At 46.4% G+C, this 143,052-nt stretch overlaps 1 protein-coding gene across 1 annotated transcript; it reads left to right on the top strand.

Moving 5' to 3' along the window:
- Positions 1-33,168: 33,168 nt before the first annotated feature.
- MAP3K4 (mitogen-activated protein kinase kinase kinase 4) lies at positions 33,169-138,216 on the top strand. Its single transcript, XM_021086224.2, has 27 exons — positions 33,169-33,476; positions 67,090-67,280; positions 77,510-78,873; positions 93,933-94,175; positions 97,307-97,453; positions 103,089-103,246; positions 106,767-106,883; positions 108,612-108,711; positions 108,810-108,893; positions 110,787-111,053; positions 112,345-112,494; positions 114,534-114,695; positions 115,179-115,312; positions 115,516-115,594; positions 116,572-116,650; positions 119,873-119,969; positions 120,776-120,922; positions 123,905-124,005; positions 124,672-124,752; positions 127,237-127,428; positions 128,708-128,778; positions 130,272-130,388; positions 131,267-131,426; positions 133,336-133,458; positions 134,352-134,458; positions 136,185-136,364; positions 137,704-138,216. Exons 1-27 carry the CDS (start codon positions 33,334-33,336, stop codon positions 137,722-137,724), a joined length of 4,815 nt encoding a protein of 1,604 aa, XP_020941883.2. The 5' UTR covers positions 33,169-33,333; the 3' UTR covers positions 137,725-138,216.
- Positions 138,217-143,052: the final 4,836 nt, after the last annotated feature.

Genomic DNA, 143,052 nt, shown 5'->3' with positions numbered 1-143,052 from the left:
GCCATTAAACTTTCCACTGTTGTCCAACTTTTTTTGATGTGTATGGACTTGCTAAATAAAAGAGTGATGTTTGTTGTATGTTTCCATGCGACATTGCCATTGTCCTCAGGTCTTATGGTTCCGAGGGTTGGTCAGGATAAGAAATAGGTTAATGAGGAGTTCCTGTTGTGGCACAGAGGAAACGAATCCAACTAGTATCCACAAAGATGAGGTCTTGATCTCTGGCCTCGCTCAGTGGGTTAAGGATCCAGTGTGGCTGTGAGCTGTGGTGCAGGTCGCAGACGAGGCTGAGATCCAATGCTGTCGTGGCTGTGGTGTAGGCCGGCAGCTGTAGCTCTGATTCGACCCCTAGCCTGGGAACCTCCATGTGCCATGGGTGAGGTTCTAAAAAGCAGAAGAAAGAAGGAAGGAGGAAAGAAAGGAAGAAGAGAAGGAGGGAGGAAGAGAGAAAGAAGGAAGGAAAGAAAAACGAAGCAGGTTAAGGAGAAGTCCCCAGGCGTGGGGGCTCAGCGTGTGCCCGACTTACCCCAGAGCAGCTCCTTGTGCTGCAAACTCTCTTTCGCCGCCCATGTCTCTCTGTCCCCAAGAAGCCCCACATTCATTCTGCCTCTGAATGGTTTCCCCTTCTGGCAAAGCATCATTATACCCCGTAGAAAAGAATGCGAGCTCAGAGGCGGCTTTGTCGGAAAGAACTTTGAAGGCAAATTCCTGGAACTTCTGAGACATTCGGCAGACAGTGGCTCCTTTCCTGGCGGAGGCAGGACCTTTGGCATAGTCCTCACGGGTCCACTGATTGTGACTTCCTAGGGACATTGCACTGCTGGAAGTTCAACTAGAAAAGAAAGACCGCGGTACTCTTGCTGGGTTTTAAGTGAGGATGAGAAACTCATTTGTTTGACACTGATTGGTGATAACCTACTTTAAAACAATTATTATATTGAAATATAGTTGATTTACAGTATTGTTAATTTCATCGGTATAGCAGAGTGACTCAGTTATACATATACATATATTTTCTTTTTTCATATTCTTTCCCACTATGGTTTGTCACAGGATAGTGAATATAGTTCCCTGTGCTCTACTGTAGACTTTGCTGTTTATCCATTTCATCAGTAATGTTTGCATCTGCTGACCCCAGACTCCCAGTTAATCCTTCCCCACCCTCCGGCCTCCAGCAATAATCTTAAGACAACTGGGTCTCCCTTGCTCCCATGGAAATGTGTGATGTGCACAGATTAAGGTTCTGTGAATTGAAACCTACTGGGCGAGATGGCTGGTTAAAGGAATTTACCATGCTGATTACACCAGAATCACAGCTTCTCCCCACCCCAACCCTGATCCAAGCCAGACTCTTTCTCCATCTTGACTATTGTTATAATCTCCTAACTGGCCCCGTCCTAGTTTCCAACCCAGCAACCTGGGTGTTTTCTGTAATCTTTTATTTTTTTGTTTATTTATTTTAAATTTTTAAATTTGTTTTTTTTATTTAAAAAAATTTTTTTGCAGGGTGATCCTTTTAAAATGTAAATATATTTTAAATCTTAACTCCTAGAGTTCCCTGGTGGCCGAGTGGTTAAGGATCTGGCATTATCATTGCTGTGGCTCAGGTCACTGCTGTGGTGAGGGTTTAATTCCTGGCCCGGGAACTTTCACTTGCTTTGGGGATGGCAAAAAATAATAATAAAATTAAGTAATAAAAGTAAAAAATAAGGAGTTCCCGAAGTGGCCCAGCGGGTAAAGGACCCAGCATTGTCTCTGCAGTGGCGTGGCTTGGATCCCCGGCCCCCTGCAGCGGGTTAAGGATCCGGCATTGCTGCAGCTGGAGTGCAGATTTCATACCTGGCTCGGGGACGTCCATGTGCTGTGGATGAGGCTGGAAAAGCAAAACATAAATATAAAAAAAAGAAAATGAAAACGTCAAACTTAACTCCTGCTTTCAAACCGTCCAGCCACTCCGGTTTCTCTTGGAAGAGAGAAGCCCCTTCTGTCAGCTCACTTTTCCAGCTTCTCCAGGGGCCCTTCCCGCCTCAGGACGCCGGCTGGCTGGTCCCCACCTGAACCTCTGTGGCTCCTGCCCTCTCTGCTTCAGGATCCCCTCCGCTGGGACCTCACACAGGGGGCCAGTCCAGCCTCTCATCTGAAGACCGTGGCCTTGAGCCCCGCCTGCATTCCTTAACCCTTTCCGGGCTCTGGTTCCCGTCCCCCCACCTTCTGACATACCCACATTTGCTTGTTTATTATGCTGTCATCTTCATCAGTAGAAGGTAGCTGAGCGAAGGCAGAATTGATTCCTGCTTTGTCAGCTGGTATATCCTCAGTGCCTGGCGTGGGGCCCGCACACAGTAGGGGCCCTGAACACCTGTTGAATGAATGAGTGATCAAATAATGGGGTATTTTTTCATGTGCAATCTAAACAACATCAAATTTGTAGTTTTTATATAGTTCCAACCTATACAGTAGGGGTAAAGAGTCCATCAATGTCTGTATTTTGAAACTTGTTTGTAATTAGCTAACAGGGACATTCTTTCTTTTTTTTTTTTTTTTTTTTTTTATGGCCACGCACACGGCATATGGATGTTCCCAGGGCAGGAATTGATTCCAAGCCGGATCTTTTAACCCCCTGCTCCTAGCAAGGGATCAAACCCACACCTTCTTTTTCCACCTGAGCCGCTGCAGTTGGATTCTTAACTCATTGTGCCACAGAGGGAACTCCCGAACAGGGACATTCTTTGGGACGTTGACTGAAAAAAAAAAATGCACACCCTAAAAGTTGAGTATCATGTTTTGTTTGGCGGACTTTCTAAGGACTCCAGGCCCAGGGTGGCAATGGCGGGGGGGGGGCGCGGGCGGGGACAGCCTCTCAGAACGCTCTGAAGGACAGCTCCAAAGAGGTACCAGGATATATAGGCTTTTTGCAACAAACACTGGGTAGTCAGAATATCAAAAGGTTACCGTTCATGAAAGAGAACCAGGTGTCTCAAGTTAGGGAGCTTAGTGCGAAGAGGCAAGGATGTGGGCTCGCTGAATCATGCCTTCGCTGTGCCCCTCAGCTCTCAGGGGCCAACATCTGTCCTTTCCCATCCTGAGTCCCCCCCAGGGTGTGTCACTGGGGGTGGCTGCAGGGGCTGAGCGCTTGGCCAGGCACCCTTTGGTCTCCATCCCAAGTCCCCTCCAAGGCTTACTGTCCAGGGTGGCTGCCGTGGCTTGATGGCTGCAACATCCTCTGTTTACTGATCGTGCAGGCAACGTTTTCTCATTGGCAGTAACAGAAAGAATCAAGGTGACAAGGACTAAAGTCAGGGAGGCACAGGAGCTGGTGGGAAGGCAGCAGGACTTAGGGCTCCGCCCCAGCGCTGGCTCTCGGATTTGGCCTCAGGGGCATGCGCAGAACCATGGCTGCTCTTGGAAGGATTCCAGGTAATGTGTGTAAAGCGCCTGGGCTGCACTGATGATTACTGCACACATGGAACAATCGTGAGCTTTGTGTCGTTCTTTGGAGCCATCCCAGAGATTGCCTCCGCTGTCGCAGTGACTTAAGGCTTCTAAGAAAGCCACCAAGCAGCCGGTGGCTCAGCATACTGGCCCCTCTGGAGACTGGAGGAGCTCTTAAGAACAGAAATGAGTGAAGGAACCCATTTGCCCTTCTCCCGGAATAAAGCACACACATGCTTCCTTCCATTGACTTTATACATCCAGGCTCGTGCGTTTGAGGTGTTAGCGTCTTGCACATTCACTGAGGCTTCACAGTGGCCCCTGCGGAATAGGTAGGGATGCTGCCATCATGCTCAGTACCAAGTTCTGAATGACTTCCTGTAGCTTCCAGGTTTCCTGAACCGCAGGTAAGGGTTCTTTTTTACCATTTGCAGCCTTTTGAAATTGTGTGCAGCAAATGTTTCTCTGCTCCTTATATGCTGGGCATGGTTCCAGGCAGTGGGAAGACAGCAATGTGTCTAATCCCAAGGAGCAGACATTGCAGTGGAGGGAAAAAGACAGTAAACAAATGGCAAGTGAATAAGCAGTGTGCCAGGTCGAGGTGTTCGGCTGTACAGAAACGTGCAGCAGAATGCCAGCCCTCGAGGGTTGGGAGGCTGCTATTTGAAACCAGGAAAACAGATAAGACCTCACCGAGAAGGGGACTTTTGGGTAGAGACGGGAGCAAGGCTTGCAGATATCTGGAGAGTGTTGCAATGAGGGAGCAGCAAGTGCAAAGGCCCTGAGGCAGGGCCGTGTTTGGCTGTTGAAGGCATGACAAGGACGCCAGAGTAGCTGAGCTCAGTGAGCAGGTGGGAGCGTGTGGGAGAGATGGTCAGAGGCGGAGGGCAGGGGTCAGGCCCTGAATGGCTTCCCAGGCCACCGGAGGACTTTGATTTTTATTCCAAGTGAGATGGGAAGCAGTGAGGGTTTTGAGGAGAGGAGTGAGCATTCTGCTGCTGTGTTGAGCAGAACGAAAGGACCCAGGGGAAGCTTGAGAGGGCAGATCTCACAACAGACCCAGCTGGGAGGTGTTGGCAGCCAAGACCAGAGGTGTTCCCAGTAGACACACTGGGAAGTGGTTCGATGACGGAGCTATCTTGCAGGTAGAACCAGAAGATTTTGCTGAAAGACTGGAAGTGAGGTTTGTAGGAAATAGAGGCATTAATAATGAACTCCAAGCTTTTGGCTCAAGCCACTGGAAGACTGGGGTTGCTGATGCCCAAAAGGGAGAGACTGCATGTAGAGCAAGCTTTTGTTTGTTGTGTCTGATCTTTTTTTTTGAAAGATGTAGGTGAAATCAGGGGTTCTGTTTGGGGCATGTGAAGTTTATCATATATCCACGTGGAGATGTCCCGTGGGTTCTTTGACAGGCGTGAGCCTCATAGGAGCCCGGGATCTGTCTGAGTTGGAGACAAGGATTCAGATACATCAGTGCAAAGACCCTATTTGAACCCATGAAAGTAGATGGAATCATCTGGAAAGTGGGTGTAAACAGGGAAGCGTCTAAGGTCAGGGACCTGTAGCATTCCAACCCTTGCCAGGTAGGCGACTCCAAGGAACCAGGAAGGGAGGCTGGGAAGATGTGACACTTTGGGGGAGGGGTGGGAATTGGAGAGAGATGAGTTCCAGGAAGCCCAGGGACTAAAGTGAAGGGTGAGATCCCTCTGCCAGGTGGTGCTGCTAGATCAAGTGTGTGTGTGTGCATGTGTGTGCAGTATATATAATGTATGTACATGTGTGTGCAGAATTTGCCTTCTTAACTTGACATTACTTCACGAAGCATTTTCCATGTCATTAAATATAATTTCCATGCATGGCTTTTAATGACCTCACCGTATTTCAGGTCATGGATGTGCTATAATTTATTGACTATTCTCTGTCTGTTGAATGTTTAAATCGGTTTTCACTATCATAAATAATGCTTTTAGATACATCATGGCATCCCTCTTTTGATTCTTCAGTATAAACTCCTTGAACTGGAGTGACAAGGTCAAAAATGAATATGCATTATAAATGTCCGTACAGAAAGACTGTACCAGTGTTTGCTTCCACCAGCTTCGTAAAAGAGGAATGCTTACTTTGCTGCGGCCTCACCAACATTGTGTATCTGTTGTTTATCAATTTTTTTGACAATAGAGTAAAAATAGTTTGTCAATAATGTTTACATTTTTTTCATGAGATTATTGTTATGGCTTTCTATATCTTTTGGCAGTGTATCTGTTGGAATGATGTATTTTTCTTAGGTACTTGGTAAAGACACTCACGCAATAAGGATATTGATATTTTGTCATAATTGGGGCAAATATTTTTCCCAGCTCTTGGCATTTTGGTTTTATAATGGCATTTACATAATTTATAAATTTTAACATTTTATGAAATTAAGAAAATTCTTTGCTACTGAAAGTAATATACATATATATAGTTTATAACTCAAGATTTCTAAGTTTTAAATGTTTTATAGTTATTTATTTTTCCATATAGTTAAAGGGAAGGCCCTCATCTGCCTTTTTTTTTTTTTTTTTCTTCCAGAAACAATCAAATCTACTCAGCTAGGTCAAGAATTTCTACTGTATGTTCCAAATTCAGCCTCTCATTGAGCACTTGTAGAACAAGGCAACGTAATTAGCAAACAACCTGTTAAATGTTTTGGATAGTTTGGCTTTATTTGGTCTCAACATCTGCTTCCGTGTAATTTCTCTACCAGTGAGGACATGGTCAGCTGTGCTGCTGTAATGAACAGCCCATGTCTCTTTCCCACCTTGTCTGGAGGGGGTACCTGCCCCCGCCCCCCGCCAACCCCATTGGCCAGAGCTGGTCACATGGTCCCAGATAACTGCTGGGATTGGAGAAGCTGGGGAGCAAATAGAATGTTTCGGGATTACCCCGCCCTCTGTGGTAGAGTCCTACCACACGTTCTAGCGTTGGCCTCAGGAACACAGAGTAAGGCTCTCCCACATATGCTTGGAGATATTTGAAAACAGCAGTGGCATTCCACTCCGCCACCTATGTCTGTTCCCACACGCACATGCTCTGTGCCCTGTGTAGTCTTCTGGTTTCAGAAGCCTTACTCTTCGGATTGTTTTTCCTATCGCGTAGCTTCTCATCCCCTTGCCGTCCTGGTAACCCTTTTCTGGATGCCTTACCACGTGCTAATGTTACTATCAATACCCCCAAATGTCTTGCGCTTTAAACAGAGCTGCATTTTCCATGTCATTAACTTGAAGGCAGGGTCTTCATCCTTCTGGGCTTGACGGTCCCTGCCGACGACACCTTCCTCTCCTGCCAGCACAAGGCTTGGCTCGTAGCCACCCAGTTTGCCCCAAGGATTGTACACCTGCTGTTTCCATTGAGGATCGTGATGCTAACGAATTCAAGAAGCCGTATCCTAAAGCCGTGACCAGTCAGTTCATTAAGACATACGACTGCTTTATGAAAAGATCTGCTCAAGCCATAAGTCACGGCCAAGTTCCGTGCTTTTCAGTACCTCCTGCTGCTATGTTTTCCCACTGGATGTGGATGAACCACTGGGGTTCAGACAGTAGACAGCCTAGGAGAACAATGTCACGGAACCGATAACAAGCACGAAAGTCTCTGCAGGCTTTGCATGGCGAAGGGGGAGGGACTTTTGACAGCCTTATTCTCTAACGCCTCGTGTTATTTTTACATCAGAAAACCTGCCTTGGTCAGCGTTGGACTTCTTGAACCAACATGCTTTTTTTTCTTTGCCACCTGCCCCTTCCTGCTGAGGCTGCTTCATTGTCCCATGGAGGCAGATGGTGACCATGGGCCTGAAGGGTGTGTGAGGCAAGACCTCTTACAACGCTTCTGCCGAGAAAACTAGCTGTGGTGACATTTGAGAAGGTCTACTGAGCAGTTGATTTCAGCTGGTTTACTGAAAGTTGATTTCTGTGTTGCATGTTATCTATGTATGCCTTGCTTGTGTTCAAAACCGGTTGCAAATGCTAAGTAGAAATAGCTGGGTATGCATGTGGTGGCCAGACATGCATGTGATAGCTCAGGCTTGAATGTAGCTTTTAACCTACCTAGTAGTTTCCAAATTCCCATTCAGCTTCCTTCACTATCATGACTGGATATGCGGAGTCTGATTTTCTGGGGTGAGAATACCACAGAGCCTCTCTTGAAACCCGTAGAGTCGGACTCAGGTCAAGCTGCCACTCACTAAATGCACATAAACACATCTTCATAGCCTGACAATTCCGAGTGCTACCCTAAAGGTATTTTCAAATATCCTTTTCCCAAAACACGTTCTTGATCCAAGTAATGTGAGGAGACCTCACGATTAACCAGTTTCCAGCCAAGTCTGAAATATCAAAGGTTAGTGCCCAGAGAGGATCGTGCAAGAAAGAACGGGAGCGCTTGTTTCCAATTCAGCTGTGTGTGTTGACTTTACAATTTCAGGGCTGGAAAATGGCCAGGAGACTGTATCAGCCTTCTTTGCAGTCTTTCCTAAGAATTCTCTCATGTCTAGTATGCCAGCTGGACTCGGAGAAGTCATGCTTATTCTCTCGTTTCTCAGAGATGCCTCTGTGATGGGCGGAGGTAAATGCAATGGCTGGGAGTCAGGGATTGGCCGAGTAAAAGTCAGGTTTTAACCCAAATGGAGGGCATTTACTTCACCTGGATCACAGCCACGTGTGGGGCCCCCGAGAGTTCACATGAGGCCCAGAAAAGACAGATGCTCCCACGCGTATCCACTCTCCGGGGCTTGGCCCCTGGTTGCTTGATCCTAACTGGAGGTTGGTTCGTAGTCCATTGCCTTGACTGAAGTTTTAGTTCCTATTTCCTTGGCTCTCAGATTTATAGATTTGAATCCTTTTTTTTTTTTTTTTTTTTTTTTTTTTTGTCTTTTGTCTTTTTAGGGCCACTCCTGCAGCATATGGAGGTTCCCAGGTTAGGGCTCCAGTCGGAGCTGTAGCTGCCAGCCTACACCACAGCCATAGCAACACAGGATCCGAGCCGCATCTGCAACCTACACCACAGCTCACAGCAATGCCAGATCCTTAACCTGCTGAGTGAGGCCAGGGATCGAACCTGCATCCTCTTGGATGCTAGTCAGGTTCGTTAACCACTGCACCACAACGGGAACTCCTAGGTTTGAATCTTAATACCTATAGCTCTGCGTTCCCATTTCCCACCCCGACCCTTCTATCCTCAGGTTCCAAACCCCTGTCACTCTGTGAGGCAGTTTCAGAGCTGTGCTCTCTGGATTTGAAATGCTTGCTCTCATCACTCAGGAGCATCGAGAGAAAATCCAGATGCAAGATATGTATGATGTGAGGGAACGTGATTTGCATATACTTCAAGAAAAGAAGCATGGTTTCAAGTAAAATAACCGAAACCTATTTGGAAGTAAATAAGTTAGTAAACGTATACATGCAAATTCACAAAATGTAAAAATAAAACAGAATTTTTCTTGTTTCTATTTTGGCTGCCCCATGGCATGTAGAGTTCCCAGGCCAGGAATCAGAGCCGAGCCACAGTTGTGACTTACCCTGAAGCGGTGGCAATGCTGGATCCTTTAACCCACTACGCAGGGCTGGGGATTGAACCTGCATCCTGCTGCTGCGGAGACACCACTGATCCTGTTGTGCCACAGTAGGAACTCCAATAACAGAATTTTTTAATGACAGTGGTCCCTGCATAGAATTTTTTGTTTTGTTTTTTTGTAGCACAGAAAAAGGCCCAGATTTGGAGTTCCTGTTGTGGCTCGATGGGTTAAGGACCTGATGTTGTCTGCATGAGGATGTGGTTCAATCCCTGGCCTCATTCAGTGGGTTAAGGATCCGGTGTGGCTGTGTCTCTGTGGTAGGCTGGCAACTGCAGCTCCAATTGGAGCCCTGGCCTGGGGGACTTGCATAGGCTGCACGTGCCACTAAAAAGAGGGTAAAACAAAAGACCCAGATATAAAATAGGCTAGAGTCTAGGAAGATACATATACTACAAACATACATTTTTTTTTTTTTTTTGTCTTTTTGCCTTTTCTAGGGCCGTTTCCCACGACATATGGAGGTTCCCAGGCTAGGGGTCTAATTGGAGCTCTAGCCGCTGGCCTACACCACAGCCACAGCAACATGGGATCCAAGCCGTGCCTGCGACCTACACCACAGCTCACGGCAATGCCAAATCCTTAACCCACTGAGCGAGGCCAGGGATCGAACCCGAAACCTCATGGTTCCTAGTCAGATTCGTTAACCACTGCGCCACAATGGGAACTCCAAACATACAAATTATTTTAAAGTAACCTAATCCTCCCCAACTCCCCTAAAAGTAGTCCCTTCAATTCATTTCTCCCTGGCAGTGTTCAGTCTGATAAAGATTGTGTTCATCTCACCATAATTAAAAGTCTTTAAAGTTTTCATAAAAGTCAACCATCAAAATGTGTAAAACATCTAAAGTGCTGAGTGATTAAAACCTCTCTCCAGTGTTTGCTAAATCCGTGTTTTCCCTCCCCGGACATCTAAGGAACAGTTGCAGAGCGGTATCTGGGTTTAGCAGTTTAAGACCTGGATTCAAAATACCACGGGAAAACAGTCACCTCTCATTTCCCCTGGATTCACAGGCTTCATTTATTTTTTAAATAAATGTCAACTACATAACTAATTTTTTCAAAAATCAAAGCTTTGTAACTGATGGACTGGTTATTTGGGGTATAAAACTTTCTACCTGTTAGAAGATGAGAAAAAAATGGTGATCAGGGAGTTCCCATCACGGCTCAGGGGCAATGAACCTGATTGGTAACCATGAGAATTCGGGTTCAATCCCTGTCCTTGCTCAGTGGGTTAAGGATCGGCTTTGTGGTGAGCTGTGTGTGGTGTAGGTCGAAGATAAGGCTTGGATCCTGAGTGACCGTGACCGTGGTGTAGGCCGGTGGCTATAGCTCCGTTTAGACCCCTAGCCTGGGAACCTCCCTCCATATGCCACCAGCGCAGTCCTAAAAAAGCGTGATCAGGTGTTCCTGCTGTGGCGCAACGGGATCAGCGGGGTCTCTGCCGCACCAGGATGCAGGATCGATCCCCACAGCCCCGCACAGGGGGTTAAAGGACCCTGCATTGCTGCACCTGCTGCGTGGGTCCCAAATGCTCAGCTCTGACCCCTGGCCTGGGACTCCATGTGCCTCAGGGCAGCCAAAAAAGAAAAAAAGAGAGAGAGATCAATTTTCCTTGTTCAAGGATTCCAAATAACTTAGCGAGAGACGACCCCTCCCCCGCTCAGGAAGGGAGCATAGCTCCCCACGCCTCAGACGGAAGCTCTTTCCTTCCAAAGAGCAGAGGATGGGGGGGGGGGGGAGAAACTCCCCAGTGGAGAAACCTGTCAGCTCGTGATCAAGGTCAGCGTCGATCAGTGACAAGGACTCTGGCTGTGATGTGATGAGAAGGACCCTCCACCTCGGTGGCCATCCTTCCCCAAACCCACAACCCTCGTCCAACCACGAGAAAAACATCAGCCAAACCCAGCTGGTGGACTTTCTTGCAGGCTCCCTGACCGCTACTCAAAACTGCCGTCGAAAACAAGCAAAGTCTTATAACCTTTCAAAACTGCAACGTCCCATGCTGTACACGCCTGAATCGTATAGTTTTGTACGTCAGCTCTACTTCAGTAACATTTTAAAAACGGGAGTTCCCGTTGTGGCACAGCAGAAATGAATCCAACTAGGAACCATGAGGTTGCGGGTTCGGTCCCTGGCCTCTCTCAGTGGGTTAAGGACCCAGCGTGGCTGTGAGCTGTGGTGTAGGTTCCAGATGCGGCTCAGATCCTGTGTTGCTGTGGCTGTGGTGTAGGCCGGCAGCTGCAGCTCTGATTCGACCCTTAGCCTGGGAACTTCCATATACCGTGGGTGTGGCCCCAAAAAGATGAAAAAATAATAATGGTTCTTCACAGGCCATCCGCCTGGGCCAGCCTGGTTGTCTCTGCCGCATGATTCCAGGTCGCTCCTGCTTCCATGTTCTGAGCCCCTCTACCTGGTGACCTATCTCTGGACCTTCTCTGGGACCCAAACATGCTCCTAAAGCATCTTTCTAGTTGTTGCACGTATCCGGGACCAGGGCCAAAGTTTCCCGGAGTCATCCGAATCAGCGTCTGTCCCAGAACGGGGTCCCCCGCAGATGTGGTGGGAACATTTGCCTTCTCGTGACCTGCGCAGTGTCTGACTTTTTCCTGGCTCCTAGGTCTCTGTGTGCTTTCTCACGGTAGGAGGTGAAAACTCCCAACACAGGCCCTGAGACTGTGTCCTTTGCTGCCCGTGTCAGAGGCACCACACCAGCTTTAGGATTGGGAGGCAAGGTGGCAGGGGAGCTTGGCAGGGGACAGCGCCGTGTTGGTGGGCGCTGGGGCTGGTGGACTGGGCCTGCAGGCCTCAGGGTCTACTGCGGGCGGTGGAGTGGTGTCTGCCGTGTCCTGGGCCAACCAGTTCTGCAGCATACTTCGTCCCCAGCCGTGAGGCCCCAGCCGAGTTCTCCAGCCCTCTTAGCAGGACTGAAGCTACACCGTGTCCTTTATGTAAGTGCGTTTGTGGAGAAAAAACGTACATGTGTAACACTGCACGGATCATAAGACTATAGTCTGATGAATTTTCAGAGTGAACTGATCCTTAGTAGGACTCATATCAAGAAAGAAAACCCTGGAGTTCCCGTTGTGGTGCAGCAGAAATGAACCCGACTTGTATCCATCAGGATGCGGGTTCCATCCCTGGCCTGGCTCAGTGGGTCAGGGATCTGGTGTTGTGTGAGCTGTGGTGTCGGTTGCAGACGTGGCTCGGATCTGGTGTTGCTGTGGCTGTGGCATAAACTGGCAGCTGCAGCTCCAATTCGACCCCCTAACTTCCATATGCCGTGAGTAGGGCCATAAAAGCGAAAGGAAGGAAGGAAGGAAGGAAGAGAGAAAGAAATTAAGAAGAAAGAAACAAAACCCTTGGCATTCCCTGGTTAGGATTCAGTGCTTTCACCACTGTTGTCCTGGGTTCAATCCTTGGCCTGGGAACTGAGATCCCACATGAAGCCACTGCACTCCATGGCAAAAAAAAAAAAAAAAAAAAAAAAAAGAAAAAAGAAAAAAAGAAAGAAAGAGAGAAAAGAAAAGAAAGAAAACTTTAGAAATCCCTCCTACACCTTCACATCCCAGCACAAAGGAAGCTGGCTGCGGGGGAGGACAAGCCACGGGAGAGCAGGAGGAGGCAAAGCCCAGGAGGAGCCGTGCGCCAGCCCGCAGGCCTGCCCTCTTTGTCTGGTCCGTTTCCAGGACTCTTGTGTCCTTACAATAAGGCCTGTTTTCCTGAGTTGATTAGAGCAGGCTTCCACTCCTTGCAGCCCAAATGGCCCGAATAATTAGCTGTCTCGACTTAGGCTAACAGGAAACACGCAACTGTCCAGTGAAAACCGTGACTCACTCACGCCCCGTCCCATGGGAGGGATTACCTTCAAAATCACTGGTTTGGGAGGAACCTCGAGGACAGTATCGCAAGAAGAATGAGATGTTTAAAGATTCAGCTTAAAACTGTCGTATTTATAGAACTACATACAATCTCTGAATGGAGAATAGAGGGGGAAAAAAAAAGGAGGAGTACCCATTGTGGCTCAGTGGGTTAAGAACCCAACCGACATAGTTTCTGTGACGATCCATGTTCGATCCCTGTCCTAGCGCAGGGGGTTTAAGGATCCGGTGTTGCTGTGGCTGTGGTGTAGACCGGCAGCTGCAGCTCCAGTTCAACCCTTAGCCTGGGAACCTTCATACGCTGCAAGCGTGGTCCTAAAAAGATGAGAAAAAGAATGGAGGGTCGGGCCAGCGACACCCCACTGATTCCTGATCAATGAGCTTTCGTGGATCCTTTCTCTGCTTGTGCGGCTACAGGAAAAGAGCATGAAGAATCTGGGCTAAAAGATGCTGCCTGGGGGAAGGTACACTGATGTCACTGGCAGCAAGGCGCGTTCATGAATTTTCTGTTAACGTCTGTGTCAAGCCGGGATGCGGGGGAAAAGGGGAAAATGAGAGCTCCAGATAAAACGGGGGTCCCTTTGGCCGGTGTGTTTGCTGACAGCCCGGATGAGTCAAACGTGATAACAAGCATTATAAGCCCCTGCCAAACCTTAAAGAAAGCAGCTGTGAGGTCTCACCCCAGGAACCCCACAAGCCACCAAAGCGATTCAGCACCAAGTATCAGTTTATGCTGAGACAGAGTGTGGCTGTCTGCTCTCACGGGTGACTTTGCATTCGGGCCACTCGTGGGAACCCGTGTAGAGAGCAGGGAGCGTGGCCAGGGCGTTTTGGGAGAACTGAGTGGATGGAGTCAGCACTGACACATTCGGGGTTCTAAGTACTTTGAACTCTTTTTTTTTTTCTAATTTATTTTACTTACTTAGTCTTGTCTTGAGGTGTTTATCTGCAAATACTCGCTTAGCACGTGCTCTGCAAAATCCAGTCGAGAATTTGCAACGGCCTTCTTCTTCACTTTGCATTTCTTCCCTTACACGTTCCATCAGGCGAGGGAGTCTGTCTTTTTCATTTGTGACTCCCCAGTGTTGGAGTCAGGGAGGGAGACGGGGACTAGCTCCTGAAAGGGGCTCAACATTTAGCTGTTGAGTGAATGACTGTGTGATGTGTTGATCTCCAGAAAGGATTTGATCCCTGGAACGTGATCGTTTCACGGAAGTGAAGCAGAAAGCGTGTAGACAGTAAATGGCCTTAGAACCTGAATTCATGTGCTGGCTCAGTGAGGGCAGCTGACCTCTGAGCCCCTAACCTCACCTGTTTGATGGGAACAACATAACTGCCCCACACGTTTCTTCGGAGGATTAGAAGACAGAGGGTGTGCGTGGTTCATGGCACAGAGTGCCACGGTCATTGCTATAAGCATCATAATAAGAGTTAAATGGTTGGGAATGAAATCAGCCTTTGGCTGTGGCTCAGTTCTACCATCGTCTGGCTGTGTGATTCGGGTAAGCCACATGGCATCCTGCCTCACACACAGTGAGTGATTGATAAATTATTATTATTAATCACAATAAAAGGCAATTATTCTTATGGTTGTTATCAATGTTAAATTACTCCTCTGAAAGGACCTGCAAAACAAAGATATCCAGATCCAGTTAGATGGAAGAGAAATAAATTTTAGAAGAACTCTAGGTGAGAAAAGTCTCTGTAATTGAGCACCACATTTAGCTTTGGGTTTCTTGGCAACCAGGGCAATAAAAGGAAATAGGAAGGTTTATATAATAATTGTTATTATTATCAGTAATAAGTAGTCAACTAGAGCAGCTCTGTCCAATATGCTAACCAGTTACTCCCACATGGGCCTGTTAATGAGTCTCTGAAGTGTGGCTCACGTGAACTCGGATGGGCTGTAAGAGTAAAATACACTGGATTTTAAAGACAAAGTAAAATGTCTCATTTAGAAAATTTTGTATTGATTGCAAGTTGAATTTATGGAGTTTCGGTTATTTGGATTAAACAAGCTATATGAATAAAATTCATTCCACCTACTTCTTTTTACTTGTTCAGTGTGGCTACTAAAAAATTTAAAAGTCCATACCTGGCTCACATTTGTGACTTCCATTATAACCCTATTGGAAAATACAGCTTGTAAAAACTCTCATTAATCTAAGTGGAACTTATTTATATTTTATGTATATAAAATATCAATATAATTATGTAACACGTCATTATATAGTTATGATATAGTATAACATCCATGTATTATAAACATACAATATAATAAAATATATAAAATTAACATCTATAATTACATACAATATAATTATTAACGAGTAATAGAAATATAAAATAATGTTATATATTAATTTATTATATACTTTAAACTATTTATACAAGAGACTTTTGATAACTAAACAGATAGTATCTTTTTTTTTTTGTCTTTTTGTCCTTTTCTTGGGCCACACTCCACAGCACATGGAGGTTGCCAGACTAGGGGTCTAATTGGAGCTATAGCCACTGGCCTACACCGCAGCCACAGCAACTCAGATCTGAGCTGCACCTGTGACCTACACCACAGCTCATGGCAACGCCAGATCCTTAACCCACTGAGCCAGGCCAGAAATCGAACCCACGTCCTCATGGATGCTTGTCGGCTTTGCTAACTGCTGAGCCACGACGGGAACTCCAGTATCTTTATCTCTAATTTTTTTTTGGCCACCCTCACAGCATGCAGAAGTTCCCAGGCCAGGGATCAAACCCATGCCACAGCAGTGACACAAGCAGCTACAGTGACGACACTGGATCCTTAACCCACTGCGCCATGAGGGAACTCCCTCACCTACAGTTTTAAAGCAGATTTGCTACATATCGTGATGAAGGAGAGGTGTCATGAGAATTGTAGTAGCTGCTGTATGCAGCATGCTTGCTTATGTGCTAGGCACGGTCCTAATTTCTTTTCCGATTGCAATCGTTTAAAAATTCATGAGTGGTATGATTATTCTTGCATTACACCAGGCACCCTTGGTAATTGGTCTGAGACATAAAGACATCCGTCTTCTCTTTTTCCCTTCCTCGTTGGTATCCTTCCCAGCTGCAGGCAGGCGCTGGGCCACACATAGTGGTCAGTGAATCAGTATATAAATAAAAATCTCACTGGTGCTCTGACTCTCCCTATGTCATTCAGCATCTCTGTGAGCTAGAGTTTTTTCCAAAGCTCGGTGACAGCAGGACGCTTAAAAGTCTACAAAATGTGGGCATAAATTGTCACCTGAAACTGTGTTGTGGCTTGAAGTCTGCAGGAAGAACACGGCATCAGAAGTGAGGCGAGGAGTTCCCGTCGTGGCGCAGTGGTTAACGAATCCGACTAGGAACCATGAGGTTGCGGGTTCAGTTCCTGCCCTTGCTCAGTGGGTTAAGGATCCAGCGTTGCTGTGAGCTGTGGTGAAGGTTGCAGACGCAGCTCTGATCCTGCGTTGCTGTGGCTCTGGCATAGGCCGGTGACTCCAGCTCCGATTCAACCCCTAGCCTGGGAACTTCCATGTGCCGCGGGAGCGGCCCAAGAAATGGCAAAAAGACAAGACAAAAAAAAAAAAAGAGAGAAGTGAGGCAAGTGCTCGGACAGACCTCCCATCCCCCCAGGCTCAGCAGTGCTCTGGCCAGACCTGAGAGTTACAATAACTAAAGAATTAGCTATTTCCTATGGGTAGAAAGCATCTCTAAATTTTCCAAAATGCTCATATATTTTAAAGAAACTTATTCAGCCTGTTTGGACTCTGAATCCATTATTAAAAAAAAAAAAAAAATTCACGTTCCTATTGTGACTCAGCTGGTTAAGAACCTGACTCAGATCCAGGTTCAATCCCTAGCCTCAATCAGTAGGTTAAGGATCCGGTGTTGCTGCAAGCTGCAGCAGAGGTTGCAGATGTGGCTTGGATCCCACGTTGCTGTGACTGTGGCGTAGGCTGGTAGCTGCAGCTTGGATTCGACCCCTAGCGTGGAAACTTCCATATGCTGCAGGTGTGTCTCTAAAATTAAAATAAATAAATAAATAAACTCAAAGAATAAATGGTTTTTATGCAAGAGGCAAAAGTGTAAAAAAGAGTAAATGAGGAATTCTCCTGTGGCTGAGCAGGTTAAGGAACCGGCGTTGTCCCTCCTGCCGTATAGGTTGCTGCTGGTGGCGTGGGTTTGATCCCTGGCCCAGGAACATCCATATGCCATGAGTGTGGGGGAAAAAAAGGAGTAAATGGATCTGATCTCTTATCTCCAACCCTCTACAGCCCACTGGGACCAGGAGGAAGAAACTGGACTTGAGGGTTTTAAAATGTGATTGCAAGTCAAAAAGAGAAAGATGTGCCCAGCTCTGCATGCGAATTGCAAGAAGGGCCAAGAACATACCCTCTTGAGAGTTTCACAGACGGCAGAGAAGGAAAACTTAGAAATCATTTAAAAGAGACGGTCAAAGGTGATGACAGGTTTGGAAGACAGGTCTGATGAGCAAAGAATATGGTAGCCGGTGTTATTTTTCCCAAGGGAAAGAGAGGCGGTTGGTAACGATCGAGAACCCAGGAACAGTGTTAGTACAGAGCAGGATCCCATCTGCCCTGGTGGGACTTCGTGTGGATTTCAGCTTAAAGCTACGAGAGAATTTCCTCAGTCGGTGCTGTAAGCCAGTGGTCTAGCCGGCAAAGGAAGGGGAAGGATCTTTCTGGAAGTCCTTCAGCAGGCTGATGCCTGGGCTACCTGTGAAAGTCTGGGGTGTTCTTGGTTCATTGACTGTGGAGCAGAAGCGTCAACATAGTTGCCATCCCTAGAAAAAGTGATCGAATTAGGTGTTTAGACAACAGCTTTCTCAAATCAGACCCTTTAGTCACAGCTTTGTCATTCTCCGGAAAAAAAAAAACCAACATTTATTGAGAAAATAAGATAATAGAGTAAATAGACAACCTACAAGAACTTACTGCCTAGCCCAGGGAACCATACTCAATATCTCATCATGATCGATAATGGAAAGAGCCTAGGAGTTCCCTGGTGGCCTAGTGCTAAAGGATCTGGCATCGTCACTGCTGTGGCTCAGGTCACTGAGATGGCACAGGTTCCATCCCTGGCCTGGGAACTTTTGCATGTTGCAGGTGTGCTCCCCCCCCACCAAAGACTCTAAAAAAGAACATATATATGTATATGTATAACTGAATCACTTTGCTGTATACTTGGAACTAACACAACATTGTAAATCAACTATATTTCAATAAAAAGTGTTTAAAAGGAGAGGGAAAATGAAATACAGAGGTTCAGAGACTGGTTCTTGATTTTGCAAATAAGTGGATATCCAGGGTCATGAAGAAAACCCCTCACATTAAACCCAAGGCTTTTCCTCGAGACTGTGAGACTCTTTGAGGGAATACTTTTTTTTTTGTCTTTTCTGGGGGTGCACCCACGGCATATGGAGGTTCCCAGGCTAGGGGTCTAATCGGAGCTGTAGCTGCCGGTCTATACCACAGCCACAGCAACTCAGGATCTGAGCTGTGTCTGCCACCTACACCACAGCTCAGAGCAACGCCGGATCCTTAACCGTGGCCAGGGATCGAACCCACAACCTCAGGGTTCCTAGTCAGATTTGTTAACCACTGAGCCACGATGGGAACTCCAGGAATACATTTCGAATATCAAGCTTTCTGAATTGCAGCGTATGTCCTCATTCCAAACTCCTTGCGCTTAACTCGCATAAGAGCACTTGCAGTGATGAGGTGCGTGTCCCAAATGTCCTCGTGGCCACTGTTCAACTGCCCTGCGTTGGGTCCTGAGGTCTGCAGCCCGGAGGACCCACCTTAATGCAAATGGTCCTGGCACCAGATTTTGCAGCTTAAAAGCCACCATGGTTGATTCCTTTCAACGAACTACATCATCTTATCTCCCAGTACAAATAGTCCAGCAAAGCCACTATCGCTCAGGATTTTAACACTATGAAGAATCGAAGCATCTACCATGCTTGGATACTTGAATAGGTTTTAATAGCTACAAATGTGGAAGACTGAGAGTTTAGAAATCCATTTCCAGCAGACAGCATGAACCGCTCCTAACACCTCCTATCCATGGCTCACTTTGATCCATGCACTGGAAGTGGCTCTTAGGTACTTTAGGCTGGGATAAAGTGGATCGTTAAAACATCCATGGTGAGTTAAGGAAAGAACATTGTCAGCCTCAGAGCACAGAACAAATCACGATTTAAGACGAGCATTAGAGACCTGGCCTGGTCATGGTTACAGTCATGGACATGTTGCGTGGAGGATAACAAAGATTTCAGAGACGCCTGACGTCCCTTCCTGCATTGTTCCGCTGGGTAGTCGGGGCACCCTGGGATGAGTTAAATTGAGGTGCTTTTTATTTGTTGGAAATTAGAACACGCACAAGGCCGATTGTGATTGGTTTTGATGGGCACGTAGATAAAACCCTCAGGCCTTCACCTTTGGAGCCTCCAGCTCATGACTGATCACAGCTGCTGACGTCGGTGACTTCCCGGTCCCTCTCTGAGATGCAAGGCGCTAACAGCTGCCCGGATGTGGTGCCCCATGAGGTCCGAGCCCAGTGCTTTGCCACGGGACTGTCTATGGCGTGAAGGCTGTGCTCCCAGAAGTGGCCGCGCTGGCTGAGAACGCTGGGCCCGGGCAGGGAGGGGCCTGGCGAGGCTGAGGACTCTGTCACGGAAGAGGTGATGGGCTAGATCCAGAAGGGCGGGCAGAGAGCAGGGCAGACACTTATCGCCTGCCACTGTCACTTAGATGCTATCATATCTCCCGAGCAGATGGCACACTCTGAGGCGAGCTTGACTTTCTCCCTGTGACCAGCACAGAGCCTGCAAACAGTAGGTGAATAATCATCTCCCCGGAATGAGGACAAGCACATGAAAAAATGCTCAACATCCCTGATTATTAGACAAATGCAAATCAAAACGACCACGAGATACCACCTCACACCAGTCAGCATGGCCATCATTCATAAGTCCACAAATAGCAAGTGCTGGAGGGGGTGTGGAGAAAAGGGAACCCTCCTCCACTGTTGGTGGGAATATAAGCTGGTACAGCCACTATGGAGAAGAGGATGGAGGTGCCTTAGAAATCTATACATAGAACTACCATATGATCCAGCAATCCCACTCTTGGGCATAGATCCGAACAAAACTTTCCTTAAAAAAGACACATGCCCCCGCATGTTCACTGCAGCACTGTTCACAATAGCCAAGGCATGGAAACAACCCAAATGTCCATCGAAAGACGATTGGATTAGGAAGATGTGGTATATATAACACAATGGAATACTACTCAGCCATAAAAAAGCATGACATAATGCCATTTGCAGCAACATGGATCGAAGTAGAGACTCTCATACTGAGTGAACTAAGTCAGAAAGAGAAAGACAAATACCATATGATATCACATATCTGGAATCTAATATACAGCACAAATGAACATTTCTACAGAAAAGAAAATCATAGATGGAGAATAGACTTGTGGCTGCCCCGGGGGAGAGGGAGGGAGTGGGAGGGATCAGGAGCTTGGGGTTATCGGATGCAAACTATGGCTCTTGGAATGGATTTACAATGAGATCCTGCTGTGTAGCAATGAGAACTATGTCTAGATACTTACATCGCAACAGAACAATGGGAGGAAGAAGAATGTATACATGTATGGGTAACTTGGTCCCCATGCTGTGCAGTGGAAAATAAATAAATAAATAAAAATAAGGGGGTGTATTAATGTGCAATTATTGGAATTGCTAGTGTTGGTAATGAGGCATCTTTTAAGATCCTATTAGTCCCTCTAAACTTTTCAGTGCCTGTAGTCGAGATAAAGCCAGAGGTCTCTAATGCTTATCTTAGGTTATTTGTTTTATGCTCTGATGTTGACAATGTTTTCTTTCTTTCTTTCTCTTTCTTTTTTCCTTTCTAGGGCTGCACACATGGCATATGAAAATTCCCAGGCTAGGGGTCGAATTGGAGCTGCAGCTGCTGGCCTACACCACAGCCACAGCAAAGCCAGATCCAAGCCGAGTCTGCAACCTACACCACAGCTCATGGCAACGCCGGATCCTTCACCCACTGAGCAAGGCCAGGATTGAACCCGTGTCCTCATGGCTACTTGCTGGGTTTGTCACTGCTGAGCCACAATGGGAACGCCTGACAATGTTCTTTCCTAAACTCAACATGAGTAGTTTTTTCTTTTTCTTTTTTTTCTTTTTAGGGCCTTACTCTCAGCATATGGAGATTCCCAGACTAGGGGTCTAATCAGAGCTAACATCTGCCAGCCTACACCATAGCCACAGCAACACTGGATCGTTAACCCACTGAGCGAGGCCAGGAATCAAATCTGCAACCTCATGGTTCCTGGTCAGATTTGTTTCTGCTGTGCCACGATGAGTAGTTTTTTTCTTTTAATTTTGTTGAGGTGTAGTTGATATACAATGTGTTAATTTCTGCTGTAGAGCAGTGTGACTCAGTTAGACATGCATGTTCTTTTTCATATTTGTTTCCATTATGGTTTTTCAAGGGATATTGAATATATTTCCCTGTGCTGTACAGTAGGACCTAGTTGTTTCTATATTCCATGTATAATAGTTTGCTAACATGAGTAGTTTTTGCTTTGTTTTGTTTTATCTTTTTAGGGCCATACCTGCAGCATATGGAGATTCTCAGGCTAGGGGTCAAATTGGAGCCGCAGCTGCCACCCTATGCCACAGCCATAGCAATGCCAGATCTGCGTCTACCACCTACACCAAAGCTTGTGGTAATACCAGATTTTTAAACCACTGAGTGAGGTCAGGGATTGAACCCGCATCCTCATGGATACTGGAGTTCCCATCGTGGCTCAGCGGTTAACAAACCTGACTTCTATCTCAATCCAAAATCCCTAAGAGCTGCTTCCAGGAAAGGGGGGCTGATTTGCAAGGCACACCCTAGAGGACCCGGCTGAGGGGATTTTTTTTTTTTTTAATGTTAATAATTAGGAGTTCCCATGGTGGTGCAGCAGAAATGATTCCAACTAGGAACCATGAGGTTGCGGGTTCGATCAGTGGGTTAAGGATCCAGCGTTGCCATGAGCTATGGTGTAGGTCGCAGACGCAGCTTGGATCTGGTGTTGCTGTGGCTGTGGTGTAGGCTGGCGGCTACAGCTCCGGTTCAAACCCTAGCCTGGGAACTTCCATATGCCATGGGTGTGGCCCTAAAAAGAAAAAAGAAAAAAAAAAATCCTGCTAAAACCTAATGTAAACAGCTGCTTTTTCACGTAGGCACCTCGTAAGTCACTCCTCTACTGCAGTGCAGGTGCATTGGTCCTCCAGTTCCCCCAGGCAGGCAGATTTTTTGTCTCCTGGCTGTTGCCATGTTGGTTCCATCCCACTGCAGGCACTTTTCCTCAGGACCACACAGCTTCCCGATGCTCCTGCAGTGATCTCCTGGCGTGGTTGTAGGTCCTCGAAGATGCCATGAAATCCAGATGTATTTGTTTCCCAGGGCTGCACAACAAAGTTCCCCAAACTGAAGGGTCCCAAAGAAGAGACACGGACGCTCTCACAGTTCTGGAGGCCGGAAGTCCACAATGGAGGTAGACACGCTTTCTCTGAAGGCTCTAAGCAAGAGTCCTTCCTGCCTCTTGGCAGCGTCTGGTATTTGCCTGCCATTGTTGGCTCGTGGATGCCTCACCGCTCCAGCCTCTGTTTTCACGTGGCCGTCCCTCTGTGCCTGCCTGGCTTTGTGGCTGTTCTACTCTTCGTATAAGGATGCCATTAAGAATGCATTAAGGCCAATCCCACTCCGGTTGGGCCTCATCTTAATTGACATCCTGAATGTACCTGCAAAGATCCCATCTCCAAAGAAGGTCACGTTCACAGGTGCAGGGGTTAGAACATGATCTTTTTGGCGGACACGACAACGCACCACACCAGGGGCTGAATTATCTGCTTGAAATGGACACCTCCTTCTTTTCCCTTGGTTGTTTTCTTTTTCTTTTTTTTTTTAAATTTTTTTTTTTTTTTGGTCTTTTTTGCTATTTCTTTGGGCCGCTCCCGCGGCATATGGAGGTTCCCAGGCTAGGGGTCGAATCGGAGCTGCAGCCCCCGGCCTACGCCAGAGCCACAGCAACGCGGGATCCGAGCTGTGTCTGCAACCTACACCACAGCTCACGGCAACGCCGGATCCTTAACCCACTGAGCAAGGGCAGGGACCGAACCCACAACCTCATGGTTCCTAGTCGGATTCGTTAACCACTGCGCCACGATGGGAACTCCTCTTGGTCGTTTTCTTGACGCACACGTCTGTTGGCTCTCTGAGCAGTTTTATATCCTCACAGTTCAACATGTGGTCCCCTCGGGCGGGCAGCATCCACAGCACTTAGAAGATGGTTAGAAATGCAGATTCTCAGGGCCTACCCCGAGCCCACTGATTTGGGAATCTGCATTTAACAAGATCTCCAGGTGATGGACAAACACTTCAAATTTTGAAAAGTAGTGCCTGAAAAAAAAGGTTCCCTGGCCTTCCATACGAGTAAATGATTCTGCTGTGAACATGGAATGTCCTTATTTAAATAGGAAAATTAACCAACTCCACATTCTTTTCTTAAACATCTTCTAATTTCATTTTGACATGTATTTGAAGTAAAAAGGTTCTAAGATTACGATTTCCAGTTCTCTGATGAGTTTAATCAAAATTATCAAGTAAGCCATTGTAAGAAAAATCTTCCAATGGAATTACCTGCAGCCTCTTTCACTCTAGTCTGGAGGGAGTGAGAAGATGATTAATTTGGGGAAAAAAAATTAAGATTTTTTTTGTTGTTGTTGCCATTTGGGGAGAAAACCACAAAACAGCTGTTCTTAACTGTCAAACATTTATTTTATGTGATCTTAGCTGGAACATTGGATAAATGTGTTAGGGAGGCAGCTTTAGAATTATTGCAAACATTGGTTTCCTAAGAAGAAGAGTTGTCAAAATACAGAATAGAGCGCTTTATGAAACTGGGATGTTCAAGCCTTGGACCCTTTTGTGATGGATGAAGAGAAACACATTGTTCTGAAAAGACAGGTTAGAATGTTTCCAACTCAAGATGTCAAATGCTGTTGCAAAACTCCTCTGAGACCACCAACCGCAGAAGCCTGGCTCCCTGACGTTTTGGAACTTATTTCTGCCCTTTGGTTATGAGTCCGTTGGCGCAAAATATTTCTGATGTGCATGAGAGTCATAAAATCTCAGTAAACTCCATTTCAGTATTTAGCCACTACTACTGTTCTCTTACTTCAGCCAGAATAATCTAAGAGCCTTTTTCATCTGTAGATGTGTACGTGGACAGACTCAAAGAACCCAAAGAGCCATTAAGATTCTCCACTGTCAGTATAAGAATCCAGGTTATTTCTGTTCTTTCTAATACTTTTTGTCACTTAAAGCCTCATATGATCTGAGTTGACATTGCATTTTACCCCTGATGCTGAATGTCTAGTTTATATAGTTTTTCTTCCATATCCGTGTCTTTCTTTAGAACATCTGTTACCCTTTAAAAAATATCTTGGAGTTCCCCTTGTGGCCCAGCGGTGAGGAACCCAACTCGAATCCATGAGGATGTGGGTTCGATCCCTGGCCCCTCTCAGTGAGTTAAAGGATCCAGTGTTGGCATGAGAAGTGGTGTAGGTCGAAGATGCAGCTCAGATCCTATACTGTGGCTCCAATTTGACTTCTAGCCTGGGAATTTCCATATGCCACAGGTGTGCCCCCCCAAAAAAAATTTTGCCTTTCGGAGTTTCTTGAAGGCTCCGGTGTTGTCACTGCAATGGCACGGGTGTGATACTGGAGCAGGAACTTCCACATTACTGTGGGCATGGCCAAATATATATTTTTTAAATCAGCATTTTGATGCTTCTTAGAATGTATTTATACCACAATAATTGTCGTTCCAAATTAGATCCATCCATCCATCCATCCATCGCGTTCATTTTTTAACAGACATTTTACTGAACGTATACTATGTGCAGAATTTTATTCTAGTGCTGAAGATACAGTCGTAGCGAAAATATTGCCTGCTCTTGAGAAGGTCACAGGATGAGAAATACACATGTCATCAACCAAATATAGAGATGCAGATTATGCTAAACTGCAGGTTTGCCCAAGATGTATGGGGGCCTTCGGGAGCGCACCTCACCTCAGGTTAGGGGAGGCTGGCTGGAGCTCAGAGAAGACTTCCCGGAGCGGGTGGGAGACCACTGAACAGCACTGAAAGGTGAGGCGACACTGCTGCGTGGAAGTGGAGGCAGACGCCTGCGGGCCGGTTCTCTGTGCTTGGTTCCGAGTTGCGTGCAAATCTATGTGTCGTGATTTGGAGGGATGTGAAAATAAGCCAGGAACTGCAAGCATCACAGTTCTCTAAAACTCACACCTGACATCTGAAAGAGAAGCGAAACGATGAGAATCAGGCCAGTTTTGGGGATGTTTTGGTGGGGAAACGACGGAAGGTTTTGGCTAGCAAGAAGAGTGGACTTGTTCAGAGAGGCCGTTGTTTAAAGCCGCCGTTCCTCCCACAGCAGGATGGGGGGCGGATGGAGAAGTCAGAGCAGAGATGCTGTGCTGGCGGGGTCTTCACTGCCTGAGCTTCCAGAAGGAAGCCGCGCGGAGGGCTCTTCACCCCCCGGGATGTCTGCTAATGCCTCTCCCAGCCTCCAGAATCCAGCTTTTTCTAAGTCGGAGGCCACTTCCTTCCCCTTTATTAGTTTCATTCACACTATTGGAACCACTGAAAAAAGACAGACAGTAACGTTTTGTCCTTTGGTGACTGATTCAGAGCCCTGGTGGGAGTGGGGGTGGGGGCTCCCTTTAGATCCTTTGTTTGCACGAAGAAGCTCTTCTGAAATAGAGGATGATTTGTGTCCTGGTGGAGAAATAAGAAAACCAGTCAAATCACCTCTCAGGAAAAACCAAGCATTACCTGTATCTACCTTCCTACTATTAACAGAGACAGACCCACTTAAATGTTACAAGAACCATTTAAAACATGTGGCAACTAATTATCTTTTGTACGTGTCCATTTTTTTTGTTGCTTTTTGTCTTCTCCCCTCCCTCCCTCCCTTCCTTTTTGGCTGCACCCACAGCAAACAGAAGTTCCCAGCTGAGGGATCGAACCTGAGCCACAGCAGTGACCACACCAAGTCCTTAATTGCTAGGCCACCACCAGAGAACTCCATTTTTTTGTGTGTTTATTTATTTATTTTTGCTTTTTAGGGCCACACCTGCAGCATATGGAGGTTCCCAGGCTAGGGGTCGAATAGGAGCTGTAGCTGCCGGCCTGCACCACAGCCACAGCAACTCAGGATCCAAGCCGCATCTTCGACCTACACCAGAGCTCACGGCAACACCGGATCTTTAACCCAGTGAGGGAGGCCAGGGATTGAACCTGTGTCCTCATGGGTGCTAGTCAGGTTCATTACCCACTGAGCCATGGCAGGAACTCCTAAAAAATTGTTTTTAAAGTGAAAATTAAATTAATTGTTTTAAATTGAAATATAGTTGATTTACAATGTTGTGCTAGTTTCAGGTGTACAGCGAAGTGCTTCAGTTTTATATATAATATGTGTATATATATTTTTATGATTTTTGTTTTTTCCATTATAGTCAATTTACAGTGTTCTGTCAGTTTCTACCATACAGCAAAGTGACCCAGTCATACATACATATATGTATATTCTTTTTCTCACATTATCCTCCGTCATGCTCCATCACAAGTGACAAGATAGAGTTCCCTGTGCCGCACAGCAGGATCTCATTGCTTATCCACTCCACATGCCATAGTTTGCATCTATTAACCCCAGACTCCCAGTCCATCCCACTTCCTCCCTCTCCCCCTTGGCAACTACAAGTCTGTTCTCCAAGTCCATGAGTTTCTTTTCTGTGGCAAGTTCATTCGTGCCGTATATTAGATGCCAGATATAAGTGATATCACATGGTATTTGTCTTTCTCTTTCTGACTTCACTTAGTATGGGAGTCTAGTTCCATCCATATATATATCATTTTCAGATTCTTTCCGCTTATAAGTTATTACGGAATGTTGAGTGTAGCTCCCTGTGCTGTACAGTAGGTCCTTGTTGGTTAGCTATTTTATATATAGTAGTATGTATACATTCATCCCAAACTTCTAGTTTATCCTTCCCTTCCGTTCCCCTTTGATAACTGTGTTTGCTTTCCGTGTCTGTGGGTCTGTTTCTGTTTTGTATATAAGTTCATTATATCATTTTTTTAGACTCCGCAAATAAGCAGCACCGTATGATATTTGTCTTTCTCTGACTGACTTCGTGGGAGATCATCTCTAGTCCTGTCCATGTTGCTACAAGTGGCATTATTTTCTTCCCTTTGATGGCTGAGTAATATTTGGTACAATCACTACAGAGAACAGGATGGACGGGCCTTAAAAAACTAAAAATAGAACTACCATATGATCCTGTAAGCCACTCCTGGGCATATATCTGGAGAAAACCGAAATTTGAAAAGATAGGGAGTTCCTGCATGGCTCAGTGTAACAAATCTGACTAGGATTCATGAGGATGCCGGTTTGATCCCTGGCCTCGCTCAGTGGGTAAAGGATCTGGCATTGCCATGAGCTGTGGTGTAGGTCACAGACGTGGTTCAGAGCCTGCGTTGCTGTGGCTGTGGTGTAGGCCGGCAGCTGTAGTTCCAGTTTGACCCCTAGCCTGGGAACTTCCATATGCCGCAAGTGTGGCCCTAAAAAACCAAATAATAACAACAATAATAATAATAATTAATAAAAGGTACATGCACACCAATGCTCATAGCAGCACTATTTCCAATAGCCAAGACATGAAAGCAGCCTAAATGTCCATTGATAGATGAATAAAGAAGATGTGGTATATTTATACAATGGAATATTTTTGTGTTTTACTAAATAGGTAGAAATAGATATCATAGCATCCTTTTGGGGGAAAAAACTGATGCATGAAACACCCAGCATAGGTTTTCCTTGCTAAGGGAGAGGTTTTTCTTGCTCTGTAGGATTGGGCCTTTCTCTGTGCATGCTGGAATGAAAACGAATCACCCCCTCTGGTCAGGAGTAAATTGGGATTTTGCACTCCGTCTTTCTGCCTCTGCAGAGCTGTCAAGGAGCCACCAGAGGAGAGGGCAGGCTGGTGAAGTCCTGTCTGAGCGCTGGCAAAGGAATCCGGGGGAAAGCTCACGAATACCACGGGGAAGGGAGAAACTTATTCCAAGGAAAATGTGGCACCATCTCCTAAGAACTTAAAAACCATAGCCTTGGAGTGTTTTGTATTTCTTTCTTTTTAAACAAAGACATAACCCTATTTGCAGCATAGCTTGCCACAATCATTCTTTTGAATCGTTTTGCAGCAAAACCCATAAAATTGACTTTCTGCTAATACACTAGCCTTGATAAGATGCTAAATCACTATAATGATGCCTTAACACAGAAACACAGATGCATAGATAAGATATCAGTATCTATATTGGCTTAAGATTTCATTATAGGAGTTCCGGTCGTGGCCCAGCGGAAACGAATCCAACTAGGAAGCATGAGGTTGCGGGTTTGATCCCTGGCCTTGCTCAGTGGGTTAAGGATCTGGCATTGCCGTGAGCTGTGGCGTAGGGCATAGATGTGGCTTGGATCCCAAGTTGCTGTGGTTGTGGTGTAGGCCTGCAGCTGTAGCTCCAAATGGACCCCCAGCCGGGGAACCTCCATATGCTGTGGGTTCAGCCCTAAAAAGCAAATAAATAAATAAAAGTTTAAATAAATAAACAATAAAAGTTTAAATTAAAAAAAAATTTCATTATAGCCATAGTGTGTGTCAACATTGGTCCTGAAACTAGGGGCAAGCAAAGTTAAGAATGTTCGGTAGCTTAATCTAAAGCGCATGTTTAGTGGAATTTTCATCTGGCATTTGTAACTCATTTTAGAGAAACGCAATGTTGTACAGCAGGAATGATCACAACCTCGTAAATCAACTAAACTTCAATAAAACTTCAAAAAAGAAATTTAACAAGGGCTATGTGCATTCAGTATTGAGGACAGAGTGAGAGGCAGTCCTCTGGAGATTTTGTTGTCATTGGTTTTTTTTTTTTTTTTTTATCGTTTTGTTTTGGTTTTTGGCCGCACCCGCAGCATAAGGAAGTTCCTGGGCCGGGGATCAGACCCTAGCCACATCGGTGATCTGAGCCATAACAGTGATAATGCCAGATCCTTAACCTCTAGACCACCAGGGAACTCCTATTGTCATTGTTTTTAAGACCATGATTAGACGCAATGAGATCAGCCATGTGCTAATTGGCGTGAAATTTAAGGACAAAAATCTAATTATAATAATAGTTCATTAATGCTAAAAAAAAGTCCTGCTTCCTGAAAGCAACAGTTTTTATTGAGTTCCTCCAGGAATATTCCCATGGTGGTCAGGAGTCGGTGGTGACTGGCCCCAAGCCTCGGACACTCCTGTAGAGCAGGACTCTCTGGAGGGGAAGGGAGCTGTGAGGGTCTGAGTGGGGGCAAAAGTCATGCACTTTAACTGACCAATTAGTACCAGGTAAATTAGGTTCCTACACGTGATGCTCAACATCCTTTTGTTTGGTTCCTGCTGAAACAGACAGTACCCTCAGGTAGAAATGAAAACAGCAACAAGAAGTCCCTTGGATGCTGTCTGGGTTTGGTGAGCGTTTCTGTGGGGGTGCTTGTGTGTCCCTGTCCCCTGCCTCCAAGCTGGGCCTCACAGCTGGTTGCAACACTGGCATCAAAGGATACATGGTATAGTGCCTTTTTTTTTTTTTTTTTTGTCTTTTTGACTAGGGGTCTAATCAGAGCTGTAGCTGCCAGCCTTCGCACAGCCACAGCCACGCGGGATCAGAGACACGTCTGTGACCCACACCACAGCTCACGGCAACGCCGAATTCTTAACCCACTGAGCGGGGCCAGGGATTGAACCCACAACCTCATGGTTCCTAGTCGGATTTGTTAACCACTGAGCCACAACGAGAACTCCATGGTATAGTGCTATTGAGAGAAGAGGGATGCGTTTGATTACATAACATTGTGAAACTTCTAAGACGTCTTCCAAGAAGGATTCCAGCTCGGAAGACTGGAAAGGAAAATTAAGAAAACTGGACTCACAGGAAGCTGGGAGAGGCTTTGCTGAGTTTTCTTCACACAATAGCATTGAATTAATGTGTATGTAATAGGTTTATTAAGATAAAATCAGTCTATCCCTTTTGAACAAATATTTAAAAATCACCATTTGAAAGGATGCCAATTCTTAGGCTGTGGGAGTGCCCACATCTCGTTACTGCCCTTGGGAGTGCATGCCACCAGTTAAGAGGTGGCCTCCTAAGAAGCAGGCACAGGAGTTCCCGTTGTGGCACAGCGGAAACCAACCTGACTGGTATCCCTGAGGATGTGGGTTCCATCCCTGGCCTGGTTCAGAAGGTTAAGGATCCGGTGTTGCCGTAGGCTGTGAGCTGCGGTGTAGGTCACAGACGTGGTTTGGATCCTGCGTGGCTGTGGCTGTGGTGTGGGCCGGCAGCTGCAGCTCCGATTTGACCCCTAGCCTGGGAACTTCCTTGTGCCGCAAGTGCAGCTCTAAAAAAAAAAAAAAAAAAAAAAAAAAAGGAAGCAGGTACAGCTTAGACTGGAAAGGGGCCTCCGAGTAGCAGAACTATGTCTGTCGGGAACATTTGAAGAACTCAAAACCTCCAGTACGAAGTTTATTCTGACGGCACTGAGATGTCACTGAAATGAATGAGAGAAGAGTGACGTGTTTAGATGGTGATGCAGAAAGGTTATGGTGGCTGCGCTGTGAGAACAGACTGGGCTGGGGAGTGGGCACCCTGACAGGCCCGAGACGGTCGAGATTATCTGGGTGAGATGCAACACGGTGGCAGTCAGGGAGGCTGGGCAGAAGTGAACGGATTCCCAGGGGGAGGGAGCGTGTGACAGGCTGTGGATCCATCAGTGAGGGGCCAGTGCATGGGGGTGAAGGGTGCTTTCAGGTCAGCAAGTCAGGGAACACAGGCCTGCGGCAGGTGTGAGGTTGCCGCGGGTAAGAGGGAAATACATGCAGTGCAATGGAATACTGCATTGCTGACACGGAGTGGCTAGAAGAGAACACAAATACAGGAGATGAAACTAACTTGAACGAAGAAAAAATTCATAGCACTTAAAATGAATGTTTAGCACTGGTTAACTAAGGTGTCTACTTGCCATCCGTGATGACAAGTATAAATTTGCTTGATTTCTGCTAAAACAGGCAGCACCCTTGAGTGGAAATTAAACAACAAAGCACACATCTCTCAAATGCTGGTCTCTTTATCAACTATCATAGATTCATAAGCTGGAGACCTGAGGGCAGGCCCCAGGATGACTTTATTCTGATCAATCTAGGTAACAGCACTGATCCATCCAGCCTCCTCCTACAGGCTTACTTTTCTCCATAGCAGTTACCACCCGCTGATGAGCTAAGCATTTGTCTGTATATTTGTTTTTCTTCGGTTCTCTCTCTCTCTCTCTCCCCCTTACTCAACTAGGATGTTGGCTCTACCAAGAAAAGACTTGGCCTGTCATGCTTACCTCTATATCCACAGTGGCTGGCTCCGTTTCTGGTACATGTATGCATTTAATAAGTTTGCTGAATGAATGCTGTGGAATAAATAAAATGAGTGTAAATTTGGAAATTCAGAACTATCTGGTCATACAGATGCTCTTGAGAGTTCCCGCTGTGGTGCAGTAGGTTAAGAATCGGACTGCAGTGGTTCCAGGTGCTGTGGAGGTGCAAGTTTGATCTCCCGCCCTGTGTAGTGGGTTAAAGGATCAAGTGTTACTGCGGCGGTGGCATTGGCTGCAGCTTGGATTCAGTCCCTGGCCATGGAACTTCCCTATGCCTTGGTATGTCCATTCAAAAAAAAAAAAAAAATGCAGATTATCTTAATAAAGAAAATAGGCTGAAAAAGTTCTGAAACTACAGGGAAATTTTTGTGACCTACTTAGAGTACAACATAGCTAATTTCACGTACGTATGTGAAAAAGACAAATATGCATATGCAGTACAGTGTATTTTTGAGTGCAATATAGCTAACTGGCCTTTAAGTATAATCATATTTAAATTTTTTCATCTTGGTCAGTTTTCTTACCAACAGTTAATTTAAACGTGTATTTTCCATACTCAAGCTCCAGGGAATAAGCTCCTGAAAACCAGCACATTTGAATGAATAGAAATGTGCATAATTCTAAATGATGCTGTTTGTTTGTTCTTTTGGCCCTGCCTGGGCATGCAGAAGTTCCTGGGCCAGTGATCAAACCCATGCCACAGCAGCGACCCCAGCCTCTGCGGTGACAATGCAGGTCCTTAACCCGCTTGGCCAGGAGGGAACTCATTTCTTAAATGATGCTGTTTTCGAATTAACTCTGGACTTCACCCTGAGGGAAATTTTGTAAATGTTCGGAACTTAAAACTGTGAAGCCTCAATTGCTCTCTGGGTAAAGGGTGCGGTGGAATTTCAACAGTATTTCTGTAGCTCTGAAATCATCCTTAGAACTCCTTTTCCCTCCAGTGTAGGAGCACTGCGGCCCGAGCTTCGGGAAGAGCAATACCCTCTGAGGTTAGATGGTTAGATCGGTGTTCTTTCCTGCCGTGCTGATTGGAAGGTGACTTTAATGTTCCGCGTGGCCAGAGTCTTTGTTTAAATAGTCTCAAAACCCCCGGGTTTTACGTGTGTTGAAGATGGCACCTTCATCAGGGTGCACCCCCAGCCCCCCGGGGTTCACAGGTCTCCCAAAGCCTCCACGCCCGCATGCGAGCTGGGAGCGGCGGCGCTACATCCATCGCTGTTTCTCGGGCTGGCATCTACGTCTGGCGATGATCCTCCTGCTGAAGTCACCCAAGCACTTACAAGGCCTGACCCGCCGCCCAAGCACGGCGGCGCTGCCCTTCCCGGGGTCCTCGGTGCACGCCCACCGCTGACCACCTGGGAGCACCGGCGCGCACGGCCCCCCGCGCACGGCCCGCGAGCGAACCCTGACGGCTGCGGCTGCGGCTGCCGCTGCGGCTGCGAGGGCCCGGCTCCGCCCGCCAAGCGCCGCGATCCCGACCCGCGCGCCCTCCGCCGCCCGGGTCGCCCACGCCTCCAGCCCTCCCCGCTCGGGCCTTCGCGCCGGCCCGCCCCGCCGCCCCGCCGCCGCCGCCGCCCTCGGAGGCTTGTCCCTCGCCGCCCGCCGTAGCCCGGCGCCGGCCGCTCGCCGTTTCCAAGATGGCCGCGGCGCGAGCGGCTCCTGCGGCGGGCTAGAGGCGGAGGCGGAGCCGAGTCCCTCCCGCACGCCGGGGCTCCGGTCGCTCGCGCCAGGCTGCAGCTGACGGCTCGCCGTGGCCATGCGGGGCTCCGCGCACGGATGAGAGAAGCCGCCGCCGCCGCCGCGCTGGTCCCCCCGCCCGCCTTCGCCGTCACCCGCGCCGCCGCCATGGAGGAGCCGCCGCCGCCGCCGCCGCCGCCGCCGGAACCCGAGCCCGAGCCGGAGCGCTGCCGGGCGGCGAGGTGAGTGGGGCCGCCGCGGCGGGCCGGGCGCCGGAGGCGGGGCGCGTCCTGGCCCGAGCTCGGCCGGAGGCCTGACGGGGGCGTGGGGGCCTCCGCTTCCCGCCAGGTGGTGCGGGAGCATCCAGGCTCCCGGGCCGGAGGGGCGGGTGCAGCCCTGGACGGAGGGCACGGCGGCCGGGTCCGCCCGGGGTCCCCTGCCCGGGCGCCACGGGTTCCCCGCAGCGCCCAGCCCGCGGACCCTCCCTGCGGCGGCTCTGCGGGCCCCGAACGCGGCGGGGCGGGAGCGTAGCGGGGCGTCCCCGGTCCTGCGGGAGCTGGGACCCCCTCCCCCGCCGCGGCTTCCGAACAGGCGCCGCGCTGTAATTGCGCTCCTGGTTATCGAGCGAGAACGCTACCTCCCCTGTGCCCCTGTGTTAGTGCAGAAGTGGACGCTCTTGAAGCAGATAAGCACTGGCTGTTTCCCCTTGGTTCTCCAGCCGCTCCCCCCCCTCCCCGAGTGTCTGCTGTCTCTCCTTTGAGAAACTGCACTTCGGCTCTGCAATCAGGCAGGTTGGTTTCTCTTTCTGAGCGCCCTTTACCGGCCTTCAGTAGTAGCATTGTGCAGTTGGTTGCTCACACGTGCACCGCAAGTAAAGGATTGATTTGTCTAAAACTTTGCTCCCGCAGGAAGCTCGAAGATGGAACTTTGGTACCCAAAGCATTTGTTGCGTTTTGTTCCCTAGAGACTTTATTCATTTTTATGTCTTTTTTTTTTTGATTGGGAGATGAAACTCACCATCAGTAAGAATTTCCCTCTTTTTTATGCGTATGTTTGTGTGTTCAAATGCCCTCTTACCCCCTATCCTTTGCATCCTAGTGTAAACTTGCAAACTGCTGCCCCCTGTCCCCTATAATGAAAATACTTCCACATCTCTTGCATCTACTGTCTTGTAGTTCCAGGAATACGACAGTTAAGTGTCTTCTTTCTTTTTCCTGCTTGAAGAAAGTTTAAACAAAGTCTGTAGTTGTAGTTAGAACGGAATGCAGCAATCACATTCGTGTTTGGTATGACCTAGTCTCACCTCAAAGAGATTTGTTTGGTGTTTATGAGCTCTGAAGAATGTCATTCTTCAGGTCCCTTAATTCGGAGGTACTCTTGGAAACTTTTAAGGAACAGCCTCTCTAAATACTGGTACATGGTGTAATGAGAATTCATTTTGTTCTTTTTGAATACATCGAACATTTTTAGAACTTTTGTCAGAAAGCTTCTATGAATTTGTTAGTAGATTCATTCTTTGAGCATTTTGACTCCTTAAGTTTTTCTTTAAGAATAATAATAGCAAGCACTTAGTAAATACTTACAATGTACCCTATCCTTTGCTTTTATTAACTCATTTAATCTTTTTGAAAGTTTTTTTATTATAGTTGACTTAGAGTGTTCTGCTAATTACTGCTGTAAGTTAATTTAATCTTGACCAATAAACTTATGAGGTAGATTCTGTTTCTACCTCTTTTTCAGAGGAGGAAACCGAGGCACAACATTAAGTGTTTTGTTCAAGGTTTCACAGCTAGTGGTGAACCCAGGTGTAGCTGCACTTTCTGTGCCCTTCACTGCCATGAAGAAGAGGTGTGATTTCATTATACAGGCGGGCAGATCAGAAGTTATAATTCTGTACACCTATACTCTGGGGAAAAAAAAAATGGATGTGAACATTCCTAGGTAAAAGTCAAAAGAACAGGGAGAAGTGAAAACATGCTATAAAAATGACTGTTTCTCCAATGATCAAAAGAAACCCGGAGTTTTCAGCCAGGCTTCTGTCTTTGGTTGAATAGAAATAGGTCAGGAGAATGGGCTTCATCCAACTTGGAGTGAACAGCAGTGTACCGGAACAAGAAGATCTTAGAAATATTTTTCTTAGCAACATTGCCGTTAATTTTACAAGAGCTAATCTGTAAAACCTTACTTGACAAAGCTGTTATTTCTCTTTCATATGTCCTCATTGTCACCACCACCTCTTCAATACACAGAGCTGACCTCTGACCAACTTACTGTAGATCATTAGTAAGAGATGCTTCGGGGGTTCTGCGCTTGCTTATTTGAATTTCTTTTGTTTTCAACCATTTTATTTTATTCTTTAACTATTTTGAAGAAGCTCAACATGCAAGTTCAAAATATGCTAGATGCTCCATTGTGACACATGGAGATCAATGTGACTTGTGCTACTAGGTTAACTGGTTTGGGGACAGACCAAACTAAAGCCCTGTGTGCTGTCTTTGTGGGTATCCTTCATGCCAGTGTGTCATTGATTAGGAAAGCTGGTCTCCTGCTTAGGTCTCCTGTAGAAAGCAGGCCTGCACACGCCAGCCAGTGTACCACGGTGGCAGGTGCCAGCCAGCACATCTGCTCAGCGCCTGCTGACGTGAGAGTTATGCAATAACTGGGGACACAAAACAGGCTGAGAAGTGATAGCACGCTTACAGTTTTACTGCCTGTCGTCAGTCGAGGATACTTCTTGTCCTTATTTTTGATAAATAATTCATGATAAGGATAGCAGTTGTTATTGTTAGAGATTAAACTTAGAAAGAGACATTGCTTATAATACATTTTTCAAGCTTCTGGGTCAGTTGTAGGAGGATCCTGAGATCATAAGGAGAGCTACTAAAACTAATTTGGAACAATTCATTTTTGCGATTTCTTGAATTGGCACTTTGAAAACCACAGATCTTGGGTAATAAGGCTGACAAGAGACTGCTCCTATCTCTTGTAACCTTTCCTTTAAAATGTGTATGTTAAAAATAGTTTCCTTTGTTCTCATTTATTGACTTTGTACATGTTATAGGAGCTTAGGAATAACTTTTTTTAAGCAATAACTTTATTTTGTATAGTGTGGTGGTTATAAGTTCATTTGAAAAACATGAATCTCACTGTTACCACCAAAATTCTTGACTGTCCTCTCACTCCGAGGTGGCTCCATCTCTCTCTACTTGACTGTCTCCTTGGAGCCCTCTTGTTTCAGTCTTGACTTGGGATGGCACCTGTTTATTCTCACTAGTGAAATCCACCTGTGGGGCATCTGCAGGCTCTGCTGGCAGCACAGGTGATGGCGTGGCGTGAGACCCTTACAGGGTAGTTGCCACTGGCCCGGGTGGCTCTAGGCAGAGAAGCAGTGGCCATAGAGCAGCCACAAAGGGCTCCAGTGATGGCAGAAGCTCCTTCATGTTCTAAAGAAGAACTTTGTGGTTCCTTTAATTGTCATATTGTTGGAAGTTGCTTCTGCTTCCTTCGTGTGTGTTCTCTCGGTGGTGTCTTGTAAATCTCGTTCTGAGTGCTACTGAAATAGGGGATATAAAGTCTTGATTGCTTACTGGATACATTTGCTTTAATAACTTCCTGTTACTTAATAATTCCTCATTCCTCAGTGATTATTTTTTTACTCACTGCAGTCTGTTGTTTTAGCCTTCTCATCTGACCTGCCAGCTTGTATTCTTTTTAAAGAGACTTTGATGCTGCCAGTCAGTAGGCCATTGGAAATAATTTCCTTAAAAAAAGGAGATGGGAGTTCCCGCCGTGGCACTGGGGTTAACGAATCTGACTAGGAACTATGAGGTTGCGGGTTTGATCCCTGGCCTCGCTCAGTGGGCTAAGGATGCGGCGTTGCCGTGAGCTGTGGTGTAGGTTGCAGATGTGGCTCGGATCCCGTGTTGCTGTGGCTGTGGTGTAGGCTGGTGGCTACAGCTCCAATTGGACCCCTAGCCTGGGAGTCTCCATGTGCCGCAAGAGCAGCCCTAGAAAAGGCAAAAAGACAAAAAAAAAAAAAAAAAAAAAAAAAGACAAGAAAAGAAAGGAGGAGATGGTAGAAAAGGAGTTTGGCCAGTGCCTGCTGCGGGTCTCTATAAGCTGGCATTCCCCGGGCAGGATAAGGTAGGCACGGTCCAGGTACTGTGCCTCCGCTCCTGCTGGGCTTTGTCGCTACCCAGTGGGTCAGTGTAGGAAGCCAAGGTATAATTAAGAGATTGGGAGATCCTGTGGTGGCTCAGTGGTTAATGAACCTGATCAGCATCCCATGAGGATGCAGGTTTGATCCCTGGCCTCATTTAATGGGTTAAGGATCAGCTGTGGTGTAGGTCGAAGATTCGGCTCGGATCCTGTGTTGCAGTGGCTGTGGTGTAGGCCAGCAGCTGCAGCTCCTGTTCAGCCCCTAGCCTGGGAACTTCCATATGCCCGAGGGTACAGCCTTTGGAAGACAAAGGACCAAAAAAAAAAAGAGTGGGAGAGAGAGATCCCTTGGTAGGCGTGAGGTCAGTAAGGGAGATGCGCGGAATGAGCTTAGTGGCGGATGTTAACGGGGCGGCTGGGCCCGCTCCCCCATCAGGAGGACCCCCTGCTTCCAGGAGGAGAGGAGGGTGACAGGGCCTCACTCACAGGTTTTCATCTCCCTGGCTTCACACAGGCTGCCTTTTTTTTGTTTGTTTTTCTTGTAACTAACTTCCCTCAGTTGGTTGGGTTATAGTGTGGTTTTAATCTTCGTTCTTACTTTAATTAGCTTATGACAAACCTTGCTTTTCCTGCTTTATCCTTGTCCTTAGGGACTTTGGTTAAAAAACCCTCAGTGGCAGACTTTTCTAAAGGTAATCAGTCTCAGAGGATCACCTGTCTCCACCCTCCTCATAATCCACTCCCCTGACACCGCCCCCCCACAAAGAATCCTTTGACGCAGTTTCTGAAAAAGGTGTGGCCAAGATGTTAGTGGTTGGTGCTTTTATAAGATCCTTTTTGACTCTTGTGAGTATTGTGTTCAAAAAAGATCATGATGGCATGTGGTTTTTCTGGATTTAAGTCATAAAATTAAAAAGAATTCAGACCCACACGAGAATTCTGTGCCACTATTAAAAACCATGTTTTTGGGTTTTTTGTTTGTTTGTTTGTTCTTTTTTGCTTTTTAGGGCTGCACCCGAGCCATGGAAGTTCTCAGGCTCGGGATTGAATTCGAGCTATAGCTGCCGGCCTATACCACAACCACAGCAACAGGGAGTCCGAGGCATGTCTGCGACCTACACCACAGCTCAGGGCAATGCCGGATCCTTCATCTACTCAGTGAGGCCAGGGATTGAACCTGCAACCTCATGGTTACTATTTGGATTTGTTTCTACTGCGCCGAAACGGGAACTCCAAAAAAACCATGTTTTTAAGGAATATTCAGTGACATGGGAAAATGCTCATAAGCCCTTCTAAATAAGTCCTCATATAATTGGGACCTGACTATTTTTGAAGAGATTCTCAAGTACTTCTGATGTACACATACCTTCCACTGTGTTCAGTGAAAAAAAGCAGATGATAAAACAGCCAAAATTTGGACCGGCTGCTCAGCTTGCATGTGTTTGTTTCTCCACCTGCTCTGACTGTGCTGCCTCCGTCTTCCCTCCCCCCGTGGCTGCATGGCACGGATTGGGGCTGCCCTGTTCTTGCACCCTCCTGGCTGTAGCCATGGACATGAGGCGGGCCAGGCCCTGGAGCTCTTGCGAGGAGTGTTCACCTTGGAGCTGGGGTGCAGAAGAGCCCTGTGCAGTAACTGAAGTGTGTCCTGTGGCGTCCTGAGCCTGGAACTGGCCCCCTGAAGCTGTCTGTGGTCGCCGTCTCATTGAGAAATTGTTTGGTTTCAGACAGGGACGTGGACCCCCAGAGAAGAGCAGATGCCCGAAGAGGTCTTTGTCCCTTTTCCTTTTATGCTACATTCCTCCCACTTTTCTCTTGGTTCAGTAGGTGAATTCGTAAGTACTTTATTTTTCCCTAAACTATTAAGGATTCAAGTTGGGCTTCGCAAAGTCCTTATACTTTATGTTTTCACTACGGTTTCGTTAAAACAAGAAGTTGTGTATGTGTCTAGAAAAAAGATTGAAAGGCTACGTGCTGGTTTTTTCCTACAGTGGTTTTTAACGAACGTTACATGATTTTATTTTACAGTCAGTGCTAGAGAGCCCAAAATCCTGTACATGTGTAATTTTAAGTCTCTTTACTTTGAATTGTCACTACATTGATGAGTTTGTATGTTATATTGAGAGGACATTGCCAAATCTTAAGTTAACTTTTTAAAAGTTTATTTTTAGTGTATTTGAACGATCTGAGCTGAGCCTGTCGAGTTGGTTTTCTTTACCTACTTGGTTCATCCTGGGTAACGGCGCTTGTAGTCGAGGTACAACATCCGCAGTGAGAAAGGGCTTGCCCCGTGGCCGTCTTCATAGTCTTAGAATTACCGCTTAGGTCTGTAACCGTATTCACGAACGTTGGGTTCAGCTGCTTTCCTCTTTTTAGGAGGCGTGGTTGAAACTGCTGTATTTTAAAAGAAACATAGTTTCTCTGGGAAGTAGGTGTGGTAGGTTCATTCTTCTGTTTCCCGCAGACCTCGCACTCATGTAACGGATACAGGTTGCCTTTGGGTCTTTATTCTTAGGCAAAATGAAAACTTGTTTTTGACCTGTAAGAACATTCATTTGTCATGTTTTGCAGACATCAGTAGAAGTATTAGTCTCATGGATCATACGGCTGCCAAATGTTTATAGAGTAGCAGGGAACGCTGTTATGAATATATGAGGTATGCTGTCAAAAGCATTTCCTAAGTGGATTTCGTTTCAGCATAATTTCAGAAGAAATAAACCTTCTATGGAAAAAAGTGGATACTAAGCTTTAGAGTGGATCAGATGTGATGTTTTCAGTGGGGCTTTTTTTTTTTTTTTTGGCATGCAAGCAGGCTATTTGAGGATACTGCCAAACTGTAGAATGTTCTGAACAGGGCTTATTACTTATTAGAGAACAGTTAGTTTAGAGATGTAAAATTAATAGAAATTGTCAATCTTTTTAGTCTTTCAGTAGCAATATTTTGGGAGAAAATTTAATGCACATATTATTTTTATCGTACCATTATTATTATTATTATTTTTTTTGGTGGTCTTTTTTAAGGCCTCACCCGAGGCCTATAGAAGCTCCCAGGATAGGGGTCAAATCGGAGCTGCAGCTGCCGGCCTTCACCACAGCCACAGTAATGCCAGATCTGAGCTGCATCTGTGACCTACAGCTCACAGCGACGCCGGATCCTTAACCCACTGAGCGAGACCGGGATCGAACCCGTGGATACTAGTCAGATTCGTTTCCACTGAGCCATGACGGGAACTCCCATTAAAGTTTTTAAAGTCTTTTTATGTAAGAACATAAAAATGTAGGTATAACTTGGTTTTCTCACAAGATTTTTAGAGTGTTTTGAATGTTTAAATATTTAGTTCTCATTGGAATAAGGACTTAAGCACTTACTCGGGGGAGTCTTGCAGGTGGTGAATTGTTAGCATTCATCCAGCCCGGCTTTCTAACCGTTTGCCTCTGTAGACTTACAGGCGCTTAGCACTAGCAGGGGGCTTGGGGGTCCTCTGGGCCACGGCCTTAGAGAGTTAGAGGTGGGAAAACCGGGCCTTCCCAGGCTGCAGCTTCCCCGAGGTCACAGCCTGGGCCCCAGCTGCCAGGCTCTGGCTTCGCTTTGCTTCTGTGTCACGGTGCTCCGCCTCGTCGGGGCTACAGCTGAAGGTGCTCTCCAGCCCCCTCCCTGGCTGCCCACCGCAGCCTCGGCCCGCACAGCAGCTATGTGTGTTCTGGATTAATTCCACTTTATAGGATAGAGCAGTGGTGAAAGGTTTGTTTACAGGAGAAAAAAAAGAAAAATGCAAAACCCCCAACCCCTGAAATCTCCCCCAAACTCGTTGTACTTTTTTCCCATGCAGCTTTATTTCAAGTTCACCAAATAGAGGCAGGCCAGTGTTCGAACCCTTTTAGATCTCTCTCTCTCTCTTTTTTTTTTTTCCCCTGTGCTCAGTCTTTAGATCAGGCAGGTAGTGGGACTCTGGTGGTGGAGTTGACACTCTAGCTGCAATTATGACCTGCACTAGGAAATAGGCTTTGCACCAGTGCGTGGATATTGAATAACTGAAATAAAAAATTCATGAACGGCGTTCGACCGTGCAACGCATGATTTACTCTGACAACTCTTGTTCTGTTCTCTATTAAAAAATTGTTCATTGGAACCCATTAAATTGGTTTTATTCCCCATAAATGGATTGTGACCCTCACTTGGAAAAACATGGCGTTACCAAAATTCAAAGACGATGCTCTTGTGTCTTGTCCCTTGAGATTGAGTCAGGAGAACAATAGCAGTATCCTCTAAATGACCAGAAGGCATTCTGAATAAGTTGGCAGGGTTGGGATCCACATATTTCTTCCTTGAAAACAGCCTTATTTCCCAAAGGTAAGAATCAGAATGCATCTTACCCTTGTTTCAGGGTCGTTCTGGTTACTTATCCTTAACCACAGGAGTTGTAGATGTGAGTTCAAACCTTGGTATTAATTTCAGAGTAAAGTCAGGGTTGGAATACATGAGTTCTTTAGCTAATTTGTTCATTTTTCTCTAAAATGCCAATGTATTATTTATTTTTTCAATAGAGCAGTCCTCAAGAAAAGAAGAGGAAAAAAAAGGAACCCATCCCCTCGCCCCTGCCGTTTGTGTTGTGTGTGTGTGTGTGTGTGTGTGCACGCGTGCAGGTACAGGAGTTTTCACTGCAGTGAAGTGTATATATATATGTGTATATATATATATTTCTTATGTTTTTGTTTTATAATGATTTTTATTTTTTCCATTGTAGCTGGTTTACAGTGTTCTGTCAATTGGCTACTGTACAGCAAGGTGATGAAGTATCTTTTTTTTAAGAAAAGGATGACTTGGGTGTTATATTTTGCCCTCCTTTTTTTTTTTTTTTTTTTTTTTTGGTCTTTGTGTCTTTTTAGGGCTGCACATGTGGCGTGTGGAAGTTTCCAGGCTAGAGGTGGAAGCAGAGCTGCAGCCACCAGCCTATGCCACAGCCACAGCAATGCAGGATCTGAGCCACATCTGTGACCTACACCACAGCTCACAGCAATGCTGGATCCTTAACCCACTGAGCGAGGCCAGGGGTCGAACCCACATCCTCACAGATACCAGTCAGGCTTGTTACCGCTGAGCCACGACGGGAACTTCTTGCCCTCCTTCTACCCTGTTGATTCTTCCTCCTGCTTCAGGTTGTCTCTTAAGCATTGCCTACTTCAGGCTCAGCCTTCCCTTGACCTTGTACCTCTTCACTATGGGTTAGGTTAAGTCCTTCGGTTACAAGTCTTCTAGTCCCTGTGGGTTTCTACCCAGTTGCAGCAGGTCATCGTTTGTGGTCATGGTTGCGTGAATGTTTGGTGCTGTCTCTGACCTTGCACCTTAGACTACAGGAGGCAGGGACACGGTCGTTTGGCTCCCTTGAGGTCCCAGTTCCCAGCACAGTCTAAGGATGGGTAGGCTCCCAACAAATACTTGTTGGATGAAGGAGCCAGGAAAAAGGAAAGCACATAGGTTTTGGTACTGGACAGACAGTCTTTAAATCTCACCGTTTGATTACTAGCCTGTGATTTGGGGGAAGTTATTTAACCTCTCTCAGACTCAGTTTCCTCATTTGAAAAAACAGAAATGGGGTTTTCTTTGTGGCTTAGTAGGTTAAGGACCTGATGTTGTCTCTGTGAGGAAGTGGGTTCAATCCCTGACTTCGCTTAGTGGGTTAGGGATCTGGTGTTGCCGTGACTGTGATGTAGGCAGGCAGCTGCAGCTCTGATTCGACCCCTAGCCTTGGGACTTCTGTGTGCCATGGGTGTGGCCCTAAAAAGAAAAAGGAGAAAAAAAGAAAAACAAATAATAACAGCACCTACTTCCTAGCTTGTTACAGAGATTAAATGAGATAATCGTTGCTTATGGAAAGTGCTTAGTAATCATTAACTATCATTTTACATTTCTCATTTCTTTCTTTTACTTTTTTTGGTTTAAAGTGAAAGGGGGAATTCCATTGTAAATAATTTTCGTAAAAAACTATCAAGTATGCTTTGAGGCTAGATACATTTATAAATAGCTGCAATAATTTTTATTCACAAAAATTTTTTTAAAATGTCTATTGAAGTTATAGAAGGGAGAAAGCGGATTTGGGGACCTGGCTTTTTCACATTCCCTCTTTTGCTTCGATTGTGATCTGTTCCGCATCTTATTCCCAAAGGTGTTTGGAATTCTGGCCCAAGGGCTCAAATCACACGTCTAACACTGAAGAGCCCTGACTCCTCAGGCCCCCAGGCGGAGCTCAGTCTTTTGTCTCTGGCCCTTCTGTTTGCTGAACTTGACCTGTCTTCACAACTTAGATTAGTACCGTCTTCATTTTGTAAAATGTTGTACATTCTGTTTAAGGGTGATGGTTTCCAAATTGGTCTAGCTGCTGCTGTAGAACAGTGAATGAAATTTGGTCAGCACGACCAAATTAGGAAATTAGAAAATTTCTAAGTTAGAAACCTCTCTGATTATGAAAACAACACATGTCAGTTGTGGCACAAGTTGCAAAGTATAAAGAAGATAGCCAGTCATAATCCTTCCATTTAAAAGCTAGTTAACCAGTAACGTTTCGGTGTACCTCTTTCCGGGGCTTTACGTGTGTGTGTGTGTGTGTGTGTGTGTGTGTGTGTATGAGTGTGTGTGAGAGAGAGAGCGAGAGAGAGAGAAGTGTGTACGTGTAGCCCTCCACCTTTATCCTGAGAAGCTGCCGTATCGTGAGCACTTTCCTATGTTGTAAACACATTTAATGACAAGCAATATTCCTCTTCATGGGCATGTTGTAATTTAATTGTTCTTGAATTACTTTGTAACATACATACTTCTAATTATTATAATTAACGACTTGATAAAAATCTTTATGTAGATTTTCTGTATTTTAGACTGTTGCAGTTATAGGTCATGAAATTTTTAGTTTTAAGTCTCTTGAGACATATTGCCGCATTTCTTTCTAGAAAGATAATAAGTTGTTTTATTCACACCAGTGTGAAAGACAAAATGTTCTTGACAATTTCAGTTTAGCCTATTAAGTGATTATGAGTTATAAATAGCTTCAGAGAGAAGAGTTTTATTTTATCCAGAAAATGCAACATTAGTACGGCAACAGTATTCCAAACAAAACCCACATTGTCTTTTATCAGTTCATTCAGCTCTATAAAAGTCTCACCTCCACTTGATGTTCAGTCAGCAGTCTCATGAATCCGTTTCTTGACTAGAGTTCTGTAAATCCTGCTCTGTCCACTGGTGTGATCTGAGTTGTTTAAACACTCCATCAGAAGCCTGAACCAGGAAGTACCTGCGAGAGGCCTTTTCCACGGGCCCTGAGATGGCTCTTCTTTGTTGAAGACAGGACCCATGGCCTGGAGCTGATGCCAAGTGCTTGCAAGGAAGCAGTCAAGTAAAAACCTATTTCTGGTGATGGAAAATGTACAGTGTCTGTGATTAATTTATTGCTGGTAATTTTCAAAAGTGAAAGGTCCAGTAAAGACTAGTTCTGAGTTATTAGTTATTAAGGTGGAGTTTCCACTGTGGCACAGCGGGTTAAGAATCCTACTGCAGCGACTTGGGTTGCTGCTGAGGCGTACGTTCGGTCCCTGACCTGGCACAGTGCGGAATCTGCATCACTACAGCTGCTGCATAGGTTGCCGCTGTGGCTCTTGGCTCAGACTTAGTCCCTGGCCTGGGAACTTCCCTTGCCATAGGTGCAGCCATCAAAAAAAGAAAAAAGAAAGAAAAAGAAAAAGGTGAAGGCAATTGATAAGAAAATTTGGTTATTTCTGTGACATGAAAAATGGGATAGCAGTCAATCCTAAAAATTTTTAGACAAAATATTTATAATGGTTAACCCCATTATCAAGAAAGAGTGGATATTATATCTAATTTGTGAAAATGGAAAACATACAATCTTTATAGAGGAAAAAAGAGCTTCAGGGATAATACATGATATTTTTGCTATGTACCAAGAATATACCAACCATATAATTAGAATATACTGAGAATATGTCAAGAATATCAAATAAAGAGGTGGTATGTAGACTGGGTCCTATTTTACGTGATGAGTAATGGTGAAATGCCGTAGATAAGTAATGTGAGGCTTCACCTGACGTCCTGGCCTAAAGCTCCTGGATGAAAGAAGTCGCAGCCAAATGAGCCTATAAAGTACATGCCTGAATTATGCTTTCTCCTGTCTGGCAAAGTAGCCCCAGCACGTTAATAAACACGTGTGTCATGGACAGTGAAGGTATTGTCAGTTCTCTCGAACTTCTCATACAGCACACGGTTTTTGGAATATTTATAACATCTTACCTACACGAATTTAACCTAGAGAAGGCTAAGCATTGCTTCTGATCTAATAGCTCATCAATAGTAACACATCAAATAAACCTAATTGTTTCCAGCACCTCTTCTTTTACAAGGTGAAAGAACACATCCTTTGTGATTTTCTGGGGGCCTCCCTGGGAAATCTCAAAGACAGTCGTAGCTGTGGAACATAATGATTTAGGATTTGATGGGGGGAAGGCAAAATAGCAAAAGTTGGCAGGAGATTCGAACACCTAAGATGGGATCCTGGATTACTAAGAAAGATGCTTGGCTGTGTATGTAACCCAAGTGACAAGGAGGATTTTTAGAAGTCAACACAGGGGGTAACGTGATGGCGAAGAACCGTCTGTAAATGGGGCCCGTTTGTGCTTCAAGGATGTAGCGGTCAAGGCCCTTGCAGCGTGGAAGATGTTCCTGGGTGGAGAAGGTCTCTGGGAGGAGGGAGAAGCGGGGAGCCACGGGGAAGGACACCTCGCACTGTGCCACCCTGGGCGGCTCGTAGGGCAGCCACGTCCTGAACATGAAGGGCAGGGGGACTGCTTAGTCCTTGCTCTCTTCCAGGGCCCCAGGGCTTGGGTGCAACTCTGCAGTTGTCCCGAGTGATGTGTGTGTGTGTAAGTGCCGAGCGCACTGCAGCCTTTACAAACGTTGAGTGTCTTCATTTACATCAAATGGTTTGAAGAAATTTATGTAATTGTAAGTATCTGGACATAATCTCATAGGCTCTGAAAATCTGTAAAGAAATTTTTCTTTTTTAAAAATTGCTTTAGTTCAAACACAGAACTACCATTTGATCCAGCAGTCCCACTCCTGGGCATCTACCCAGAGAAAGCCACGACTCGCAAAGACATATGCACTCCAATGTTCATTGCAGCACTGTTTACAATAGCCAAAACGTGGAAACACCCTAAATGTCCATCGACAGAGGAGTGGATCAAGAAGATGTGGTACATATACACAATGGAGTATTACTCAGCCATTAAAAAGAAGGAAATTCCAGCATTTTTGCAACATGGATGAACTTAGAAACTAACATGGTAAGTGAAGTCAGCCATACGATGAGACACCAACATCCAATGCTTTCACTGACATGTGGAATCTGAAAAAAGACGGAACTTCTTTGCAGAACAGATGCTGACTCACAGACATTGAAAAACTTATGGTTTCCAGAGGAGACAGTTTGGGGGGTGGGGGGATGTGCTTGGGTTGTGGGATGGAAATCCTGTGAAATCAGATTGTTATGATCATTATACAACTACAGATGTGATAAATTCATTTGAGTAATAAAAAAATTTAAAAAATTTTAAAAATTGCTTTAGTTCATGTTTATTTTGATGCTTTGCTCTCAAGTAGACTTCACTTCTAGCTGTCTTATGCTCATTTAACTTCTTGAAATTGAGCTTTTAAAGAGTACTGTTTCATCAGATACGTGCCATTGACTGTAAGATGTGCTATAATTTTAGGTATCACTGAGGAAAAGATACTGCAATTAAACAATGACACGGTGCTTTTTATGTCAGTTGGAGGAGGCAGTGCACATCAGAGATGTTAAAATGTGGGAAAAGGGTTTTAAAATCAGTGAGCTGTGGGAAGGCCTTGACTGTTGCTGGTTTTAAGTTTAATGTGATGTGTGTGGTGGTGAGTGGTCCTCCACGTAATCCTGGTACCTTCCTGAGGGGTACAAAGGAGGCGGGAGAGGCGAGACAGAAAGTGGGGTGTGGTGACTCTCATCACATAGTCTTGGCCTGGCAGGGGGCACCTCTGTCTGTAGCAGCTGCGTCCCGACTCCCATTGAGTGTTTGCTGATGTTTCTATTCCAGGAAGCTATTTGTAATCCTAATTAATTCACCCAGTCCTTTGTTGGACTTTTAGGGTGTTTCCCTTTCTTTTGCTATTACAAACAACATTGTGAGCATTCTTCTTAGGTCAGTCTTTACGTGTATCCACGATGTTTTATTAGAATAAAATTCTGGAAATATAATGGTGATATTAAAGAGTGTGCATATATATGTTTTAGCTTTAATCTGTTATTCTTTAAGTACAGACTTTTATATGTTGAATTACATGTATAATAGAGGTCGCTGTAAAGGCTTTTGACAGAATTTGATAATACAGAGATGAAAGAGAAAGCGAGGCCAGTTGACCAATTAGGTGGGACCTGGTAGGTTCCCTCAAGTTTTTTTATTTTTAATTTTTGTGTAATATTATTGTGTAATTGAACGCAGACATCTGTGTGTGTTCAGATGTGTACGTGAACTGTGGAACGTGATAACTTGTCCAAAAGCGGATGAACTTTGGTAAAGATCACTGATGCGAAGAAAGAGGACACGAGGGGCATCCTAGAGACGGTCCTACCCCCCCATCACCCTGACATGTAATGATACTTTACATCTTTCACGCAGCTCCATGTTCATGAGATCCACCAGTGGTGTTTTGGGCTTTAGTGGTTCTTTTATTCTTGTTGCTGTAAAATATTTCATTCTGTAAATGCACCTCCGTGTATTTTATTCACTTAGGGTTTTGTTTTTTCTTTTTCACCATTGTGGTCATTTTTAAGTGTTCAGCTCAGTAGTGTTTAAGTTCACCCATCCACACTGTTGAGTGGCAGGTCTCCAGACCTCTTCATCTTGCAAAACCGAGACTCTGTGCCCGTTAGGGAACCCCACCCTCTCTCCCTGACCCCCTGTAGCCTCCATCTGAACTACTTTCTAGTCCCTATGAATTTACCCATTAGAGGTCCCTCGTGTAAGTGGGATTGTACAGTGTTAGCCTCCTTATGACAGATGTCCTTCACTTAGCGTAATGCCCTCAACCCTCAGCCATGTCGTGGTGGCTGTCGTAATTTCCTTTTTAAGGTTGAATAATATTCCTCTGTGTGTATATGCCACATTTTGTTTATCCCTTCATCTGTCTGTGGACACCTGGGTCGGGTTCATCTTCTGGAGCATGTAAAGATCTTTCATTTATACTGCCAAGTGCTCATCAGAAAATCTGTGCCAGTTTTCTTAAGGAATGTGTGAGTTTATGCTTGTCATTACAATGATAATTTTTAACTCTTTGCCTGCGTTTTGATGACTTGTGAGGTTGAAAGCTGTCTTACGTCAATTAGTTACTTATATTTCTTTTTATTGTGTTTTAAAAACTGTTCCTATATCTTTCTTCTTCTCCTAACTGTGAGCTACTGAGGGTCATAACTGTCACTTTAGACGTTATCTTACCCCTGAATTGCCTAGTACGAGGTGTACCACATGAAATGTCTGTGATCTCTTTGGTAGTTGAATGCATACATTTCTGTGCAGCTGCATTGGATCCTCACAAGACTGTATCCTTAAAATATTTTTTGGTTCATTAGACCTGTTCTAACAATATTTCTTAAAGCAGTTGCATAGTGAATAGTTTCAAGTAGCATGTAACATTTGATTAGAAATTGTCTCTATTTTACCCCTTAAAAAACTTTTAGATTAGTTTAAAACTGTGTATTTTTCTTTTTTTCCTCAAACAGGCAGCCTTTAAAAATTCACTTTAGGAGTTCCCTGGTGGCTTAGCAGGTTAAGAATCTGGTGTTGTCATTGCTGTGGCTTGGGTTGCAGCTCTGACACAGGTTCGATCCCTGATCCAGGAACTTCCTCATGCCATGGGGTGCAGCCAAACAAATGAACAAAATTCACTTTAAATAAAAGCCCTTTTCAGCCACTGCATTTCCTTAGCCCGTCTAAGGTAACTGTGATCACCTGCTCCTTGTTGTCTTTTAAGTCGAGCAGATAAACGTGACATTATTATTAACCCTGGGGTTAAATCTCACTTATGTGATTAGTGATACATTACACTTGTATATTAAACCTGTTAATACTCAAAGAGGAACAGTTTCGTTATTTGGAGAGTTTGTGAAAGAACTTAGCCCTGTTACCTGTAGGTGTCTGATAGAAAGCATTTTAAGCAACCTTGAGATCTCCGGGCTGGAACTTTGGACTTGGAGTTCACTGAAGACTCTGAGGTTGCCCTTCAGTGTGCCTTTAGTTGTGCCTTTTGTGCCCCTTAGTGCCAGGGTGTTGGGGGCGGATGATCCTTGGAGCCTTAAGGATCTCACAGGGCGAGAACTCGTGCTGTCTGGTGCTTTGCTCGGACCCTGCGTTGGTGAGTCATTGCAGAAGTGCTGCTGGGGGAGAGTGGACGGATGGAGGGGACCCCGGGAGAGGTATGAGTGCGGCGACCGGAGTTAGAGATGCAGAGAAGGCAGCAAACCTGCGTCCGCGCCGCCCTCCTGTAGCTGAGCTCTCTCCCTGTTCTGGTCAGCTCAGAAAAGGGGGGCTTAGGAAGACCTTCCAAGCAGGACGCTTTGCAGGAACGTTTCTCCGGCAGTGTCATCAGATGGACTCCTTTTGAGAGGTTCCCAAACAGGTGCCGAAGTCACCAGCCTGCAGTGACTGGATGAAATGGCAGTGGCGATGTTTTTCTATAAAGTTAAACGGACCTTCCAGGGTTAAATTGTTGGGTGTTTGGGGATGGTGCGGGCAGTAGGTTTTACGTGTTTTCAGCATCTGTACTTGGCAAAGTGAGATGGAGGCAGCCCGGTGTTGGCTGCCTCTCATTCCTCCTCCCCATCACACATGCAGTTTTGGAGAGCATGTCTTGAAGCAAAATAAACTAATTTAGAAGCCGTTTGCTTACACTCACGTATCTGAAGAAGTAGGAAGTCAGAAGTAAATTGGGGGAAAAAACTTCTGGAAACATCACACCTTTGCCATGAAGTTTCGACCCCAGAACTGAGCTTATACTTTGTAAAAGAAGCCTTGCAGTTTTCCTGGGCTCCGCTCTGGGAATAACCAGGTGTGACCGACAGAAAACCGAGGGGGTGTGTGAGGATCGAGGTGGGGTCACCGCACAGGCAGGGCGTGGAATTTAAACCTCAGCCCCGACTGTGCCGACCGCGGGTCAGCAGCGGCTCACGGCCTCGTCCCATCACACCCGCAGCCCCTGCTCCATTTACTGATTTCCACGGAGGACTCAGGCGTGTGCCGAGTGCCTCCCACGGGTCAGGCGGTGTAGGCCAAGCCCACGGGGCTCCAGGGGTGGGTAGACTAGATACGGGCTCTGCTTAGGTCCAGGGATCTTTCGAGTCGGAGATCTCCCCACCCTCAGAATGAGCTAGAATGAGGGAGGCCCTGCATTTCAGCTGAAGTCATTTTGTGAGGAGCCCTTCCTGTGTGTCCTTACCCAGCTTTGCCACTCGGTGGTAGCTAAATTTGAGACTCCTTGAAGCTTGGGGTCCAGGAACACGGACCTGCTGAAGCCCCTGCCTCTGAGAATATGGAGTTTCCATCCACACGGAGCATCTTTCTAGTTCCTGAACAGGGCAGCTTCTCTCTGGGCTTCTTGCCTTTGAGTAGGTGGGCCCCTGGTGAGCAGCTGCACTTGCTCTCTGCTCCGCACGCGTTTCAGTGGCAGTTATCTTCGGAATGTTCGCCTACTCCCCTAGGCGCAGACTCCTTTCATTATATAGAAGGATAATTTAACCGTGCCCTGTCTTCAAGGAGTCTGTAATCTCGTTAAGGACAAGAGATAAAGTGAATTCACGGTCTGGGCCAGACTGAGTGCCATCATTCAAGGAGGATAACACGTTTTACGGCACGATTACAGTGAACTTGTGAAATAGATGTACATTTTTTAGGTGAGGAAAGTGAGTCAGTGAGAGCTCTGTTCAGAATACGTGGAGTCAGGACTCACTCCTTCCTTACGCGTCAGAGTCTGTGGTCCTCTAGTTCATGTGCCATCTCCTTAGGCAGAAGGTGAGAGGATGTGGTGGATGAGTTAATAATAGCTTCTTACAGCAGTGAGATATCGCAAGAATGAGTGATTGCTAAGTACATTATACAGGGGTGGGGAAGCGGTCTCTTTAGGCCGAGGTGGGCGTGATTTACTGAGCATATTGTGAGTGTTTGCCATGTTCGTAAAAATAGTCAAACATCATTTAAAAATGGCTCTATGAGAGTTCTCTTGTGGTACAGCAACGGGTTAAGGATCCAGCATTGTCACGGCAGTGGCTTGGGTTGCTGCTGTGCCATGGGTTCAATCCCTGGCCCAGGAACTTCCACATGCTGTGGGTGTGGTTAAAAAAAAGACACAAAACCAAATGAAAATGGCTCTATCATATTCCATTTTATGTTTATACCCTAAACTATTTACGTTATTACCAGTTTCTTCCTGTTCCACGTAGCACTGCAGGGAACCTGCTGGTAGTCAACTCTGTCTGCTCTTTGCAGTCATTTCCAGAACGTAGAATCTGACAGGAGTTTGACAGTGGGAATAACGTGTACACACTGCTGTATAAAATAGATAATTATCAGGAACCTATTGTATAGGATAGGAAAATACTTGGTAGTGTATGCATAACTGATTCACTGTGTTGTACACTTGGAACTAATACAACATTGTAAGTCAGCTATACTCCAATAAAATTTTTAAAAATTAAAATAAAAGGAGTTTGACACATTTAAGAATTTTGTTAAACATTTTCTTCTGGAAAGATCATACAATTGTATAGGCCGCAAATAGTGCTTACTTTACTAGCTTTCAAGCTTTGAGTTTTATGAAAAGCGTTTGCTAATTTAATAGCCCGGAAAGGGCTATCTTGTTTTCATTTTAAGCATCTGGTTACTAGCATAGGTGGAGCTATTTTCATGTTTTATTGCTACTTAAATTATTTTATGAATTATCGTTTTGTAGTCTTTGCTTATTTTCTTGTAGGTATCGTAGGGTTTTTCTTGCCCGTTTTAATGAGTCTTTTATATATTAAGGACAATTTTTTTTATATATTGAAGTTTTAAATGTTTACATGGTTGATTCTTTTAAATTTTCTTCCATTTCTTTAGAGCATGTCTAACACATGTAATTTTACATGTCCAACATGTCCCACACATGTACTTTTAACAGAAAATGATTTCAGAGCTGTTTTCTGGAAAAATACCGTAAATACCTTTTTCTATGATATTTTATGGGACAATACCATAGCTTACGTATACTCTAGGCTATCAAAGAGCTATAATACGGGTTTTATGTATTTTTACATCGCTGTAAACCTTGTTCTAGTAGCCATGCTCATGGAAGACACTGAAACAAGTGTCAGGTTCCTGTGCTCGGCGCTCAGTTGCTGCCTGCACATAACAAGGATTTGGAGGCGCAGCCGGAGAAGCGCCATGGCGGTGCTGGGGTAGAGCCAATGGGCTTCATCGCACAAGGATGGAGGCAGGCCTTCTCTCCCCGCCGGAGCAGGCAGCTCAGGACAGGAGCTGTTCTGGGTTGAGGGGGATTTGCCCTCGAACCTTCAGTTGCCCCCAGCGAGAACCCCTCCTGCCGATTGCCTCGGAGGTCACAATCCAGAGTCACTTAGCAGTGTACAGCAAGTCGTTCTTGTGTGTGTACCTGCGGCTCATGCAGGTTCCCAGGTTAGGGGTCGAACCGGCAATGCAGCTGCCAGCCTACACCACAACTCACAGCAACGCCAGATCCCCAACCCACTGGGCCAGGCCAGGGTTCAAGCCCGAGTTCTCACCAATCCCCGTCGGGTTCGTTAACCGCTGAGCCATGAAGGGAGCTCGTACAGCAGGTTGTATTTATGCCCTCAGAGAGAGCTGGCTGCCCTGGGTGGGCACTGGCCCCCGCTGCAGCTGGGTCTCTCCTTATATTCCTGCGTCTCGGGCCTGTTGGGGACCCTGTTCTCTTGCACCATGCCCACTGATTTCCCGTCCCAGCCCCCCGAGCCTTGCGTTGTTTTGCTCTCTGTATGAGGGGCGCTTTGGGACCCTCTGATTGGTTCCGGGCAAGGGAAGAAGGTTCTAGGGAGATGCTCCCAGGAGCCGCGGCCGGTCCCTGCGTGTGTCCTCATGGTCCGATCGAAGGCCTCCTCCTGGTTTTTGGTCATCGATAAATAGCCTGTTTTGAATCACCTGGGTCCCAGTCCCTGTCCTTTCCTGTCCTGACGGGAGTATCTGCTGGTGGAGTGAGTAAGAGTTAATGTAATTAACACTGACAGGATCTAGTAGTTTCACCGGTTCTCGGCACCTCTTCCTTTGTATTCTCCGTATGGTCTCATTTTTTGAGAATTAGTGAATTAATACAAGACAAAGGTGTGTCCTTTCTCTTAGGCTCCTCATGCAAGACCTCTGCTCCTCTTTGCTTCCCTGGGTGAGAGCTCCCCTCTTAGGTACCTCACCTCTGGCAGAGCTCCTCTCTTGGAGACGCTGAGTGAGAGTTGATGTAGAAATTGTCACAAGATCCCTGTTTCTCCTTGTTTTAGTAGAAATCGGATCGCCTTTCTTTTGAGTCCTCCTCATTTGCTGGTGCTTTCTGAAATTAATTTTTGAGAATTTGAATAGTAAGTGATTAAAATGAGTTAATTTTGTTACGAAGAGATTAGTAACATACAGCTTCCCAGGTTTGTTACTGTTGACAATTTCTTTAAGACATTAACAAGGGAGATAGCGCTTTTTTTGTATTATGTCACTTAAAGCTTGTACTGATTTTAAAGTGTATATATTTGCCGGAGTTCCTCTTGTTTGCACAGCAGGTTACAAACCTGGCTGCTATTCATGAGGATTCAGGCTCGATCCCAGGCCTGATCAAGGATCCAGCGTTGCTGTGAGCTATGATGTAGGTCGCAGACTCAGCTTGGATCCGGCATTCCTGTGGCTGTGGTGTAGGCCAGCAGCTGCAGCTCCAGTTTGATCCCTAGCTTGGGAACTTCCATATGCTGCAGGTGTGGCCCTAAAAAGCAAAAAAAAAAAAAAAAACAAAAAAAAAACAAAAGAAAGAAAAGTACATATATTTGAATTCTTAAGCATTCCATGTCTAGGCTCTCAGAAAGTACTCTAATGAAATTGTAATTTACATAGAGAATAACAGAAGTATAAGAGGCCTGTACTTATGTTTTTGAAATAGCTTTCTGCAAACCAGGAGGTCCCTGTTTCATGTCTGAGGTGTTGTCCCCCCCCCCAAAAAAAAGGGAAGAAAAAAAGAAGTAAAATAACCTCATTGGCATATAATTCATATACCATACAATTCGCCCATTTAAAGTGGCCAGATCCGTTGTTTCAGTGCAGTCCTCACCAGGTCAGTGTTAAAACATTTTTATCACCTCAGAAGGAAACCCTGTACCCTTTAGCTATTGCCCCCTCCCAATCCCCATCCTTCCTAGTCCTAAAGCATCAGTAATCTACTTTCTGTCTCTGTATGTTTGTCTATTCCGAACATGTTATATAAATGGAATCATATACTATGTGGCCTTTCATCACTGACGGACTTCATTTAGCTTGATGTTTGCAAGTTTCATCCGTGTTGTACTGTGTATCAGTCCTTCGTTCCTTTATTTGGCTGAATAATGTTCCATTAAATGCATAGGTGACGTTTTGCTTGTCCGTTCCTCCCTTGGTACACGTTATGAGCAATGCTGCTATAAACATCCAAGTGTTTATACAAGTGTTTGTGTGGACATGCGTTTTCATTTTCCTCACGTGCATACCTCAGACCCTAATTGCCGGATCGTAGGTTTCCCACCATGGCTGCACCGTCTGACGTTCCCACCAGCAGTGTCTGAGAGTCCTGATTTCTTCTCATCCTGCCATGCTTGTTATTTTCGGACTTTTTGATTATAACCATCCTAATGGGTATGAAGTGCTGTCTCATGGTTCTGGGAGGTCGTGGGGTGAGCATCTTTTCAGGCCCTTTTGACCGTTTGTAATCGTCTCTGGTGAAGTGTCTATTTCAAATCCTTCCTCCATTTTTAATTGGGTTATTGTCTTTTTAGTGTTGAATTATGTTCAGGTATTTAAAGGAGAACGTGAACATTGAAGAAAAAGAAAAGATATAAAAAAAGCCCCAGATAGAACTTCTGAAGATGAAAAATACAATGTCTGAAATGACAAATATACCAGCTGAGATGATCAACAGAGTAGACACTGTAGGAAAAAATTTTGGACTAGTGAACAGAGCAAGAGAATCTATGCAGAATGTAGTACAGTCGTAGACCAGGGCAAATACCCAGAGCACCCGTGCATCAGTGACAAGGGGGAATACCAAGCACACAGCATATTTGTCCCTGAAGTTGCTGAAAGAAGAAAAGCAAGGAGGGAAGCTGAAACTCATAGTTTGAGAAATAATGGCTGTAAGTGTCTCACACTTGATGAATTCATAGATTTAAACAATTCAGTGAGCCCCAAGAAAGATAAACACAAAACTATCACAGAAAAATCACCACTTACATCTCTTGTTTTCCCGTTGTTTCTGCCCTGGTATGTCAGTCTTAGAAATAACTTTATTCTTGTGATGTTTTTCTTCGGCTTTCACATCTCTAGTATTGCATTATATGAAATACTCTCTTTTTCTCTCATTCACCAAAACCATTGTGTTCCATGTTTGCTTAAAATTTTTTTTCCCAAAGGCCTTTGCTTTTATTGTATTAAGTTGTAGCCTTGATTATGACCCATTTAAGGATTTTTCTAATTACTCCTAAGTTACCTGTGTTATGAGGTTAAATATTAATTTTTCTTTCTTTTTTTTTTTTTTTTTTGCCACTCCTGTGGCATGTGGAAGTTCTTGGGTCAGGAATTGAACCTTAGCCACAGGAGTGACAACACTAAATCTTCCACTGCTAGGCCACTAGGGAACTCCAGTGTTAATTTATTTTAATTAACCGCTTTTACAGGGAGCATGGAGGACAGTGTCATTCTAAACATAAAACAACAGAGGATCACAAAAGATGGAAAATTGCGGTCTTATTTGGTTAACTTCTTGACATTTATGTGACGTCAAAGTCAGTTTTGTGCAAAGCAAGTGTATGTGGTCGGGAGGGGGTTGTTCTTGCCTAGTGTGGAAGCCTCCTTGTGGCCCGGGTAGGAATTAGTTCTGCACCTGCACCTTCGTCCTTGGAGGGTCTGTCTAGCCTACAGCAGGCCGAGGGACTTTGAAGGGAGGCCTCCAAAATGCGTGGTAGGCATTGTTAGGTCAGTGTCTTCACCCTTTGGGGTCATGGAGTACATTTGAGAACCTGGTAAAACTATGGACTCGTGACTAAAAATGCACATGGTTAAAATTTTCATTCAGCTGCAGGGGACTTATAGTCCCTATGATTGAGATATAAAGTAATAGAGTTTTGATACTTTATTTTGTTGCATTTCCTATATTTTGTACATGTTGCATTTAATTATATACTGTGAGGTATTTATTTTCTGACACTGTAAGTGGTGTTTATATTTGGAATACACAGGACTTCAGGCCCCGCGTTTCCAGTAAATTTCCAGTAAATTTAGCCTATGTATTCAGCCACAGTTACCAATTATGTTCAGTGAAGAAAACTATAAAAATAGGAGCTTTATTTCCTAATTTTTTTAAAGATCTATTAAAATCCTCCCTATTTACGTAGTTTTTAATTAGAAGAAAACTTTATTTTTCATGAGACAGCTTTTGTGTGTGTGTCTTTAATCACATCTTTGATAGCGAGTAGTGTTTTATTTCTTAGATGTTGACTCGTCGTTTAGGGGGATTTCATAATTCCTAAAGGCTTTGTTCGTCTCAGTGAACGGTTCTTTCTTTTTTCTCTCTCTTGGCTCCTGCCAGGTGAATTGGTCTTGCTCGTTGGAATAGTACATACAGAATAGCTGTTTAGGTTGACTTTGAGTGAATAGGTGAGGGAGTTCCCACTGTGGCTCAGCGGTAGTGAACACGACTAGTATCCATGAGGATGCGGGTTTGATCCCTGGCCCTCCTCAGTGGGCCAGCGTTGCTGTGAGCTGCGATGTAGGTCGTAGGCACGGCTTGGATTCCCGGACCCTGGGGTGCTCTGGCTGTGGCAGAGGCCTGCAACTGTAGCTCCAGTTCGAGACCTCGCCTGGGAACTTCCATATACTGCAGGTGCGGCTCTAAAAAGAAAAAATAGAAAAAGATTGAATGATTGAGAAGCCTTGTGTGTGAAAACGTCGACGTAGTGTTAGGAGGCTGTGTTTATCTGTGGGCCCGTCTGCCGGGGTGAGGCGCGGGAAGGACCTGGAATCGCTCATGCCCCCCCGCCCCCCCCCGCGGGGCAGCCCCGGCGCCCGGTTAGGATGAGGGACCAGGCTAATCCGAGGGCCTTTCCCCTCCCTCTTCGGGTCGGTGCCTTCCCGAGCTGTCCAGGGGCCCTTGAAGCCGCCTTTGGAGATGCCTTCCTCCTCACCCCCGGCTCCTCTTAGACCCGCTGCTGGTGTGCTGTGTGCCCTGCTCCGCGGCGCTGGGCAGAGCTGCGCCGCGCCCAGTTCTGGCTGCCCGTGTGCGCTGAATAGCTGGTTCTGTCCGTGGAGTGAAGGTTCCGGAGGGCCAGAGTGGCGATCCCTTGTTCAGTGGTGTTTGCTCACCTCCTGGCCCGGCGCCCTCCGGTGGGGCTGCTGGTGAATGAGTGACGGTGGTGGTGATGTTGCGAAGGAGCTGCTGGGGGCGTTGACACACACGCGCGCACGTGCACGCGCGCGCACGTGGAAACGTGAATGTGTGCTTTCAACTGTAATCACTCGCCCAGAGAGCTAAGAAACAACCAGAAATGAATAACGTACATTCACAAGCTTTATATTGTTCATCCCCCATCTTAATGTGAAATCCCTTTCTCAGGCCGCGTTAATTGGTGTTGATTCTAAGTAGCTGGTCTCTGATGCAAAGGCTTGTTTTTCTGTCCCACCAGGAGTTCGTTTTACCCTCTTTTTTACTCATAAACGTGCACAGGTTTCCATGACGTGGAAGCAGCAGCCTGATCCACGGGGCCCCTGGGAGAGGAAGGGGGCCTCGGTGCTGGGGGAAGGCAGGGAGGGTCCTTCTCACGCTTGCTGTGAGAGCGAGGTAGCTGCCTGCAGGAGAGCCGAGTGGAGGTGCACCTTTAGTTTGATAGGCAGAAATAAACAGGCCAAGCCAAATTCTCGCCTTTTTTTTCTCATTTAAATTGTGGCTCTGCTTTGTCTGCCCAGGCTCGCCTTGAGACTCATTGAGGAGACAGAGTGGCTGAAAGGGTTCAGCAAGGTTGGGAGCCTGAGAACTGGCCAGAGGGCTCTGTCCTGAACTGTCCCCAGGCTTTTTCTCCAGCCGAGAGGGGCCTCATTCTGCAGGGGAAGTAATGCCCTGCTCCTGCCAGGGTGGGCATCCAGTGACCTGGGAGTGAGACCGGCACGCGGCTCGGAGAGTCCTGGGACTGGAGCAGAGCTGCAGTTCTGCCCAGAAACTCTTCAGTGAGCAGACAAGCTGCCTTTGCAACTGTTGTTCTTATTCTGCAACATTAGGATTGTGATGGTGTTTGCAGGGCTCTTGGGGAGAGTAGCTGGCACAGCGTTTGTGGGGTCCTAATCGAGTGCCGGGTATGCGAGAGGTATTTGGTTGTGAGGTCTGATGATTCTCATACTCAACAGGAATGGGCCTCTGGGCAAAGTGTCCATTCCTCAAATGGTGCCATGAAACTCTTGTCAAGGATTAAATGAGATTATGCGGGCTATTTATTTAGGGGATAGTACCCGGCAGATGGTTGGTATTCAGTATGTTAGGTAGCAGTTACCTTGCTAAAATGAAAATTGTTTATTACTGTGTAACAAATTGTATAGCTTGTGTAAATTAAAAGTAGAAATCTGATGCATAGTCCAGTTTTGGAAGTCACTGTTTTAAATGGCACTTCCTCACCTACCAATTAAAAAAATTTTTTTTACCACCGCAGTCACTGGTTATATTGATTCCGAATGGCTTACTTTTATAATTAATGTTATTTTTCATTTAGTCCTGGCTCTGAGTCTTTTATACCTATACACGAACAGCCGATTTCTTCAGCATTGTCGTGAAACTGTTCCATATAATGTCCTTAAATTAATTTTTAAATTTTTAATTTTAGAATAGTTTAGATTTAGAGACAGTTGCAGAGAGTGCAGAGAATTTCCACGCATCCCGTGCCCAGTTTCTCCGGTTGTCAGGTCGTGGACATTTGTCACAATTAATGAGCCAGTGGCACGGTGTTATTTGCTAAACTCTGTTCTGATTTCATTCTTTCTGTCTGCTACTCCTTTCCTGCCCAGATCCCATCCAGGACACCACCTTGTATTTAGTTACCGTGTCTCCTTCGCCATCTCTCGGCTGTGTCATTTCTCACACTGTGATTGTGATGCGACTTGAACCGTTGCGAGGAGTCGGGTCTTTACACTGTTCCTTGGACTGAGTTTGGTGTTTTTAACCCCGGTTTGATGGGCGTTCTGGGTTTGGGGAGGAGGGCCACAGAGGGGAGGTGCTATTCTCACCCCGTCGGAGCACCTGCTCTCGTCATGACTTAGGCCCCATGCTGTTAAGCTTGAGCACTTGGCTGCAGAAAATATGTGGCTTTTTTCCTGCACGGATTTGTTTATTCTTCTATTTACATAGTAATTATTTCTATCAGTAAGGACTCATGGATTCCTGGCTATAATCCAGCAGTTGGTCATTCATGTTGGTGCTCAGGTTGTTCCAGTTTTGGCCAGTGGGAGCTCTTTCAGTTGTTCTTTTAACTGCTTCCGTTGGTTTTTCTGGTGTTTGAACACTTTCTCCTTTGCTAAGGTAGAAGATGCTCCAGACTTGTATCATATCTTCCTTTCCCCAGTCCTGGAGTCAGCCCTTTCTCCGGGAGGTCCTGGTTCTTTTGCTGGAGCATGGTATTGCTAACCAAGACAGAAGAACTCTTTCTGTGCTAATGTCAAAGCAGGGGTGAGAGATTTCATGTCCAAGTTGTCCTAACTGCCTTTCCCACTTCTCTGTTTTTCTTCGCTGAAAACCCTGGGAGAGTGTCTCATATGCTTGTATTTCCTCCATTGATCCCATCTACAGATGGAGTTCATCTTTTGAATGTAATGTGTGGTTATAGGACATATTTATAGTTAACCACTTAAAGTTTTTAAATTAGAAGAGCGATAACTTGAGTTAAGGAGATTCAGACGGCTCATCTGTTTCCTACAGAAAATGGTCTTAAGTTGATTTCTAAGAATGACGTGGGGGAGTTTCCTGTTGTGGCTCAGGGTGGAGGAACTCGACTAGTATCCATGAGGATGTGGGTTTGATCCCTGGCCTCGATCAGTGGGTTAAGGATCCAGCGTTCCCTTGAGCTGTGGTGTATGTTGCGGATGAGGCTCGAATCTGGCGCTGTGGCTGTGGTGTAGGCCGGCAGCTGTAGCTCTGATTTGACCCCTAGCCTGGGAGCTTCCCTGTGCTGCAGGTGTGGCCCTAGAGAGAAAAAATAAATAAAAATTAGTTTCATAAATGGAAAACTATATTTATATGATTTTATGAGTTTATTTTCTGAAAACCTTCATCTGAAAATATTTGTTTAAACAGCTTATAATTTTATTTCCAGTGATGAGTAAAGTTTATCCATATGGGGTAATTTTTCTTCATACATATATATATGTGTGTGTATGTTTTCTTTCCTGTGTTTTCTTTTGTTGTACTTACCTCAAGACTGATAGAGGATACCTTGTATCAATCTGTGAGTGAAATCAAAGACTTCTAGAGGATCTAAGCCAGGCAGGCCTTATGTCCTCATCTAGCTAACCCTTTCCCCTGCAGAGCCCTACGCGCCTCTGCTGTAAAACATGTCAGCTGATGCTCACAGCATCTTGAATGCTTGTGACTAATAGGCTACTCTCTGGGACGTCTGTGATTTTCTGTTCCCACCAGCTGAACTGTATACTTATCAGGAGTTTCTGGTTTTGTTCCTAAATCTTTTTAGGTCTTTATACATTTTAACTGTAATTGCATAATTTAGTAAACTATTATACAGATGTGTGAGATGCGAATGCAAAAGAGTATTGTAGTTTCTGTATAAACTAATTTGAGATGTGAATGCAAAAGAGAATTGTAGTTTCTGTATAAACTAATTTGGAATGCTTCTTTGAAAAGTCTCAAGATCACAACAAGAAAATAGCCAGCAAATTCAGGGTAGGAGAGAACTGTTGAAGCTTAAGAAGAAAAATCATGGGCATCCAGAAAAATTACCCCACAAAAATATTTAAATTCATGTTCCATTTCTCTTTAAAGAGAGAGTGGAGATGGCAGATGCTACACTTTGGTTGTGGTACATGTGGCAAAGCTGACTCGTGACTTCTCTCAGGGACCCACAATAAAAGACGCGGCTGTGGCCTCATCAGTGGAGTAAGGATTCACACCTGTTCCTGGGCTTAAAGTTTAAGTTTGGTGTGTTTGTCAGTTATCTATTATAATTTAAAAAACCATACCAAAGCTTAATGGCTTAAAATAAAAACCATTTATTGTCTGTTATGGTATTGAGTGGGTCTTCTATTTCTCATGGTGTTGGCTTGGGCTCAGGGACAGCTGGAAGTTCCAAAATAGCCTCCCTCCCAGGCTGGCAAGTTGGCACTGGCCGTCCGCGGGGACGGGAGCTTGGCAGGACTTGGCACTGGTGAGGTCTCCTTCGTGCAGCCTCTCCACCTGGCTGCTTAGGCTTCGAGGGCCACAGCAGTCTTGGGGTAGTTGCATTTCTCACATGGTGGCTACCTTCCGCTGGAGTGCTAGGTGGCCTTCTTAACGTCTAGGCCCGGAACTGGCCCAGAGTCACTTTTGTTATATTCTCTTGGTTGAAACAGGTCACAGGGTCACCCCACATTCAGAGGAGGTGATTATACAGGGATGTGGATACTGGAAGGCCAAGTTCATGTAAGGCCACAAAGTAATGGCCACCACAGATGTTTCAAATTTTTGTTTGCATGTCTCGCTTTTTTTTTTTTTTTTTTTTTTAATGGCTGCTTCAGTGGCATATGGATTGAATCCGAGCTGTAGCTGCAACAACGCAGCACCTTTAACCCACTGCAATAGGCAAGGGATCGAACCCCTGCCCCTGCAGCAACCTGAGCTGCTGCAGTTGGATTCTTAACCCACTGAGCCACAGTGGGAACTCTAGCGTGTCTCATTTTTAATACCTTTAATACATGTTTAAAAAATTTATTGGCTGACCGCAAGTCTCAGTGATACTGGATAAGAAGCCTTCCAATAAATGAGGGTGTTTGTAAGCGACATAATTTTTTTTTTTTTTTTTTTTGCTTTTTAGGGCTGCACCTGCAGCATATGGAAGTTCCCGGGCTAGGGGTTTAATTGGAGTTACCTCCCCTGTCCTACACCACAGCTACAGCAACGTGGAATCTGAGCCGTGTTACGACCTACATCATAGCTCATGGCAACGCCAGATCCTTAACCCACTGAGCTTGAGGCCAGGGATCGAACCCCCGTCCTCATGGATACTTGTAGGGTTTGTTACCACTGAGCCATAGCGGGAACTCCCGGGAATGTAACATGTGATTAAAGCTTGCATTCTTACTCATGAATGTGCGGATGTCAGGATTTCAGCCCAGGTTATTCTGATTCTTTATACTCATTTCTGTTGTTTTGGTCAGTGGATCATCTTGGTACCTGGGGTTACAGTATCACTTAAACAACATTAATGTAAGAATTCAACAATTTTTAATTCTTGTAGGCTTTAAAAATGTATATTTTCAAATGATTAAATGTGATATTTAAATAAATTTAGATGATGATTGAAGTCTAAAGTATCAGAGGTAAAATTATTACCTCGCAAATCATTTATGCAGCAGAGAGTTGTTGGGCACGTAATCTGTACCAGGCACTGTTCTAGACACTAGAGAAACTGGGCTAAAGAATAGAGATGAGGTGCCTGCCCTCATAGAGCTTTAGGTCTCGTTCAGGGGATAGTTTCTTGTTCATTTCCATAGGAAATTTGTTTTAAAATACTTACTTTTGTTTACAACATGAATTTTATTTTATCTTTTGTCTTTTTGCCTTTTCTAGGACCCCTCCCGCAGCATATGGAGGTTCCCAGGCTAGGGGTTGAATCGGAGCTGTAGCTGCTGGCCTATTGCCAGAGCCACAGCAATGTGGGATCCTAGCTGTGTCTGTGACCTACACCACAGCTCAGAGCAACGCCGGATCCTTAACCCACTGAGCAAGGCCAGGGATGGAACCCACAACCTCATGGTTCCTAGTCAAATTTGTTAACCACTGCGCCACGACGGACACTCCTACAACGTGAATTTTAGTTAAAGTCTGAGTGTCTGTACTAAAATATAACGAAGACTTGCTAGGTTTGCAAAGACTCTGTGCTCTGAATCGATGCAAGAGTTACATAGCGGGAATGTTGGATAAACTTGAGAGTTGATAACAGCTCACCTGGCGGTTTAACTACAGGCGGATGCTGAAGATTAGCTATAGCTGTTCATCAGTGCTTGCAGTACAAACTGACCGTGCCGCCTGAAACTCAGCTCCTTTTATTTTACGCTGCAGGCCAAGCAAACTGTACAAGTTCTTTAAAGAAGAAACCGAGACCATCCAGGCCCTCTGCCTACCCGCTGCCTTTCCCACAGAAGTCGCCCTTAAATGCTCACTTACTGGAGAATAGTCAGTGGGGAGGGGAAGGGGGGAGAGAATTTCACCCAGGTGAGCCCTGTGCTCGCCTCGAATGATATACATTATGTCTGAGGACTTGGCTGGAGCACTTTTAAGGAAGTTAATTTTCTGTTTAAGGACTAAGGACTTTGCTAAAGAACTTTTAATGAAGTTAATTTTTTTTTAAAGGGCTTCTGCAAAACCACAGATGTTTTTGAGTTCATCTAATCCAACTTCATCACTTTATAGATGAGCTATTTCAGGCACCGTGTGGTTTACCTACTATGTCAGAGCAGAACTATTTAACCCCAAGTTACTTGAGTTTTGGTCTTCCCCATATTTTATTTGAAAACGATACCAGACCACCTTGGGTTGCATTCAAGACATACTTCTCTTAGATCCGGGTCTGTGTCAAGTGCATGGTACTTCAGCAGAGTTTTAGCTTGAAGAATGCAGCATTGTTTTATGTGACTGTCAGAGATTTAGTACCAGAAAGACATCTCACATTCGTAGGTTTTTAAACGAGTACAGCCAGTGTTTCAGGGCAGCTGATGTAGATCTTGTACTGCTTTCCTCATCCAAAATAATTGGTATCCATGGCAACGTTCTGACCCAGTCAGCTGACCACATGAGCTCATTCACATGAGCTAATACAACATGAGGTTTTGGGTGCTTTTGGTTAGTTAATTGAAATGATGCAAGTTCTTTTGAACTTACCACTCGTATTTATTTTCCTAGATTTTGTGTCTAGTGTTTTTTTAAAAAGAAAAAAAAAAAAAAGGAATTAACTTTTGCTCTCATTCCCTTCTCACCCTCATTATGTAAAGTTTCTTAACCAAAGCTTCCAAACTAGGTTGTTTTTCTCTGGCTGCTTTTAAGATTTTTCTCTTCATCACTGGTTTTTAGCAATTTGGTTATGATATGCATAACCAGAGTGGGAGTTTTCTTAGTTGTTCTCTTTGGCGTTTGCTGAGCTTTTCAAATCTTTTCTGCTTCTGGTTTTCTTCAAATCTGGAAAGTTTTCAGGACTTACTTCTTGAGAGATTTTTTTTTTTTTTTTTTTTTTTTTTTTTTAGCTTCTTTATGAGATGCTGAGGATGGGAGTCCTCAGCTATCTACCTTATTATTTATTTATTTATTTATTTATTTTTTGTCTTTTTGCTATTTCTTTGGGCCGCTTCCGCGGCATATGGAGGTTCCCAGGCTAGGGGTCAAATCGGAGCTGCAGCTGCCAGCCTACGCCAGAGCCACAGCAACGCAGGATCCGAGCCACATCTGCAACCTATACCACAGCTCACGGCAACGCCCGATCGTTAACCCACTGAGCAAGGGCAGGGACTGAACCCGCAACCTCATGGTTCCTAGTCGGATTTGTTAACCATTGCGCCACGACGGGAACTCTGAGAGATTTTTTTTTTTTTTTTCCCGTTCTTCCCTTTTCTGATTTTGGACTCCAGGAGGGAACACATGTATCACACTGCCCGACGCTGACCCACAGATGGCTGGTGCTTTTCCTTTCTCTTTTTCTCTCTGATGAACTTTGGGTAGTTTCTGTTGCTACCTCCTCAAGTTCACCGATCTTTTCTTCTGTTGTGTCTAATCTGCTTTATTCCCTTCCCGAGTTTTCTTCACTTCAGGTATGTTTTTCATCTCTGCGGCTTCCGCTTGAGTCATCCCTGGGCTCTTTCTCTTGATTTTTCTGTATGTGTGAGGGGCATGTATGCTCACAGTATCTAGAGTAGTCCTGCTGGTTAAAACACCAGATTTTGACCTGTTGCAGGAATTGTTTAAAGAGTTCGGTACTGTGAATTTGAATAATGCCACAGCATCTTTAGTTTTTGAAAGATAGCGTATTCTCCGAATTTTTGTCAGTCCATTTCAGCAATAGCGGTATCACGGATTTCATCTTCCCTCATGATTTCAAAATGGCTTTGATTTTGTAACAGGATGTATAAATTGCCGGAGAGAAAAGTGGTTGATTTTGGATCTAGTTTGGAGTTATATTTGTAAAAGATGAAATATAGTTTATAAAGAATATTCAGGATGGGCTAGACTGTAAGGGTGCCTGTTTGAGAGAAACTTCATCATTGATTCCATCTAGTTTGTTTGGAATTGTGTTTGTTCTCAGTTTGTATCATTAAATTTGGTTAGCTTTGCAAAAAATGAAACTTTATCAAAATAGGAATATTATCAGAGATTTGGGAAGGAGCGTTTCCAGAGGGCCAGGTCAGTGAGGAATTGCACTTTGGAGACAAGAAACTCACCCCTTTTCCTCTGCCACAGCACCCGTCCTACCTGCAGCCCGCCTGAGCACTGCCCCCTGGTGTTCATCAGCAGCACGGGGCCCTTGCCGCAGCCGCTCAGGTCCTGCTTTCTGTTCTCTGGGTGCTTTACAAACCGAGAGGAGCTGGGCTCTGAAGTCAGGGCAGAACCTCCCTCCTCCGCAGTTGAGCTTGTCACCGACCAGCACACAGGTGACACTTAGCTCTTTTTCTCCTTTTTTGGCTGCACCCACGGCATGTGGGAGATCCCAGGCCAGGGGTCAAACCCACACCGCAGCAGCAGCCCGAGCCACTGCAGTGACAGCGCGGGATCCTTAACCCCCTTGGCCACAGGGAGTCCAAGGATGCTTAGCTCTGACTGGTTTGCATCTTCTGGTCCTTTGCTCTTTTCCCCTTGATCTGTGTTTGTTTTAACTTCATTTATGTCAGCAAGACCTCTCTAAACAGCAGAAACCGGGCTCGCTTCTCCCCGTGGTGCTCCGCGTCCGTGGTGTTGGTTGAGAGAGCGGGTTTGGGTGAGAGGAGGTCTCCTCGTGAGTTTCCGCAGGTGAAACAGAGGAGAAGGACTCCAGGGCTGAGGAGGGGACACAGCCACGGCGAGTTGTTCAGAGACACTCGAGGTCGCTCCAGTTTGAATCCACCTTGCGTGCTCCTGAATGGTTCTCCGCTTCTTGGCTTCCGTAGGCAAGAGCGCGCGTTGGGAGATGCTGCTCGAGAGACTTCGGAGTCTGATCCCGAGGACTTCGCAGATGAGACCAACCCGGAGCCCTTCTACGGCTCCTCCCCGCCCAGCACGCCCCGCCAGATGAAGCGCATGTCAGCCAAGCTCCAGAGGAACAGCCTGGGGAGGCCCGCCGGTCGAGCTGGCCTCAAAGGTGAGTCTCGGACTTGGCAGGGGGCACACGAGCGCACGTGGCCCGGTTGGCACACGGTCTGCACGGAGCATGTGACCACTGGGAGGGGCTTTCCACAGGAAGGCCAGTGGCTCCTTTTTACAAATCGGATTTTATGCCGCATTTAAATTCTTGAATTATTACCGTTAGCAAACGTTTTTTAATTAAGAGACAGTGATCCTGCGGAGGTGGAAAGGTTTGTCCCGAGTGATTGTCAGAGTCGGCGTGAGAGGCATCGGCGTGCCTTTAGGACTCGGAAGCAGCCGCGCGGGGATGAGCCAGGTGCTCCTCTAGGCCCTCTTTTATTTGAGTCTCTTTGGCTGAAACTTCTGGATTGTGTCTTCCAGACGTGATGTATTTGGCAGTTTGGGAGAGGCTGGGCCTGGGGATTCCTGCCCAGGATTCCCTGGGCGGCCTGAGATCCGTGGAGACCGTGGTGCCACCCTCAGTGGGCAGGGCCCCACTGTCACCAAGCTCAGTGCCTGGGCGCTGTCCCACCTTCTAACCGCGGACGGAACCTGGAATCCCAAAGGCCAAGCGCTCGGCTCCTCTCCGGGAAGCCGAGGGTGGGTCTGTGTCGTCCTTCCAACTCTCCTCCTCGCGCGTCTCAGCTCTTCTCTTCCGAGGAAGATGAACGCAGTCACGCCGACCTGACCTGACCTGCTGCTTCGTCGCCTGCCTTCTGGCACAGAGCCTCCGGTCCCCGAGGCCTGATGGTTTCAGACTCTCTGCTGATTTCCGCCAACCGCTTCTCCTAACCCTGATCTCAGGGCTTGCTGGAGTTCCTCTCCCTGTTACCGTAGGGGCAGGGCTTTCGTCCTGCATCTCCCCTGAGAAACTGCCCCTCGTCGCTGGCCTCCGGCGCGGCGGCCTCTCTGGAGCCCCTGCTCCCCCTCTGGTTGGCCGGGTTCCCTGGCCCGCAGTTGCTTCTGCACATCCATCTCCTATCGGCTGTTTGTTCCGTGTCCCTGTCAGAGCCCTCAGAAGGGAAGGAGGAGGCGGGAAATGGACTTTTTTGTGCTTGCTCGCCTGACATCTGATCCACGGAGGGACTCCTGAGCAGTAGAGTCTTCTTTCCCACGGGGGAGATGACGTTTTAATTTTCTTCTAAAACTTTATTCTTAGTAGGTTGTTAACCTGCGGGCTCTGTTTACCCCTTTTGGAAAGTAGCAGTTTTCTATTAGGGAGTATTATCTTTACCCATTTTCTCTCTCTCTTGTGCACGCTTTTTTTTTTTTTTTTTGGTCTTTTCGGGGCCACAGCTGTAGCACATGGGGTTTCCCAGGCTAGGGGTCCAACTGGAGCTGAAGCCAGCGGCCTACACCACAGCCACAGCAACGCTGGATCTTTAACTCACTGAGCGAGGCCAGGGATTGAACCTGTGTCCTTATGGATGCTAGCTGGGTTCGCTAACCACTGAGCCATGACGGGAACTCCGTACCCATTTTCTCAAAGACATTTCTCACATGCCTCCTGAAGTCCCGTATATGAAATAGTGTCAGTGAAGCTGCATCTGCCGAATGGAGGGTAGTCCATAGCCACCTGCTTCATGGTGGTGAAGCAGCTATGCCAGTAGCTCACCTGCTTTCTCTTCCTGCTGCTTCATACTGTTCAGAGCAGGGGTCGAGAACACAGGACACCCCCCCCCCCGCCCCATTTCATAGATTGAGACAGTGAGGCCCGGGGTTTTAAAGCAACTTCTTAAGGCCAGAAGGCTTGATGCAGTGGCAGGACTCTTCCCAGAACTGGTTCTCCTGGTCCTCCATCTGGACTTTTTTCCTGGAGCAGGTGGCAGGGGCGGAGCTCATGTGCAGGCAGTACCTGAGGTGACCATCAGAAAACCAGTCGCTGGATGCTTGAGCTCCTGCTGTCCTGCTGGGCCGGGGCAGAGACAGAAGGAGGGGAACACCCGCTTTCGGGGTTCATTTGGTAAAGTTGTAGAATTTAACTCTGGAACAGATCTCAGACCGCTCGAATTAGGGTCGTTTTTCAGGTGAAGAAGCAAAGGCTCGTGAGCCTTCTGACTTGTCGCTCTCTGATAGCAGGCCCGGGACACCAGAGTTCTTGATAACCGACTTTCTTCCATATGTTTGTTGAAGGGAATTTAGAAAGTACTGACCAAAAAAAAAAAAATAAACATACCTATAAACCCCGTAGGTAGAAATAACGCCTTTCCGCTCCTTTGCCTGTGGTCTCTGCTTGTGTGCATCTGTGTTGTCGTATACATACTGTACAATCTTTACTATTTTATAACCGGCTCCTTGTGTCATTCACTGTCTTCCTCTGTCGGAGACGAGCCTGTGCTCTCCGTGTTGATGGCGCATCGCCGCCTTTGCCCGGGAGTGGCTGGCGGTTGTCCTGCACTTACCTGGGCACAGTGCCTGGCTCCTCCTTTACGTGGACGGCCCCTCGGGCGACTGCGTGGCATGTGGCTCATCTCTGGAAGGAGTCACGCAGAGAAACAGCTGTAGAGCCTGGAGGCCGCTGCGGTGCCCACCAGAGGGCTTGGGGAGTGACATTTGTGCTGTGACCTGAAGGCTGAGTCGGGGAGACCAGTATTTCAAAGGAGTCTGTGGTGCATAATGTATGTGGGTCTCTCAATGTTTTCAGGAGCATCTTAGAATTCATTAGATGGGTCAGATTTATTTTAAAAGTTGCCTAAGGAAACATGAAGTGGGGCATTCTTTCTTTCTCACTGCAGCAAGTGAAGGCTCCCCGAGTCACTCTTCACTCGAGAACTGCTGTCAGAGTTGGACTCATCTTTTTTTTTTTTTTTTTTTTTTTTGTCTTTTTGCCTTTTCTAGGGCCGCTTCTGTGGCACATGGAGGTTCCCAGGCCAGGGGTCTAATCGGAGCTACAGCCACCAGCCTACACCACAGCCACAGCAACGCGGGATCCAAGCCACGTCTGCGACCTACACCACAGCTCACGGCAATGCTGAATCTTTAACTCACTGAGCAAGGCCAGGGATTGAACCTGTGTCCTCATGGATGCTAGCTGGGTTCGCTAACCACTGAGCCATGACGGGAACTCTGAACTCATCTTTTTAATCAGTGTCACCAATTATATTTGCATTTTCCTGCTTATCTATTGCTGTGTAACAAATGGCTCCAAACTCAGTCGCCTTATGAAAGAGCTCCATTTTATTGTGCTCACAGGTTTGTGGGTCAGGCGTTCAGGCAGAGCACGGTTTGTCTCTGCCCAGGATGTCTGGAGCCTTTGCTGAAATGGCTCAGTTGGCTGGAGGTGTTGTCATACCTTGCCTGGGCCCCTGTGTCTGGTGCCTGCTGGTCGTCAGTGTCCTGGGTGGCTCCCTCCCTGACTCTGGCCCCTGAGCGAAGAGCTGTCTGGCATGGTTTTGGTTCCGTGTGGCCTTCCACATGGCTATGCTGGGCTTCTTCACAGCATCCTGATCCCCAGGTAACTGGACTACTAAATGGCAGCTAGTCTTCCTCTCAGAAGAAGAGCGTGTGTTTCGAGATCAAGGCGGAATTTGTAAGGCTTCTTACGATTAGCCCGGGAAGTCCCCATAGCATCCCTTCTGTTGCATTCTTTCGGCTACACAGGGCCCTCGGGAATCTGCAGAGTCCCAGTGTCATGGCATTGTCCAGCTCCTCTTCCTATTAGATGGAGGCGTCCCCAGGGGGAGAAGGACACACGGGGTAGCCGAGGGCACTTTGTGTTGCAAGGAGGCAGGAGTGACCATCAGCACGGTTTTCTTGAGTGATTAGCCATTGGCATGAGCTGATTATATGGAAATGATTCTTTAAATATTCTTATTACCGTGGGCTGAGAATAAACAACTACTGTGAATATAGACTTATTTTTTGTAATTGGAAATTCATTACCGGTCACCCTTCTGAACAGCTGGCTATAAATTGTTGGCTCTTGTGAGAGAACTGCTCACAGAACTCAGGAACACACTTTGCTTTTATTAGTTTATTATAGAGGTTCAGGAACCACCAAAAGGAAGAGCTGCATCAGGCAAGGTGTGGGGGGTGACAGGGAGCTTCTGTGCCCTCTCCAGGGTAACATCCTCCCAGCACCTCAACCTGCTCACCAGCCTGGAGGCTCATAGAGCTCTGTCCAGAGTTTTTACAGAGATAATCTCCAACCCCTCCCCCCACAGCCCATCTCTTTCTGGAAGTCAGGTTGGTGGGTGGGTGGAGCTGAATGTCCTGACTCTAATCTTTGGATCCTTCTGTGACCAAACCTCCTCCTGAGACTCGCTCCACTCCAAGTTGCCTCATTAGAATGAATTTAGGTGTGATTTAAAGGGGCTCCTAATAAATAAAAGACGCTTGTGTTAGGAATTCGAAGGGTTTTAAGAGCTCTGTGCCAGGAACCTGGACAAAACCCACATACATTTCTTATGTTAAAAAACAAAATTCAGGAGTTCCCTTCGTGGCTCAATGGTTAACGAATCCGGCTAGGAACCATGAGGTTGTGGGTTCAATCCCTGGTCTTGCTTAGTGGGTTAGGGATCTGGTGTTGCCGTGAGCTGTGGTGTAGGTCGCAGACGCAGCTCGGATCCCTCGTTGCTGTGACTGTGGTGTAGGCCGGCAGCTACAGCTCTGATTCGACCCCGAGCCTGGGAACCCCCATATGCTGTGGGTGTGGGTGCGGCTGCAGAAAAGACGAAAAGACAAAAAGCAAAAAAAAAAAAAAAAAAAAAAAATTCAGCCAAGTAAATTTGATGATTTAATTGGCTTGATTCATGAATTGGCCAGCATTCCTTCTAGGAATGGAAGCTGCTCGGAGAGGCTGTGCGAAATGGAAGCGATTAAGGAAAAAGGGCAAAGTGAGGGAGCTGTTAGCAGAAGGAAAGAAGGGATGGTTTTTAGACCACGCCTCTTCTTCTGTGGGGGTGGGATGGCAGGGGGTTTATCATGCAGATTACCTCTTGCTCCGGGGGATTGGAGAGCGCCTATTTGACAGACTACTTTATTGGTATTGACCAGAAAATTCTGGAACTGTTCAATTAAGGTTACATTTCTGGGAGAAATGGGAACTGCAGTTAGATAATGTGTAAAATCTAGATTTGCCATCAGGAGCTTTCAGCATGCCAGTGACATCATTGGGGGCTTGTGGTTTTCTTCCTAATACTTACTTCACCCCAATGAACAAAAGCAAATAGCTGCAAAAGTCTGAGGAGATGGCAGCTTTCACACGGGGCTGGAGGGCGTGTACACGGCCACAGTCCCTGCGGAAAGTAACTTGTTAATACAGATGGAGGTTGGTTACCACCTGGACCCAGGCGAACGCACTCGTAGGAGCCTTAGAGAAGTTCTCGCAAGTAGACACCGAAGTTCTGCAAAGAGATTGCCGCTCACTGTTGGCGATTTCCGTCCTGAGGGGACAGGTGAGCAGCCCCAACACAGGGAAGTTGGAAACAGTGATGACCCACCGTAGGAGAGGCGCCTGGGGATGAGGGGCCAAGGTGGGGTCCCCACAGCCCACAGTGGATTATTTCTCTGTATTGATGGGCTTTAAAATGATTGCCAGTTAGATGTGTGTGTTTGGGGTGGAAATGTTTTAAAATTAGGTTGTGATGTTGATTGTACAACTATAAATAGAATAAAATTCATTGGAAAAACTGTTTCTTGATTTTGTTTCTCTGGGAATGTTTAAAGGTATTTTTGTGTTCAAAATAGTACCTTCTGCTTTTCGAAGCTGTGATAAATATATAGCAACATTATGCTATCCAGGTAAAAATGGTTAGCTCCTTATTACCTAAAAAATACCGGCTCTGTGACATCCTGACAGATGTAACCTACAAGTTCAGCTCTTGAATTAGTTCACTGACCAGGCTCGATGTCGTACTTTGACGAGTTACAGAATTTAGCTGTGGTATTATTTAAGATCGTACTTTTGGATAATGGTAAATAACTACTAAATTATAGCAATTAAGATTTTGGTAAGTTTCGGACAATAATTAACCACGTATAGCTTTTTCTTCTAAAGTCTGGTTTAAGAAATCCTTAAATGTTTGTTCTTCTTAATGTAGCAAAAGGAAGTAAATCCAGTTCGTCTCATAGTTTACGAAGGTTCAGTAGGAACTAAGACACCCAAGCTAAAGCCCTTGTCAGGGTGAATCTTCCCTGCGATCTTTATCAGCCCCATTTTGCAGCAGTATTGTGATACTGCAGGAATAGCCAGGTTACAGAGAGAGTTCTGTCGGAATTTGCACGTATATACACGTGTACGCACACACATTCATCTCCCTGTGATCAGCAGATATCTCAAGGTGTGTCTTGTATAAACGTGTGTGGTTTTTTGCTGATAATTACAGTGAGATTAACAAGTTTTTAATTTTTCTTTGAAAAAATATCCTACTGCTGTAAACTTGATCTGGTAAAATGGTTAGAAGTCAGACTCAGGCTATGTAGTTAGAGAAATGTTCATGGTGAACCAGCGCGGGTTTAAATCTGATTTCAGCTCTTTAATCCAGCCTCAGCCTGACTTTCGGTTTATATCCTAGGCGCTCTATATACACGTAGACCCATTCTTCAGCCAGGCTTTCTTCTTTTCTGCCTTTGCGTCTTTTCTTTTCTTCTCTGGCTTAAAATATTCTCTTGCCTTCCTTGCTCCCCTTGTTTAAGCTGAATCCATTCCTCCAGGACCTCAGTCAGGTACTGGGTCGTATTTCAAGCCTGTGCAGATGACTTAGCCCAGTGTAACAGTCTGTCTTTGCTGCCCTCAGTAGCTCAGCCTCTCCTTGGCCGGCCGGTCCTGCCCTGTGAGCACCTTTGGCAGGTGTTCAGGCGGCGTGATGGCACCAGCGTGGGTCAGGATCCCTGTCTGTTTACCATCCATCTGACCGTCCGTGTTCCGTGGTAGGCTTCGTCATACGGTTACGAAGACCGTGACAGATTCTGTAAAGCCCTTCGCTCGGAAACGGGGGGATTGAATAAAACAGTGTTTACCACAATGCGGTGTCATTCTATTTAGGTTGACTCAGAGACGCTGAGAGTGGGCCCAGGAATCTGCATTTTACCAAGAACCTGAGTGATTGTTACTATTTACCGAAATTTGAGAGCCTTGAATTAGAAGACCTCTAAGTTCCTTCAGATTTTGTGGACATGGTTTGACAGGCTCTTATTAATTGCAGAGGGATTTGGTGTTAACAGACAACTCAGCAAGCAAACCTGTCCATGGGCATGGGCTTCTGAGTATTCTGAGAAGTTTCTTGCTCAGGTCAGAGCTGTATAAAGTACTTGGGGAAATTACCCTGTATTTTCCTCCGATGCCTTCCTGCATCTCAGATGTCCCTTAACTGGCAGTCCCTAGGATCCTTGTAGAGGCTGCCTGGTCACTGATGGTTAGCGAACACTCTTGTATTTCCGTCCCCGTCACAAGTAGATTATTTGAAAAATTCAGCTTCTGATGAGACAGATAGATTGGTGTTTTCTTTTTTTGCCCAGTAGCAAGACTGGGGCTTAAGTCAATTTTTAAGTTTAATTTATGTCATTTTAAGTCAAATTATGTCATATTAATGATGTATCAGTTTCCATTGTATATTTTTCCAAAGCCAGTATGGTATTTTGTTTTGAAAAAAAAGTAGCTTCTTTGCCTGTATTTCTCCCCCCCCCCCCCAGTTTGGTTTCCTTTACACACATTGTAGATCCAAATACTGAACCATCGTTTTTTGTAAATACAGATTTTAAAAAAATTGTGTAATATACCATTTTTATGCTATAAGATGGGCTTAACAAAATTTGTATATATTCTACAAAAATTAGGTTTCTAGGCTTGCTGAAATTTGATTTTGTTTATAGAGAAAATGATATTGCGGCATTTTCCCCTTAAGTCCTTTTAATTGTTGAAATAAAGATCAAGGCTGAGAAGCTTCATCTCTTAATATTTTCATGCTTTGACTATTAGCCCTGTGGTAAATTTAGCATAGATTTGAACTTAAAGTTCCTAGCCCAGGCTGGGTTATTCAGGTCATCCTAGCGCCTCTCAGTTAACCTTTTGTTTCCCTAAGGACCTTTAGATCATGGATTAGAAGAACATTTATAATTTATATAAGCACAGTGATACGTGTTCACTGTTCACTATTACTTGCAAGTTATAAAATATATGCAGATGTTCCTATCAATCATGCTATCCTACACTCGTTTTGTAAAGTCTTCTTAGGATCCGAAACCCCAAGCTAAGAAAATTGTTTTTTGTTATGTAAGTTTTTGATTTCTTTGACTCTGAACCACTTATGGACGCACACTTTAGTTAATACAAGGTCCATCCTGCCTCTCTTCTGCACACTTTTCTTGTATATTCTTATTTACTCTCCTGCTATTAATTAACATCTCTGTATGCTAGTAATTTCCAAATTGGTGTCTCTGGATTTCTCTCCTGAGCTCAAGACACAGTTAGTTACTTACAGACATATAAGTAAGTTAGTTACTTATAGACATTGCCACATGAATGTCCCAGGGGCACCTCAAATGCACTGTGTTAAAAACTAAACTCATTATCTTTACCTCTAGTCTTAGATCGTGATGCCATGTTTGTATCATTTCGTGTTTCCTGGTAAGAAAGTATATCCTGATTTGATATCCTGAAAAATAAAATAGAGTTAAATTTGGAAGCACTTGTTAGATTTGCTTTCAAGGAGCCATTGCTTTACTAAGTGGAAATGAAAGGTGTGTATGTGCCGGGTTAATAAAGGCGTAAAGAACGCAGTTCAACAAAACAGCACAGAGCACAGACCCGTAGAAGTTAAACCCTATTTCATCAAATCCGAAGGCAGACTGTGATATTATATAGTGAAGAAAAAGACTTATAAATGATGGCACAGTGTGTTTTTACACTTAGAATTTTTAGTTTTTGTTTATTTAAAGAACTCTTAGATTTGGTATTTAGACAGATTTTTCAACATCATTTGTGACTCATGCGTATATGTAAAGGAAAACATACATGGAATACATAAGTGAATGTGTTCTTAAAGCTTGTTTGTATTACCATTAACTATAAACCATTCTGATTTCAGGTGTTAAAATACAGAATGGGGGCGCTCTCTTGGGGCACAGTGGGTTAAGGATCCGGCATTCTCCCTGCAGCGCTTTGGTCACTGCGGTGGTGCGGGTCTAGCCCCTGGTCCAGGAACTTCCACGTGTGCTGGGCGTGGCCAAAACAGAACCCCAAATGCATGTCCTGGGTTCAGGGGAACAAAGTGTACCTGAGTGTGGAGGGGAGATGGGAGGGCGGGCGCTCGAGGCTTGGGCGTCACCCGTCTGTGAGTGGAAGGGAAGGGATCAGCCGGGAGAGGAGGGGGCAGATGGGACAGGAGAGATCTGAGTGCCCAGGAGGGAATTGAAAAGGAGCCACAGGAAGTGGATGAGGAGAGAACCCAGACTGCCAGCAGCAGAGAGGAAGGGGCCTCAGCAAGGTCAGTAAGTGGTTGACAGCGTCCGAAATGCCAAAGAGGAAGAAAGTACGTGTGTGAGTTCATTTCAAAGCTTGGGACGCAGCCTCCTAAAACCTCTTACAGCTGCTTGAAGGACGCGTGGGATGTTTCATTTCCTTGCATTAATCCTGAATTTTATGTGCTAATGTAATAGACGAGGCAAGTTATGCTCAATTAGTCTGTATGGCTTCAGTCGTCTCAAGATTAAATTTAAACTGTTATTGTTCACTTGTTTGTGGCAAAGAGGAAATCAGGGAATGGACTAGATTAAGGTAAACATTTTTGCTTATCATCTGTCTTTCACTGTTGTATGAGAATGAGCTTAAGGTGCCTTAGATTTTATGAATGAGAGAAGTGACCCAGAAAAGTGGATGGCAAAGGGAGGAATGAGAGGTGTTTTCCTAAGTCAGGCTTCTGGTAGCTGGGCCGTGCTGTTTCTCCCTTCTCGAGTCTAGTCTTGAGCAGATGTGACCAGCTGGGGAATGCGCTTTGTGTTCACGAGGTAAAGCGAAGCCGCCTGCTGTAGGCCCGTAGCGGAGAATAGGAGAGAATGCAGCAGGTACCGGGTAACAGGGAAATCGGGTAAAGCCTTTGTGAAAACCGAGAGAGAAGTGTTCCGTATGCAAATGGTAGATGCGTGTATGTGTATTCTTTGACGTCACAGCACATGGCATGATTATCTCCTTCAGTAATAGCCTGAAAATATAAGTACGTGTGGACAGCGGTCTTCGTGAAGATGTTCAGAGTAGCTTTGGACTTGAGAGGAATGTAACGTGCTGCTTATTTTTTTTTTTTTAAACAGAAAAAATGAATGCCCCGAACCAGCCTCCACATAAAGACACTGGAAGGACTGTGGAGAATGCGGAGGAATACAGCTACAAGCAGGAGAAAAAGCTCCGAGCCGCGCTCAGGACCACCGAGCGCGATCATAAGAAAAACGTGCAGTGCTCCTTCATGTTGGACTCAGTGGGTGGGTCTCTGCCCAAAAAATCAATTCCAGATGTGGATCTCAATAAGCCTTACCTCAGTCTCGGCTGCAGCAACGCTAAGCTTCCGGTGTCCGTGCCCCTGCCCATACCCAGGACCGCCCGCCAGACTTCTCGGACTGACTGTCCCGCAGATCGCTTGAAGTTCTTTGAAACTTTGCGGCTTCTGCTAAAGCTTACCTCAGTCTCAAAGAAGAAGGACAGGGAGCAAAGAGGACAGGAAAATACGTCTGCTTTCTGGTTTAACCGGTCTAATGAACTGATCTGGTTAGAACTACAAGCGTGGCATGCAGGGCGGACCATTAACGACCAGGACCTCTTTTTATATACAGCCCGACAAGCCATCCCAGATATTATCAATGAAATCCTCACTTTCAAAGTTAACTATGGGAGCTTTGCCTTTGTTAGAAATGGAGCTAGTTTTAATGGTACTTCAGGAGAAGGACAGTGCAAAGCCCCACACGGAACAAAGATGGTGGGTTACTCAACCTATCATGAGCATCTGCAACGCCAGAGGGTGTCCTTTGAGCAGGTGAAAAGGATAATGGAGCTGCTGGAGTACATAGAGGCACTTTATCCATCACTGCAGGCGCTTCAAAAGGACTATGAAAAGTATGCTGCAAAAGACTTCCAGGACAGGGTGCAGGCGCTCTGTTTGTGGTTAAACATCACAAAAGACTTAAATCAGAAACTAAGGATTATGGGCACTGTTTTGGGCATCAAGAATTTATCAGACATTGGCTGGCCAGTGTTTGAAATCCCTTCCCCTCGATCATCCAAAGGCAACGAGCCTGAAGACGACGGTGATGACACAGAAGGAGAATTCAAAGATCTGGAAAGCAGCACGGAAGAGAGCGAAGAGGAGCAGATCTCTGCTCCAAGCGCACCAGAGAGCAGGCAGCCCGCTGACGACACTTTCAGCCTCCAGGCCCAGGACCGCGTAACCAAGAAGCTTGAGAGGCTTGAATCTGAGGACGATCCTGTTGGCTGGGGGACAGCGGACTGCAGCACAGATGCGGGCTTTAGTAGACATTGTCTGACCTCTATTTATAGACCATTTGTAGACAAAGCACTGAAGCAGATGGGGTTAAGAAAGTTAATTTTGAGACTTCACAAGCTGATGGATGGCTCCTTGCAAAGGGCGCGTGTAGCCCTGGTAAAGGGTGACCGTCCAGTGGAGGTAGGTTTCCAGCAGGCAGTAAATAGCACGATCTTGTCCTTAGTTCCACTGTCACTTGTAAATTACAGCATATGTTGTGTGTGTAGGTACTTTCCTAGTCTTGGTTTTTTAGCTGATTTACGATACTGTGTTCATAGTCTTGATATTTTTAAGGCATAAATGGTAGTTACTGTAAATTGCAGATTTAAACATCGCTGTCAAGTATTGTGATAAGTGGGGAAATGGATCTCTGACTACTTAGTGAAACTTAGTTAATTAAGTGTGTGGAGGAAAAAAATCCAACCATTTAAATATAGGCTGGAGAAAGACAGGCTAGCTATAAATAAACAGGGGAAGAAAGCCACAATCTTGGGTGACCGCAAGCTGAATATGAGTCAGTGAAAAAGTCAACATGATGCTAAAATATTTTTAAAAACTATGGCGTCCAAGGTCATGGGTATAGTCCTTTCTCTATTCTTTGCAATACTTCCTTTTGAGTAGCGTTCTCTGTTTTGGTCTCTGGCTTTTAAAGAGATGTGACTTACAGAGAAGGGTAAGAATGATCAAAAGGAAAAAGTATACATTATTTGCTAAGGTTAAAGTGTGTAGCATAGGTGATGGAGGTTTAAGGGAAGTATCTATTATTATCAGATACGTGTTTCAATACACAAAGATTTTTTTCAAGAGGAATATGCTTACTAGAGAAAGTGGTTTGAAAATAATGCAGATTCGAAGTTCCTGTTGTGGCTCAGCAGGTTAAGAACATGACTTGTGTCCATGAGGATGCCAGTTTGATCCCTGGCCTTGCTCAGCGGGTTAAGGATCCAGTGCCGCCACAAGCTGTGGCGTAGGTCACGGATGCAGCTTGGTTCTGGCGTTGCTGTGGGTAGGCCGGCTGCCGCAGCTCGGATTCGAGCTGGAATCCTAGCCTGGGAACTTCCACGTGTTGCAAGTGCGGCCGTTAAAAGAGAAAAAAAGGAAAGTAGTACACATTATTTGGTTTTGACAGCTTGGTATCTCGGGTATTCTTTACCGTTTAAGGGCTGCGAAACTAAGAAAGGCTGTATTGTTGGATATTGTTCTTGAGAGTAAAAGAGTATAAGCAGTTTTCCAGTTGTGGGGAGGGTGCATGTTGACCTGGCTAAAAGCAAAAGCACCCAGATCTTTGAGATCCCTGATCACCTGGGTTAGGCTGTGAGTCTAGATTCTTATAGCTGTTTAATTTTTGTAAACCAGTTTATTATATGATCTGGCTCTCGCTTTGGGGTCAGAGATGATAAAAGAGAAGGAGTTCTTTCAGATGAGAAACATTGGAAGGGAATCTGGATTTGTAAGACTTTTATTTTTATTTTATTTTATTTTGTCTTTTTGTCTTTTTTGTTGTTGTTGTTGTTGTTGTTGCTATTTCTTGGGCCGCTCCCGCGGCATATGGAGGTTCCCAGGCCAGGGGTTGAATCGGAGCTGTAGCCACCGGCCTACGCCAGAGCCACAGCAACTTGGGATCCGAGCCGCGTCTGCAACCTACACCACAGCTCACGGCAACGCCGGATCGTTAACCCACTGAGCAAGGGCAGGGACCGAACCCGCAACCTCATGGTTCCTAGTCGGATTCGTTAACCACTGCGCCACGACGGGAACTCCCGAAATACACTCTTGATATTTGATTTTTCATATCTGTGACTTTCTGTTTTTATTTCTTAAGTTACTTATAACTTGTGTTTACTAGTAACCTAGCTAATATTTAATTCCCCTTGGCTTATAAGCGCACTTTATAAAACAATTCTCTAGAAACTTATTGTATTTCAGGATCTTTAAATTTTAAAAATGCAACTAGTGATAGGAAAAAAAAAAACTATTTGTAGCTTGTCTTACTGAGTATGGTAAATAAATAGCCTTAATGGTTTGTTAAAAATTAGATAATGTTTAGCTCTCTGGCTTCCATAAGTTCATTTTCTCAGGACATATTACTAATAACACATGCAGTCTCTCATTAACAAATGGGTTAGATTCCAGCATTCACTTTGTAAAGTGGTGGCTTTGATCTCGAAAATAATTACCTAGAGAAACTGCTTTAAGTTAGAGCCACGGGCCATCAAATAAAACTTAACAAAAATCTAAGTAACTGAACTAACAATGCCAGCTACAGTTTTATTCCTGGCAGCAAGGACAACATAATTTAAGAGTCAAAAATATGAGAAGGCATTTTTTCCCCTCCTTGTTTTGGGACTCAGAGATGATTCTAGTTCTTTTTCAGGCCTTCTCATTTATTTCCAGATTTTCTTATTTCCTGGATTTTTAGAGCATCCCAGGATCTCATTATTCCTGCTTCCTTCTCTCACTTTGCTGTAATCTAAATTCCTCCTAAGTGTCGCTGATCTCCAGTCTTAGGAATGAATGTGTGCGATTGCCATTCGATAGCAGTGTGTGCTCGTGTCCCTTTGTGATAGGTTGTCTGGTGTCAGTGCCTGCTCTTTCTCCATCAGATACTGCTTCCTAACTTTCCTTAGCAATCAGTGGGAATCATCTCAGTCCAGTAGTTTCTAGGTGTCTTTCCCAGCAGCTACTGCACCTATGGGTTACATCTGTATCCGTCCTCTGTCTACCTGTCCACCTGTTAAAAATAAACTTGTACATACTAAAGTCTCTGGCTGCAATCCAGCACCACACAGGTTGCGTCCTAGCCTTCCTCCCTCGCTTGTAACTTATTTCTCTTGCTTGTAACTTAATTTCTCTTATTTCTCTTCCTCCCTTGCTTGTAACTAACTTCTCTTGCAGTGAGAAACCTGTCTTCTACTACTGCAGTGTATTTATATGTTGGTGCAGCCTTGGTAGACATGTAGAATAGTTTCAGAATCACTAACCAGTACCCCTGTGAGGACTAAATCCGCCAACTGGAGTACAGTGGTTCATTCTAAGTATATAGTCAGAACACAGTTTTCCAAAGTTAGGCCAGCACCTTTTCCCTTCACTGTCTCCAGTAAGGTCATAGCTTACATTTGTAATAGAGTTAAGATTCACTTACCTCAGCCTGCCTGTGCTGTCCTGGAGTTCTCTGGTATCCTAGGTGATTTTTCAAAATTTGCACACTCTTCACTTTTTGTGTTACACAGTTCTGTGGGTTTTATGCATTTAAAATGTTAAATATTCATAAAATATTTGAGCCATAGATTGTGATATGGTTATTTTATTCTCCTTTTTGCTTTATCTTATGAAATTTACATATTTTCAGAAGAGATAGAATGAAAAATTATATTTTAGTATAATATGCAAAACATTAGCTGTCTGATTTTGGCTGCATATTACCTTGCATATTCTTCCAAATTCTAGGAAGATTTTTGGTTACTTTATTAATTACCTTCTTTTGAATTAGGAATGATCATATACTTATGTATGCGTAGTGGCCAGTGAAATATTGTTAGTCTTTGTATCTAATAATAATTATGCCATTTTTTCCCCTTTAAGCACAAGAAACCCTGAAGAGGTTGCCTTTTATATTCAGAATTGGTAAAACATGTAGAAACTAGGATATTTATATAATAACAGCTACCATTCATTGAGTCTTAGCATGTACTAGATACAATAGCCAAATAAAGTGGCCTTGTTAGTTCCTTACTTTACGCTTAAGGAGAGTGGAAAACTTGCCACAAGTCACAGAAGCTATAGATTGTTGGAGGGAGTCAGACCTAGGACTTGGGAATACCAGACTTTAAACTGTGCCGTTGGTTTCCAAACCTGGCTGCGTGCACATCAGGGAGCTTTTAAAAATACACACGCCGTGTCGTTCTTGGATATAGGGCAGGTCAGATTCTCTCGAGGTGGGACGTGAGCACTGACCTTTTTAGCTGCCACCATGCTTCCTATGCAGCCAGGCCAGCACCAAGCAGTGGTGAGTTGGCCGGCTGGAAACACTAAGTCGGCGGCAGTGCTCCCCTGCCCCCCCTCGGGGTCAGTGCTCATTAATACAGCTGGCATAGGTAATTTTTATCCGCTTTGGGCATCACCTGTATGATTTCATGAGCACATAAACTTTTTTTTTAAAGCTGTCCCAGCTTATTTTTATTCTTTTTTTGCAGTACGTGGAGGGACTTATTCCTTTGTTAAATTGAAGGGCAGTTGATGCACAATGCTCTTTAAGTTACAGGTGTACAATATAGTGATTAACCTTTTTAGAGGTCATGTTCCATTTGTAGTTATAAATATATTTTGGCTGTATTCCCCATGTTGTACAGTGTGTCCTTACTGTTTTATTTTGTACGGGATCCGGATCGTTTGTAACTCCCTCTCCCTAGCCTGCCCCTCCCCCCTTCCCTCCCACCACTGGTAACCACTCAATCGTTCTCTATATCTGTGAGACTGTTTCTTTTTTGTTACAGTCACTAGTGTGTTATCTTTTTTAGATTTCATATATAAGTGACACCATACGGTGTTTGTCTTACTCTGTCTGACTTATTCCACTTAGCATAATACACTCCAAGTCCACCCATGTTGATGCAAATGGCAAATTCTCATTCTTTTTTATGGTTGAGTAGTATTCCATTGTGTGTGTGTGTGTGTGTGTGTGTGTGTGTGTGTGTGTGTGTGTGTGTGTGTGTGTGTGTGTATATAGACGTATATACACCACATCTTCTTTAGCCATTTATCTGTTGATGGACACCGAGGTTGCTTCCATATCTTGGCAATTGTAAATAATGCTGCTATGAACATTGGGGTGCATGTGTATTTTCAAATTTGTGCTTTAGTTTTTTTTTCTTTCAGATATATAACCAGGAGTGAAATTGCTGGAATAGAAGTTTTAATTTTTAGTTTTTGTGAGAAAGCGCCGTACTGTTTTCTGTACCAGCTGCCCAGTTTATGTTCACCCCAACATACACAAACTTTTTAATTGAATAAGTGGCAGGCTAACAAGCACATGCTTACGCATTTGCCTATAGGTTTTGTTTTCTTACCGGAAGCATACATACATGAAGGAAGACAGGAAGTTGTACTGTGTTGTTTTGCCTACAGTGAGCCACCTGAATCTAGCCTGACGTAAGAGGAGAAAGATCAGAGACAGGGCAGCTCATCAGCTTGCCTTGGAACTGCATCCCAGGACAGCGACAACAACAACAAGACCAGGAGCCGGCCTTGAATACTCATATTGGGGGGGGGGGCAGCTGCAGGGCTGGTTAAGGAACCTGGTCAAGGGCGCCGCACGTCCAGTGAGTGGCAGAGTCGGATGTGAAACCGGGGCTCGCCGTAAAGCCATGCTCTTCACCATTACAGTGTACTGCCCCCCGAAGCTATATTTTTGTCCTTCATAGTGCTTTAATATTTTTGACCTAGTAGCTAGCATCGAAGAAGAGAAGATTTCACATGGAAATCTGGATTTTTTTTTTGTTTTTCTTAAAATACTGGGAGGTCTGCCAACACTGGGCCCCATCCCCATGTGGTAGCACCTGGCGTGCTCCCCCCAGCTTTCCTGCACCTGGCGTGCTCCCCCCAGCTTTCTTGCACCTGGCGTGCTCCCCCAGCTTTCCTGCACCTGGTGTGCTCCCCCCAGCTTTCTTGCACCTGGCGTGCTCCCCCAGCTTTCCTGCACCTGGCATGCTCCCCCCAGCTTTCCTTACTCTCCCTGCCACCCAGCCCTCGTTCATCATTGACAGCACCCACCCCACTGGGCCCCTATGTGATATGAGCCCGAGCGTAGAATCATAGAAGGAGAATATAATCCCTATTTTGATCTCATCCTTCATTTTATAAAAAGTTTGCTTTCTTTTGTTTTGCTCATTTGTTGATGTATATAAAAGAAACAAAGTTGCTGCTCATCCTCTACAACTGCTTAATGTCATCATCTGGCTTGTGTCTTCTAGACATTTTTGTGCTTGTATATAAATAAATATCTTTGCTGTATAATGTAGAAAATTTTTTCACCCCCCCCCCGTGATGATGCTGTATTTATTTCGAGACTGGTGGTCCCTGCCCCTGTCCAGATGTTCTCTCCTTTGGGTCTGTCCATAGTGCTGTGCGTAGCTCTGCCTCAGTCATTTAGGACTACATGGTTTCCCATTATATGAGTGTCCTGTCACTTATTTAACTATTTCACTTTTTTTTTGCTTTTTAGGGCTGCACCCACGATATATGGAGGTTCCCAGGCTAGGAATCAAATCGGAGCTACAGCTGCTGGCCTACACCACGACCACAGTAACGCCAGATCCAAGCTGCGTGAGCAGACTATACCACAGCTCACAGCAACATCAGATCCTTCACCCACCGAGCGAGGCCAGGGATGGAACCTGCATCCTTATGGATGCTAGTCGGATTCCTTCCCCTGAGCCACAGTGGGAACTCCGTCACTTTTTTTTTTCTTTTTTGAATTCCACTCTCTGCCTCTGGCAACCATTAATCTGTTTTCTCTGTTCTATCTATGAGTCCTTTTTAAAATTAATTTATTTATTTAGGATTTCATATGTGAGATTATACAGTATTTGTTTTTTTCTGTCTGGCTTATTTCACTTGGCATAATGCCCTACAGGCCCATCCATGTTGTCACAAATGGCAAGATTTCCTTCCTTTTTATGGCTGTATAATATTCCTCTCTGTGTGTGTGTGTGTGTGTGTGTACACACTACATTTTCTTTCCCCATTCATCCGTCATTGGACACCTGGATTGCTTGCGTGTCTTGGCTGTTGTAAATAATGCTGCATTGAACATGGGGATGCGTGTAATTTTTTAAGTTAAAAGAGTTTTCTTCAGATAAATACCCAAGAGTGGAATTGCTGGATCGTATGGTAGTTCTATTTTTAATTTGTTAAGGAACTGCTGTACTGTTTTCCATAGAGGCTATACCAGTTTACATCCTACCTACAGTTCACAAGAGTTCCTTTTTCTCCAGTCCTCATTTAACGCTTGTTATTTCTTATTTTTTGAATAATTACCATTCTCTCAGGTGTGAGGTGCTAAGTCATGTCACTCCTCATGGACACTTATATGGTTATAAACTGCAAATGTTCTTGTACATACCCCTTTATGAACTTATTCTATTGTTCTTGTAAGAATGGTTTCTAGAAATGGCATTGCTAAGTTATAGGGTATGCACATTTAAATCTTTGCTAGATGCTGCCAAATTGCTCTCCAAAAAAGCTGTACTAATGTGAACTTTCCCCAGCAGCATAGGAGAAATCCCATTTTCCCACCGTAATCAATAAAAACTGTAACTTCAGTGTTATCTTTGACTTCCCTCATTTTTAGTGACATTTGAGCCCATTGTCATGTTTCTTGCCCACTTGCATTGCTGCTTTAAATTTTCTTTTATTCATTTTTGTTTTCTGTTTTTTAATTGATCTGTTGGAACTATTTATATTTTGTGCATATTATTCATTTTTCTGTTATGGCTGTAAAAATTTCTTCCAAATTGTCTTTTAACTTATTTATGATGCCTTTCACTAGAAAGAAGTTAAAATTTTTATGTAGTCGTATTTACTGTTTTACGGTCATCTGATTTTATGTGTGCTCCAAGATTATAAAAAACTTCCCCTGTGTTTTTTGCTTATTTTTTATATAGCTATAATAATTTTTGTTATGGAAAATATTAAACAGATGCAAAACACACAGACTAATACTGTGAACCTGCTTGAATCTGTATTCTAGCACCATGGTTCTCAGCTCATGGTCAGTACCTGCTCATTTGACACCTTCCTCTGTCATTTTGAAGAAAATCTCAGATATCACCTTATTTTATCCTTAAATGTTTCAGTATATTTCTCTGAGAGATGAGGACTTGTCTTACAAGTGTACTACAGAGCTGTTATCACATCTAAAGAAATAGGAAGAACTCCTTGATATCAAATTTCAAGCTCATGTTCATATTCTATTGTGCATAATTGTTATGGTTTTTTTCTTTAAAATGTATTTTACAGTTTAACTCAATTTGCAAACAGTGTCTACACATGGTAACTGTTCATTATGTTTCCTAAGTCTTTTTAAGTCTTCATTATGTTTCCTTTTTTGCCATATATTTATTGAAGAAATTGGGTCCCTTATCCTGTGGTCTACCCTAGTCTGAATTTTGGTGATTGTCCCTCTGGTTGATTTTTTACAGTGTGTCTTTTTTCTCCGTGTTCTCTGTGAATTGACTTGTGTGATCTGGTGGCCTGATCAGATTCCTTGATTGATTGTGTTCACACTGCTTGGATCACATCATGTCTGACTGTCTCTGACACTTAGTAGTTGTTGCTGTCCTTGCCTGGATCTTGTCATTCACTGAGGATTGAACAGTGATGATATTTTGATTCTTTCATTTCTTCTTTTTTATTAGTAGCTTTATTAATTAGATACTGCTTTAAAGAGAAACTTTCCTCATCCATTATTTGGTTGCCTAGTGGGGTAAACTGAACAGAAATGACAGGATAAATGTGCTTTATTCTTTCTCTTTTGTTTTCCATTTTTCGAAATAACGAGTTGGTTAGTTGGTGACAAATTAATGTTTTTTTATTAATATGATATTGAACCCATGAATGTAAAAATATTGAAGCCATTGTTATAATCCAGGGAAATAAACTGACGTTCACATCGTCCCGTCTTTGGACAGTGGGAATGTGTTCAAGTTGGTTTAAGTCCTTTTTTCATGACCCTGGGGAATAGTCTCTGATGCCTGTTCTAACAGGCTGTTTCAGGCTTATATGGTACATCTACTGCAGGTTGGGAATCTGATGTGTTTTCAAGGAGCCCTCATTTTAGTGGGAAATGGTATTTTAGGACCTCCATCTGGGCATTGGCATTTCTCACTGGACTTCAGTTTTGGTCCTGGTTTTAATTCTCTCAGAAGAACACACATGCAATATGTCATAAGTTCATACTGATACGAACAATTCAAATTCAAGATTTCGTATTTTTACTTATTAATGTTTCTGACTGTTTTTTGTAGCAGACATGTCCCATTGTCAGTGCGATCAGGAATGATGGCTTTGGGGTATCCGATACTGACTGTGTTCCAGAATACATAGAACTCTCAGAGTGGTACCATCAGCAGTCTGATGACTGGAGAACAGTGTAAGGTGTCCCCCCCCCCCCCATCCTTAAGGTGGCACAACCCTTTAGGAATGTAAACATCGTATTGCAGTGTTTTAAAGACTCTTGAAAAATTCTTCTTGGGGTTATGCCACTGGCTAGATGTACAGTTAAATTCTTTTTTCCTGTTGTATATTTTAAAGAACAGCTTTATGAGGCAATTCGCATACCATGGAATTAGTGATTTTAAAGTGTTCCATTCAGTAGTTTTCACACTATATTCAGGGTTGCGTAGCCACTGCCGCTGTCTAATTTTAGAGCATTTTCATCACCCTTAAAATAAGGCCAGTGCCCTTTAGCTGTCACCTCCATAGTCTCTCTGTCCGCCACCTTCAGCCCTAAACAACTGCCGATCTGTTTTCTCTTTCTTTATATCTGCCTATTGCGGACAGTTTCATATACATGGACTCATATAACATGTGGTCTTCTGTGACTGGCTGGTTTCGTTTGGCATCATGTCTTCAGGGTTCATTCTTACTGTACTATGTATTAATGCTTCATTCCTTTTTATGGCTGAATAATTTTCCATTGTATGGATATACCACATTTTGTTGATCCATTCATAGATTTTTTTAATGTAGTTTTTTTATTTTTTGTTGTTGCTTTTTAAACTTAATTTTTTGCAAAAGTTATGTAAAATATTTGGTTTTAAGAGAAAAATCTGTGGAAGAATGTATTTTTTTAAAGGAGCCTAGTTTCTTTGATAGGGATAGTTAACCTTTAAAAAAAATTGTTTTATATTGTTAATATAAAGCTTGTGTATACAGTTGACTGCTTTACTTTTAATATATGGCAGGCTTATTTTTACAAAACCCTTAAGATTATCATTATATCATCATCTTTATATAATAGTGTCCATTTCCCATTTTTTGGTTGCTATTGGTTGGTTCTCAACAGTGAGCCCTATTGGAATTAGTCCCTTTTTTTTGGTCTTTTGGTCTTTTGAGGGCCGCACTCGCAACATATGGAGGCTCCCAGGCTAGGGGTTGAATCCCAGCTACAGCTGCCGGCCTACGCCACCGCCACAGCAACACCAGATCCGAGCCGCGTCTGTGACCTTCACCACAGCTCACAGCCCCGCCGCATCCTTGACCCGCTGAGCGAGGCCAGGGATCGAACCTGCACCCTCATGGTTCCTAGTTGGATTTGTTTCCTCTGCACCACGATGGGAACTTCCCCACCCTTTTTTGAAATCCATATTCTCATTCAAAGTAGTTGTCTTTTACTTCCAATGAAATGCTAAGACTTTTCGCATGCCCTCCCCTTTCTCTGCAGACTTTGGTAGTTGTGTTTTATCTACTTTTTAAGGTCATAACTGCTGTTGACAGTGCTCTGTCCCTGACAGCTGTCATCTAACCCAGTCTTAGTTCTGCAGTAGTACCTGGTAGTACCTGCGTATGTGCCTAAGATCGAGCAGTAGATAAATGGAGCCTGAGACACACAGTTTTGGGCTTTTGTTTTCAGGCTCAGTTTTCGGTCTCATGTCGGAGTCTCTGAGTCATTTTGGTTGGGTGACACTAGTTTCGTACGAGATTCCTCAGTGTGGGCTCACAAGAACTGTGTTTCCTAAGTTCTTGGATTTTCCTGTCAGTTTGCAGCATTTATTCTTGAAAAGCTATTTGGCTGACCTTAAAATATTTGGCTTATATTTTTTTTCCTGAATAAATTTAGTATTTGTCATTCATTGTCTTTTGCCATTAAAACATTGAGATTGCAAAGTTGGGACAATATGTTTTTTTGTGCCTACTTACAATAACCTTGGTTTATTTGTTTATTTATTTATAATCTGGATTCCTAAAAGATTGTTTTTCTTTAAGTTGCAATGTTTTACTTGGTGTTGGTGTTTCCACCTTGATATTTTTGAATACCTTTCAATATATAGCTTTAGGGTTTGCTTTTGTTTTTATCCTTTTTTTTTTTTTTTAATTCAAGTGAATTTCTTTTCTTTTTTGTTTTGGCATGTGGGAGTTCCTGGGCCAGGGATCAAGCCCGCACCATAGCAGTGACCCAAGCCAAGCCACTGCAGTGACAGCGCCAGATTCCCAACCCACTGTGCCACAAGGGAAGTCCCTGATGTACAGGTTTGAAAGAATTATCTTCTGAGTTCTATCACTTGTGAGTGTTTCTAACTAGAATTTATGACAATTTTTTATGTTTTCCAAGATTTAAAACATTTCTTCGAATTTATTTTTTGTGAGAATCAGGCCACCGTCTCATGTGTTAGTGGACATGTCTCTCTAGCACGGTTTCATTGTCTGTGGGGTTGTCCTGCCCCTTACAGATTCCTCTCAGCCTGAAACAGCCCCGGATTGGATTCGAACCCAGTCCTTTTCTGTCGTTGATGAGCTTCAAGGAGAGAGCGAGCTGGGACGTGGTTGGGGTTTGCGGCTGTGTGCGCTCCCTCCCGTTGCCAGCCGTGCTCTCCTGTTTTTGAGGTCTCCCGCTGTGCTCCTTGTCCCCTTTCCTGGCCCTTCTCTTTCCTCACATCTCTTGTCCTTTACTGGTCAGTTGGGTTTCACTCCAGCAGTTTCTCGATGTGGAGCCTTGTCCTGGCGTTTTGGCTGCGCGTTTTAAGAGCTGGGGGCCTAAACCGCTTACTGGTAACTCTGGAATTTGTCCCCCTTGTACCCCCTCTGCTTCCCCTGTTCACGTGCTGATAGGCTGGGGGCTGGGGTCCCACTTGGGGTGGGGTGGGGTATGCGGTATCAGTGGGTCTAGGGACTGTCCCACCCCTTCTGTTTGGAGGTTCACGAAGGTTCCGTCCCCCTGGTTTTGTTGTCAGTGTGTCTCATGGAGTTCTGGTTTTGTTGCGTCGGTGCTCTGTTTTTGTGAGGGAACGAAGAGAAATTCACATCCCACTGCCACCACTGTCTTTTCAGAATTCTTTTTATGATATTGACCTGTATTAACCTGCCGCAGTTTGATCATTTTTGACTGATCAAAATGGCAATTGTATATGGTTTAACTGAATGTGTAGCTCTCTCTGTGGAGGTTTTAATTTGGAATCTCTTTTTCCAAATATGTAGGGTCAACATCCGTTTTCGTGTTTGCATTAACACGCACAGTGGGCCCTCCCGATCCTCGGGCTCCTCATCTGCAGCTTCAGCCAACCATGGATCCAAGTGTAGGCCGTGGACGCGGAGCCCGGACTCGGAGGGCTGACCGCGCTGTGTCCTTTATGGGAGGGACCCGAGCCTCCACGGATTCTGGTGTCTGCAGGAGGGGCGGCTGTAGTTTCTCATGACAGGAAAAAATTTCTAAAATAGCTGTATAAGCTTAGAAATGGATTACCTGTGATAATGTGAGGCGTAGGTGTATGGGGTGGGGTAAGGTAAGGATGTGATTATTTTTACTTAATTCCCTAAAATCGGTGTGATTTTCCACCTTCTTGGACCACTTACTTTTTTATATACTAAATTATCATAGGTGATTGGATATGTTTCTCTTTCTGTTGTTCTCTTTATTATTTTTTATAGTGATTTTTATGTTTTCCGTTATAGCTGGTTTACAGTGTTCTGCCAGTTTTCTGCTGTACAGCCAGGTGACCCCGTCTCACATTCCCATGTACATTCTTTTTTCTCACACCATCATGCTCCATCCTAAGGGACTAGACGTAGGTCCCAGCGCCATACAGCAGGATCCCCTTGCTTATCCCTTCCAAAGGCAAGAGTTTGTATCTGTTAACCTGAAATCCCCAGTCTGTCCCCTTCCCTCCCTGTCCCCCGGGCAACCACAAGTCTGTTCTCCAAGTCCATGAGTTTCTTTCCTGTGGAAGGTTCATTTGTGCCGTATATTAGATTCCAGATAGAAGCGATATCATAGCTATTCGTCTTTCTTTTTCTGACTTAAGTTCTCTTTATTATTATCCAATACGTTTCTGCTTTAAATAAAGTACATTTATTAGTAAGGTTTGACTGCACGTAGGGCCGTTCTTCCCACGTATGCTTTTCAGAAGTTTCTGGCTGCCCTTATTTTTGTAAAGTACTTTCTTCCACGTGAACTTTATTTAATGAATTTGTTAATCCCCACAGAATGCCGTTGGGTGTTGGGGTCATAAGTACGTCGCATTGTTATTGAGGTTCCTGCAGTTAGGGACACTGATTCTCAGTTCGGCTGGACTGAGCAGGGCTTTGAGATCAAATGTAATACTCTGTTTCTCGCTGGAATGAAACAATAGCAAGTAGGCCATTCTTGTACCCTAGTGCCACTTTTCCCTCTCGTTGTGTTGTATTAAAATAATTGGGAATTTCAGATCCAAAGGTTTTTCCTTATCTTAGGCTTTTTTATTTGCTTGCTTCAAATGTGCCTTTCGGAAACTCGCATTACCGTCCTCAAGGCGGCTGCAGAGTGGAGTTGCAGGCGCCCCACGCGCGGGTTCCAGCTCTGCCAGGGTCGCAGCCGCTCCTGTCCCGGGGTGTCCTTCTTTTCCCACTTGGGCTCCTGCTCCAGGTTTCCCTGGCCTCTCCTGGGCCTCCGCGGGCCGTTCTGTAGGCAAGTGCGCTCGGCGTCCTGCCTGGGTCAGAGGGCGACCCTTGCCCTCGCCGCCCGGGCCACGCGTCCCCGTCCTGCCCAGCGCCCTGCGCCCGCCCCTCGGTGCCCCTGCGCCTCCCTCCGCGAGGCTTCCTTTTCTCTCTCAGTTCTGTGCCTGTTCGTTGCTCTGGGTTGGTGATCGTTTCTGCGGTGAACGCCTAAGTTACTTCTTCAGATCTGGACCGCACCCGTCACGCCGTTTTCCCTGCCTCTATGGAGGTCGCTTTGGAAATCTTGGTTGTTTTCCCCATCGCCTTGGAGATCTTGCATTAGAGTGTTTCTGTCGTTCTGTCCCGAGCCCTGGCTCAGCGTCTGCTTTTCCGCCGCCGCCTCGTCACCTTCCCTGCCTCCTCCTCGGCGCTGCTTTCCCCGGGGCTCCGGCCCGGGCCCAGTTCTTCAGAGCCTTATCCTAGAAAGCGTGCTGATTTTTGTAGTGCGCCAGGTAGACGTCTTGTCTGAGGTCAGGCTCCACGCCTGAGGCAACAGGCACTTGTATTGCCCATCTTTGCAACAGACATGTCGTAAGTCTGACCACATTTATCACGAGTCATCGTTTTTAAGAGGCTGCTGCTATTTTAGACATTCCTGCCTGTGATGGGAAACTAGAGTATGTATTAATTTAAATGCCAGAATACGCGTTGAACATAAAAGAATGTAAGTGGGGGAGAGCAGTTAAGAGTCCGCTAAATGACAGGGAGCACAGACACGGATGACATTTGCAGTTAGAATGGCTATAATTGGGGGTGTTCTCAGTCGAAAAAGAGCTGAGAGTTTCCCATTTCGATGGCTTTGGTTTTCGCAGGGAAAAGGGGAGGCAGGGTCTTTGAAGGCTGGTCAACTGAGGTGACTGGGGATTTGGGAGCCCTGGCAAAGCGCCACTCCTGCTGTTGATGGGGCAAAGCGGAAGGACGTTGATGGGGTGACTGCAAGAATGGGGGAGCAACTGTAGGAGCCCTAGGAAACATCGAGGAACAGACACTTGAGCGGGACCAGCCAGGTTACTTTCATGAAATTTTTTCTTTCAGCATCATGGGGTGTATGTAGCCCAGGAGAACAGATGGGCAGACGTGGTTGAACCTACTAGTTTTCGCATTTACACAAATGGCTACTTAGTTTTGTAATCTTTCTTCAAATGTAATAATTCTGCTTTTCTCAGTCTAGGGATAGCTGTGGATGGTAACTGCACAACCTTAACACTAAGTGCTCTGATTATTTTAAGTATGATTAAAAATATGTGATGAAAAAGATGAACTTGATTCTTTTTCTACTGTATTTTTTGATAAAATATTACATTTTCATTTTAGTTCCTGCTATGGTTTTCTAATACTTTTAGAACTTTGGGGGTCTGTGTTGAAAATGTCAGATTATTCTAGTGATCACCTTTCCTGTAAAATTATGATTTTTATAGCTTTGTCTGCAAATTATAGAAAATAGTAGTTTATAACTACAACTTTAGGATGTTCTCTTGGATGCTCTTTTAACCTTTGTTGAATTTTTCTTACAGTTTTCTGAATTTCCAGATCCCATGTGGGGTTCGGATTATGTGCAGTTGTCCAGGCCGCCCCCCTCCTCGGAGCAGAAATGCAGCACTGTGTCCTGGGACGAGCTCAAGTCCATGGATTTGCCCTCCTTCGAACCTGCCTTCTTAGTCCTCTGCCGAGTCCTTCTGAACGTCATCCATGAATGTCTCAAGTTAAGATTGGAACAGAGACCTGCTGGAGAACCATCTCTCTTGAGTATTAAGCAGGTTTGTTTCAAAGACTGTTTAAAAATACCAAGCGTTGATTATGTTATTCTATAGGCTCGTAATTTTTATTTTTAGCTTTTTCCCCATGTTACAAATAGTAAAAAAAAAAAAAAAAGCGCGTTAGTGTGTTTAAGCTGTTCTTTTTAGGGTAATTTAAAATGCTGTTTTCACATGCAGTCTTCAAATATGAGATTGTGGTTCACCCTGTCTACCTTCCACTTCCTCGTTCTAAAAATAGAAAAGCACGGTGCTGATAGGACCCTCTGTATCCTATTACCATCAGGCTCTGAAGACTGGAAACTTAAAATTCATTCGTAAGAGGTAGTTTAAGTTCCTTTAATTTGTTTTTTTTTTTTTTTGTTCCTTTCAAGCTATGTGAAAACAGATAAATGTCTTTAGAGACTACAAAATATTTGGACATTTTGCTTGTGTAGGCAGCCGTCTGGTACAAACGATAATCACAGTTCCCGCTTTCTTAGTTATTATTAATTTTGGATGGGATTTTTCTGGGGAGCTTGCTGCTCCAAGGGTACAACGAAACGGCTAGAAGTAGTAGTATCTGCCCAAGCGAGGCCTGAAGAGTGTTTATATGTTTTTTTCTTTTTTTTTTTTTTTTTTTTGCCCTTTTGTCTTTTCTAGGGCCGCACGCATGGCATATGGAGGTTCCCAGGCTAGGGGTCCAACCGGAGCTGTAGCTGCTGGCCTACAGCACAGCCCCAGCAACGCAGGGTCCAAGCCGCGTCTGTGACCTGCACCACAGCTCATGGCAATGCCGGATCCTTAACCCACTGAGCGAGGCCAGGGATCCAACCTGCAGTCTCATAGTTCCTAGTCAGATTTGTTAACTGCTGAGCCGGGAACTCCAAGAGTGATTGTATTTATGCTTCAGTGATATCACCATGTGGACAGTCATTGTGTAAAATAACCCTTTCATAGTGGATGGGAAACAGTTAATTTGTTTTTTGTGAACCGTGCCCATCCATCCCCATGGGGTTTGAAGGGCCAGAGCCCCTGGGCTCTGAATGGCAGGATGGGCAGAGGGCACACGTGCAGGCTGAGGAAGGGCAGCTGTGCGCGGAGACACATGGGCTCTGGATGCTGTTTGCTCAGGCGCAGAGCAGGGCAACAGTCAGAGCAAATGTGGAGCCTGCAGCCGTGTCACCGCAGCTCCCCCGCAGCAGCCAGAGCGCTGTCCTCCCTGGCTCTGCTTCCTTCTCGCCCTCGGGGTCTGGGTGTTGACCTGCCAGCCGCGTTGGCCGTTGGCCGTGCTTTTCACTTGTCCTCTGGCTTGCAGCAGTTGTTTGGGAAATGTTGGCAAAATAATCACCTCCCTTCCCACAAAACAAATACTTCAGGAATATAACCTGGTAAATCAAGGTGGAGTTGACTTTTTACACATGGGGCTGTCGTGAAGACTAGACCATGGTTTATGTTGAGACTTTTGAAAGCAAAAAACCAATACGTAGATCAATGCAGCATTACTAGAGTAAAAGTAAAATAGAAATTTTGACTTTAATGCTTTCAGATTGAGTGGTAAGCACCTAAGTGACATTGTGGCATCTAAATAATCTGAAAAGAACACCTTTTTTTTTTTTTTGTCTTTTTGCCACTTCTTGGGCCGCTCCTGTGGCATATGGAGGTTCCCAGGCTCAGGGTCTAATCGGAGCTATAGCCGCCGCCACAGCCACAGCAACGCGAGATCTGAGCTGTGTCTACGACCCACACCACAGCTCACGGTAACGCTGGATCCTTAACCCACTGAGCGAGGCCAGGGATCGAACCCGCAACCTCATGGTTCCTAGTTGGATTCTTTAACCACTGCGCCACGATGGGAACTCCTGAAGAGAACACTTTTTAATAGATTGAACTCTAGGCATTGCTCTCTTATTGTGGGTAATTATTTTAAAAACATTTTATTTTGAAGGGGATCTTTTTGTAAAAGCAGTTGATGTTTATTTTAGAAAATCTGAGAAGTACTGAAAGTGATACAGACAAAAATTAGTTATCCTATTCTTCTGCTATTCATTGATAACCACTGTACCATTTTGGTGTGTTTCTCTCCATTCATTTTCCCCATACGTACCTATTTCCTACACATGTAAGTTGAAAAGTAAGGAGAAGATCATAGGAGGTTTCACCCTTAAGTATTTTTCAAAAGTAAGGTTTTAAGGGACTGCAGTAGTGCATAGTAGAGCATCATAGCTTGTTTTATCTCCATTGTTGTTTTGAATAATGCTGTGATAAGGTATTTGTATAGAAGTTTTAGTCTGCGTCTCTGATTATTGCTCGAGTATAAAATGTAGAAAATTGAGTTGAGTCATACAGTTTAAGATTCCGTGAAGTTCGTGCCAGTTCACCTTTGCAGCAGCAGCAGAGCCATGGTCCTTCTGTGTCTTGATTAATCTGTGTTAAAACAGATGTAACTGCCGCCTGGTGAGAACTGGAGGGCGGAGTCCCGGCACGTCCCTAGGGAAGGACTTTCCGGCCCCTCCTCCACCCTCCCTGCCTTCTCAGCCCCTCTGGGCCCACCCTTGGGCGGCTTACTCCTCCTCCCGTTGTCTTTCATCTTCTTTCCCCTCGACTTCCATCAGGTTCATCTCTGCTTTCACGACTACTAAAGTATTTTGATGTAAAAGCCGCAAATCAGAGCAGATAAACGACGCTAAATTGTTACAAAGGCCACCATGCTCTGTGGTACCTAAGCATATTTGAATCCTTATTGTGTTTTTGATTAAAAATGTCCAGTTTCATGAGGACGTTTTTCTCTCCTGTTCCTTGTCCTATAGTTTATCTAGTGGAGAGATCTTTTTCTGTGGAGTTGCTTTTCTCTAAACATGTATTTGTAGGAGAACCTATTTTAGCAAGTCAGTGTTCTGCCTGTATGATATTTTCTTTGTGTATTCATGCTGTAATAATTAAATACTTTTATTTTCACTAATTTGTTCAGTAGAGATGACTGAGATATGTATGTGAAATGCACTGACAACAAATCTGGAAACTGTTTTAGGCTTTTCGGGGGCAAGCTTCCCATTCCCTGAGTGTCTGGAGCATCTGCCTGGGAGGGCTGCGAAACCCGCCCGGTGGCCCGGCGGGGCCGGGCGGGCTGACGGCCCTGTGTCTGTTCCCCGCAGCTGGTGCGAGAGTGCCGGGAGGTGCTGAAGGGCGGCCTGCTGATGAAGCAGTACTACCAGTTCATGCTGCACGAGGTGCTGGACGACCTGGGCAAGGCCGACTGCAACATCGACGCCTTCGAGGAGGATCTGCACAAGATGCTGATGGTCAGGACTGGGGGACGCCGGGCCCGCGTCTGCCTCGGTGGCAGTGGGGGGGGGGGGCAGTGTGTCCGTCTCCTGATAGATTACATTTGTTTCTCTCAACCCACATTTAAAAAAGAATCCTCAGTGGTTTTGAGGTGAGCGTTTTTGACAAAGCTTATCCAAGTTCACTGTTTACCTGTGGGATCTTATAGCAGAATGGCCTAGAAATGGAATCCCCATCAGGTGCTGCTTTCTCGCTGGGCGTCCCATGTGAGCGCAAGGGCTCAGCCTGCTGGGAACTGGGCCTGGCAGCCACTTCCGCCCTGAGGGTCCGCACTTGGCCGGAGATGGGACACCTGCCAGGCCTGGGGACATCCGGGGGCTTCTTACTGTGAAGAAGTGAAGCGTGAAGATGAGTCAGGCAGTGGCTGAGGCACCTGCCACACTGGACAGTTGTAAACGGGGGGCTGGCGGGCACAGGCTTGTTTTTATTTCTTCCCCTGAGAGCACCCCGTCTTCTCACGTACATTGTGCCCACCTGTGCTTTGCCAGCCTCAGCTTCTGCTCCTGTTGCCCCCTCCTGCTCTCAGTGTCTTCTCCTCGTCCGCCCGTTTAAGATTCACTTTCAGGTTTGCCCTGACCGTGTGGACATTAGTGTGCATTTGTCTGTCCTTCTCCGAGTTCGTGAGCCCTTCTCGTTGGGGCTGCGCATCTTTAATGCTCAGTGCTGCGCCGCGGCTCCCTTGGCAGGGTCCCCTGGTGAGGCTGGAGGCTTCACAGCCAGGGCCGAGGGTGACGTCCTGGGTCGTCCGTAGCGTCTGCTAGAGTGGCGCGTACACGCCATGCGCGGTCGATCCGCCAGCGTGTGTGCACAGATGATCGCGCGGCGCGGTGGCAGCTTGATGAAATAACACAGAGAACCTTCTCGGAGGCTTGCACCCTCCCGACCTCTTGGCGTCTGTCCCGCCCAGGGTGGCTGCAGCGCCGCCAGGCACCGCCCTCGCTTTCTGTGCGGGAAGAAAAGCGAGGGCAGAGGGGAAAGGCTGCTGGCCGCTTAGTCCCCACGGCAGAGGCTCTCCTGGAAGCCCCCGCAGCGGTCCCCTGCTTCTTACTGACCAGACCTGAGCTCATGGGGCTGGCGATTCGCATTTCAGCTTCAGTCGTGGAAGGGAGAAAACGCGACCGCGGGGACTTGCAGCTGGCAGGTTATGAGAAATAATTCTGAGTGTGAAATTATTAGGGCCTCCCTGGGCGTTTGGGAGAACATGCAAAGGAGCAGAGGCGTAATACGTGGCTGCATTTTGAAATACTGTGCATATTCCTTGTGTCAGAAAGTCTTTAGCACTGAAGAGTTACAGTTAAAAAAAAAAATTAATTTCTCTCCGTGTGCATGATTAATCTGGAAGCTTAAGAAGAACACAAACACGTGCTTTGCTTTCCGAGCTGTGCCCAGGCCACACTGTTGGCTCCTGGAGGCGGCAGCGGCCAGGCTGCGCCTTCCAGGCCCCACTCTCAGCGCCCGCGGGCTGCCCAGGAGCTGCCCGGAGCCCGGTTAAGCGAAGTTCCAGCATTCTCGGCGGCCAGAGCTTGAAGTGGTGCTGAGGGATTTCGTTTTGGCTTTGCTGCCCCTGATCTGCGAGAGGTGTACCCTCCCTCAGTGTATCTCCATCGTTGCACAGATGAAGAGCTAGAAGTTACCAGTGGTTTTACAGGTGTGCCCTGAAGTGTGCTCTCTGGGTGAGTGCAGGGCACGGGCTTTGAGAACTGGGGGCGCCCCCCTCGGTTTTGTCAGGAGGAAGGAGAGACTGGGGTCCAGGTAGGCGGGCTCGCTGTTTGCTGCAACCCCTGCCCTCCTGTAGCGGTGCGGGCGCCTGCTCCTGCCCGGGCCGATGAGAGCTGGGAGCCCAGGACTGGGACCAGGCAGGGGAGAAGTGGGGAGTCCCCGCCGAGGGCCTGCCGCCAGACGGAAGGAGCACGGGTAGAGACACCTCTGTGGTCTGCAGCTCGCTGTCACCCTGGGGCCGAGCTGCCCGGGTTACGAGGCCGAGTGTCCGTGATTGGCGCCTTTGCGCTGAGCCGCATCGTCATTCTGACTCAAGAACCTGGGCAGCGGAACGCAGGTCCTGGGAAGTCAGGGTGAGCCTTTGTCTGAGCCGCCAAAACCACGCGGAAACTCTGAGCCCTCTTAGCTCATGGCCTCGGCCCTGGCCTTCAGAAACAGCCGAAACTTTAAACATGACGTAGGACGTGGGAACATGTGATAGATTTAAAGAAACCACATTTTAAAAAATAATGTGAAAGGAGTGAAAATGATGAACAAGACGTGACAGCTGTAGAGGACCCACAAGGGAGCAGTCAGACTCACACTTCAAGTTCGCTCAAGAGGATAAAGGGCACAGGAGCAGAGGGACGCGGTGTCCGGCCTGAGGTAGCACGGGGCATCTGCTGTGGGCCAGGCATGCATCATGCCTGGTACGAAGATGCAGTAAGGAGCACAAACTCCCTCTTGGAGGTCAAGATCGATGGGGAAAATGTGACACGACAACTGTGAAAAACACTTCGAAGGAGAGGCACCGTCTTGGATGGACTCTCCCAGTAAGCTCGGAGCTCCTGGGGCGTTTAGAAAGGCCTCTCAGGAAGCGACACTTGGAATGCATCTGGAAGCTGCTGTGTATGTTACAATCCAGTCTATGTAAGAAATTGAGAACTTACACAAAACAGTACTAGATATTGTAATTGTTGTAATAACACTGCTTTTGCAGACATATGCACAGAAGACACACTAAAGGCTTAAACGCTGCCTCTGGGGCGGGAGGAAAGAGAGAGGGGAGGAAGGAAGCCACAGGAAAGTGAACATCGTGATGCATCATCATTTCTTATTGAAAAAACGTCCAAAACCACTATGACCAAATATTAACATTTGTTCATTCTGGGTGTTATTTGTTAAAATATTCTAAAGGCACTTTACTCTTTCTTAAAAAAGAGAGAGATGGAAACACTTTGCTGATGGAGAAGGTGGCAGATGCAGAGTCTCTGTGGTGGAAACAGCTTTGGAACGAAGCTTCCCAGGAAAGCCTTGGGGAGGGACCGTGGTAGCTGCAGTTGACACCGAGGGACAGCCCAGGGGTGCCGAGCGGGTGCGACAAGACCAGACAGAGATGAGTTCAGGTGGTGCACGTGCCAGGCCTTGGGCTGGAGTCGGGTAACGTGAATTTGGAAAGAAGCCTGAGGCTTCGAAGGAAACCAAGGGAGTGTAGTTGGCAGGATGAGGGGTGGAGTGGATGTGGGGGAGGTGCCGAGAGGGAAGCTGGGGCCCAGGCTGGGCAGCGAGATGGAGAGGGATGGGTTCGGGTCCAGCGAGAATTTTTTCAACTGAAGTTACCAGAGACCATTTGGAAGCCTCTGGGCTTGCTTTTAAGGGAAGGAGCTGGGATGAATTGCACGTGTGCCTATGGACAGTGTTGGGTTCCTTGGACACCAGAGGAGCTGAGTCTCAAATACAGGCGTCGGGCTGAGGAGGAAGTGCAGCCCCCTGCTGTTAAAGAGAAGGACCACACACCGAAGATTCGAATGATTTGTTTCAGGAAGGTGAGAACTTTTCTGTCTCACCAGATAGGTTTTGTGAAGAGAGGTGAGGTCTGCTGCGATTGGGTTAGAGTGGGTTTTGGCAGTTTGGGGAAAAGAGACGTTTCAAACGGGTGGTTGTAGCGAGAAGGAAAATGGGTTGAGCAGAGGCGCAAATGCCACCAGAGATGCTGTGTGTGCCGTGCGCTTGGTGAGAGTGTGGAACAGTGACCCTCCCTGTCCTGTGACTCTGAACCCTGCGCCTGGGGAAGGGAGACCTGGGTTTGTCTGGCTTTGGGGGTATGGCGGGCGGGCAGGTGAGATGAGAAGGCATCATGGGGTGGCAGGGACGGGCGCCGACTGACAGGCATGCGGAGTGAGGAGGAAAGGGAGCCGAGGGAGGGGAGCCCGTGGGCTGGGCTCCAGATAAAGAGCAGGGCGTAGAGGTGGGCAGAGAGGAGGGTTTAGCATCCCTGCCTTTGAACTGCGCTTTGAGCAGTTCTGATAACGACGGGGATCGGAGTGGAGAAAAGATGCCTGGAACTGAGGCAGTGAGGGCACAGAAGTGACGTGTGTTGAGGGTCGTCCACGTGACGGAAAGTGGCTCAGCTGTGCTGAGCCTGGGATGGAGAGGAGACCGAGTCAGACGCTGGAGTGTGAAGGCTGATGATGGCTGGTTGGCCATCAGTGGGTGATGGCATGAAGAGGGGCGTCTATGGGGTGTCTGCTGACATGAGTCTTTAAGAGGCAGGGTGATTCTTCGTTTCCAGATAAGACTGTGTAAGAGTGAAGGTTTGAAAGTCACAGTGGGAGCACAGCGGTGCAGCCCTCGGGGTCTTGTAAATCGTTGCCCCTTGTCGGGCTGTCAGGGGGAAGGGCAGTTGTCAGGGCAGCCAGGTTTCAGGGAGCAGTCCAGGCGTGGACAGGGAGGTCCAGGACCTGGTGTAGCAGAGACTGGTGTCATTTGGACAAGATGGTGCTAGACCCATAAATTCAAAGTTCCACACACACAGGCGTGGCCATGATGGACCCAGAACTGGAGGAGAGTCGTGCTGCACAGCCTGGACGGAGCAGGACCCAGAAGCATCCAAAGATACAACAGAGGACAGTTTTCTTGAAATAAACACCCCAAATTTTTGCCTACTGAAAGTTATTAGTAGGCCTCAGAAAACATTCATTTCAACAAACCCTAAGATGTAGCCTGGTGAATAACTGAAATCCACGGCTAGAAGAAGAATCTTGGGAACATCTAAGCAGAGAAAGGAAGCCACCTTTGGGGAGTGGGGCAAGTAGCGATGAGTTGTGGCATCAGATTTCTTTGTACAGCATGACACACGGTGTTAGAAGGTAGTGGGGTAAGGTCTTAAGGGTTCTGAGGGAGAGGCTGTGTAGCTCAGGTGTTTCACACCCAGTCAACTTATCCTCTCAGGAACAGAACCCACAGACGGGGTGTTTCGTAATGTATCAGCTGTGACCCTGTCTCGAGAAAAACTACTTGGTACAACCCTACTAAGTGACAGATAAATCCAAATAAGAATTTAGGACTGGGAAAGCTGTTTGGAAAGCTGTTTAGAAAGCTTAGGTATTTTGGTTATAGATCATAATTTATATGTCATAAACATTGAAAAATTATATCACAGAAATCGGGCTGTTGGGATGGTGTCGTGGGGAGAGCTGTGCTCATTTCCTCCTTGTGACACGTAAGATACCAACTGAAGTGAAAGTGATTAAACAAAGGCCCGAACCTCCTAAGGGGAATAATATTCACAATGTGTTCATAATGAACATTCTATATGCCATTATTTCGATTTTTAAACTTTATTGTACTTTTCTATACAGTGTGGACATTGTTGTTCTTTCCTTAGTAACTTGCAGGGATTATGAATAATGTGTTCAATTGCTGAGGCGTTGAGGTACACGATCTAAGGTAATGGCGATGGCGAATCTTGCTGCTCTCAGAGTTTCCTGCTCAGCGGCCCCTCTTCCCCTTGCCCTTCTGATCTATCGGTAGCCTTCGTGTTAACAGAGCTGAAAGATGTGCGTTGCTGAACTCTGTTCTCAAATGTCTCCTTTTACATTTCTGTATTTTAAGGTATATTTTGATTACATGAGAAGCTGGATCCAAATGCTACAGCAATTACCTCAAGCATCCCATAGTTTAAAAAATCTGCTAGAAGAGGAATGGAATTTCACCAAAGAAATAACCCACTACATCCGGGGAGGAGAAGCACAGGCTGGCAAGCTTTTCTGGTAGGCCTCCTCGTGCCCCGAGCACGCCTGCCTTCCTTTCCACCTGTACTCCTGTTTGCTCACCAGTTCTCTTCTGTATGTTTGAATGTTCGGTTACATGAAAGTGACAGTCCCTCCTATCGGCGTGCGCCCCTCTCCCCAGTTTTGTTCTCCTTGGAGCAGCGGTTCTCGACCAGCAGTGACTTCCCCGGGGACACGTGGCAGTGTCTGGAGACACTTCTGACTGTACTAACGGGGGGCCTGCAGCTGTCTGTTGAGTAGAGGCCAGGGACACTGCAGCTGAACATGCTGCAGTGCACAGGACAGCCCCCCAGACAAACATAGTCTGCCCCAAACAGCAGTCCTGCCTTAGAATGCACCCTCTTGGTGGTTTTCACTCGGAGAATTCAAGACCCCTGGCACCTGGGCCTGTGGCCTTCGCGTCAGTCTTGGTGGGCGCTTCTGAAACTTAAGTGTGTGTCTTCCCTGATCCTGGTTTGGGAATGTACTGCTCGCCATCGCCTCTCTTTATGATCGGGGTATTTGTAGATGGCGAAAGAGTTGAAATGCAAACAGAGGAAAACCCTGAGGGTCAGTGGAATGCTCCCTGGTCTGTTCTGGGAGGTGAATCTGTCTTCTCGAGCACTGGCACCTGTCTGTTGAATGCATCTCAGGGGTCTTTGCTGGGGGCTGCCCCCCTCTGACTGACTGAGGACCAGGCCCCTCCTGGGCTCTTGACTCAGCTGCTGTCCTTTGGTGCTGCCTTCTCTCACTTGCTGCCTCAAGCCATTTTATTTCTTTGTTTCCTTTTTATGAAGTCTTTTATACCCAGCTCATGTTTCCTTCCCTGCCTTGGTGTGTGCTCTTTGGGACTGCTGCTTGTACGGAGTTCTCGTCTAACTTCAGAAATTTGTCCTCAACTCCCTGGCCTTTGTTCCATGCTCGGTCTCTCAGAATCTTGTGTTCACTTTTCTGCCTTAACCACCCGTTCTTTTTATGTCATCCTCTTGCTTTTGAGTAAGTGGTGAACTTGCTTTTGTCTCAGAACTTACCTGGTCTGTGATCAGGCCCAGGTCCCCAATCTGTCTGGTTTTCCTAATCACATAGGTTCTCACAGTCAGCCTCATGAAAAAATGTGTTTGCTGCCATTTTCAGCATCCCTTCCCCTCATAATTTTTCATTGTTATACTTTGCCTCATCTTCTGTTTTCATTCTCTGTTCTCAGGCTGTCAAGCTTTGTTTAAGAAATTTTTTTAAAAAGTTCCTCTTTCATTTCCCTACCAATTCTTGTTATATAGTTTCTTTGTGTGCTCATTTCCTCCTGTCGGTCTTTTTGTCTTTATCTGTCATTTGTCCTTCAGATTCCAGCGGGTGCAGTCTCTGGCCTTCCTTGTCATGTTCTGTGTTCTGAGAAGCTGCAGAGCTTTTTCCTTGCTTCTGCTGTGGGACTGCCCACCTGCACTATTCCAGTTCTGTGTGTTTGTTGTGTTGGTGCTGTGTTCTGCTTCCTTGGCTGTTGCCCCCAGGTTTCCTCAGTGTTGGAGTTAACCCGGACTCCTTTCTCTCACACGCTACCCGATTCCGTTTGGCTGTCCCTTTAGGATACATCCAGAATTGACCTCTGCTCCCCACTCCCCATTTCCACTCTTCCTAGAAGAGCTGTCTCTGCTTCTGCCCTCCATCCTCAGTAGCTCATCCTCAGACTGGTCCTCTTCGTCCAGCAGGCCATCCTTTCCTCTGCTCCAGATGCACCCGTGGCTCTCCTCCTTATCCAGGTGATGCTGCGTGCCCCTGAACCATGGCCCGTGAGGCCTCTGCAGCTGATGTGTCATTAAGGCTTTGTTCTCATCTCCTCCTAGGCTCTTCTGTGCTTTCTCTGCAGCCACAGTGGCTTCCTTCCTGTCTTTCACAGTCTGGGCCTGCTCCCGCCTCAGGCCCTTTGCACTTGCTGGCCCCACTACTCTGACTGCTCTTTGCCCAGTTATCTCCATGACTCATCCCCCCACTTCCTGTCAGTCTTTGGCCAGGTGTTATCTTCTCCATACTTAAAATTAAAATCTGGCCTGCAGGGAGTTCCTTTGTTTAGCGCAGCGGAAACAAATCTGACTAGTAACCACAAGGACACCGGTTTGATCCCTGGCCTCGCTCAGTGGGTTAAGGATCTGGCATTGCCATGAGCTGTGGTGTCGGTCACAGATGTGGCTTGGATCCTGCATTGCTGTGGCAGTGGTATAAGCCGGCAGCTGTAGCTCTGCTTCGACCCCTAGCCTGGGAACTTCCAAAAAAATCAAAAACAAATAAAATCTGGCCTGCAAGTACACCTTAGCTTTCTTTTTATTTTATTTCTCTCCGTAGCACTTATCAATATCTGAAATTCTATTTTTTATCTTATTCTTTTTTTTGTCTCTCCATTCACTGGAGGGCTTTAATCTGTTTTGCTCACCGCTTCTCACTTTAACAGATACGGAAGCTTGTTGCACACACTCGTCCTGGCTATGCTTGTGTCCTGCTGCTGCTCTCGAAAGCATGTTTCTCATCAGGACATTTTCCTCCTCGGTTGCTCGTAAAGCCTACCCTCTGCCTGGAAAAGGAGGCCCTCACGTCACACGACCTCCGGCCTCCCACAGCGTGGCCCGGTGTGCCTCCTGGTCGTACCCTCCCGCTCCTCTGCTCTTTTCACGTTGCCGGGTTTGTTGTTCTTTTTCCTCCCCCTTCTTGCCTGACACACCTTCAAGCCCTTTGACCGTATTTATTGTTCCTGCTGGACTCTCCGTCCCCTCCTATGCTCTTCCCACACTCCTTCTCCTTGCGACAGAGAGCTCTGCGTCGCCTGCAGGCCTGTCAAACCCGCACCTTCCCCTCCGCCAGCTCCCCTTGCACTCGCTTTCTGCCCCCTCTGATGGTGCTTGTGGACTGACCTGCCCTCTGTCACCAGGTCAGAAGGGCCTTTTCGTCAGCGAGGTCAATAAGCTGCTGTTGAATTTTCACTACACTCATTTACACTTATTTTATACGTGTGGGTTTACATTTTAACCCTGGTATTTAGATTGTATGCTTAGAAGCATCAACTGATGAGAGCAGTTTATGTTTGTTGACTACGAAAGCTTAGTGTAAGAACAATTTTCTAAAATAATTGCATTTAAGGAATTCGCTTTGTTGCTTACACTGTCATCTAGCTTGTTAAGCGGTTAAAACACATTTTGCCGTGGTGTGTGCTTGAGGCTCTTTGATACCGTTTGGAACATTGAAGGTGAAAATGACATTTGTGTTGTGATTACATAGCTGGAAGTATGTCATTGAAGATTTTAAGGCTTATAATGAAAAACTGGTAGTAGAACAAAGGTAGGTACACACTCTGATTGAGATTTTTTTGGTTTCTTTTTTTCACATTAATCATGAGTTTATATTAAAAGAAAATTCTCCCTGTCATTTTTAAACTGTTGAAACAATAGCTGAATCTTTTAGCGTCTCATTCAAGAATTAGAACGAATGAGGACAGTTTTTCTTCCCTGGTTTACTTTTGTTGTTTTTGTTCCCTTAGCGACATTGCAGGAATGCTGCTGAAATCTACAGGAAGTTTTCTAGAATTTGGCTTACAGGAGAGCTGTGCAGAATTTTGGACCAGTGCTGATGATAGCAGTGCTTCAGATGAAATAAGGTGGAGTTGCGTTTTCTTTCCGCTCTTGTTTCTTATTTCACGTACTTTTATTCTTGGTAATGAACCTGAAAGGAGCCTTGTTGAAAGCCAGTCATGTTGGACTTGAATTCGGGTCGTGAATCTAAAGGGATTTATTTATTACTATATTGTCTTTTCATGGGATCTCTTAGTTACGGTTTTATGTGAAATTTTTTTTGGAAGGTGAACTTAAAATCTCTTTCGCCCAATGAAAATAACGTCCTCAGAGGACACGTAGTTTCAGTTGACTGAAAGGGAGCGGGGTGGACGCCATTCACACGGTCGGAATGTCTTTAGTTAAACGATTGTTCTGTCCTTCAAAGCCTCCATGGTGGTCGACATGAACGCGCTTCACCCGTGTCTGGTGCATTGTTACTGTTTCTGTGCATGGTTTATCCCTTCTGTTGAACTTCAAGTTTAAGTACACGAAACTATGGCGTGCTCGTCTATTGCGTTTCTTCCAGTTCTATGCAGATAGCGTATAGGTTGAACCAAGTGAAAGTGCTGTTTGGGTGGCGTGTATGTGAGCTGTGTAGCTGTTTGTGGCCAGTTACCAGCAACAGCCTGTGATTCAACATTAGGAAGTGCTGGGGTGGAACTAACTTCTCTAGAGTTGTTTTGTCTCACCGTCCAAGATTTGATGAAAAACACATTTCGGGTTTCAGAATACTGGGATGGCCTTATGCTAGGAATAAAGAGGTTACCCCGTAGATTCTCACCTGGGAAAATGCCGAAGAGCCGAGAGGTGGATTGCATCCCTTTGTAGAAAGTCTTGCAGTTTTTGAACCTAACATGGTAGATTCAAAATAAACAGGAGAGGAGTTCCCGTCGTGGCTTAGTGGTTAACGAATCCGACTAGGAACCATGAGGTCGCGGGTTCGATCCTTGGCCTTGCTCAGTAGGTTAAGGATCCGGCATTGCCATGAGCTGTGGTGTAGGTCGCAGACGCGGCTCGAATCCCACGTTGCTGTGGCTGTGATCTCCGATTCATAGCCAGAGGCTACAGCTCTGATTCGACACCTAGCCTGGGAACCTCCATATGCTGTGGGTGCAGCCCTAAAAAGACAAAAAGACAAAACAACAACAACAGCAAACCCCAAAATAAACAGAATTCAAGAATTAAGACGGTGTGAGCTGAAGGGTGGTTCGCACAGTGCACTGATTGTGTACTAGGGACGTAAACCCTGCAGTGCAGAGACGTGTAGGGCTAATGTGTCCCGACTCCAGGGGGGGTCCCCTGCACACCCCTTCCCAGGTGGCAGCTCAGCGATGTCCCACGGGCAGACTGAAGACAGCTGTGCTGGGAGTATTTACAGCATGAAAATTGGCAAACACCACCCCAGACAGTATGTGTGGGGGGAGCCAGTGGTTAAAAACTCCGCAGCTCACTGCTGTGTATATTTCTTTGGAGTTAAGAGTATGAGCTAGGAGTCAAAAGAGTGTATTTCAAACTCCAAGAATTATCCTAACGAAATCTAGAGAATTGAACAACCTGTTCTTAAGTATATGCTCTACTTATTTAACAAATACAGGTATTTTCTAGAAAGCTGTGGAGAGCAAACTTCCAAATATTTCAAATATATTCCCAGTAATTGCTTGCTTCTAAAATCTTCAGTCTTTATTAATGGAATTTGGAATTTGCTTCATGTTTATTGTTTATATTTCTGGTATACCGTAACGAATTCTAACTGGATTTCCGTCGGTGTCCAGGAGGTCTGTTATAGAGATCAGCCGAGCACTGAAGGAGCTCTTTCATGAGGCTAGAGAAAGAGCCTCCAAAGCACTTGGGTTTGCTAAGATGTTGAGAAAGGTGAGTTGGCAATCCTTATTGATTATTATTTTTTTCTTATTTTTCTCTTATTTTTTAAAAAGCTAACCCTAAAGAAGTTTCTCTGTAACTGATCCTAGGACCTGGAAATCGCTGCAGAGTTCATACTTTCAGCCCCAGTTAGAGACCTTTTGGCTGTCCTGAAATCAAAACAGTACGTTAAGGTAAGTGTTTAATGGGCCATAGCTATGTTGCCTTTCTTAATTTGCTCTAAAACAGGCAAGCTTTTTCTTAAAGGTCTAATAAGTATTTTAGGCTGTGCAGACCCCCTGTAAGACTGTCCCATAATTTCCCAGTGGAATAATTAGAAAAACAAGGTATTTCATACTTATTAACTTATTTTAAGAATGTGGACGAGGAGTTCCCATCGTGGCGCAGCGGAAACGAATCCGACTAGGAACCATGAGGTTGCGGGTTCGATCCCTGGCCTCGCTCGGTGGGTTAAGGATCTGGCGTTGCCGTGAGCTGTGGTGTAGGCAGGTGCAGCCCTAGAAAAGACAGATACACACACAGAAAAACAAGAATGCAGGTGAAAAACCCGAAGTGTTTATTCATATTACCTGGTTACAGACGTATTTAAAATAATGTATATAAAGTAATATTTTTAAATTTTATTTACTTTTTATTATCGTCATAGTCGATTTACAGTGTTTCTTCAGTTCTGTTGTACAGCAGAGCGACCCAGTCACACACAGTTGCTTGTGCTGTACAGTAGGATCCCATTGCCCATCCATCCCCTCCCTCCCGATAATGTTGCTTTTAAATAATGTTTTGGTTTTCACCCTCACATTGCCTGGAACAGTTCCCTTTCTTTTTTCCTTTTCCTCTTTACAGCTGCCCCTGTGGCGTATGGAAATCCCAGGCTAGGGGTTGGTTGGAGCTGCAGCTGCCGGCCTACACCACAGCTGCAGCATCACAGGATCCGAACCACATCTGCGACCTGTGCCTCAGCTTGTGGCAGTGCCAGATCCTTAACCCAGTGAGCGAGGCCAGGGAGACGCTGCATCTTCTCAGACTCTCTGTCGGGTTCTTAACTCGCTGAGGCACAATGTGGACACCCCGTTCACACTTTCTCCGTGACTCTTTGATCTCAGTGTCTTGGCTGTCACCAGAGCCACTTTTTGAGTCACCGTCTCTGCTGTCATTTAAGTTGTTTGAGTTTTTGGGACTTTGAGAGTCTGGGTGTGATGTTGTTCCTGGGAATTGTATCCTAAGCCTGCGTTTATGTGTGACGTGTGCAGCGTAGTCGCGCGGGTACCCACTGTTAAAGCGATCTTTCAAAGGCTCTTCTTGCGATGCTTCTGCCAAGAATAACTCGTAGATTTGTATTCAAATTTTTCGTCTTTTTACTGAGTTAGGGGACTTTCTCTTTCGAAGGCGTCCTGAGGCACAGTCCCCTGGGCCGCTGCTCCTCGTGCTGAGGACCTAACCACCAGTGCCCACTGCAGGGCGTTGCCCTGTGGGAGCAGCTTTGCATAAAAACTCCTTTGCAAAGTAGCATTGATTGAGGAGGTTGTTTCAGGCCGTCATTCTTCCCTTGATGAGTCATGTCTTTGTTGTTGAAAATAAATCGGAGGATGCTGTGTAAATGGAGACCCTTGACAGAGCCTCGCCCCGGGATGTGGACACGCTCCCTCCTCCACTCGCACTGACCTGAGTTACGGTTCTCTGGTTTCACAACCTCGGATTCCACCAACTGCGGGTGGAAAATATTTAGGAAAAAAACTGGCAGCCGTTTACATAGACTTTACACTGTACTCACAGCTGTTCACGTAGCAGCCATTGTACCTGGTGTCATGAGTAACCTAGAGACGAGCGAACGTGCCCGGGAGGCTGTGCTGGGTTATGCCGGTGGACTGCACCGTCTCAGCTCAGGCACTGAGCCTCCTCAGAGCTGGGCGTCCGAGGGGTCCCGGAAGCAGTCCTCTGCCTTTCCCACAGCTCCTTCCCCAAACCCCCTCGTCTTTTTCTAGTTTTGTTGTTTGTTTTTTTTTAAGTAACATTTCTATAGCATATGATGCTCCTTAATTCAAGATTTTGGATTGTTTCTTTTCCAGGTACAGATTCCTGGCTTAGAAAACCTGCAGGTGTTTGTTCCGGACACCCTGGCCGAGGAGAAGAGTATAATTTTGCAGTTACTCAATGCAGCCGCAGGGAAGGACTGCTCCAAAGAGTCAGATGACGTGCTAATTGACGCCTATCTACTTCTCACCAAGCATAGTGACCGCGCTCAGGATTCAGACGACAGCTGGACCACGTGGGAGGCACAGCCTGTCAAAATTGTGCCTCAGGTGGAGACTGTGGATACCTTGCGAAGCATGCAGGTGCGTCTCACTCCCGGCTCCCGCCTTGAAACAGTGTTGCTTATTTAAAATACTTTCGGGAAAAGTGAATTATTAGTAGCTCACGGATGATTGGTTTAGTAGTCTCTAATATCTACCTCCCCAAAACAGACCTGACTGTTTTGATAGTTTTGTAGCATGGCTTGTACTAAAATGTGCTTTCACCCTCTTTAAGTATGTTAAATTATACTTGTCTCTTTCCTTCCTTGAACCATGTGTGTAGTTGGATCTAACTACCCATGGAAAAAAGAAAGGAATCATCCTTCTTATTTCATTTGTGGTTCCAGAAATCCTGGGTCTCCAAGGACTCTGTGTTACTGGCTGCTTCGTTTTCGTTTTTGTAGTCGGGGCTGCACGGCCCGGCAAACGGGGATGCTGTGACAGTTTATGTACCTCAGTCATTCAGACATGGGCCACCTCCTGGGCTCTGTGTTCTGGAGCAGTGGTGCTCTGCACACGTGCACCGCAGACCCAGTCTCATGAAAGCTGGACACACTGGCCGACTGTTCCCCAGCCCTGCAGGTCCGCTTTCCTCCTGCATTCCCCGTCTCAGCGACTGTGCCCTGTCCACTCGCTTGTCTGACCTGGAAGGTGACAGGTCATATCAGTTTCACCTCCTCCCCTCTCGCCACTGGCCTCAGCAGCCGGGAGCATTTCCGGGAGATGCCCCCTTTCTCTGCCTCCCCAGGGCCGTTTAGGAAGGCCCCCCGGTCAGGCCTTTTCACCCCTTTCTTGGACCAGTGCAGTGTCCCACCGTCCCTTCCTCCCATTCTGTATTTTGTTTTGGTGCTTCCAGAATCAACCTTACAATTCATACATCTCATCACAGGTCTCCTCCGAGCGCTACAGTGACCCTCCCTTAGAATTAATCAACTCCTGATTTCTGACTGTTCCATACAAGGCTCTTCATTTCATCCCACTGCTATTCCTGCATTTTCCATCTTTATACGCTACTTCAGCCCACACGCACGCACACAAACACGAATATGCACACGCCGTACCAGGAGTGTGGATTACTTGGAGTCCTGGGACACGTCAAAGATGGGGCACCCACGGTGCCCATGGGATTCTTGACCTTGAGCCGGAGCCTTAGATCCCTGCCCACTGCCGTGTGTTGCTCTGTGAAGCAGCTTCACTTGACAGCTGCACTCAGAGCAGGTGGTTGCCGGCCTGGGGGCCCTGAGGTTGGTGCTGTTTGGGGACCAGGGGTTGGACTGGAGCGGAAGTCTGTAACCGGTCTGTGGTTAAGCCCTATGCTTGGTCTTCCTCCCAGGTGGATAATCTTTTACTCGTCGTCATGCAGTCTGCCCATCTCATCATCCAGAGAAAAGCTTTCCAGCAGTCCATTGAAGGACTCATGACTCTACGCCAGGAGCAGACGTCCAGCCAGCCCATCATCGCCAGAGCTTTGCAGCAGCTGAAGGTATTTCACCGTCAGCCCTGCGTTACCTGTATTTACACGGAGTACAGTGAGAGGAGAATCAGTGTGTTGTCATTGAGTGTCCCTCCAGGGAGCTGAGCTCTTACGTCGGCCTCCCCGCTCTCGCCCACGTCCCCCTTCCCCGGTCTGCACGGGACGTTTCCCAGATCCTTCCCGGAACTGTGCACCGTTAGAATCGGGAATGGTCGCGTGGTTGGTTGCTGTTGGGCTTTAGGTGTTTTCATTCCTAATCCAAGTTCATTTCTCCTTTAGTAACTACCAGTATTTGCCGGAGGTCCCTTAAGTCAATCATGTGTAATTTTAAAAGACTTATTCTCTCATCTGACAGATGACGCAGTCAGATTCCTTGTAACAGAGAGAGCCGATCGCAGACAGACAGGCCAAAAGGCCTTCGAGTTCCCGACAGGCCAGAGCCTCGCCTGCTCTCGCCCCTGTTTCCGGTTCTCGCGCCTTCCCTGTGGTCCTCTGTTCACCAGTCTTGGGCTCCTCCGCGCTTTCCCCCAGGCCCTCAGATAGGTCTTCCCAGCCACGTTAGGGCTTGACTTCCTGCGGAGGAAGGACTGCTTGAAGTGACAAGTGGTTTGATAAGCATTTGGTGTATCTGTCAGTCCCACGCGTCTTGTTTATCTGTAATGGTCCTCTCCTACAGGCTGTCCTCCGGCTCTAATCCCAGGGCCGGGCTCTTTTGTTTTTTCTTTTGGTTTGAGTCAGTGGATCGGCAGAGTGCAGAATCAAAGGCGATATTGGTTATTATTGAGCTGAAGGAATTTATAGCCTTAGGGACGTGACCTGCCCACCAAAGTACAGAGGAGGGAGGGGTTTCCTCCTAGTAGCATCTGGGAATCGCCACCGAGGGGGCCTTCGGCGTGGGAGGATTCGAAAGATGCATGTTGGGAAGGGACTAGTGAGGGGAACGCTCGGGCTTTGGCGTCCGTGGATCAGGGTTCTGGCAACCTTCACATAATATCAGACAGTCTGATTTGGTGGAATCTTGGTCTACACAGCAGAAAGTAGGGGGCAGAAATCAGGCTGTTGAGAGATTTTGGATTTTGTTTTCTAAGCCTCAGAGAACTGTCGAAGAAGACTGTGTTGGAATAGCGTGCAGGGGAATTGCTGAGAGAGATCAGATGTACCTGTGTGTGTGTTTGGGGCGGGGCTGGGCAGTTTGGACCTCTCTATTGTAGTGCTGATTCGGGGAGACAGGAGGGTGGGGTTTCTTAGCCTCCATGCAGTTGACATTTGGGGTCAGTCAGGAATGCTTTCTTTTGGGGAGCTGTCCTGTGTGTTATAAGACGTCTAGCCGCATCTCTGGGCTCTGCAGGAGATGCCAGTAGATTTCACAACGCCCACCCTGCTTCGGACAACCAAAAAGATCTCTAGATATTGCTGCCCCCTGGGGGGGTAGACTTGGCCCCCTTTGAGAAACCATGAGCTGGAGCTTAGCAGGAGGCTAAGAAGGACGTTTTGGCTAGCTAATAACATCGTGAGGTCATTGGGAAATACATCATTAATTCACTCGGTGGCATTGTGACCGTACTTACACTTGAGCGACCACTGAGGGGAGAAGACAACTGGTGGTTTATATGCAAAAATATCACGGCCATAAAGCATCTAGTCAAAGACTCCCTTGTAGTTAGGTATTATGTTTTTAATTAATTAGTTAATTAATTTCGGCCATGCCTGCAGCATGCAGAAGTTTCTTGGCTGGGATTGGACCTGAGCCATAGCAGTGACAGCACCAGATTCTTAACCACTAGGCCACCAGAGAACTCCCTAGGTGTTATATTTTGAATAGATTGTTTTCCTCTTGATTTTAAAAATACCTGATACAAGCGAAAATGAAAATACGACAATTTTTTTCTGGTTTTGGTCATGGCTTTTGAATAACCAAAATAAGTATGGCTGAAATATATTGCAGTGGTCAGTGTCTGTGTGATCATGAAAGAAATCTTCCTCTAAGATACAGTTAGTGTTGTGTGGTTTGTTTCATTGTGGATTAATTCTGGTTTGGGATTCTTTAGAATGATGCATTAGAGCTTTGCAACAGAATAAGTGATGCCATTGACCGAGTGGACCACATGTTCACTTCAGACTTTGATGCCGAAGTGGACGAATCGGAATCTGCTACGTTGCAGCAGTACTACCGAGAAGCCATGACTCAGGGGTACAACTTTGGGTTCGAGGTAGGTACAGCACAAGAGAAAAAACAGAGTACCGTTGTGCAATTGCTTTGTAACTTACTTAACAAAAAGTACTAGGGATCTTGCGTGGCAGATCTCGTGATCTCATTATTCCGATCGCCGCTTAGTCAGCAGTGGCCTTTTACAGCACTGCTGGACATCGGAAGTGTGATTTTCTTTGAAACTGTCCGACAGTTGCTCAGTGTTTGTTTCGTGTAACAGCTATCCCCTTATATTTAAAAACTGGCCTTAAAAGATGCTTCATGTCATAAAAGTATGTTCTTAATTTAAACTTGAGTGAAACATTTGTGAAGTTGCATTCTAAGATATTCTTTATAACTTTTTGTACTCCTTTTAGAATTTATACACTTCATTGGCTTTTGCGTTTTGTTTTTTAGAAAGACGACATTTTAAACAGGGAATTGTAGTGTTTAGGAATCCGATCATTTTCTTCTTAATTTTGATGCACATGAAATCTTCTTACAGTATCATAAAGAAGTTGTTCGTTTGATGTCCGGCGAATTTAGACAGAAGATAGGAGACAAGTATATCAGCTTTGCCCGGAAATGGATGAATTATGTGCTGACTAAGTGTGAGAGCGGCAGAGGGACGAGGCCCAGGTAATGACCAAGTGGGGAATCTGTTTGTCTTAAAACACGCTGTAAGCTTATTCAACATAAGGCAAGGCAAGTGTAGACCAAGAAGACGTGTTTTGGCCTAGATAGTAGTTTTCAGTCAGATTACGTTTCAGTCTCATACAGACTAAAAATGCTACGACATTTTCTTGACTGTTTTGTCACTGTTGAACTTTTCCATGTTGTAGGTGGGCCACTCAAGGCTTTGACTTCCTGCAAGCCATTGAACCTGCGTTTATATCAGCTTTACCAGAAGATGACTTTTTGGTATGAGACAGTCTAAAGTGTTTTTCCTTAAAAGACAAATAAGTTGGCGTCGCCATCGTGGCTCAGCGGTAACAAACCTGACTAGTATCCAGGAGGATGTGGGTTTGATCCCTGGCCTCGCTCAGTGGGTTAAGTATCTGGCGTTGCCATGAGCTGTGGTGTAGGCCAGCAGCTGTGGCTCCAATTCGAACCCTTCCCTGGGAATTTCCATATGCTGCACCTGTGACTCTAAAAAGCAAAAAAAAAAAACAAGCAAAAAAACCACACACAAAAACACCAAAAAAACACAAATAAGTTGATCACTTTTTATTCCTGATTCTTTACCTTTTTATTAACTTAATAGTGGCTCTTAAATGTTTTTTGCAAAATCGTAAAGATAACGCTGAGAAGTTAAATGCCCCCTTAACAGCACAGGAAGAATTCGGTGCCCTGTTCTTTTTATCACAATATCGTTCATTGACTAATTCAGTGTGAAGTTGTTTGTGCAGCCCAGCACTTACTAAATATTTGTCAGTTTAGTATTTTATAAAGTGCCGTTGCTTTTTAGCAGCTTAATGAAGAGCACAGGGTAGCTATTTCACTTCAGTGTGTGTCATTTTAGAGCAAAACGTAAGATAACTATTTCTTATATTCAGAAAAATGCCATCAGATCAAAAAGACGTTCATGAATTGGTTGTTTTTTAGCCTCTGAACCATAGAGGTGATTGCAGGAGTGTCCTGCTTGTGAACCTCATTGCTTATGGGGTGTTGAATGCTCATGTGCTTCTCTTACAAAAATTGAGTTGTCTCTCGTATTATCTTAAATTGTGTGTAATTTGTGTTTATGTTTTTGCCCATTTTTTAAACTAACTTTGAAAATATTTACTTAAGGGTAGCATGTTTCTTTTAAATTTACTGAAAGCTTAACTTGTGCCACTTGCATAATTGAAAGAGTATACTTTTTTCTCTTTTCCTTTCCCATTTTCCTTGGTTTCTAGAGTTTACAAGCCCTGATGAATGAATGCATTGGCCACGTAATAGGAAAGCCGCACAGCCCTATTACAGGTCTGTACCTTGGTAAGACAGCAGTTACAGTGCTTCTCCTAGAACACACTGGTTTGGGTGAGCACCTTGTCTTGTGATTACAGTCATTTAAAATGGCATGCGAGTTCTTTAGGAACATTCCGGGAAAATGACAGTGGAAGTTACAGGAATGAGCTGTGTGTATAGAGAACCCCACAGTAGTCTTTCTGAATTTAACAGGAAGCTTAGGATGCTAACGCAAAGTGTTACATGTTTGCTGTCTTTACACACACACACACACACACGCCCACACCCTCACACACACACACACACGCCCACACCCTCATTCTGTTCCCCTCCTAAAACTCTTTTCTTCTGGGGAAGAAAGACTTGGAGAAATAGTTGTCTCTTAGGAAGCAGAGACCTTTCTTGCTGCAGGCAGGCGAGTATCATTTTTCTGCCCCTTTCTTCACTTTTCAAAGGAGAGGGAGTTTATTTTCCTCACAGCTTTTCTCAAGTACCCATTCCTCAGTTAATGTAGAAAATTCCTAAATGGCATTTTTCTCCTATTCCTATTTGGTTTTACTTAAAAAAAAAAAAAAATTAAGCTATCCTACAATGTACTTAAATTACAGTTTTCAGTTACAGTTAATACATAGTTTTACAGTGTATGTTGAAACCTTAGAACAAAATAAGTATCAGAAAAAGGCTCTCCTATCCCATTCTTGAGATGTAAATAAAAGCAAAACTGTATTTATATGAATAAGCACCCCAAATGAAAATGTAGAAATTTTAAACAATTTTCAGTTACACAAAATAATTCATAAATGGTAAATTTATTGAGTAGCAGTTGTATCTTAAAGGGTATTTGCTAGCTACTTAAAGTTTAATAGACCAGGTTTTAATGCTTGGATTCTTTTCAAAAATTTTTTTCAAATATGGTATTTTATTTTTAAAAAATTTTTAATTTTATTTTTATTGTTTCTTTTGTGGCCATCCCATGGCATTTGGAGTTCCTGGGCCAGGATCAGATCTGAGCTGCATTTGTGACCTACGCTGTATCTGCAGCAGTGCTGGATCCTTAACCCACTGTGCCTGTGCCAGGCTGGGGATCCAGCCTGTGTCTACTGCTGCGGAGACACGCCAATCCCGCTGTACCACAGAAGGAACGCCTTATTTTTTTACGTCTAATTTTTTTGGTGGTACTCGCACATGTAGAGGTTCCCAGGCCGGAGACTGAGCCCGTGCGGCAGCAGCGACAATGCAGGGTCCCTTCCACCAGGAAGTTCCTAACGCTTGGTTTCCTTACCCTTAAAATTCACTCAGTGTATACCTCTTTTTCTCCCAAGGCTGCTATGAAATGAAAGCAATTTGTAAAACTACCTGAACATTTTATATAGAACATGCTATATTTTTATCAAAGTTTTTTTTTTTTTTTTTTTTAATGGCCACACCCATAGCCTTTGGAAGTTCCTACGCTAGGGGTTGAATTCCAGCTGCAGCTGCAGCTGCAGCAATGCCGGATCCTTTAACGCACCGCACCAGGCTGGGGATCAAACCTACGCCTCCATGGCAACCCGGGCTGCTGCAGTCGGATTCTTAGTCCTGAGGCTCGGATTCAGTCCCTGGGCTGGGAACTTCCATATGCTACAGGTGCTGCCGAAAAAGAAAAAAAAAAGACATCACCATTCTCATCAAATCGTTTTTGTTATTTTTTTCTTTTTGCTTTTGTTACTGTTGGATTTGTTTTACCTTTGGTATTATAATAGTTGAGATAATGAACCAGAGACACAAATTGCCTGAACTTCTTTTTTTTTTTTTTTTTCTGTCTTTTGTCTTTTCTAGGGCCGCACCCTCAGCATATGGAGGCTCCCAGGCTAGGGGTCTCATCGGAGCTGTAGCCGCTGTCCTACACCAGAGCCACAGCAACGTGGGATCCGAGCCGAGTCTGCGACCTACACCACAGGCTCACAGCAACACCAGATCCTTAACCCACTGAGCAAGGCCAGGGATTGAACCTGCAACCTCATGGTTCCTAGTCAGATTCATTAACCACTGAGCCATGACGGGAACTCCCCTGAATTTCTTCTTAACAGTCACTTGATTTTTGTTTTACAAGTTTTCTCTTCAGATCTCTCCATTTTTGGTACTTCTGTCTTTCCTGTGTATTGTTGCTAATAGTAAACAAACAAAAAGCATGAATAGGGAGGTTTTTCCATTTAGGATAAAACATATTTAGGGTAAAACATGTAGACTAAAATGATTAACATAGGAAGAGAAGTTATGACATTTTAAAATGCTCAGGAAGGTTAAAACAAAGTTAAAAATAAGAGTAAAAGGTGTTAGGGAGAACTAGACAAAACCTATCATATTCATGAGTAGTTATGTTTCGTTAATGGGAAAGCAGAATTGTGATCATTTTTGTAATTATTAGGTAAGGTCTCTTAAATTTTGTTTAAAATTTTGTCTGCTTTAAAATTGAGTTCCCGTCGTGGCTCAGCAGTTAACGAACCCAGCTGGCATTCATGAGGATGCGGGGTCGATCCCTGGCCTCGGTCAGTGGGTTAAAGATCCGGTGGTGCGTGAGCTGTGGTGCAGGCCAGCAGCTACAGCGCCGATTCAGCCCCTAGCCTGGGAACCTCCATGTGCCTCAGGTACGGGCCTAGAAAGACAAAAATAAATAAATAAAAATAAATAAAATAAAAATTTCGTCCGTGTTTACCTTCTGCCAGAACATTTAAAAGAGGAAGGGACGGAAACATGTTCTGAAAAGAGTCACCCGTTTACACTGCGCCCATCCTCCTGCTTTGGTTGGAAGGAATTTGGTAACATTCCAAGAACTCAGGAAGATGAGAAGGGCTTCTCCCCAGCTCAGGACCTGCTGAAGTGTCCCCCTTGACCAGAATCTTTTGAAAAATGTAGACAGCATAGAGAATTTCTTTTTAGTAGAGACATGTCACACAAGCCGCGTTTCGTCTGGCTCTGAAATGGGTCACATGGTTGCTTACATGGACGTTGTATGTATGTTTCACCCCGAGACTGAGGAAGTGTTTTCGCTGGAGAAGAGTTTGAATGTGTAATATAACTGTATTAATTTTCCAAAAAATGACATTTTCCCAGCATTTGTATATGTAGTATGCTTTTCCTAATTATGTATATGGTTTTATTTTGGTCACCGGCAGAAGTAAGCCACCTCCCATTTCCACTGAATTGCCTGGTTTGACAGTTCTCTCTTGACCCTCTAATAAGTGCACTTGTCGCTGTGTTCACTGGCAGCCATTCATCGGAACAGCCCCCGTCCTGTGAAGGTACCGCGATGCCACAGCGACCCTCCTAACCCACATCTCATTATCCCCACTCCAGAGGGATTCAGGTATTTGGCGCTTACCTGCTCATTGGCTTCATGGATTCTCCTCGACGTGCGTGCTGATGCTCTGATAGCTGCTCATGCTTGCTCTGATAACGAAGTGGTTTTTTCTGTGTTCCTTTTAAAAACTTCAAGCGTTTTTAAAAGCTCTTGAAGAAATACCATAGTGCCTTAGTTGCAAAAGAAGACGACAAGCAAGTTTAAAACAGACTTGTACCTTTCAAGATAACTTAGCCTCTGAGCTTTATAACCTCCAGCTACTAAATGCTTTCCAGCTTTGGAATAATTCTTTCTTTTCTTGTCTTTGAAAAATAACTTTAGGAAAACAAATGTGAGTGTGCCTAGCGCAGTAAACATTTGCAAAACAGTACTAAGTGTCTGTTTGGACTTGGAGGAAAAACTGGGTTCATCCTTCCAGTCCCGACTGTTAGGTGTGTGTGTCACTGCAAAGCAACTCGAATACTAAAGTGAGTCCAGAAACTCGAATGCTTTCAAAATACTTACCCTGAATGTGGTGGCATTTCTGCTTCTTGAGGTAGTGAGCTTCGTTCTTCCCCTGTGTAATCAATTTTTAAAAGCTGAATTTATTTTTTACAGTATTTGCCAGGAAAGGAACCAGAATTATTTTTGAAAATACTTAGTTCGCGATGAGTTATTTTTCTTTTTCCTACTAGACCTGAATCACAAAGAACCATTTGCATTTTATCTTTGAAAACATTTCGCTTCATCACCCGATTTTATTTTTAACCGAGTCCACGAGAGAGCCCGACCCCTTCCCTCGCCTGTTCCTGAAGCTCTTCTTCTCCTCCCAGCACCCGGAGTGTGCCTGCGGACGCGCGGAGCCTCGGCAGCCCCGCCACTGCTGCTACCGTCGCTGCCGCCGCCACTGCCGGCCGCCCTGGGCCCTCAGGCAGCGACTCTGTGCCGCCCAAACCCAGCAGCAGTGCCCATGATACCAGGTAGCGCCTCCACCAGGTCATGTGCCCCCGCCCCCCTCCCCGTATGCACTGCGGCAGGGACCTCGGCTCTAGCAGGTGTCCTGGGACACGCCAGGCGCTGGCCTGCCCCGTGCGTGTGACACGCACGGGCTCCCGTGGGTGTCGCGGCCCAGGGCTCCAGCATGGACCAGCCCCAGGACACGCGCTGCCTGATTTTTGTATTTCTCTGGTGCAGATATGAACCAAAATGACCAGAGTCTCTGCTGGTAATAACGGCAGAGAGAGTCTTGAAGGAAAGAACCCGGCCCACTGAGGCGAGGATTTTGTATCAGAATGTGCATCCTTTTCTGAGGCCTTTCCAAGGAGTCCCTCAAAAGATGCCTTCTGATTACTGCCGTTAGGTGGTGATGTGTTTTTTTAAGAGGGTCAGTTTTCCAACTACATCTCCTAATTTGTACAGTTGATGATGAGTGTATAGTAGTGGAAATAGGAGTTGCTGGGGCTTTAGTTGGGGTGGTTTTTGCTTTTTGGGGGGGTGGGGGACGGAGAATTTCATCAAGTTCTCCTGCACGTCACGGAGAAAGGACTCTCAATTCCGCTCTCGTTCCTGGTAGAATAGACACGGTCACTGTGCTCATCCTTCTGTGGGGACAGTGATAGACGCGGATAAAAACTGACCAAAAAAGATGAAGTTGTGAAGAGACTCAGTGCCCTGCATCCAGCTCCTAAGAAGAACTGCTAATGCAGTGGTGGCAGAACGATAACACACGGCTGTAACGTTTCAGATGGGCTAAGGTCTTCTTAGTCTTACTCTCCAACAGTCTAAAATTTTCTCATTCACTACGAAGATCAATATGCCTCATTTTCAGTGACACATGTCTATAACCTAAAAAAAAACGCCAAAGTGTTTTACAGCTTATGCAGTCAACTAAAAAAATTAACAATTAACATTGAACGAATTCCCATTTACCCTCTTTTTGAATGTCTAGAGCATTTCATGGTACATATTCCCACATGAGCTTCCCGCTGCCGTGGGCGCTGACAGTCTTCTCACAAAGGCAGCGAGGGACGCAGTGCACCCTAACGTGCGGTCCCCGCTGGGGAGACCCCGGCTCCCACGGTCACACAGAGACTCCTCCAGAAGAGGGATTTCGAGAGCTCTAGTTTAAGGCTTTCACAAGTCGGTGGTGTGCACGGGAAACGCACTTTAGTTAAATACCTGCACGTCGGCCTGTTCACGCAATTTTTTTATCTCGGGCTTTGCAGAAGTCGTTGCTCAGCGTGTTTTGTGTTCCCAAGTGTTCTTCAATGGTCCTTAAGGTTTAGAAATTTTACTGCCATCACGACGTGCCACCTTGAAGGCCTGTTTTCACATCATGACGTGCCCCTCGAAGGCCTGGATACACTGTTCTGTGCTTCATGGCAGGTGTCGGGCGGTGGGCAGAGCACAGCCAAGCGGGTGAAGGTGGGCAGAGCTGAGGGTTGTTCGCTCTCCTGTCCTGCAGCCTGGCACATGCAGGGTTTGCCTTCGAGCTTCAGCCCTCCCTGTGCGCCTGTGGAGGGGCCTCAAATGACCTCCCAGCACGCCCCAGGAAGCTTCCTGATGTCGGTTGCAGGGGGAGGCGGCCCTTGCCCGTCGTGGAGATGCAGCAGCCGCAGGGAAATTGGTCTTGGCTCCTAGCACCCGATAAACATTTTCACTTGATACGGTTTGACTTGGGAAATAGTCTGGATTTCAGTTCTCTTACTGTTGTTTAGAAAACATTTTTGCAGTGTTCTTACTGGAGCTGGTTCTTACTGGTTTGCAAGAGCTGATTGTTAATTTTTCAGGAATTTTGGAAGTCTGAAACCTGCAGCCTCCTGCAGATTAGCTGTTAAACATTCACCCGTACTCCACCTCATTAAGTGTATTTTCTTGCCTGTTACCCTGGCAGGGATAGGAGGGTGTGGAATTGGCAGTTTCGTCTCTGGGAAATCAGGAAAATAGAGGTGTTGAGTGGCACCCCCGTGGTCCCAGTCTTGGGCGCGCCCTAGGAGTGGGGTGCCTTTCTTCACTTCAGCATCAGTGATCTTTCCCATGAAATGCTGCTGGGACTTTTGAGGACTCCATGGCAGCAGCAGGTGTCCCTGCTCATCAGACGTAACAAGTACGCCACTAGAGTCACGAGTTTGGGGAAGTAAAACAGCATCGCATCCTCCGTAGGTTGTGAACGTCTGTCCCGTAGACCATGATGCCTCAAGCCTGCTCTGTGTCCAGTACAAAGAGCATAAATGCTACCATACTTCACCGTTCATTGAAAAGAGACACACTCAACCTGTTAATAAACCCCATCCGCGTTTTGCATGAGTTGATTTACAGTTTTACTTCCCTTTATTTATTTCTGGGCTTTCTTTACTCTATGGATTCATTCTGGCTTGCTGACCACTTAACTCTATTCTGGAAAAGCAGCAAACTAACGCTGTCCTTTCTGTGAAGCCTGCTCCTCTTCTGTGCCTTTGCTGGGCCGCTGCTTGAAAGGTCATTAGGTTTCCCTTCCGTTTGCTCATTAAGAGGTTTGAATGCTTTTGAATCATGTAATGAGTTCAGCACTTTAAATAGAATTAAGCACCTAAGTTAAGTGGGATGATAATTTTAAACATCAGGCAGATTGGGTTCATAATGTTCAGCCATTCTGGGCTTATACTATGGAGCGTTCCACGCATGTCAATAATACTTCAGCAAATGCTGTTTTTTCACTTTTGTTGCTCTCTTTAACATGAAGCAAGTGTTAGGCAGCCAGGTTCCCACGTGTTGGCTCTGGAGGGATAGACGTGGCAGCTTCTCAGGAGCAGCGCTGTTGGTTTGGGTGAACAGGCTCGTTGGGGGCTGTCGTTCACCCACTAGATGCCAGGTGTCCCTGGGGAACAAACGCCCCCAGCCGAGGATCCCTGCTCTGGCAGAGCCTCTCGCAGCTGTCGAGTGCCGCTGCACTGACAGCCTCGTGTTTTAAAACATTAAAACAGGGGTTCCAGCGTCCCCGAGAACGACCGCCTGGCTTCCGTAGCAGCCGAGTTGCAGTTCAGGTCCCTGAGCCGGCACTCCAGCCCCACCGAGGAGCGAGACGGTGAGTGGGGGCCCCCGCGGCCCGGCCCGCCCGGGCCTTCGTCCCCCTCCGTTCCCCTCCGTCCGCCCAGTTCGGTCGTTAAGGCCTTCGAGAAGCGCCGAAGTCACCGGGTGCAGCGCTCCGGGAGGGCCTGATGCTGAACACCGGCTTTTTCACAGAGATGCCTTCCTGGCGGCCTTGGCCTTTCCTACTTGCGTTGCTAGATAACTTGTTAACGTCATTATTCCTGATATTTGACGTGTCAAGCACCCTTACTTCGAAAATACCAACGTGGCCCTGCGTGTCCAAGACGTGCTGACGTTTGTTCCAATGCAGACCGGGCGTCTGGGCCCAGCAGCCGTGAGGTTGCTCCTGCGGTGTCTCTCTGGGCCTTTCTGAGGTGGGGGGGGGCCGCCCAAGGGATCCAGTCTCCGCTCAGTGCTCTCGGTCTGGCACTCGTGGGAGGTTGGTGAGGTGAAAGGTCTGTAAGTCCATTAGCAGCTCAGTTGGGTGCAGTTGGCTGAATGGGAATGACCCTTGGCGCTTCTCACACTCACGTCACAGTGGAGACTCATCTCCAGGACGGACAGGCTGCTGCTGGCTCCTCACCGCCCCCACCATCTCAGCCTTGCAACGAGCCCGTCGGTTTTGTGAGTCTTAATGTGTAGGGGAAACTTCTCTCTGCAGAACCAGCATATCCAAAAGGTGATTCAAGTGGGTCAACTCGAAGAAGCTGGGAACTTCGGACGCTGATCAGCCAGACCAAGGGTAAGAGGGGGATGTTGAACCTCAGACATCTTAGCATAACGTGAGCCGCTCCAGCGAAGATGTGTTTTAGCGTCTGAATTACTAGGGCTTTCGCGTGAATGAATGTCTTGCAGGCTCTTTTATACCGCTGGCGTCTTCTGTCCCTGCTTGTGTGTGTACAGTTCCTATTTCTTCCAATTAAAAGATCCTTCGGATCAGAGATGTTTTACCCACTTGCGTGTTTTTCAAGCGGTATGATGGGTAACGAACTGTATGTCACCTGGGCAGGCCCTTATTTAGCGTGATTCGTTGTATGTGGTAAGAATGTGATAAATATTTGTGAATTGACTCGTAAGATCCCCACGACAGTGGGCTTTTAGAAGAAGACTGGAGGCGGCACCAGCCGTGGTGCCCGTGTACCAGTCCCGGGCAGGCTGGGTGTTGCAGAGGCCTGGGAGGGGGCACATTTTGTCAGCTCGAGCCTGGGGGACAGGGAGGGGGTCTGTCCAGGGCCTCTCACAGGACCAGCGGCTCCCACGGATGCCGGTCTTTGTGAGAATTTTCCAAACAGATACTTTGTGGTCAAGTAAATTTGGGAACTCTTGGGAGAGTTACAGTTTACACTGGCATGCTAAGGACTGAGCCTTTTTGAGAATTGTTTATTGTTTAAAAAAAAAAGCCTTTCCCAGAACTGTTTGACAGTGGAATATGTCAGGGCTGTGAAGCCGTCCGTGTTCAGTGCCAGGGAGGCTTGATGCCTCATGTCTCGAGGCGAGGGAAACAAAGATCCATGTTTTCAAGAAATGATGGCAGTCAGACACTGTAATCAGAGCGTTACCGACCCCTGGGAACATCTCAGACTAACCCTCCGGTCGCCCAGGCCTCGGCGATCTCTTTGTCGGAAAATTCAGGCTCTCAGGCAGCTAATTAGGCCATGGTGTGGGCAGTCCTGGAAGAGAGCTGTGTGATAAGGTGGTGCTTTCATGTTACAGGCTGTTCACCCACGAGTGGGTTGTAAAATCATCTTTAAAAAAATTGGGATGGAGTCCTAGTCACATGTAGTAAGAGTCACAGTGAGTCATGCAACGTGCTTGAGATACCTCTCTGTGTGTGAAAAAAATATTTCTTATTGTAAATCACGATACATGAAGCTGGAGAGATGGAGGTCGCTGGATGGAGAAATAAGGAATAATGACAGTAGCTAAAATTTCTGGAATATTCCTGTTTTCCTATATTTATGTGTGTGATTTCATTAAATTCTCACAATAGCTTTCTTTGTGAATGAGATTTTATTACCTTCATTTCACAGATTAAGAATTTGATGGGGAGTTCCCGTCGTGGCGCAGTGGTTAACGAATCCGACTAGGAACCATGAGGTTGCGGGTTCGATCCTGCGTTGCTGTGGCATTGGCGTGGGCCGGCGGCTACAGCTCAGATTTGACCCCTAGTCTGGGAACCTCCATATGCCGCGGGAGCGGCCCAAAGAAATAGCAAAAAGACAAAAAAAAAAAAAAAAAAAAAAAGAATTTGATGGGAGTTCCCGTCGTGGCGCAGTGGTTAACGAATCCGACTAGGAACCATGAGGTTGCGGGTTCGGTCCCTGCCCTTGCTCAGTGGGTTAACAATCTGGCGTTGCCGTGAGCTGTGGTGTAGGCTGCAGACGCGGCTCGGATCCCGCGTTGCTGTGGCTCTGGCGTAGGTCGGTGGCTACAGCTCCGATTCAACCCCTAGCCTGGGAACCTCCATATGCCACAGGAGTGGCCCAAGAAATAGCAAAAAGACAAAAAAAAAAAAAAGAAGAAGAATTTGATGTATAAAGAGGTTAATTAACTTGCTGGTTGTCCAACACCTAGAAAATGATGAAGCCAGGGTTTTATCAGCCCTTCTGATTCAGATTCACTCTAGAGAAAGGAAAACTTAGTTCCCCTCCCACAGAGAAGGCTTCCTGGAAGAGGTGTGGTGCTTCTGCTGAGCTCTGGCCTGAGGAGCCGGGAACTGGGAGCAAAGGGCGTGGGGCCAGAGGGATTGCTCTGTGTGGGAAGGTCTCGGTTGGGCTGGTCCAGAGCCCGTGGCGGGAGAAAGGGGCATGGCGGAGAAGGATCCTGCGTGATGGCCTCGGACGCCTGGTAAACGTGGTGTGACGAACCCGTGAAAGAAATTACGTGGGAGAATCACATGGCCAGGTCTTGCGTCCGAGTGACGAGAGCGGATCGGAGAGAGAGGAAACCGGGGGCCGGGGGAGGTTCCTGCCGAGTCCAGCCAGGACTTGGGCAAGCAAGTCAGCAGTTTGTCTCACTCGTGTGTGTGTTTGGTGGGTGTGTTTATCTAGGGGTGGCACGCCCTGAGGTTGTTAGATGTTGGTGGCCCACAGTTCACCCCTGAGCATCTGCATCGCCCACGAGCTGGGGTGGGTGCCGGCGGCCCCTCCTCTGTCTTTGTTTTTATGTGCTGGAAGCGGACTTGGTCGTGGGGTCGGGATGACTGGGTTTGCCGTTCTCCCCGCAGACACCGCGTCCAGGCAAGGCCCCATAGAAGCTATCCAGAGGTCCGTCCGACTGTTTGAAGAAAAGAGACACCGAGAAATGCGCAGAAAGAACATCATCGGTCAAGTGTGTGACACTCCGAAATCTTACGACAACGTGATGCACGTCGGCTTGAGGAAGGTGACCTTTAAGTGGCAACGAGGAAACAAAATCGGTAAGGAGACCGAAGAGCGAGACGCAAAGGCCGTCGCTGTTAGAAGCAGCGGCGGCGACACGTCTTTAGGTTGAGTCTACGTCGTTGGTCCTTTTCTCTCACAGGCATGGTGGTTATTCATCCTGCCCTTTGCAGAGGGTTCTTTTCTTTTGGTTTCATTTGTAAAGTGTGCTCTAAGAGTGATGCCAAAGAGGTTTCAGAAAGAAACTTAGGACGGTTTTATTTTTCCGTTTTAGTTGATTTGCATTGTTGCGCCACTTTCTGCTGGACAGACAGCAGCACGTCCCAGTCACACACACCTTTCCTTCCTTCACCGTCTAGAAAGCAGTTGCTCCATGGCTCATTAAATTGAATAGCTGTGCACCAGTCCATACCTCCGGCATTGCCAGTGGAGGGGGTGCGCTGGGGGCAGGGATGGCATCCTGTGCAGTTGGAGTGTGTTGATCATTGTGCAGCTGCAAGTGTAATCAGTTCAGTGAGTAATTTAAGAAAAGAGACGTTGCTAGTGGAGAACGACGTACCTGTTACCCGTTTGTTCCAGCCTTTATCCTTTTGACCTGGGTCCCACAAAACCATTATCGAAGCAAGACTGGACACAGGTAGAGACAGGACAGGCTTTTCTAAGACGCCGCCTGATGAATTCGTTTCCAGGTTTCCGTTACTTTCTCCTGAAGTAACGGGAGGTGGGCCGCGAGGCAGAAGGAGCGCGGTTAAGTTTCCCATCCTCCCTCCTAAATGCGTTTATCCCCTGAGCACTTGGGTCCAAAGGAGCGAACACTTGTCTCTGGGACGCTCTGGGCCTCCAGCCGCCAGTTTGCGTCGCGCGGTCCTGTAGGGCGGGCGACACTGAGAAGAATCGAGTTCTTTCCGCGCTGTGGTGCTTCTTGTTACCGTCTTATCCAGCCATGTGTTCCCTTAAGGCCCTAAAAGGGCTGTCAGTGGAGCGTCCATTCCCACAGCCCTGGGTGTGCAGATCGAGGTGCCCAGGCTCCCTGAGGGCCCCGGGGGGGCTTCCTGCTCACCCACCTTCATGCCTCTTCTGCGACTGGCCGAAGCCACGCCGGCTCTGTTGACGGTAACTGCAGGCGAGTCGTAGACGCCAGGGTCCCTGGGAACATGCAGAGGGAGTTTAAGTCTTGCGGCAGGCGGTGTAGCAAGCGTGATTGTAGGAGCGGAGTCTAGATCGGGGACCGGACGGGATTCCTGTGCTGCGGGAACGCGCCGGGGCGGGGCTGCGCTGGGGCGGGGCTGAGAGCCGCCTGCTTGTCCCTCTCCGCAGGGGAAGGCCAGTACGGGAAGGTCTACACCTGTATCAGCGTGGACACCGGCGAGCTGATGGCCATGAAGGAGGTGGGTGCTCTGGGCCTCTGGGCCCTTCTCGTTTGAAGCCTCTGCGTGCAGAGACTTGGAAGCGAAACTTGTGTTTGCGAGGCCAGAGCTGGCCTGAGCGCTCCTCTAGGGGTTCAGCCCAGCCTGCTGTTGAGCATCGCTCCGGCGGGAGCAGCCAGGTAAATTCACGGAGCTCATCCAGGAGAGGAGGCCTCGACGAGTCCCCGGAGGAGGATGAGACCAGGCACGCTCTGCCTCTAGCGCTCAGGCTGTGCTGCGGGCAGCCAGCGGGAGGCCGACGGGGTTCACAGGACGCTGGTAGCAGCAGCATTTGGGGGAGGGGGCGCAGTAGCATTTGTGATAAGTTAGAAACAGCAGCATTGGAACTGCTGGAGGTAGAGCAGCTGGAGCAAGGAGGGCCTGAGGAAGGCCCAGCCGGGAGAGGCCCCACGGCTCAGCCGAGGGCCGAGGACCTGGGCTGGAGCTGCCGCAGCCTTGGGCCCCAAGCAGCGGTGCAGGCAGCGGGCACTGCGGCCCCTGGACCATGCTGCCCATGCCCCCTCCTGGACCCCTGCAGCGTTTCTTCATCTTCCCTGGGTGGCCCTTACCTGTGCTGTTGTAGCCTCGGTCCAGCTTGGTTGTAAAATTTGTCAGCACAGAATCTTTTTTTTTTTTTTTTTTTGTCTTTTTAGGACCACACCCGTGGCATATGGAGGTTCCCAGGCTAGAGGTCTAATCGGAGTTGTAACCACTGGCCTGCGCCAGAGCCACAGCAACTCGGGATCCGAGCCGAGTCTGCAATCAACACCACAGCTCATGGCAACGCTGGATCCTTAACCCGCAACCTCATGGTTCCTAGTCGGATTCATTAACCACTGAGCCACGACGGGAGCTCCTGTCCGTGCAGAATCTTATCTCATCTTTCAAACTTGCCCAGAGCCTCCGCACCTGTGATTGCTTCCCGAGTGTTTAGGATTTTGGTTAATTCCGTTCGCAGTTATGAAAATGATCCCATTAGCTGTTTTTTTGTTTTTGTTTTTTTGTCTTTCTGCCTTTTCCAGGGCCGCTCCTGCGGCATATGGAGATTCCCAGGCTAGGGGTCTAATCGGAGCCGTAGCCACCAGCCTATGCCAGGGCCACAGCAATGCGGGATCCAAGCCATGTCTGCAACCTACACCACAGCTCACAGCAACGCCAGATCCTTAACCCACTGAGCAAGGCCAGGGATCGAACCTGCAACCTCATGGTTTCTAGTCGGATTCATTAACCACTGCGCCACAACAGGAACTCTGCCATTAGCTGTTATCTCAGCACATATTCTAAAGCAGCTGTGTCTAACTCTCTGGGAACAAGAAGGGAAAGAAAGTCTGGCAGTAGAGTCACAAATACTCCGGCCGTAGTCCTGTGGGTGTGGCCGGCGGAAATGTCGGCCTTCCAGCCCCCGGGTTCAGCGCCAGCCTGTTTCTAGTTTGTGATGACGGTGCCAACGCTAATCCGTAGTTTTCCTTTTACAGATTCGATTTCAGCCTAATGACCATAAGACCATCAAGGAAACTGCAGACGAACTGAAAATCTTTGAAGGCATCAAACACCCCAATCTGGTTCGGTATTTTGGTGTGGAGCTGCACAGAGTAAGCCCACGTTGACCACACTGCTTGGTGTGTGAGGGTCCGTAGGGGCGCAGGTGGAGTCCTGTTCTACATCGCAGGTCTTCTCATTGCAGAGCACAGTAACTTTGCCTAATTATCAGGAAATCACCATGAGTTACACCATTTCTGCCTTCTCTCTGAGACTAGAGGAGCTCTTCCTAAAATGTAAGTCGTAGACGGTAGTCATTAACCCGACAGTAGAAAGCACTGAAACCCATCCTGCCGACCAGAAGCCGTCTGTCACAGCCCTCCCGCAGCTTGTCGCTGTTTTTCCTCCCGTTTTTGGCGGAACCACTGTTGAGCACACTGTCAAGTCATGCCGTTTTTTCCTTTGGCGTGTGTTGAAGGGACCATTGTGAGATGAGAGCAAATGAAGACCGCACGCTACTTTCCCTCGTGTTTCCAAGTAAACACTGTGGGAAAGAGGACAACTCGGAGCATCTTGGTGGCGTATGAGCTTCCAGGGGAAGCTGGATATTGGTGATTTTTAATATCCCCCCCCCCACATTCATCTTTGAAAAGGATGTGTTTCAGTACTTAATGATGTATTTATAGGGACAGCCCTGTTGGTCCCTGTCTGAGATTATAGAGCAGACTTCATTTCAGAGGATTACAGGCGTTTGTCACCTGTGACGTGGCCACGTTCCCGTCCCCCGTGGCTGTATAATTCCAGACAGAGGAGGCAGGCAGAGACACCTGACACCAGAGGAGTTAGAGACAACTGGCTTAAGACAAATGCAGCGTTCAGGATGCCGAGTGTAGCGTCCCGTTAGAAAGAAGATTCCTTTGGGGTGTGGCCAGCGGGGGTGCGGGTTCTTCGCTGAGGGCCGCGTAAACACAGGCTGCGTCCGACCCCGCAGGAGGAGATGTACATCTTCATGGAGTACTGCGACGAGGGGACCCTGGAGGAGGTATCCCGGCTGGGGCTTCAGGAGCACGTCATCAGGCTGTACTCCAAGCAGATCACCGTAGCCATCAACGTCCTGCACGAGCACGGCATCGTCCACCGCGACATCAAAGGTCAGCCCACCCTCCCCGGCCTGCCCGAGGCATCACGAGCCCTGCGCTTAGTAGGTGCTCCCGCCCCCCACCCATCATGTCTTGAGAGAAACACCTTTGCTTTCACTTCTTCTGCCAAGAGCCCAACATCGAGGAACTGTCTGGAGCACGTCTCCACCGATGCAGGCGGAGGTCCGCCCCTTCTGTTCAGCACCACTTTTTAGCCAAATCTCGTTCCCCACAATGAAATTCGCCGTTGTATCGGCCGACTTGGCCTCTGCCCTGTTCACGGGGCAGTCGTGCTCAGAGCCTCCTTTGTTTGCCCCAAGAGCCTTGTGTATTGAGGTACGTCCTGAACACGCAGAGTGACAGTGAGTCGGAAGGGCCAGTGTTGGTTGTGACGTGCAGCCGAGGCTGGGGAGACAGGGTCCCCAGCCTGCTGGAGATGGGTTTGGTCACGCTGATGACTCAGAGGCCTCCCTCCCGTGTGAGAGAGTAGCCACGCTTTTGTCTGACGGCTGTCCCTCTTGTCTTTGCCTCAGCCACACTGTGCCCTGACCTGTGTTTGTGGAGCGACAGGTTAGCTGTGTCTCTGGTTGGCCGCAGGCTGCAGGATCCCCTTCTGTCACTTGATCCGAGCCCAGCCTGAGCAGCTCCACACCACAATGGCCTGGCTCGGCTGGGCCTGAGACTCGGAGCAGGGGCCGGGGGGTGGGGTGTTACGCCGGCACCTGCTTGCTGGGAGCACGGTCTCGGAGGGGGCTCGTCTTGCCCCGCAGCCGCCCACCCTCCTGTGCGCCACATCACTTTGCTGCTGGGATCATTCGGGGCAGTTGCTTAACTGGCTCTTGTCAGGCCCTGGCCTTGCCCGTTTCCAGTTGGTCTGGCACAAATACCATGCTTGTCAAGCGGTGCCTTCTTGTCATGGGCCAAAAAGAGTCTCCCTCAGAGTCCTCGGGCCAAGTCCGTCCACTCACGTCCTGTGTGGTCGCCTGGGGACCACGTACCCTGGGGGCACTCAGGCGATGAGGACAGACAGGTTGCGGCATCGAGGGGCCAGTTATCTGCCCCAAGCGGCTCTGTTGCTTCTGGAAGGAGGTCCCGGAGGCCACATGGCGGCCCATTGCAGGGGGGAGCACCCCGCAGCCAGCAGAGGGAGCTGCCCTGGGACGCGCGCAGTGGCCCCGGTTCCAGCTGGAGTGCACGTGAGGCCTGCGTCCTGACAGTCATAGAACATTCTCTCCGGTCTGCCCACGTGGCCTTGGACACAGCCCTGCAGACCAGCAATGCAGCTGCCAGTTCTTGTCTGCGTGCTGCCTCGTCACAGGCGCTACTGATTGTATACAAACTGATTTTCAGGACTGCCCCCACAGGGGTTTGTGTTTTATGTGTAATTTCTCTTTAAGTAGCTCCTTGGTGTTTTGGTTTGTTTTGTTTTTTGCTTTTTAAGGCCACACCCATAGCACATGGAAGTTCCCAGGCTAAGGGTCGAATCGGAGCTGTAGCTGCCTGCCTACACTACAATGACAGCAACTCGGGAGCTGAGCCGTGTCTGCGACCTATACCACAGCTCACGGCAATGCCGGATCCTTAACCCACTGAGTGAGGCCAGGGATCGAACCACATGGTTCCTAGTTGGATTCGTTTCCGCTGCACCACCACGGGAACTCTGCTCCTTGCGTTTTTAACGTTAGAATTTATACACATATTTCAGTTCAAAATTATTGCTCAAAGCTCTCTGCACTAATGTTAAAATTACTCGGTATTAGCGTTTGTGAATAAATCTTTCTATGATCATACTTTGCAAGTAAAGTTTCATAAACCTTCGTAAAGTTTGGGAATGAAGTTCCTGGTCTAGGTAGGTTACCGTGTAAACGTTAAACTACCTGCGTTGTGTTTCAGAGGCTAACACCTGCTTCTTCCTTGTTAGGCGCCAACATCTTCCTTACGTCGTCTGGGCTCATCAAACTGGGAGATTTTGGATGCTCGGTAAAGCTTAAAAACAACGCGCAGACCATGCCTGGGGAAGTGAATAGCACACTGGGGACGGCAGGTGGGTCCGGCTAGGTGTGTCTTGGCGCCGGGGCTCCCTCCAGGGTGCGTGGGACCCCGGCTTTCCCTTCTCTCTGGGCAGCAGATGTGGAGAGCAGGCGAGGGCTTCTAACCAAACGAATGACAAACCACGCCTGACAGTACTTAGCAGGTTGGGAGGCCCGATTTCTCCCTTAAAGGGAAGGAAGGCCCCTTTTTCTTCCCAGGAAAACCTTGTTCCTGTTGGGTTTATTAAGTCTTTTCTAGTTGAAACAACGTGATGTTTCAATGGGGAATGTTTTGGTTGCTTAGAAACAGGTAAAATTTTACATCCTCTTTTGCAGGTTCAGTTTCATATTTTCATTGTGAATACAATTTGTCTGAATATCTGCACATTCAAAATGGTCTTTTAGAAGATAATTTGACTCCAGAAATGTCCATTCCAGATACTTAGTTGAGGAGTTCCCATCCACGGCTCAGTGGTGAATGAACCCATCTAGCATCCGTGAGGATGTGGGTTCGATCCCTGGTCTTGCTCAGTGGGTTAAGGACCTGGTGTTGCCATGAGCTATGGGGAAGGTTGCAGACACAGCTCGGATCCTGAATTGCTGTGGCCGTGGTGTAGACCAGCAGGTGCAGTTCCGATTCGACCCCTAGCCTGGGAACCTCCATATGCTTTGGGTGTGACCCTAAAAAGACAAAGAAAGAAAGAAAGAAAGAGAGAAATTGACTTGGGATGTTTATTTTCAGTTTTGACATTTCGCATTATGTAATTCGGAGAAAGTTTCCTCCCCAGACAAGTCAGTGGTTTCTTCTGTGTGAATTATTGGCAACATCACTGTGTTGCTCGGCGCTGTTAGTTCATGGAGCTGTATGTGTAACCCCTTCTTACCACCATACCTGTGACTTTTAAAGCTTACATGGCTCCGGAAGTCATCACTCGCGCGAAAGGAGAGGGCCATGGGCGAGCGGCCGACATCTGGAGTCTGGGCTGTGTTGTCATTGAGATGGTGACCGGCAAGGTAAGCGGAGCCCCCGTGGGGGGACCCCTCGAGGGGGCGCTTTACAGGCACGGGCAGGAATTGTGGTCTTGTGACCTTTATGCAGCCGTGCACACATTTCCTGCAAAATAGAGGAATGACCCGTAGAAGGCAGAAAAAGCTGAGACAGGCGACAGACTAGGACCCAAGTGTTTATGAGATAGGGGACTTAGCGAACTCCTCAGAGGAACAGAAAGAGCACAGAGCTGTGATTCATACAAACAGAAGCAAGCAGCTACAAAGAAAGGAAATACGCAACACTTAGGTCCCTGCGGAGACGGGCGCAGGAAGGCCTGTATCAGCTCTGTTCATAATTGCCCAACTTGGAAGGAAGCAAGATACCTTCCTGGTGGATAAACTGGGAACCCACGCAATGGACTATTACGCAGCAACATAAAGAAATTGGCCCTTGAGATGACACGAAGAAACCTTCAAAGCACATTGCTAAGTGAAAGCAGCCGGTCTGGAAACACCACGTACCAAATGATTCCAGCTGTGTGACATTCCGGAAAAGACAGAACACGAAAGGCGGAAAAGATCCGCAGTCGGCGGGGCTCCGGACACGGAGGGAGGCGGGCAGGCGGAAGGAGGCTTCGGGGCGAAACAGAGGGTCCCACAGTGCTGCAAGCTGATCTGTGACACTCCTAGTGACGGTGACACTGACGTTTGAAGGCACGGGGTGGGACGGAGGGTGTAGCATTACTTACAGAGCAACAAAGTTAGAACCTCCGAAGTGTTGTTAGTAGGACATTTAATGATGGTTACACCTCGTAGCTGTTGAAAAGAAGTGCTCAATAAATCAAACTCTTTCTTCCAACATTAACGTAGAAGGATGCCCCCATCTCTGTTATTTCACTCAAGCCACACATCAGAAAAAGAACAGGTTCTCACATCGAAGAATATTTATCTCGGAGTTCCCAGGTTAGCTCAGCAAGTTAAGAACCTGACATAGTGTCCGTGAGGATGCAGCTTCAATCCCTGGCCTTGCTCAGTGGGTTAAGGATCTGGCGTTGCCACAAACTGCGTAGGTCGCAGATGCGGCAGATCCGGGGTCGCTGTGGCTGTAGCGTAGGCCCCAGCTGCAGCTGGGAACTTCCATGTGCTGCAGGTGTGGCCGTTAAAAAAAAAAAGGCCGATAAATCTCAATAACTAAACAGTGGTACGCCAATTAGAATTCCACACAAACTTAGTTCTTTCCCCCATGAATCTCATTTATAATCATAATAAAATAATCTAAACTGTGCACTAAAAGAATTTGGTACCAATCATTCACCAAGGTAGCGTGCTAAACATCCCTATATGATAACTGTTAATGTTTTATTGACATTTTTCTATCATTTTATATATGACATTTCTTCTTTGCATGGCGATGGCATCTAGATAATGCTGGGCCAGCAGGACATCTAAATGGGGTAGGCAGACTATGTCCACCCGCTGGTTTTATGAATAAAGTTTTATCGGCACATGGTCACACCCATTGACATGTTGCCCAAGGCCTTCATGCTACCAGTGGGAGAATTAAATAGAGTTGTGGCAGAGACCGTGTGGCCTGCAGGCCTTAAAGTATTTACTCTTTGGCTCTTTAAAAAAAAGTTTGCCGGCCTCAATATGTATTAATATGGAGATGCCTCAAAAGAGGTTGGGCAGTGGCGTTTTTTTATGGCTATGTAGTATTGAAACCTGATTTCTTTTTCCTTTCTGTTTTTAGAGACCTTGGCATGAATATGAACACAACTTCCAGATAATGTACAAGGTGGGGATGGGGCATAAGCCACCGATCCCTGAAAGACTGAGCCCGGAAGGAAAGGACTTCCTTGCTCACTGCCTAGAAAGTGAGCCCAGGATGAGGTGGACGGCCAGCCAGCTCCTGGACCATTCCTTCATCAAGGTTTGGCACGTTGCCGTGTAGTCCTCCCCCGCGTTTGACTGTGGGAGTGCTGTGTGCATCTGGCGTGAAGGAGATGGGGAAACTTGGATATAAGATGCCTGTGTGTGCAATAGAAAGGAGCTGAACGTACCATGCCAGGGAGTTGGGCTCATTTTGTCTACCGGGAGGTGTTGGTTAAGGTTCCGCCCCTTGATCCACTTGGGCAGTTGGCGTTCCACGGGGACTGTGAAGTGGGCTGTGAAATGGGACCGGCTGCGCGATGTAGTTTTCCCTCTTCCGAGTGGGCGGCCGGCCTGGGTGTGGGCTTGGTAACAGCCGCGCCCTCCAGAAGGGCAGAGACGGGGTGGCGGTGGCGGAGTCCTGCGTCAGGAGCGGTGATGACGGCACGTGCGCCGTGTTGGAGGAATTTAATCCAGTCAGGGAATCCCAGCTGTTGCTTTCTTAAGACTGAGATGCCTGAGCTCTTTGGGAGGCTTTAGCCGGGTCAGGAAAGGGAGGAAGGAGGTGGCAGAATGGAAGCGACTGGAAAGGCTCTCGACCGTCAAGGAGCCCGTCAAGGAGCCGTGCAGGTGCATCCTGCTGGAGCAGAGCAGGTGGAAAACGGCTAAAGGAGACGCTGGGGAAGGACCCATTGTTGAGGGGGACGGGATTAAGTTGTGCTGTAGAACCGTCCCTCTGGAGGCAGGTGGGAAGCTGCCAATACAGGGCGTGGGTTGGGCACGCAGTCAGGGGTGGCTTCTCGGCGATGTTCGGGAGTTCACCTGGCCAGGAGCGCGCGAGGGGGACGAGTCCAGGCTGGCTCCAGGCTCCTGGCTTGTGTCACCGGGTTATGGAGGTCCCATCCGCCGGGATGATAGAGGCGGCGGCTGGTGGAGGCTCGGGCCGGGGAGATGGTGGTTTGGGGAGACAGAAATACTGCTGCAAGGTTACGTGAGGAGAAGTGGAATGAGAATGGAACCCAAGAGAAAACACTGACAGGGCCCTGCAGAGGATCTTCCGATAAAGGAATGTGCCAGAGGGTAGGGTGACATTATGTCTGCGTGAGTGAAATTAACCAGGAGATGGATTTGCTGTATAGATAGATATTAGGGATTTACAATTAAATAAAATTTATTTCTTCGTTATAAAGTATAAGAACAGTTTCTGTTGAGCGGATATTGTCCGGATACATTCTTAAAAATGCCTTCAAAGCACTGCACAGAGCAGTAGCTGAGCACGGCCGATGCACGGTATGCGAGCGTGCGGCCTTGGCTCTGAGCCAGGCCCCGGGACACACTGCCTGTGACTTGGCGCGGGGCTCTCGGGTCCGTAGGGTTCAGCTGTCTCTGCCTCCTCCCAGGTTTGCACAGATGAAGAATGAAGCCCGTCCCCTGTGGCCTGGTGGTGTGTGTACTCGGAAACCCCTTCATCACTACTGTATGTAATATTTACATGAAGACTCTGCTGAGAAGCAGTAGAAGCCTTTTTAACCTTCCAAGACTGAAGACTGCACAGGTGACAAGCGTCACTTCTCCTGCTGCTCCTGTTTGTTTGATGTGGCACGGGGCCTCCCGAGTGACGGTGTCCGCGAGGTAAAGAAGCTGCATGTTAAGTGCCATTACTACTGTACCCGGACCATCGCCTCGGTCACCTTGGCTCTCAGGTGACTGGGCACTGTGACATCGGTGTCGTATTTTCGTAGTGTTACCAGGCGTCCTGGGCCTTGTTGTTAATCTCCCGTTTGTCGAGTGCACTGACCTTGAAACCTTGCCTTTTGTTGTCCTGGGCAAGCCGCAGGTTTGTTATGCAAAAGGATGATCAATGAAACTTAAGAAAAAGGTTCTTTTTTCAATAAATGGTTTATTTTAGGAAAGCTCCGCCACATTGTCTTTTAATGGTTACCAGCTTCAGAGCTGACACAGTATCTGACCCCTGAGGTCTGTCGTTGTCGCTCACGTGTTCCTCCACTGGGGTACGGGCCAGTGTGGCCACTGGGCTGGGAGCTCCTTCAGGACCTAGACTCTCCGGCTAAAAGGTGAGAGAGAGACGTGAAACCACACCAAGGCTGTAAGGGGCGGAGGGGGGGGCTTTTAAGTGTGTGTATTGTTATCACTTGCTGCCGGGCTCAGTTCACTTCCAGACCAAGACGTGTGGGTGCTGTGTCCGTGTAAATACGGCTGCATGATCTCCTGGCAAGAAAACATCTTTCTCGGAATGTAACTGTTTCAGCCATTAGTTTTCTAAAATAGCCCAGATTATATGTCAGTGCTGGTGTTCTTTGATTTCTTCTTGCTATTAAATTTTTTTTTAAAGATTGACCTTAAAGCTTCCTGAACTCTTTTCAGAAGCCATCTGACTTTCTCCTTACCACGGAGCAGGTGGCTCTGGGCAAGTGGGTGCTCAGGCAGGTTCTTGTTCACCCACCTCCAGGTGGTAGAGCCCCTCCGTATAGAAATTAATGTCTGGAGAAAGCTGGGGTCACAGGCGGATTCGTACACTTAGAGGTTTTTTTTTTTTTTTTACTTCAGTTTTTTAAACAGCTTTTTGAGTACAGTTCACGTAATATTGAAAGTATACAGTTCAGTGATTTTTCCAGCATAGTTGTATCATCACACAACCATCATCATAATCCATCTTAGAACAATCCCACTACCCCAAAAAAGAGACCGCGTGTCAATCTGCAGTCACTCCCTATACTCCTACCCCCAGCCTTAGGCAGCCGCCAAGCCACTTACTGTCTCTACAGACCTGCCTTTTCTGGACATTTAATATAAATAGAATCTTCTGATATGCTGTCTTTTGTGTCCGGCTTCCTTTGTTATTGCTGAATGCTGTTCCGCTGCGTGGATGTGCCGCACATCTTATTTCTTCCTTTTCTAGCTCCACTGTTTGTTTACTTTGAACGATGCTGCTCTGAACATTCACGTACAAGTCTCTGCGTGGACCTGCACTTTCATTTCTCATGGAGCTGCTGGCTCTACAGTAAATCCATGTTCAGTTTTTTTTTTAAGAAACTGTCAAACTGTTTCCAAAGTGGCTGCACCATCTTACATGCCCACCAGCAGCGCGTGCAGGTTCTGGCTTCTCCCTGCCCGTGACGACACATGATGCTGCCTCTCTTTCGGGTGACAGTCTTCGAGCGTGTGCAAAGCGGCATCTCATTGTGGTTTGCTCTGCATTTCCCTGACCACAGTGAGCATTTCTTGTGCTTGCTCGTTGGCCATTCATCTGTCTTCTTTGGTGAGATGTCTGATTGAATCTTTTGTCCATTTTAAAATTGGCTTATTTTTCTTCTTATTGAGTTAAGAGAGATTTTTGTATATGCTGGATGAAAGTCCTTTACCGGATAAGTGATTCGCAAGGGTTTTTTCTCCCAGTTTGTGGCTTGTCTTTTCACATTTTTACTGGTTTCTTTTGAAGGACAGAAGTTTTTATTTTGAAGTCTAGTTTATCAGCTTGTTCTTTATTGCATGTGCTCTTGAATCTTAACCATGACTGGACCCCACGTCCTGGGCATTGACACCTCTGTTTTCTTCCAAGAGTTTAGGCCTGTCCTCTGTTTTTAGTTCATGTGTATAACAGATAAGGGTCCAAATTCATCCTTTTGCATGTAGATACGATCTGGACCCAGCATCATTTGTCAAGAAGACTATTCTTGGTGTCCTCGTTGAAATCAGTTGACCATAACCCCAGGGGTTTATTTCTGGACTCTCAGCTGCGTTCCCTTGTTCTATCTGGGTGTCCTCTGTAGAACCACACTGTCTTGATGAGTTGTAGCTTTGTAGTAAGTTCTGAAGATTCGAAGTGTGAGTTCAACTTCGTTTTCCTTTTCCAAGACTGTTTTGGCTATATTCTAGATCATTTGTATTTTCCTATGAATTTTAGGATCAGCTCGTCGATTCCTTTCCCCCTCCCCCTGCCCCCCCAAAATCAGCTGGGATTTTGATAGATTGCACTGTGTCTATAGAACATTGTTTTCCAACTCATGGACAGTTCATCCTGACATTTATTTGAATCTTTAATTTCTCTCAGCAGTGCTTTGTAATTTTCAGCGTACAATTCTTGAACTTGTTAATAAGTTTATTTCTAAGTATTTTATTCTTCTCATGCTACTGTGAATGAAAATGTCTTCACTTCCAGATTGTTCATTGCTAGTATATAACAGAACAGATGATTTTTTTTTTTTTTTTGTCTTTTTGCCTTTTCTAGGGCTGCTCCTGCGGCCTCTGGGAGGTTCCCAGGCTAGGGGTCAAATTGAAGCTGTTGCCGCCCGCCTACACCAGAGCCACAGCAACGTGGGATCCGCATCTGCAGCCTACACCACAGCTCACGGCAACGCCGGGTCCCGAACAGTTCAGCGTCAGATACCCCTGGTGAGACTCAGGAGTAGCCTCGTCATGGTTTTTGACCTCAGAGGGCAGCATTAGTTCTTTCACGGTTCTGTTGCGGTGGTGTGGGCGTTCACATCTGGTTGAAGGTATTTCCCTGCTCCTGGCTTATTGAGAGTTTTATCATGACTAGAAGTTCAGATTTGTCAAATACTCTTTCTTTACCTCTGGAGGTGACCGTTTGGTCTTAAGCCTTTGTGACTATGGTATGTTAATTGCGTCAGTGAATTTTTGGATGCTAAGCCAATCGCGTGTTCCCGGGGTGAGACCTGGTTGATCTTGTTTGTAGTCCTGTTTAGGTGTTACTCTTGCTGTGTCATTTGTAATGTTCTGTTGAGGACTTCTGCTTTCGTGTGACCTAGGGGGTATTGCTGGGTGGCTTTCATTTCTTGTGGTGTCTTTGACTTTGGTGCCAGGATAATGCCGGCCTCACACCGTGAGTCGGAAAGTTTTCGTCCTCTTCTTTTCCGGAGATTGTGAAGAATTGGTATTTACTGTACTTCTTTACGTATTTGGTAGAATCCGTTGGTGAAACCAACTGGGCCCGGGTTTCTCTTTGTGGGAATTAATTACTAATTCAGTCTCTTTACTTGTTGTAGGTCTGTTTGAGTTTTCTAGTCTCCTTTAGTCACTTTTAATAGTTGACATTTTTCTAGAAATATGTCCATTTTAGCCAAGCCGTTGAATTTGTTGGCATACCATTGTTGATAGTATCCTTTTATAATACCTTTAAGTTCTGTAAGGTTGATAGTGATATCTACACTTTTATTTTAATGTTTGTGTTTTCTTTTTTTCTTGGCTAACAGTTTATCGATTTTGTTGTTTTTTTTTTTTCAAAGAATCCATTCTGATTTCATTAATATTCTGTTGTTTTTCTGGTTTCCATTTCTTTTTTTCCCTCACACTCATCTTTGTTATTTCCTTCTTTCTGCAAGCTTTGAGCTTAAATTGCTTTAAAAAAAAAAAAATAGAGCATATAACTTGAACTTACTGTACAGATAGTTTCTTTTTTCTTTTTTTGTTTTTTTGTGTGTGTGTCTTTTTAGGGCCGCACCTGCAGCATATGGAGGTTCCCAGGCTAGGGGTTGAATCGGAGCTGTTAGCTGCTGGCCTACACCGCAGCAACGCTGGATCCAAGCCACGTCTGTGACCTGTACCACAGGTCATGGCAACACCGGATCCTTAACCCGCCGAGTGAGGCCAGGGATCGAACCCGTGTCCTCCTGGATGCTAGTGAGACTAGTTTCCCCTGAGCCACCATGGGAACACCTGTAAAAATAGTTTCTCAGTAAGTTAAAGAAAGAAAGAAAGAAATAATGTAAAAGCAGGGAGTAGGTTCTTTTTTCTTTTAAAATCGCAGACTCAACTACTGACGCTGTGATCTCTGGAGTGAGGTCAGCAGACCTCTTCCGTAGAGACCGGAGACTGCTGTTGCTGGCTTTGCAGGCCAGAGGGTCTTGGCTGCAGGTCCTCAGCCCTGCAGTTGTAGAGGAGCATCACGTGAGGGCAGGCGGCTGGTTAACTGGTGACGGCCCCCCCCTCGGCCTTCCGCGCAGGGGCAGGGGCATTTCAGAGGGCGGGGGACCGGCCCTGGAAAGAGCGTTGCTTTCCCCTTTGGTCTAGCATGCTCAGCAGGGATGCTGGTTGAGCCTCACTCATTCTTGGGCACCCTACCCCCCAAAAAAAAGCCATTGATTTTTAAATGTTTTCATATTACATCTCTGAAGATAATCTTAGGAAATCACCCACCTGTGGTGCAACCAGTTACCTGTCGATCCCCCTTTATAAGGTGCAGAAGGATCCAGAAAGAGGGGGTGTTAGCAGCTGAACTGACATCCTTAAATGATTCCTTGGCGTGGGTGGAAAAGGAACCTGCATCTTGATGCCGGGGCAGGTGCTCACAGCCCTGTGTCCGCCTGAGCACTTTGTCTCAGTCACGGACACAGCTTCCCCCTTTGCAAGCACCTCGTGGGCGGCAGAGCGCAGAGATACCGTGGTGTCATCCCCAAAGGCACAGGCAAAGCCAGTGCCCCCAAGCCTGGAGAGATTTTCGCAGCTGAGGCGGCCCTCGTGTCTCACGTCAGCGCTGATGTCAGGACCGTTTCGTTTGGAGGAGGACCAGCTGCCCACTCCGCGGCCCCGGGCACTGAACACGTGCCGCAAGCGCCTCTGTTTGCCGTCTGTAAACAGCGCGTGGCCACCGCTGCGGTTGAACCTCGAAAACATTTGCTGAAGGAGGTGGCACTGGTGTGAACAGGACAACCCAAGTGACCGGTCGCACTGGCAGGTGGCCTTCCCAGGAGCTCAGCAGAGGGGCGGTA

Source organism: Sus scrofa, chromosome 1 (genome assembly GCF_054392235.1).
Source record: "Sus scrofa isolate SSC_HxYL_T2T_F1_AM1 chromosome 1, Sscrofa_HxYL_maternal_Yorkshire_Landrace_v2.0, whole genome shotgun sequence".
Lineage (NCBI taxonomy): Eukaryota > Metazoa > Chordata > Mammalia > Artiodactyla > Suidae > Sus > Sus scrofa.
Note: the sequence above shows the minus strand (reverse complement) of the source record. Positions and strands in the feature narration are given on the sequence as shown.

Excerpts from the sequence above, each read along its gene's own strand:
- MAP3K4 (XM_021086224.2), top strand. The coding sequence starts at position 33,334 with ATGAGAGAAGCCGCCGCCGCCGCCGCGCTGGTCCCCCCGCCCGCCTTC. Across the intron at positions 78,874-93,932 it reads AGGGTGACCGTCCAGTGGAG|TTTTCTGAATTTCCAGATCC; the intron begins GTAGGTTTCCAG and ends TTTTTCTTACAG. Across the intron at positions 133,459-134,351 it reads TAGCACACTGGGGACGGCAG|CTTACATGGCTCCGGAAGTC; the intron begins GTGGGTCCGGCT and ends TGACTTTTAAAG.